The sequence below is a fragment of the Sabethes cyaneus genome, chromosome 1 (genome assembly GCF_943734655.1).
Source record: "Sabethes cyaneus chromosome 1, idSabCyanKW18_F2, whole genome shotgun sequence".
NCBI lineage: Eukaryota > Metazoa > Arthropoda > Insecta > Diptera > Culicidae > Sabethes > Sabethes cyaneus.
The window spans coordinates 145,320,610-145,464,788 of record NC_071353.1 but is presented as its reverse complement, the minus strand read 5'-3'; the positions used below and the strand labels follow the sequence as shown (position 1 = coordinate 145,464,788).

Below are 144,179 nucleotides of genomic sequence, written 5' to 3'. Positions count from 1 at the left end.
CTAGCTGCATTTTCTGAAAATAAAACCGCATTGGGAAATTGGTTACCAGATCCTTCTTAACGTTGTAAATTTAAAAAATATTACGACCTTTTTCAATAATGATTGCTTTGCTGTATTACCATAGCACGCTTATTATCGTAGTAGGCGTTGCCATATTATCACGAAAGCTCAGTCATTTTCATCAGTTCAGTTCATCGCTGTCATTTTTGGTCATAGTGCGTTGTTTATCGGGTGTGATCGAAAATTAGTTTGCTTTTACTAGCTTTTACTGTTACATAAAATATCAAGTATGAGCAAAAATTAGTCACATATTAGCTACACATATGACACATGAGTTGATTTATGTCCCATAGTATGGTTACACAGCGAAAGTAAATTTCCCGTAAACATTACTTACTAGTTCTGTTTAAAGTTAATGAGAACCTCACATCGAATGCGTGAATCACGTCGTTCCGGAACAAACTGCCAGGTAAATATATTTGTAAGCAACTACCTAATTCTATTTGGGACCAGTAAGGAATCAAGAGAGAACACGTTGGAAAATTGTGTGAGGGATTCAGGCAAACCATGTTTGCATATTGCGTCCGTACTTCTGATCAATTAATATTATCATCAAGATCATTGATCATCCTTCTGATGCCAAACAGATCCCAAACAATATCCAAACATAACAAAAAGGCTGTGCATATAACAGCAGAGGGAGAAGTCGCGTCGCGTCGCAGGTCGTTTGCACTCTGTACGGGTCCCTAGTCTCGGTGGCCAAATTATACTGGCAGCAGCTAACGCTCAGCCAACCGTCGCGTCCAGCACTTCAATAAAACTATTTTGATTATACAGTAACTAGTATTTTACAATAACTATAAAGTTTGTCACAAAAATTGGCAATTTCTAGTATTGCATTAGAATAATCGACATTTTCCAAGCAATTGAAATAAAAATCCTCAAAATAAATTGAGAGGTTATCAAAGGGACGATTCAAATATGACGTCCACCAAATTTCTGCTTTTTTTGACCCCCCCCCCCCCCTCTCCCCTCTGTCCGATTGTGTCACAAAACTCAATTCGTTTATTGTTCAATGGTAATTTTCGATAGCCCTGAGGGCTTATTGTACCGGCTCCCGCTACTTTGGACCACTATTCCGTAGAGACTTTTTAATGCAATACACTGTGGTCTGGCCAAATGACGTTTTGCCATATCTTGGCAATCTCCTCTGGCGTCTGCTAATTCGTAATCACTTTCCTGGCGTACACACTAATTTTCACAAACTTGCTATAAAACAATTCCTATGTTCTGATGTAGCACTTGAAAGTAAACGTAAATGTGTTATAAAACATGACCTCATGATTGGGTAGGGTTAATTGAAACATCACAATTTTATTTACATTTTATTTTATTTTTTTATCTTCTAACAAAGGTTTAAGTATGAAGCTGTTTATAAATCAGTGGTTCTTTATGTAAGTTATGCAACTTATCAGTTTACACCTTCCTTCGAGCTGCGATCGACGGGCAACTGTTTAGTTGCTTCTTCTTTCTGTGCAAAAGTTACTGCTTATCGGTGTGCATTTTCATATGGTTGTTGAGGGCCTGGCGTGCGGAGAAATTTCGTTCGCAAAGCGTACATCGGTGCAATTTGGTATCTTTATTTACCTCATGTACCTTTTTATGTTTAATGAGATTTGCGCCCCTGAAAAATGCTTTTCTACACTCCGTACACTGGAATGGTCGCTCTCGGCATGTGTGCTCTTTAAGATTTTCATGAGAGGAAAACTTTTTTTTACAACGGGAACATTTCGAGCATCGTCCCTTCATGTGCACCCTCAATTGGGATTCGAGCCTATATTTTCCATGGCATACATCACATTTGAACGGCTTTAGTTCGAGATACGTGTGAATTTTCTTGTGAGCTTTAAGATGAGAAGCTGTAAAGTACGATAAACCACAAATGTCACATGGAAACGGTCGCTCATCGCTGTGAGCTGAGCGCATATGCCTTTCGAGCTGGTACGGATGTATGTGTCCTTTTCCGCAAATCGAGCATTTATGCGGCCGTTCCGAACCATGCAACTTCATATGTGTGTGAAGATATCTTTTTAGGAAAAAATCTTTATCGCAAATTTGACATTTGAATTGTTTTTTCCCCGTATGGCTTTCCTTGTGGTTCTTTAAGTCGCCGGCTGTTTTATAGGTTTTGTCGCATATCTCACACGCAAATAAACGGACGTGGGATTTTTTGTGCTTGTAGTAGCTTTGGAGTGTAAGGGACTTTCCGCAAATGTCACACTGCTTCATCGGTTTGCTTGCCTTACTACTCTGTTCGCCATCAACAGAAGCCAACGTCGCGTCGTCGCTGCAACAGAAGAGAAGGCACTGTGAAGAACATTGGAAAGCTTCAGGGTTCGGGCAGGATCTTAGTGAAGAATTTTGAAATCCAAAAGCTGATAGTTTCGAGAATTAATAAGTTGGAGACTTAACACTAAATAGGGTAAACAAGTTAAATTGAACTTCTCGTCCGTTGGTTCGACCACAATAGATGGAGGAAGAGGCACAATTTGCGTCTAATGGAACGGACTGGGTTTATAGTGAAATTCAACAAAAATCTTCCATCATTATGTGTTCGCCCTGAAAAGGGCCGATTGTTTGATTATTATTGAATATTGAATCGCGTTTCATTGGTATTGTATTGGCAATTGTTATTTTATTCTATTATGTACGGTCCCAACTTTTCCCTTTTTTTCATTCGGGTTGCTATCAAAATAGCATTTTATTCAATGTTATTATAGGACAAAGGATTCAGACATTATAAATCAATAACTAAGTAGGTTAAGCTCACACTTTCATCCCGTGATCGAGCTATTTCCGTCAACGGGCAACGCTACTGATTGTAACGACGTCGTTGGCGTTTGCCCCTTTTGCTTGTGCCGAGCTTCATGCTCGTCTGCTTCCGCTTGCTGTGCAAAGTGACAGTCACAATAGCTACATCCGTACAGTTGCCTGTCGGAGTGCACCTTCATGTGCTTGCTAAGATTATAGCGCCACCGGAAGCTTCGTTCGCAGAACGAACATTCGTACAGTTTGTTATCCTTGTGTACCGTTCGATGGTGGTTTGTTAGGTATTTAACGGCCACAAATGTTTTCCCACAATCCGTACACTTGAACGGTCGCTCTTTGCAGGTGTGCTCTTTTAGACTTTCATGAGAGGAAAACTTCACTTTACAATGGGTACATTTCAAACATCGTCCTTCCGAATGTAGCTTCATGTGCACCCTCAGGTTACTTTTGTGGACATACTGTGTATCGCACAGGTTACATTTGAACGGCTTCTGTTCGAGATACGCGTGGGTCTTCTTGTGGGCTTTCAGAGAAGAAGCCATCTTATACGAAAGGCCACAGATGTCGCAGCTAAACGGTCGCTCATCGCTGTGATAAATCATGTGGCTTAGCAGCGGGTGCAGAAATAAGAACCCTTTTCCACAAATCGAGCATTTATGCGGACGTTCCGAACCGTGCATTTTAAGGTGTCGGGCTAACTGTTCCTTGCGGAAGAAATCTCTGTCACAGATTTCACATTTGAATTGCTTTTTCCCCGAATGGCTTATCTTGTGGCTCTTCAAGTTGCCGGCTCTGTTGAAGTTTTTGCCGCACGTCTCGCACTCGAATAAACGTCCGTCGATGTGGGCCTTCTTGTGCCTCCTGTAGTTTTTGACAGTAACGAGCTTTCCGCAAATTTCGCACTTCGTCATAGGTTTGCTTTCGTCCAGCTCCAAAGACTGTTCTGTAGCGTGGAAACCTGTCCGGCCATCAACAGAAGCCGCCATCGCGTCACCGCTGCAACAGAAGAGAAGGTACCGTGAAGAATATTGGAATCCAAAATCTGATTATTTGGAGAATAACTAAGTTCGATATTCATGTCTAAATTGGACAGTGGTCCTCTTTCTCGAAATTGTGATGTGTGGTTTACTTTTTTCATTGCCGCATTTCCAATTATTTATTGTAAGGGGAGCGCCGGACAGCACCTAACACCCAAGGACACTTTATGGTTCGAATACTGCACCTCAATAACGACTGTGATATTGAAGATTGCAGTGAAACGACTAAATTCAATCTGCGGTGCGTTTTAAATAGAACCACTGCTGTGCTTTGTATTAGTAAGTTATATTACCTATCAATTGTTTTGCTTTGTCAAACAATATCAATCAAATTGTCTCTGTGCTATTTTATATTTTATCAGAAGATTTTTAATGGATATCTATACCTATAAAGAAGGATTTCTGTCTGTCTGTCCGTATGTTCCTTATAGAATCGAAAACTACTGAACCAATCGGCATGAAAATATGCATGTAGAGGTTTTTTGGGGCCAGGAAAGGTTTAAGTGATGGTTAGAAACCCCTCCCCCCACTAAGAGGGGGGGCTCCCATACAAATGAAACACAAATTTCTGCACAACTCGACAACTGATCAAGCAAATAGAACAAAATTTGGCAGTGGGTGTTTTCGGTGACAAGAATTTATTCTATGGTAAATTGAGACCCCTCCCCTCTTTATAAGGGGAATTATAACTCCTCTCCTCTTTAAAAGGGGGAGGGGGGCTTCCATACAAATTTCGTCATAACTCGAGAACTAATCAAGCAAATGGAACCAAATTTGGCATGTGAAGGTTTTCGAGGGCAAGAATATTTTCTATGATAAATAAGGACCCCTCCCCACTTTAAGAGGGGGGGCTCCTATACAAACGAAATACAAATTTCCTCATAACTCGAGAACTAATCAAGCAAATGGAACCAAAATTGACACGTGGGTGTTTTTGGAGACAAAATTTTTTTCTATGATGAATTGGGACCCCTACCCACTTTAGGAGGGGGGGGCTCCTATACAAATGAAATTCAAATTTCCTCGTAACTCGAGAACTAATCAAGCAAATGAAGCCAAATTTGGCATGTGGAGGTTTCTGGAGGCAAAAATATTTTCTATGGTGAATTAGGACCCCTCCCAACTTTAAGACGGGGTGCTTCTACACAAATGAAATACAAATTTCCTCATAATTCGAGAACTAATCAAGCAAATGGAACCATATTTGGCATGTGGGTGTTTTTGGAGGCAACCATTTTTTCTATGATGAATTAGGACCCCTTACCTTTTTAAGAGGGGGGGCTCCTATACAAACGAAATACAAATTTCCTCATAACTCTAGAACTAATCAAGCAAATGGAACCAAATTTGACATGTGCGAGTTTTAGATGACAGAAATTTTTTCTATGGTGAATTACGACCCCTTCCCCTTTTAAGAGGGGAGCTCCCATACAAATGAAATTCAAATTTCCTTATAACTTGAGAACTAATCAAGCAAATGGAACCAAATTTGGCATGTGGGAGATTTTGGAGTCTTGAATTTATTTTACGATAGTTAGAGACCTCTCACTTCTGTGGTAGGGGGATATGGACTCTCATACAAATAAAACAGAAAATTTTGCGAAACTCAAAAACTAATCGAACTCGAGAAATTCGAGACTCTTCAGTAAAACATTAGTCAATACAAGACCACAAAAACTATCTATAGTAACACTAGATCATTCAGGACGACACGGTCGCGAGTGTTGCCGGGAACCCGCCGTCGGAAGCGCCGCCCACTGGGGGGCTTGCAAAGCTCGAGATTGTGACAAAGATCATCCGAGATTCATGATTTATGTATAACACAGGTTAATTTGTGGCAATACGAAGTTTGTCGGGTCAGCTAGTTGTCTGATAAAATCCGAAAACATCAAGCATTATGGTTGAAACCTAGTTGTTCCATTGATGTAATTTTCAATTTCAAAGTTTTCCGAAATTTTGGCATCACTGGGTATGAGCGCAGCAGCTCTGGTAGCTTTGGGTAAACAAACATAGTTGCAGCAGATTTACGTAGTGAATTTTTCTACTATTAAGCTTGAGGGCCGGCAGCAATTTGACAAGAATCGATGACAGCTCGCTATCGCTGCTGGGATTTTACTTGCATGCTATCTGCAAGTTTCTTTTCTAACTGAATGTTCTAGCTGAAAACCCCCGTCCAGGGGGTTTACGCACATTGTGTAAAATATTCACAATTTTTCCTTTAATATTTATGTACGTTGGGCATGAAAATGTCTGTCATCCCCAACTGTCAATTCGGATATCAGCTAGCGCCCGAGTTAGCAAAGCTGACATAAGAAAAAGGTTCGAGGAAGTTTCCACGTGGAAAGGATGGATGGACCATGAAGGTATCATGAATATTATGTCTGATCAGAGGCGTGTATTCAGCGGCGACGACGCGCCCTTTCAGCTTCATTCGAAGTCGTGAAGTCGTTGCACAGAAAGGTTGTAGACCAAGCGAGTGATAAACAGAATAGGGATGTGAAAACTGTAATTAATTACTGATAGTTATCAGTAAGCAATAATTTCACTAAGTATCGCAGTTATTGATGCTTACTGATACAGTTACGTCGTCCCGTTAGAAAAATCAGTTGGATTAAAGTTAATGGTCGGTAGTTGCGTACGGTAGACGAAAGTGACATAATATGTCGTCATTGTCGTCAGCAGCCTAGAACCGGGGGCAAGCAAGCAGTCAAGCAAGTTTCAAGCAGTCGTCTCTATTCAACTGGATCTCGGGCCATTCGTCGCAAATTTCCCAGTCGTCTCAAAAGTCATAAATCACTATCGACTTGGTCAAGCCATCTTGCATGTTGAGTTTTCGTGTTTCCGGTGCCGGTGGGGTTGTTGAAAAGAAATGTAGTCGTTGCTCTGTCGTCCGGCATCCTTACGACATGCCCGGCCCACCGTAGCCTACCGACTTTCGTCAGATGTAGATGGGAGTCTCTGAGATGCACAAGCAGTGAAAGTATGTCGTGATTCATATACTTCTACACTTGATGAAAATCATGCCTCTCGTTTCGATACTCGCTGGTCGCAACACCACCTCAAGAGTGATGTTGAACAGCATACTGGATAAGCTGTCACCTTGTCCTAACCCGTGTTCACCGTGTCTCCAAATAGGGCTGTCGGTATTGGGCGCTTTTGGTGAAAACCGGTATTTCGGTAATGGCATAGAAAATACCGGTAATACCGGTAAAATACCGGTATTGACAGATTATGCGAAATTAATAGAAATGTTGACGTTTTTCAGTAAATATCTTTTTTTTTTCAAACTTTAGCTTCAGTATTGTTGCTCAACAAAGCGGAATTCAAGCAGATATAATGCGCTCAGCGATTTATTTCCCTTGCTAGAACGGGCCTTGTTGCCAACGTTTCCAACGATTAAAAAAACTTACACTTTCATCGAAGTTTGACGAACGGCTCTCAGCGCATAAGGATTTTTCCTTTCATTTCTTCAAATTAATAATTGGGAAACCCACTTTTAACTATTTTCAAAAAACCCTGTATTGCAGCTTCCAGCAGAATGATTGCCCCGGCCTCCTACAGTCTCTTCACGAATTTTTCCTCCATCCTTAAATCGAAACAACCTTGCATAGCGTCTTCATTATCGTTCACAGATACCTTCTCTTCTCTGTTATCAATCCGACTATTCGCAGATACTGGCTTGAAGATTTCATTTGCTTGTTTAATCAATGTATCACTCGAAAGACTTGGAAAATATTCCAAATTCTTTACTGGCAGATCCTTTCATGGCTAGAATACTCAAAAAGCGCAAAGATCCCCGTATTCTGATCAGGGCCCGGCATTATCGAAACAAATAAATGAAGCTGACTTTCTTTTACCTTCGCTTCATGCATTAAGCGACTGGTTTCATTTGTTGAACAGAATGTTTCAAGCATGCTTCAGCTGAAATTAGTGCCTGTTTCAAATGACGACGACTGACAGTCAGACACAATTTGTCGATGTTGAGTAGGTTAATTATAATGTGCGTTAAATTGTAGAAAATATTACTCAAATTCAACTCAATTGCATTCAAAGTTGCTGGCCTTCTACTGAATATTTGATAGAAAAATACAAATGAAACGTTAAAACCGGTCGTCATGATGAAGTGAAAACCATTTCATTGACGTTGCTTGAAGAAAGTTTTGAAACGACGCTGCGGCGCTGCTTCAGTTGAAACCGAAGTTTCATTACTTCATCGTTAAGTGACGATTTACTATTGTAAGTGACGTTGCTGGGTCCTGATCTCGTTTCCAAAATTCGTTATTTAAGAGCTTCGAATAATTTGGTGGCTTTTAAATATCAAGTTGTTCAAAAATAAATTGAAATCCGACGTCTGGCTCACACAATGAAACATTTTTACTGCAAAGATGCTCTACTGTACCTTAAACGGGTTCAAGATTTATAATAATATGATCCGCAGTTTTACTCTCTTTATTGCTAGTAGCATAAGAATCTCATCAGCGCCCAGTTGTTTTTTAATCAGTTTTGCAATCTGATAGAACTTAGTTCTTCTAGAGGAAACCCGCACCGCCTCTGGCAAATGCATCATTACCGGCACTGTCCTTCCCCAGTTCAGCTAGTCCAGAGATCTTTATTGTTTTGTGACTTCGCTGATTGTTCATATGAAAGAGTTTTCAAAATATTACACAGACTTTCGCTTAATTTTCGTTTAAAAGATCTGTATTCTTCAATTTTCTCCAGGTTCAGACGCCCATTTTGACAGATTAGTTGTTTACGTCAGAATGTTCTTATTCAAGAGTATGATTTCTCTTTCAAGAATATACGATTTTAAGAGAGTTTTATGGCAGTATTGTTAAGATAAACGAATCTTGCAGAAGAATGTCATCAGTTTTTGTTAAAACTATTGTTAAATTTAAGGAGCGTCGTTTTTAATCAAAAATGAAGTATCCTTTAAACCCCCTTATAAGGTGAATTACACTTATTGATAATTTAGTTTTATGGGTGATTCTTCAAGTCTCCTTAAGTCATACTTCAGAAATGTTAGTCAAATAAGATAAAATTCACTTGAGGAGAAACATTATAAAATCTAACAGACTTTGAAATGCTCTGATAAAACTACTATAAGAAATGAATAAGACCAATTTGCTATTGGATTGTTACTTGGGATTTGAAATATAATTGCCTTTCAACTAATATATGAACGAGTTAAAAATAATGACGGTTAAAATATTACCAATTAGCTAACGTCTCCTGTACATTAATAGTTCTTTTTGAAACACTGTATATCAGTTATTTTACACTTGATAACAATACAATCGAAAGTATGTAAGCAATTGCATGCAACTAATTGTAAAGCAACAATTAAAACACCCAAAACCTATGTTCGGATCGGACAGTCGCTAATTCTTCCACACTTTGTTGCAAACGCTGCATCACGTCATATGCATGAGTATTCCGTCTACCCCTTTTTCATATAATACATTTCAGTTTTGAATAAATTCGTGCAGTATGTGGATACAATTAGGCGAAAAGCAGGTTTGGTCGCTCAGTCTTTTATGACGGTTCACTTTCAGGACATCAAACTGGACTAGGTTTATCACGATCCTAGGCAATCTTGTTGAGATGAGGAGGCTTTTAGCTCTATGTGTGTTTTGACTCGTAGCCTCTTGGTATTGCGTAATACCATAGTAAAACCAGAGGTAATGATTAATACCGCGATAAAACCTTTATAAAGTTCAAGTGAAACCAAGCGACGTTAGAATTGTTACTTGGGTTGGTTTCGACTCGGCCAGTTCTGTTCTGGATTTAAAAATAGTGGATGTTGTTTATACGTAAATGATTGTCTTTCGTTTGACTGATTGTCGTCAGTATCGCTTTCCTTCAGGACACTTCCAAATTGACTTTGCTGGCAATTTGTTCTTTCGGCGAAGTTTTGTTCTATAGCGCTAATTATAGCATATTTGAATGCGCTACTGGATTAAAATAGATTAGGTGTGTCGCTAAACACGCACAGCGTTTTCTTATCTCCGCGAAAAAAATTTCCAGACTGTGTCCTGGCACAGAGCGTTGGTACACAAAAGCGAACAGCAGTATTCTCTTCTTAAAATTTCCCAGTTTTCGTAATTCGTGAATATTCCTGATCCACCCTTTTTGGGTAAGGTGGCCGTCTTTGCGATATATTCAAGTATTTTGATCCTTGTTCTACCTAAAATTGGAGAACATTTTATGCTTCACTTCCACGAACAGTTAACTTATCTTTCTAACATGATCTATGAATTCCGCTCTTTAATTATTTTGAATGATGAAACACAATTTTTCCTGCGTCAAATTTACGTTTATGCCTCAAGACGGTCTAACTTTCTAATTTAGTGCTAGCTCTGTTTTGATATATTGTACAAATCAAACTGTAACCGCCACGCATTTTCAGTTACTAGTCTTGAAATAGCGACATAAATCTGTGTAGCTTCCAGTGCTTATAAATAATATATATAAATATACCCTACCTAAAGTTGCGGCGGGGAAACAGCCTTCAGTTGATGTTTTTCGAATCATTGCTCAAACGATCATTGGTTTTGTAGATATAAATCGCGGGTTCTTAACCCTTAATGCTTAAAGAATGTTTCATTCAAATAAGGTGGATCTGAGTTTAAGAAAACATCATAGTTGCCCTGGCGAAAATTTTTTCTGGCACACTTTCCTAACACAGACATCAAATTGGTCTAGATTTAATCATCGTAAAGAATCTTCGACCTGTTGGGACGAGGAGACTTTGTTAACATAGTAAGCAGATGGTGTATTTAACTGTCGTTCCTGCCTGTAAAGCAAGACAAACAAGAAAAAATGTATAAAGAAATTTGACCTCGAAACAGTTCGTTGATTTTTCCTATTTAGTGAGTTGAAAACGAAAATTACAAGGTTTTATTGATTTGGGTCGACGGGTAGAAGATTTTCCAGTTGATTGGTGCAGCGATACCCCGATACCCTTATCCCAGCCACCTTCATGGAAGGCAGAAAATTTTATTGAATTATCTTTTGTAGCTGTTTTTCATCGCCACCCGATATTAGTCAATTTTTTTATCAAATTCGTTAGGTTTCCACGAGATTCAACCCGCTTCGATACTTGTTATGCGTGACGTTCACCAGCGCCAACAGCGTCAATCGCATGACCCCGGTGGTGATAAAATTCGCAAGGGTTTCGGTTAGAAACCACTAGAGCAAACGTTCTATTTCACCGAGAATGGGCAGACTTCTACGGATCGTTTTTCGTCGTCGTTACTCGCATTCAAAAGAAACGTTGTAATCTTACTCTGCGTAGATACACTTCGATAGAGGCCATTAGCAAGAGAGGAACGACCTTTTTCGAGTACAAATAAGGATCTAAAAGACGAGTGCAAACTCATAAATCAAATCATGGGTTTCAACCTTCTCACAGTATCTCGTCTCATTTGGGTGGTTGTTGGGAGCGCCTCATCCGATCCGGTGAAGGAAACTTATTGCTTAGCTCAACCACTAGCCAGTACCTAGCTGATCGAAGTAGAAAACACCATCAACAGTTGAGACAGGCACACTTGGATGACTGTTGATCAGTGTCGCTTTTCTCATTCATATTTGTGTGGCTCTTCGGGTGATTCAAGCCGGCAGATTCAGTACAACGAGTGCCCAACGAGGCAGTGCAGCGTGCTTTCACCCTTTCACTGTTGATCTTTAACGAACGCAATAGCGTTCACTGAATTCACACGCATTTCAACAAGTGTTTTCGATAGCAAATGAAATGTTAACCGTGAATTTGCGAAAGTTATAAAAAGTTCATGAGAACGTCGGGTAAAAAATTAAAATACATCTTTAGAAAGATTTCCTTATGTTAAACAATGTTTATTATTTCGCAGTGTAATAGGCACAGCTATCATCATTACCTTACATTCGTGCTTTTTAACGGTTGAATCAATGTTATTAAGTATCTCCCTCTTGATTACATAAAGTACTTAAGAGTAACCTATCCAATATCCTATTATGTGTTTAATCACAAGTGGGAACTTTTCAACACTATTAGATTTGAATTACTTGCCATTACTACGATTTGTTTGCTTACGAGATTAAAACCTGTGTCAAGTAAAAAAAATTAAAAATCTCAACGTAACCTAATGTATGATCTACCTAATCATTGTAATAGTGAAGTGCGACAATTTTTGTAGTAAAATTTGGAAAAAATGAAAAACATTATAAATTGAGTTTTGGTAGCGATTGGGGAAAGCGGCAGTTTGCTTCATTTCTGCTGTTGTTGCTGGTGCACCTTCTGGCCCCTTCCGGAGCGCCGCACAATTCTCCCTTTAACGGCCGGTTCACCGACGTGCTGTTTTATATGTTTAGCAAGAGCACCTGGCCACCGGAAGGTTCGATCACAGATCGAACAGCAGTGATACGGTACGTTTTCTCTGTGTACATTGTACCGGTGACTTCGAAGATTTTTGGCCGATGTGAACACCTTTTCACACGTCGTACATTTGAATGGTCGCTCCTTGCACAGGTGCTCTTCAAGATCTTTACGGGAGGTAAATTGCGTTCCACACTTGGAACATCGCTGATCGGAGTGTACCTTCATGTGAGACTTTAAATCGTCCTCGGTGGTATATTTTGCATGGCATATATTACACTTAAAGGGTTTTTCCTCGATATTCGTGTGCATCTTCTTGTGATAAGTTAGAGTAGCAGCTAAGTTATACGATACACCACAGATGTCGCACGAAAATGGTCGCTCATCACTTTGGTGGCGTGTCGGATCGTGCAATTTTGCATGTCGGACTAAATGTTCCTTTCTGAAAAATTTTTGTTGACATATTTCGCATTCGAATTGTTTTTCCCCAGTGTGCGTTTTAAAATGGCGGGCCATATGTTCCTTTCTGGAATAACCTTTATCACATATGTCACACATGAATGGTTTGCTCGGATTGTGCGTTTTTGTATGTCGGGCCAAATGAGCCAATTTTAAAAACACTTTGTCACATGTGTCACAATTGAATCGTTTTTCCCTCAGATGAATCATCTTGTGCATCTGCAAATTGCCGATTCTGACAAAGGTTTTGCTGCATATCTCACACTCAAATGAGCGTTCCTCGTTGTGGGATTTTTTGTGCCTCGAATAGCCGTTACTGGAAACTGACTTTCCACAAATTTCACACTGCTTCAATGCTTTGCTTTTATCCGGATTTAACATTTTCTCCGTAGAGTGAGTGTAGAGATGTTTCCGTAACGATTTGCGTTGTTTATACATATTACCGCAAATATCACAGCTGAGCAGTGGTTTCTTGTCAGTCTTGTTAATTTGTTCATCATCATCATCACCATCGCAGCAGGCCGCCATTGAATCATCATCGCTGCAACAGAAGAGAAGGTACCGTGAAGAATGTTGGAAAACAGCAGTCCACGTCTTAGTTGAAGGAGGATTAACTCGACTCCAAAATCTTGAGCTGATACAATCTTTCTTATGATATACCGAGTTTCTAAAGCTTAACTTAAGGCATGGCTGAAAAATCTATTTAAAGCAGAAGTTGACGCAGAAAAAAGTGTAGCTATGTGCAGAACTTCAATCCGGCAAATTTTAAACGCCATTTTTGCCACTCGCAAAAATGGCACGGCGCTTGGAATTAGTAAGAGAAATCAGTGCTGTGGAAAAAATCCCTCGAAAAACGAGCTGTCAAAGGTTAGCATTGAAATTTCGCGAAAAGAAATGCTGCGTGGACCCTTACAGTTGGTAACAAATCATAATTCGCCACCAAAGTATCCCGATTGTTAAGTCGCACAACGATTGATGGGGTCTTTATGGAAAGCAGTCACCCTAACTACAATAAGGATTACAATGCCAGTAAGGGTAAGCGGGGCAAGACCGCCCGCCTAAGCAAAACCACCTGTATAAAAAAAAGTTGTAGCTCAATTTCTAATTTATCTGCTTTAAATGAACAATTGATCTATTACCTACATATAAAAAATAAAAACATAAATATCTGTAATGATTTTCTATTTTTTATTGCGATTTGGAAACACGTCCAAAAAATAGAGTATTTTTTCCATGCGGGGTGAAACACGCCCACTAACGGGGTAAAACCGCCATAGCATATAACTTTAACAATATTCAACCGATTTGAATGAAACTGGTGGCATTGGATTCCTGAATTTATCTAATTTAAACAAATTGAATCAGTTTGCTATCAAACAATACATAGTTCCCCGAGATTCGCAAGTTCGAAAGAGTGTCCGGCAACCACTCGTATTGGAAGAATATCAGTAATATAGGTACCGACAGTCTTGAAATTGATACCGTGTAGTTTCCTTAGACAACAAGATGGATCGGGTTAGGCATCCTGGAGTCAATCTTTAAGGACTAGAGAGGATCTAAGATAAAATATAACAATATGGGTATTAAAGTTCCTGCAATTGATCCGGTAGGTCGTTTTTTGACATTTCAAATTGTTCTGATTGATAAAGCAGATATATATTACTTTTCCATTGCTAAGATAATTTGCTATATTTTCATAAAAAATATGTTTATTCTATGTTATTTGTCCCAAGAGGGAGGAATTATTAAAAAAAGCTATATCCGAGAAAACAAGAAAATGTCCATAGCGCCCGCAGGGAAAATTGGCGATTTAGATTTTTCCAAACAGTCCACCAGCTATAAACTAAGCACATTTATATTGTTTTATGTAAATCTGAGATCCTTTGGTCCAAACTATGCAATTATTTTAAAAATCTCCTTATCGCACTGGCATTATACACGACGGTCTTGCGCCGTTCGTTATGGGCGGTTTTACCCCCAAATGACCCATTAACACATTTCACTATTTATTTCAACAAAACTGCATGAACAGTTACCTAATTTAGGTACTGTCGGATGAAGACAGGATCAGAGAAGCGATGTGGGTTGGATTTACTGAAAGTTTTAACGTTTTGAATAAAATAAACCCTAAGTTCTGCGGGAACAAAGTTATAAAAAACGAAACGATTATAACGAAAAATCTATTTTTATTTATTTCTCCGATAGTTTATACGATATTGCTGTACAAGGTATTGTAAAATATTGCGTACGCATTCAGTAATATGACTGTCATCAACATTTAACACCAATTTGAGCAAGGCCCTGTAAAACCATGGTGGGCGGTTTTACCCCGGCGGGCGTTGTTACCCCGTTTACCCTTACTTGTATCCCGTGCTACTGATAAAATGCGCTTTATTTTATCGGGGGAAAGTGGTGTGTTTAAAAGTTGATTCAGCCACTCTGACAAACGAAAATAGTTTTTCTTAACAAAAACTTTAGCTATTTATATCTTTTCTTTTTTTTTTCAATGTATAAATGAAACAGTTTTTGTTAGAAAAACTTTTTTCTTTCAAATATGACCATTTTGCGATACAGAATACATTTTGCGATACAGAAGACTTGTAGGCCACGTAATCTATACCTATAAAGAAGGATTTCTGTCTGTCTGTCCGTATGTTCCTTATAGAATCGAAAACTACTGAACCAATCGGCATGAAAATATGCATGTAGAGGTTTTTTGGGGCCAGGAAAGGTTTTAGTGATGGTTAGAAACCCCTCCCCCCACCAAGAGGGGGGGCTCCCATACAAATGAAACACAAATTTCTGCATAACTCGACAACTAATCAAGCAAATAAAACAAAATTTGGCATGTGGGTGTTTTCGGTGACAAGAATTTATTCTATGGTAAATTGAGACCCCTCCCCTCTTTATAAGGGGAATTATAACTCCTCTCCTCTTTAAAAGGGGGGCTTCCATACAAATTTCCTCATAACTCGAGAACTAATCAAGCAAATGGAACCAAATTTGGCATGTGAAAGTTTTCTAGGGCATGAATATTTTCTATGGTGAATTAGAACCCCTCCCCACTTTAAGAGGTGGGGCTCCTATACAAACGAAATACAAATTTCCTCATAACTCGAGCACTAATCAAGCAAATGGAACCAAATTTGACACGTGGGTGTTTTTGGAGACAAACATTTTTTCTATTGTAACCGTGCGTTACAGGATCCTCTGTTTTTTTTAATATGTGCTTAAATGTTTGTTTACTTTCACGTTTCTAGGGTTATTGTTAGTAGGGTTAGTTAAATGCCAAAAATTGTTAAAATAGGTTAGTTAGGTTAGTAAAATAAATAAATAAATAATTAAAATTTTGTCAACACACTAAAACAATAAACACGTGACACAGTGGGTACAAGTGGGTGGTGCAACGACAGTCACCACCAGACTAGTATAACAGAAAAGCTGACGGGGGGGAAGGAAACTGTTATACGCGGCATGACACATAAAACTACGCGAATATGCGGCCATAAGCACGGAAAAATACCGCGAAAAAGCTTCTTCGTGGCAAAAATAACCACCATTCTTCAGATAGTATCTGGTTGTCGTGTGCAAAAGACTTACATTTTAAGTAAGAACAAGTGCTAGTAGTGAGAGGTGGAATTAAGTTTATTCAGGTAACAATTAAACCCTGAAAACGGAATTGTCTGTCCGTAATACAAGTGGATAATTATCATCCATTGTCACCCTCACAGGACCTTTTATTACACCACAAATTGTTTGTGCAACCGTGGAACGGTTTGCCATTAAAGGTCAGCACACGATCGGCCTAGCGAGCCCTGGATGCTCGCTACGTCTAACCCGTAAAGGACCAGCGGCAGTCCTCTGGCCTTGGGCCATAATTATCAAGGAGGACATTCCCCTCTCGGCACGGTCATTCCGGTATCGTCCTGGGCCTGTCGATCCTCCGTCAAAGAGGGAAGACCAGAACGAGCGGACTAGCACCGGTTAGCAGCGTCGCCTTAACCCTAGCAGCGCGCGCGGAGCGTCCCCCAGCCTCCCCCGAACAGTGAGTCAGTAGCAGAAAGCAGCGGAAAACTCGACCAGCAGCAGTAGCGACAGCGGTACGTACCGGTTTTTCACCCATCACCCACACCCACACACACATACACACCCACAATAGAAAAGAATAAAAGCAATAGTTTTTCCTAATTCCAATCTTTTCAAATCCTCCAAACCAAATTATCACAATAGCCCAAGCCAAGCAAGGTGAAAGTCGACTGCACGTTTGTTCGCGAAGCCCCTCTGATTACCCAGTAGTAAGCCGATCCTGGGACCATAGTCACAGGGTCTCTTGCTACTGAGCTTTCCCGGTACACACAGTAAAGACACACCAAGGTACCAGTTACACATGGCGCCCAACCACAACACACGAAAGGTAATCAGAGGACTCGAGTAGAATAAAAAAATCAGTCGATTTTTTCCCTAGGCGGCAGGAGAGTACACAACCAACAGAAAGTGATTGTGTAGGATCCTTAAGCTACCACCATTAAAACCGGTATTTCTGTACACTACTTACTGTTTAAATACTTACACTAGACTCTGACCATTCTGTTTAGATCGCGGTTGAGTGCGAAGTATGAGTGAAACACACTGATTAAGCTGTTGAAAATTAAAATCACAAAAAGAGTAGCAACGAATATAGTAAAATTCGGATACAGCAGCAAAAATAGCTGCACTTCAGTGGAAAGGTCCTGAATAAATAAATAACTAGGCACACAGACACAAAATTAACGAAATTTTATTTTTAAATTGTTTAATATTATATGTACATCATTTTTCGATTTAATTGATTCTCTACGGCAATTATAATTTGGTATATATTTATTTAACTATTTATATTTAAAAATGAATTCTGAGTTTGAGTTGCAATATCGTTCAATGAATGTGGAGCATCTGCTCGCAGATGAGATTGAACACGAGTTGTTTATCAGGAAGGTTGTGTTTAAGACTGGTGAATCCAGCGATGCAAAGAAACGAAAATTGAGGAACAAGTTGAGAGAGCAACGTGAAACCAATGTTGTCACGCTTGCGTATTTCGAAAACCCTGCGGAGTGTGAAGACGAACTAAATCGCGTAGATGAAAAACTTGCTAAAATTCGTGACCAGCTAGAAAACAGGAAACCTAAGAAAGCAGAACTTCCCGTACTGAAAACTAGATTGATCCATCTGTTGTTCAGACTGGACAGATTGAAAAAGAACTTCGATACAGCAGGACTGGAATGTATAGCAATGAAAATGTTGAATGATCACTTTAGCTTGTTATCCGTAGATCCGGATGCAAGAAAGCGAACTGAAGAACAGATTAGGGCCGAATTAAGCAACGCTAGTATCAGGGATGTGGAATCTGAACACGAAGAGCCAGACGACAGTGATGACGAAAGCATACTAGAGTCGGTGGCAAAACGAAACAAAAAGAGAAACAAATCAAGGAAAAGGATTTCTAGTACTCCTAAGCTGAGAAGGAAACGGCAAGTGAAAGCGAATTCAACAGAAGAAATTATGGAGAAAATGCTGAAACACGTAGAACAGTATATTGAGTCGAAACTGAGCAGTCTCGATATCAATGATAGAGAAAGTAAGGACAGAAATATAGAATCGAATGATCTAGAAGGAAATAATGAAAAAATGAAAGAAGCGCAGAATAAGAAACCGAAAGTTAGCATAGAAAAACCGAAAAAGCGGAATTACAGAAAAGTGACTAGTAGTTCAAGCGATGATACTTTTTCCGATTATGATAGCGATGAATCGTATGCTCCAAAACGGTCACCACGTTCAGTAGCCGATTGGAGAATGAAATATGATGGTAGAGATGAAGGGAAAAGGTTGAATAAGTTTATAACTGAAGTAGAGTTTATGGCAGAAGCAGAGAACATGGGCAAACGAGCGTTGTTCAACGAAGCAATTCATCTCTTTAGTGGAGATGCTAGGACATGGTACATTGAGGGGAAGAGTAACAAAGACTTCCGAAACTGGACAGAGTTAGTCACGGAGCTGAAGCTTGAATTCCAGCCACCTGACATGGACTTTCACTACGAGCAGCAGGCGGCACACCGGTGGCAAAGACGCTCTGAGAAATTTCAAGAGTACTACAATGCGATGATGGAGATTTTCCATTGCATGGCGGTACAGCCCAGCGAGCAGAGGAAATTCGATATCGTTTTTAGAAACCTACGCTCAGATTACAAAAATGCGTTAGTAATTAAGGGAGTCAGGAATCTTAAATCGCTGAAACATTGGGGACGGAAATTAGATTCCGCTAACATGCCGATGTACAAGAGCAAAGATTCCGATAGACCTCCAAAAACAGTACAAGTACACGAAGTCAAACACTTCCCACCGCGAAAGGAAGATCAATTAGATAGAAAACTGTGGGTCAACCAGCCAACAGCTAAGAAGTCTAATTGGCAGCCAAAAGAGGAAATGTCAAAACCGTCTGCACCCAGGAAACCGTACCCAGGGAAGGACAATGATCAGCCACGTTCCAGTAAGGGAGATTTGGAAAATAGAGTTGCGAATCATAAGGTTCCAGAAAAACTAGTTTGCTTTAACTGTAGAGGAAAAAACCATCGCTTTGAATCCTGTCTAAGGGAGCGAGAAGTCTTCTGTACCGTTTGCGGTTTTTATAATTTTAGAACCGAGAATTGCCCGTTTTGTGCAAAAAACGGAAGGAAGTCGGCGTAGAAGGTCGCCGTAATTCTTTTAAAAATCCTTCAACCGTATTTGTTCCATACTGCTCGGAAGTTAGCGAATTGAAGTTGAGATTGGAAGGCGATGATAGACCGTTTGCCGAAGTGTCAGTATTGGGAATAGAATTGATAGGGTTGTTGGACAGTGGAGCGCAGGTGTCTATTCTAGGAGCAGGAAGTGAGAAACTGCTTAATTCATTAAAGTTAAAACAGTTCAGCACCGAAACAAGATTGTCTACTGCCGGAGGAGATAACTTAGAGGTCACAGGGTACGTAAACCTGCCAATTACGTTTAATGGTAGGACAAAAATTCTTACGACTCTGATTGCACCGAAACTGAACCGTCGGTTAATTCTGGGAATAAATTTCTGGCGTTTATACAACATAGAACCCACAATTAAAGGTCCTTCGGGAAATTTAATAGAGGCGCTAGAACTGCGTATTGCCGAGCAGGAGAAGAAAGAATTATTAACTACAAAGCAGAAGGATCGATTAGAAGAAGTTAAAAAGCAGTTTAAGATATTTGTGGAAGGAGGAAAATTAGAAACAACACCATTGATTTCTCATAAGATTGAATTTATAGATGAGTTTCAAAATGCCTCTCCTGTCCGGTTGAATCCGTATCCTTGGTCGCCGGAAGTGCAGAGAAATGTAAACGAAGAGCTTGATAAATGGATAGATTCTGGAGTGGTTGAACGGTCAAATAGCGATTGGGCATTGTTAATTGTTCCGGTAATGAAGAAGAGCGAGGGAGAAGATGGAGAGGAAAAGGTCAAAGTCAGGATGTGTCTGGACGCGAGGAAATTGAATGATAGGACAAGGAAAGATGCCTACCCATTGCCACACCAGGATAGAATACTGGGAAGATTGGGCGCGGCCAAATACCTATCCACCATCGATTTATCTAAGGCGTTTTGGCAAATTCCGCTTGACCCTGCCTCACGGAAGTATACAGCCTTCCGAGTGTTTGGTAGAGGGCTTTTCCAATTCACCCGTTTGCCTTTCGGCCTAGTTAATAGCCCGGCTACACTATCGAGGCTTATGGACCAGGTATTGGGCTACGGAGAATTAGAACCAAACGTGTTTGTGTATCTTGATGACATCGTAGTCGCAAGCAACACGTTTGAAGAACACATTCGTCAGTTGCAGGAAGTGGCAAAGCGCTTAAGGACTGCCAACTTGTCAATTAACGTTGAGAAGTCCAAGTTTTGCGTTCCTGAGCTTCCGTATTTAGGCTTCATCCTCTCAGAACACGGTGTAAGACCAAATCCGTCTAAAGTTGAAGCTATCGTCAACTTTGAGCGACCGTCATCGGTACGTTCGCTAAGGCGCTTCTTAGGCATGGTAAATTATTACCGCCGCTTTATAGAAGACTTTAGCAAAATGACTAGTCCTCTGACGGATTTGCTGAAAGGAAAACCGAAGGTAGTAACGTGGAACGAGACAGCGGAGGAGGCGTTCAATTTGCTTAAAGAAAAGTTAATTACCGCGCCAATCCTGTCCAACCCAAACTTCAATCTTCCATTCAAAATACAAACAGATGCAAGTGATATAGCCATCGCTGGTGTCCTAACACAGGACCTTGCGGATAAAGAGCATGTTGTAGCGTACTTTTCTCGAAAGCTTACGACGCCTCAGAGGTCCTGGAAAGCAGCTGAAAAAGAGGGGTTAGCAGCACTGGAAGCAATCGAGAAGTTTCGTCCATATGTCGAGGGTTCAAGATTTACTCTCGTGACGGACTCGTCGGCTCTTTCATTCATTATGAATACGAAATGGAAGCCTTCCTCAAAGCTTAGCCGGTGGAGTATCCTTTTGCAGCAATACGATATGCAGATCCAACATCGCAAGGGATCGGAAAATGTTGTTGCCGACGCACTTTCTAGGGCAGTCGAAGCTGTAGAAAAGACTGCAGACAGTTGGTATGCTAACTTATTTAAAAAAGTTGAAGAGGAACCGGAAAGCTACGCGGACTTTAAAATAGAAGAGGGCAAACTCTATAAGTTTGTATCCAATCTGTCTGATGCTCTGGATTATTCGTACGAGTGGAAGCTGTGTCTACCGGAAGGATTGCGAAAAACGGTAATGCAGCAGGAGCACGATGATTGTTTGCATCCAGGGTATGAAAAGACCTTGTATCGGCTCAAAACTCGGTATTATTGGCCGAGAATGGCAGCAGATACCAAACGATATGTCCAAGCTTGCGATACATGCAAGCAATGTAAACCGTCGACAGTATCGTCGGTCCCTCCTATGGGAAAACCAAAGATAACTGATCGCCCGTTTCAGATTATTGCTTTGGATTATATTCAAAATTTGCCAAGAAGTCGAACCGGAAATTGCCATTTACTAGTTGTTATGGATTGCTTCTCTAAATGGTCAATGCTCATACCGGTGAAGAAGATTGAGGCTAAATTGGTTTGCAGGCTTTTGGAGGATCAATGGATGAGACGTTATGGAACCCCAGAGGTGGTGATTAGCGACAATGCTACCACATTCCAGGGAAAAGAGTTCCAAGCGCTCCTCTCCCAGCGAGGGGTCCAACATTGGCCTAATGCAAGGCACCACAGTCAGGCTAATCCAGTAGAGCGGACCAACCGGACGATAAATGCCTGTCTGAGAACGTACATGCAGACAGACCAACGAGTGTGGGACACTAGAGTAGCAGAAGTTGAGGAAATGATTAACACTACAATCCATGCCTCAACTGGTTACACGCCGTACCGCATTCTGTATGGGCATGAAAAAGTTGTGAAAGGTGAGGAACATCGTTTGGAGCGTGATGAAGGGGAAAGATCCGTAGAAGCGAGGGATCAGTATCGAAGGCAAGTTGGGGGAAATATATTGAGCACGGTCGCCAAGAATTTGCAAAAGAGCAACGAAAAGCACCGTAGAATCTATAATCTTAGACACAAAAAGTTTGCACCAACTTACCGAGTGGGCCAAAGAGTTTATAAGCGGAATTTCCGCCTCTCTTCAGCGGCGGATCATTATAACGCGAAATATGGACCGCTTTTCACCCCATGCACTATCGTTGCCCGACGCGGCTGCAGTTCTTATGAACTGGCCGACGATCAAGGTAAGAATCTCGGGATTTTTTCAGCAAAAGATCTTAAACCTGGCGACGAATAAATTCCTAATACCTAGAAAAAAAGGGAAATATAAAATACATTATTATCTGTTTGAAGTTGTCTGATAATGAAACAGAAACCACAAACCAATAACCAGCTGCATCGTAGCTGCATTATAGTTGCATCATCGATCATCAGAGTTGATTGACCTCTGAACTCTAATGAGATGATCCGTGTGTTCTGCTTATCTCATCGTCTATCTATCTCATGAGATGCATATCGTGAGTGATAGATATAGATGATGAATATCCGAGCGGATGAACACTCCAACGTGGGTGAGAAGCTTTACCGAAGTGTAGAGATTTCGCCATGCTAGAAGTTGTTCATAACCTGAAATGAGATGTGACGTCACAAATAGAATTAAGATTATGGAATTCTTTGAGTTAATATTAAACAAACCTACAGAATGATTGAATATACAGAACGAATATAAAACATTCCCCTACAAGAAATGTGATCGCTACTTACCTGAAATCTTGAAATCAGAAACCGAATTGTTGCAGGAGTTATTCCTGAAATCCCCAGGTGGCCAACTGGGGGAATGAATCCTGGAACAACAGTTTCAATCAGCCTAACAAAAATATGGACACATAGAATAAAACTTTCCTGGAATCACTAAATCCACCGAATGATTGCATCCAAATTAGAGTTTCTATTCTAAATTATTTAACTGCAGATTATCATTATTCACAAGAACACGTTTTTATTCCGAACGCGATCGCGATTGTAGGTAGACTGAATTGTTTAGTATTTCGTCGATTGTATTGCCCAATCAGAGAATCGATTAAACAGTAAAATGAAGTAGCAGAGCCTCACCAATGGTGTTCACAGTGATGCCTAAGCATAGGAGTAAAATCACACGTGACAGATTATGGCAAATTTAAATTAAATTTAGCTTTTAGTTGTACACGAATTTTAATATGTTTAGTTGCTCACTCAAATGTGATTGAATATTCAAAAGCTACGAGTAAATGTAAATGTTTTTATGTTTATGAATGGTTAAGTCTATTAAGTTTTTAAAGTAATTAGTGTTTGTAAAAATAAATGTTTAGAATGAATTCGAACATTTATTTTACCGAGGTGGAGGGATAGTGTAACCGTGCGTTACAGGATCCTCTGTTTTTTTTAATATGTGCTTAAATGTTTGTTTACTTTCACGTTTCTAGGGTTATTGTTAGTAGGGTTAGTTAAATGCCAAAAATTGTTAAAATAGGTTAGTTAGGTTAGTAAAATAAATAAATAAATAATTAAAATTTTGTCAACACACTAAAACAATAAACACGTGACACAGTGGGTACAAGTGGGTGGTGCAACGACAGTCACCACCAGACTAGTATAACAGAAAAGCTGACGGGGGGGAAGGAAACTGTTATACGCGGCATGACACATAAAACTACGCGAATATGCGGCCATAAGCACGGAAAAATACCGCGAAAAAGCTTCTTCGTGGCAAAAATAACCACCATTCTTCAGATAGTATCTGGTTGTCGTGTGCAAAAGACTTACATTTTAAGTAAGAACAAGTGCTAGTAGTGAGAGGTGGAATTAAGTTTATTCAGGTAACAATTAAACCCTGAAAACGGAATTGTCTGTCCGTAATACAAGTGGATAATTATCATCCATTGTCACCCTCACAGGACCTTTTATTACACCACAAATTGTTTGTGCAACCGTGGAACGGTTTGCCATTAAAGGTCAGCACACGATCGGCCTAGCGAGCCCTGGATGCTCGCTACGTCTAACCCGTAAAGGACCAGCGGCAGTCCTCTGGCCTTGGGCCATAATTATCAAGGAGGACATTCCCCTCTCGGCACGGTCATTCCGGTATCGTCCTGGGCCTGTCGATCCTCCGTCAAAGAGGGAAGACCAGAACGAGCGGACTAGCACCGGTTAGCAGCGTCGCCTTAACCCTAGCAGCGCGCGCGGAGCGTCCCCCAGCCTCCCCCGAACAGTGAGTCAGTAGCAGAAAGCAGCGGAAAACTCGACCAGCAGCAGTAGCGACAGCGGTACGTACCGGTTTTTCACCCATCACCCACACCCACACACACATACACACCCACAATAGAAAAGAATAAAAGCAATAGTTTTTCCTAATTCCAATCTTTTCAAATCCTCCAAACCAAATTATCACAATAGCCCAAGCCAAGCAAGGTGAAAGTCGACTGCACGTTTGTTCGCGAAGCCCCTCTGATTACCCAGTAGTAAGCCGATCCTGGGACCATAGTCACAGGGTCTCTTGCTACTGAGCTTTCCCGGTACACACAGTAAAGACACACCAAGGTACCAGTTACACTATGCCTTAGGAGGGGGGCTCCTATACAAATGAAATACAAATTTCCTCATAACTCGAGAGCTAATCAAGCAAATGAAACCAAATTTGGCATGTGAAAGTTTTCGAGGGCAAGAATATTTTCTATGGTGAATTAGGACCCCTCCCACTTTAAGAGGGGGGGCTTCTATACAAACGAAATACAAATTTCCTCATAACTCGAGCACTAATCAAGCAAATGGAACCAAATTTGGCATGTGGGTGTTTTTGGAGACAAAAATTTTTTTATGATGAATTGGGACCCCTATGGGGGATATGGACTCTCATACAAATAAAACAGAAATTTTTGTGAAACTCAAAAACTAATCGAACTCGAGAAATTCGAGACCCTTCCATAAAACATTAGTCAATACAAGACCACAAAAACTATCTATAGTAACACTAGATCATTCAGGACGAGACGGTCGCGAGTGTTGCCGGTGACCCGCCGTCGGAAGCGCCGCCCACTGGGGGGCTTGCAAAACTCGAGATTGTGACAAAGATCATCTGAGATTCATGATTTATGTACAACACAGGTTAATTTGTGGCAATACGAAGTTTGTCGGGTCAGCTAGTTATCTATATTTAGAAAAAAATTCATCAATTTCTAAGATGGCCGTTTTTTAGCAAATTGATTTTTAGTTTTTAAAATGCTCTTTTTTTCAGTGTAGGAAATAATTTTTATTTTTTCAGTATTTTTTATGAAAATTCAGAATATTTTCATTTGTTTTGTCGAACGCAGAAACTCCACTGCCTACACTGGGAAAACTTTTCGTATAATTTATATGTGTCCCACACATAGATTTTTGCAATGTGCCCGGTAAATAAACTTTATGTGCCGAACAGTTATCATTCATGTGTTTTTAACAGTTATCATTAAAGTTTGCACATACTATTCATATGCGTATAATTTTTATGTGTACTTCTGGGTGGCTGGACGGCTTGGAGAAATCGACCGGCTCTAAAAACATTCAGAGTGATAATTTGAATTATCAGAGCCCGTAATACAGCTAGAGAGCAGCGTTGCCAGACTTCGCTGAGGAAAAATCCGTAGTTTTATTACCGAAGAAAGCGTTATACATTTCAAAGTTTCAATTAAACAGTTAAGGTTGATTAAATTTTGAATCAAATTGTAGTTTGAATGCAAATTTAACCGATATTTATGTTTCATTTGTAGGTTTGCTAGAATCGTTTGTTCCTTTTGCCTTCAAGTGTTTGTTTGGATATGTACTGCTTGTTTTCTAATATACGAGAGTTTCTTTTAACACAGATGGACTCGGCTTCCTTCCTCCTAAATGTGTGATCACTCTTTGTCACATTTGTTTTATAGTTATTGTTATTCGAAGGAAATTGCTAATTTTTAAATTAAATAATTTCATTAAAATGAGATTTGACTTAAATTAATTAAGGACGCTTACACTCGACTTTCGTTATTGATTTTTCATCATTCGCCTTTCATCTGTGTTTTTCTCTTCTTTTGTCTTTTCGTCGTCATCGTCGTCGTCGTCGTCTCTCTCTCTCTCTCTCTCTCTCTCTCTCTCTCTCTCTCTCTCTCTCTCTCTCTCTCTCTCTCTCTCTCTCTCTCTCGACGTTATTTGTCACTTTTTGGGCGTTTTTTCAGTTCCGTTTCGTTTCGTTTTCGTCATCTTGCATCATCTTCTCGCTGTCTTTACGTCGCTTTTACTTCTTTTTTTTGTAGTTTTTACGACGCGTCATTTTGTCATCCAGCTGTCGTTTATCGTCTTATCATGATCTGTTCGTCATCTTTACATCACATATACGTCTCGTCTACTCGTCATTTGTTGTCAATCCGTTTTTGCATTTTTCGCTTTTTTCAACGGTTTGTTACCGTTTTGTCGTCTTTTTTGTTGTTGTTTTTCCATCTTCATTTTGCCGATTTTTTCATCGGTTTTTTGTCATCTTACCGTTTTATTGTTGTCTTTTCATCGCCTTTTCTCGTCCTTCTTTTAGTTGACTTTTTGCCTTTTTTGTTGCTGTTTTAGCGTGTTTTCGTCCACTTCACCGTATTTTTCTGTTATTTCTGTCATTTTCAACACTTTTAAACTTCTGTATCACGTGTTTGTTCTCTTTGTCGTTTTTCTTTGCTGTTTTGGCATCTCTTCATGATCTTATTGTTGTCGCGTCAATAAATTTGACGCCTTGATAAAATCTCTTCCATTTTTTGTTGTATTTTTCTCTATTCATCATCACTGTGTCGTCTGCTTGTCAATTTTTGTCGTGTTTTTATTCTTTTTGTAATTGTTTTGGCGTCTTTTAGTCGTGTATCGTGTTTTCGTCATCTTTACATTGATTATTTGTCTCTTTTCAGTGACTTGTTGTCATATTTTACGTTTTTGATGCAGTTTTTGGTAGATTGCTTTTTTGGCATTTTTCGGTAGTTTTTCATCGTATTCCTGTCGTCTTCCGTCTTTTTTTCTTCAATGGGCTTTTCGTTTATTTGTCATTTTTCGTTCGTCGTATTTCCGTCATTTTTATTTGCTGTCTTTTCACCGTTCTTTCATCGTCTTTTTGTTGCCTATTTATTGCCTTTTTGTTGTTCTTTCGTTGGCTCTGTCATCTCTTTGTTCTTTTCTTCCTATTCATCGTTTTTTTGTCGTATTTTTGTTAGAATTTCGCCGTATTTTCGTCATCTATTCGTATTTTTTGCGTTTGTTTTTTACTTTTGTGGCCATTTTTGTCGTCTTTTTAACTGCTGTTTCGGCGTCTTTTCATCATTCAGACGTCTTTTCTTTTTTTTGTCATCTTTTCATCGTCTTCTGTCGCCGTTTCGCCATTTTTTATTGTCGTTCCGTAACTTTTTTACTCTTTTTCGTCATCTTGTTTGTTGTCTTTTTTCTGCCTATGTATTGCTTGTTCTTCCGTTGTATATTCGAGATCTTTTCGTTGTTTTTTTAGCTTGTTTCGTCGCCCTTTTGACGCTTTTTAAATGACTATTTGTTCGCCACCTCTTCGTCGTCTTTTTGTCATTTATTTGCTTTGTTTTCGTTGTTCTTTGGTCATATTGTTGTCTTATCGACGCCTTTTTGTCGTTTTAAGGTTTTCTTTTCTAAGTATTTTTGTTATCCTTTTATGTTTTTTGTCACCTTTTCATAGTATTTTCGTCGCTTTTTGACGCCTGCTTTTGGCATTTTTTGTCGACATTTGTTGCTGTTTTTTGTAATTCCTTTTGTTACTGTTTTCGTGTATTTTCGTCGTCTTTTCTTTCTTTTTTGTCACCTTTTTATCGTCTGTTGTTGCTGTTTCGTAATTTTTTCCGGTTTGTTATCTTTTTGCTGCCTTTTCGTCGTTCTTTTGTCGTCTTGCTGTAATGCATTCATCATCTTTTCGTCGCCTTTTTGATGCTTTTTAAACATCTTTCTGTCGTGTTTTTTTGCGGCTGTTTTAGTGTCTTTTAGTCATCTTTTCATGTTAATTTCGACGTTATTATCGTCTTTCACCGTATTTCTGCCAACTTTTTGTCGTATTTTTACTGCCTCTTCATTACTTTCTCATCATCTTATCATCGCTCTTCCGTTGTCTTTACGCCGGCTCTTCGTTCGTCCTTTCTTCGTATCTTAGTCATCTTTTAATCGCCTTTTTGTTGTGTTTTCTAAACAATTTTTAATCATCGAAAAGCAAAACTAATTATTACAAAAAAGACAAGAATGGGCAGCACCAAATTTTCTGGCCGACAGATTGCGATTCCTCTTGATGGCTCTTGATTAAAATCTTACCACGCAGTTTCCGGTCGACAGTTCACTCTGATTATTAGTTTGAGGCTTTCGAATCGTCGTCGATGTTTCCTTATACCGTTTGATAACGTGGCATGCAGTATTTCTGGGCAACTTCAGCTAGCTGTTTCAGCTAGCCTAGATGCAGACCACAATGGATTTTCCAAATATCTGTGCACAATTCTTTCCCGTCTTTCGGCTTCACAGCTAGGTGAAGCTAACAAAACTTCCGGTACGTGGGCGCCAAGAACTTCCAAATCTGTCCACCAAGAGCGCCACAATATGAGCAAAAGTTTGTTCCATTTCTACAAGAAGCAAGCTTTATGCTGTAACCCACCAAATCATATAAGAAAGTCTCTATATGGAATTTGAAAGAGAGTAGAACTTTAATTTTTGTTAACAGAAGCACCACGAGACGAATTTCTGGCGAGTTGTAACATCACGCTACATATTTGCTTTCCTAAACAATCTTGATTAAGCAAATGCTATTATTGTGTTCACTTTAATAGGAAATTTTATGCCGTTTCCAAATAAGTAATAATATTGGGGTGGCTTCTCAACGATTTTTCCAGCTAAAACAGCAAAAACAAAGAACAGTCAAAACGTTGTAACGGCACGTCTCGGTACGTTTACTGTTGAATAATGTATATGGTTCGGTACGACCATTGATAAGTAGAATGTTTCGGTACGATCATTGTTCAATGAAGTATATGGTTCGGTACAACCACAGATGGATGAAATGGTTCGTTCGGCATTATTCGATACAATTTAAAGCAACACAGCAACAAGATTGTTCTGTTTAAACGCTGTGATTATTTTTTTATTCTAACAAATATAAATGCACCTAAATATTAAAAACTACATGCACAGAGGAGCGATATTACATTAAATAACTGAATTGCTAAAAAAAAGCGTTTCGGGGTTTGGTGGAGGCTTCAGGAAACAATCAGCCTGTCTGGCTGCTTGATTCGGAAACCGAATCCATTTCATCGCTCGGCGGCAGTTGCTCAAATTTTTCACTTTGTTGCTGCTGCCGCACCTTCTGGACCCTTCCGGAGCTCCGCACAATTCGGCCTTGAACTGTCGTCGGTTCACCGACGTCGTGCGGTTTGTTATCACTACTGTTGTGTACATTGTACCGATGGTTCCGAAAATTTTTCTCATACATAAACGCTTTTTCACACATCGTGCATTTGAATGGTCGATCTTTGCACAGGTGATTTTCAAGTCGTTTACGTGTAACAAACTGCATTCCACACTTGGAACATCGCTTCTCTAAGTGTAGCTTCATGTGACACCTCAGGTCGCCCTCGTAGGTATATTTTGCATCGCATTTATTACACTTGAATGGATTTTTCCCCAGGTACGAGTGGATCTTCTTGTGATCACCTAGCATATACGCTAAGTTATACGACAAACCGCAAATGTCGCACGGAAATGGTCGCGCATCGTTTGTCGGATCGTGCATTTTTACATGTCGGACTAAATGTTCCTTTCTGCAAAATGTTTTGTCACATATTACACATTTGAATCGTTTTTCCGTAATATGCGTTCTTATATGACGGACTATAAGTCCTTTTCCGGAAAAACTTTTATCACATATATCGCATATGAATTGTTTCTTCGGATTGTGCGTTTCTGTATGTTCGACCAAATGTGCCAGTTTTAAAAAGGCTTTACCGCATATGTCACATTTGAATCGTCTTTCCGCCAGATGAATCATCTTGTGCAGCTTCAGATTGCCGATTCTGACAAAGGTTTTGCTGCATATCTCGCATTCAAATGAGCGTTCGTCGCTGTGGGATTTTTTGTGCCTCGAATAGCCATTTTTAGAAACTAACTTTTCGCAAATTTCACACTGCTTCAACGGTTTGCTTTGGTTCGGATCGGACATTTTCTCCGTAGAGTGAGTGTCGAGATGTTTGCGTAACGAATTGCGTTGTTTGTACGTTTTACCGCAAATGTCACAACTGAACTGTGGTTTACAAATCTTGTCAATTTGTTCATCATCATCATCATCATCGCAGCAGGCCGCCATCGAATCATCATCGCTGCAACAGAAGAGAAGGTACCGTGAAGAGCGTTGGAAAACAGGAGTCCACATCTTAGTTGAATTGAAGGTAATGATATTCGAATCCAAAATCGGATTCCTACAGTGAAGTTTGAGCTGCCAGAATCTTTCTTATGATCAACCTAGTTTCTAAAGCTTAACTTAAGGTGTGGCAGAAAAATCTATTTGAAGCAGAAAAAAAGTAACGATGTGCAGACAAACTTCAATCCAGCAAATTTTAAACGTCATTTAATAGAGTGCCACACGCAAACATGGCACGGCGCTTGGAATTGGTAAGAGAAAACAGTGCTGTGAATAAAGTCCCTGTGAAAAACGAGCAAAACTGTCAAAGGTTAACATTGAAATTTCGCGAGAGAAAGTGCCGCTTGGAACCTTACAGTTGGTGACAAATCATAGTTAGTTACAGGGAATGAAGCTAAGCGACAAAAAATACATCTCGGAAAAATATGAAAATACCATAAAAATATATGTTGGAACTAAGTTTGCTACATTGCTGATTTTTCTTATAATATCAGCGTGACCTAATTTAAGGTTTGGTGATGTAAATAATTTGTTTTACTCCAATATTTTATTTTCTACTAAGTCTATACATATTTATTGATGAAGTGCATCGATATACTCGCTGAGTTTGCAGCTACTTTTTGAAAGTAAAACAAATTGAAAAAATTCTTTTAATCGGGGCGTGACAGCTGGCATGTGATAGGGGTAAGATCGCCACCTAGCATAGGAAAAATCTAACCTCAAAATTCATTTGTAAGTTGTATCAAAAACGTAAACAAAGTGTGTGCCTAGTTCTTTCGGAGATGGTTCGCAGTTATAAACGAGTTTCTGGCCGAAAAAGCTGGACAAAAATTAGCTTGGTCGCAACTATCGAAGCAGTTAACACTGGAACATCTATAAAACGAGCCGCTATTGAGCACGGAATACCTCGAAACACTTTGAAGCGGCATTTCAATTTAGACAAAAGGCAAACGGAGCAGCAGGAGCACAGTTTGGGCCGTTACAGAAACATTTTTACGCAGTAGCAAGAGCGTGAACTGGTAAATTACATTCTCGAAATGGAAAAACTGTTCTACGGAGTTACACCGAAAGAGATTCGGAGTATGGCATTCCAACTAGCTACAGCTAATGGAATAAAGCATCCATTCGACAAAAAATCCGAGCTAACTGGGCACGACTGGCTCTATGGTTTCAGGAAACGCCATCCAGAGCTTTCCTCGCGATCTCCATAAGCCACATCAGCAGCGCGGGCCCAAGGTTTTAATCGAGTAAATGTACGTGATTTTTTGATACGATGCAGCATGTGCTGGAGGGTACCAAATTCCTGCCGATCCAAATTTACAACGTCGATGAGACTTGCGTTATGACGGTATAAAAGCTTCAAGGTTAGGATTGGGTATTATTATTAATTTGTCTTTCCTTATAGGTTCAAACAAAACGATCAAAAGTATTTGCTCTAAAAGGAAGGCGACAAGTTGGATGCATAACGTCCACCGAGCGAGGTACTCTTTCTAGGGCATGTATTTGTGTGTCTGCAGCTGGACAATTTTTGCCGCCGATGTTGATATTTCCTCGTGAAAGACTCACGGATAAGTTAAAGATTGGTGCTCCGCCAGATACCCTGTTTTGCTGTAACTCATCTGGATGGATGACAGTTGATTCATTTAACTTGTGGTTCGATCATTTTCTGAAGCATGTTTGGCCGTCTCCAGAACACGCAGCATTGATCATCCTAGATGGACATGCATCACATACTAAAAACTTTAGAAAAAGCTTTTTAGAAAAAGCTAAGCAGAATAGTGTTACAGTTGTGAGTCTCCCACCGCACTGCAGTCACAAGCTACAGCCGTTGGATGTCTCCTTCATGGGGCCACTAAAAACAAACCTCTCCCAAGCGACCGAAAGGTTTCTCAAGAAAACCGCTGGAAGAGTTGTAACCCTCAATGACATTAGCAGCCTTCTGGGAGAGGCATTCATTAAGACTGCCACACCGTCCAATGCCATTAACGGGTTTATAAAAACAGATATCTATCCTTCTATCCAACAGATTCATTTTCAAGGAAGATGAATTTACTCCATCAGATGTGACCGATGTTCAGACTTCTCTCCTTGGCGGCACTATGCTAGATGATGACCTTGACCTTGAACCTCCTTATATTGGCTTCAACGATATCGGACAAGAAATTGTACAAGACATGATCTCGATTGCAAAAACCCACTTTCAAGGAGACAGTTTGTGTTTCCGTCGATAATTCGACACGGGAAGACCCGGCTTGCTCAGAAAGGCAAAACACTACGGAAAGCTTCAAAGTTACACTCGCCATGATCCAACCTCTACCTAAGATAAAAGGTAGACTCATGTCGCAACGTCGGAGGGAAAAGGCTACGGAGTTGACTAGTGAAACATATCGCCGGGTACTGATATCGGCAGAAGCAAGCAAGAACATCCTGCGGGTAAACCGAGGACTTAAACGAGCTCATAAAATGCCTTCCAAGCTTCCCAAAACGAAATACTCGAAGCGACAAGATAAAGATAAAGAAAATATAGAAGATTCATTATGCGATGTATGTGGTCTCCGCTTCAGTTCCTCTGAACGTGGGGAAGGCTGGTCGAAATGCCGAAATGCGAGAAAAAAGTAACGATGTGCAGACAAACTTCAATCCAACAAATTTTAAATGTCATTTAATAGAGTGCCACACGCAAAAATGGCACGGCGCTTGGAATTAGTAAGAGAAATCAGTGCTGTGAAAAAAGTTCCTGTGAAAAACGAGCAAAACTGTCAAAGGTTAACATTGAAATTTCGCGAAAAGAAGTGCCGCTTGGAACCTTACAGCTGGTAACGAATCATAATTTGCCCCCAAAGTATCCCGATTGGAAAGTCGCACAGCGACTAATGGGACCTTCATGGGAAGCAGTCAACCTAACTATAACAAGGACTGCAATGCCAGTACTTGTATCGGGTGCTGTTGATAAGATGCGCTTTATTATCGGAGTTGTTTCAGGGAAACAACGGTGTGTTTACAAGTTGATTCTGTTAGAAGCAGTAGCCTGTCAGATCATCTATAAATTTAGTAACCTATGTAAAACTATATAGAATACATTTTCTTCACTTCAGTTTTATCTACTAACCAGTGTAGTTCATTTACGACTGTTATTATTAGGTTATAGGTCCAGTACTAAAAATGGCCAATAGAGCTGGAAATGGTCAAGCTGTTCAGCAACAAATTCAACATTTATCCAGTCTATCAGCTATCGAACGTTTAACGGGCCGCGAAAACTGGTCGACATGGAAGTTTGCCGTTGAAGCTTTTTTGGAGTTAGAAGAACTCTGGGAAGTTGTTAAGCCAATTCAAAATGCAGATGGAACGCAGCCAACAGTCGATGAGCGGAAGTGCCGAAAAGCACGAGCTAAGATTATATTACTTTTGGATCCTGTGAATTACGTGCATGTCAAAGAGGCGAAAACGGCTAGAGAAGTCTGGGCGAAACTCGAAGCAGCATTCGAAGACACGGAATTAATTCGACGAGTGAGACTTCTTTGAAAATTGATCACCACAAGCCTAACTTCGTGTAATTCGATTGAGAATTACGTACTGGAAATTATATTTACTGCTCATCAGCTACGGGGCGTAGGATTCGAAATTTCCGTAGTATGGATTGGTACCTTACTGCTGGCAGGACTACCGGAAGAGTACAAGCCTATGATTATGGCATTAGAAAATTCAGGTATTCTGATTACCGCCGATAATATTAAAACCAAATTGCTTCAAGAAGTTCAAGTCGGATCACAATCGTCAATGGAGAAAAATGCATTCTTAGGCAGAAAACCGTTTAAACCAAGGCAGAAGCAAAGCGTAGCCGAAAACAGGTCAGCTGATTTTCCGAAAGGTCCAAAATGTAAGCGTTGCCATAGATATGGTCTAAAAATGCCAGGACTGTGATTGATCGTCCGCGGCAGTGGAGGTTCACCGGTATCATCCGTAACAGTGTTGCATCGGTGGATCGAATATGTGCGCTTGTCTCAACTATATTCGCTACTGGATGTAGCAAAGGATTGTGAGGTTCTCGACAATTACCCACGTTGCATCGTAACCTAAATTTGCAACGAGCCGTACCATGCTCGTTCAAGCACACCTGACAGAGAGCCCATTTATCAACCACTTCCATACGGTCTTCGTATGTCATGTCCCTGAAGTTCTGACATATTTCCGAGATAAAGTCGGTGACGGTTCTTAACGTGACCCGTTTTTTGTTACGTTTGTAACGAACCCATTCGCGCTTGTCATTGTCCGGAAGCTTGCCCACCAAGTCCTGTATCGATAGCGGGTTTACGAGCTGCAATTTCAAATCTGCTGCCTCCAGATGTTCGTAGAGCTGCTCTACTACGGTCCCAAATGGAATGAAGCTAGCTAACTTTCCAGCCTTTGGTGGCTCTAACCTTTGGACCCTTTCCAAATGACTCTGGAGTAACTCTTCTGGACGACCGTACAGAGTTCGAAGTTTCTCGATTACCTTTGGAACCGACTTCAGCAAAAGAAGTTATCCACGAACCAATTGAAGCGCCAGACCTTTGAGGCACTCTTGTAACCTTACCAGATTCTCGATATCTGTAAAACCGCAAGCTTCATTCGAGGCTTGATATGCTCCGTAGAACAGCGGCCATTCCTCCGGTTTTCCAGAGAAAGCTGGTAATTTCTTTGTAATCGCGCTCCGTGCTGCTAGTTGCATCTTGCTCGGCATTGAACGTGGCTGCCCCAGCCCATTTTGGCTAATCTTGTAAACTTTTTTCCGTAGCTTTGCCTTTGAGCTTTTCAGGCTTCCTCCAATTTCCGACTCGTCAATTTCGCAAGAATCAGAATCGTCTTTTTCTTCTGACTGCTCTTCGTCGTCAGCGCTGTTGTCTGCATCGGACCATTCACGACTAGCAAAACCATGAAGTGTCTTCATGTTTTGCTCCGTGAGCTTTCCAACCTCTGAATTACGAAGAGGCGTGATTTGCTTCCCCTGACGACGTGCTGACTCGGAGCGGTTTTGTCCTATACCAGGCCTTTTTTTACTTTGCCCATTGGTGGCTTTTAGCTTCTCCATTTGCGAGTCCAGATCCGCCATCTCGTTTTGAAATGCTTGTCGACTTGCTTTCATTCGGTTCAGCTGCACCTTCTCCTTTCTTGAAGAATCTGTTCCCGCAGTGCCAAATCGTCCTTCTCTTCTTCTTCACGCATTTGTTGTTCCAACAGCAACCGCTTTCTTTCAAGCGCAGGCACGTTTCAGTTCTCGTTCCTTTTTCTTCAGTAATAATTCCGCTTCCATTTCTGCTTCCAAACGCTTCTGATTCTGCTCCATCTCTTTCAATTTTTGTTCTACGGAGATTGCCAGGTCGGATCTGACACTAGAGCGATCGACATTGTCGACGTTTTTCTTACTACGACTTTTCTCTTTTAGCTCCTTTTGCTTCTTCGTACTTACGGGCAAGCGCTCTACAGCTTTTCGTCCAAATTAGCATCAACAGCTATCCCGACGCAACGGATATGGTACCAATCTTTGCAGCCATCACAACCGATCATATCTTCATTCGTAATTGAAACCTGTTCGTAAGCTGCGCAAGGAGTTTGCGTGAAGTCTAGTTCTGTAGTCTCGTACATAGCGTTTTGAAGGATATTCTATTCCGATTTCTCGTTACTTATTTTTGAGAATGTTCGGATAGAACTGTCAACTATTTTTGTAGCAGCAATTGGTTTTGTGCAGCTCAAACTGTAATTGTATTAGGGTAACAAGGGGTAAGAAGGCCCGGCGAAGTAAGAGAGACCACATCGATTTCGCCAAGAAATCCTTAAATTTTCTACAAATGTATGTTTTGTTTATTAGACTATCTAAACACTTTCGAGACAACCTGTGGCACTCGACCGTATCCAACGTCAAAACTAGAATCAAAACAAACTTTTCGTTCGCAGTGTTTTCATGCGATATAATTTCAGCAGCAACAATTTTAAGGTTATTCAGCAGAAAAAAGCTATGTATTTTGTCGTTTCTCTTACCACCGACTTTAATTGGGCAATTCTTGTTCTGTGTGTGGCGGAAAAGGTATATAAAATAGTACGGATTGGGAGATAAAAGCAAAATAATGTAAATTGTTAACTAGGGGTAAGACGGGCCATTTTTCACGGGGTAAAAGGGCCATACGTCATAGTGCTCATAATTGCCTAAAGTTCTTCTGTTTAGTGTCTTAATAGATTTTAAAAATATTGAATGAAAAAACCAACTTTTTTCCTGTTGAATTTGACTAACTTTTTTATTATTCTGACAGATACGCATTTCGTTTACGACTTTCAGGCTTCATTAGTGTCTTTTTCAAAATAGAGTACACCTGTAATAACAATTTTTCCTGAATCTGAGATCATCCTGTCTAACACAGAGCCTCCGACGTCAAAAGAAGCCAACAAGTGCCATTCAAATAACAAAATCAATGTAAATTTGGATCTAACGAAATCAAAATTCGATGATCCCAAGTCACTTAACGACTCATTTAATGTGTTGCCTTCTTTGCCTTCACCTAAAGTGAAGCGTATTTAAAGAGTAAGTGTCTTGCTGACAAATCAACAAAATAACGCCAAGAAAAGAGTGAATAAAAACCAGTGGAGTAAAATAACGTCTACTCTTTTTTCAAAATGGAACCTTCTTTTAGCAGGTCTCTAAATTAAACTATACATTCTTTTAGCATGTACCTAAAACCCCTTAAGAACTTGTTCTTACTTAGGTAATAATGTGGAAATTGTGTTTATAACTCAAAGAAACCTTCAAATCTGCCACAATCCGCCTCACTCCGCCATGGTCCGTCTTACCCTTTCGGTGGTCCTTCTTACCCCGCCTGGTTGTGAACGAGTAATTTTTAGATGTTTCGAAAATTGATGAAAAATCACGGAAAAATAGACTAATTAATTCTTTATATAATTTTTAATGGTAGATAAATGAATGCTTTTCCATGTGTGGTACAAGAAAAGGTGAATTTTCGTACACATTTTATGCTAGCAAGTTATTCGCTTAGGGGAGCCGTCTTACCCCGTCTTCCCCTACATCTATCAGTTTCATAAATTTTCATTTGATTCTTTGACTTACAATAAGTAGTTTTCTTATTACCCTTCGTATACACTAGAAGTTCCTTTTTTCGACTATTTCACTTTTTCCTTTACTTTTGCTTTTCTTGGTAAACTTTAATAAATACCTACATCTTAATTACTTAATCACTTCTTTTCAGGTATGTACTTACGATTACTTATTGATTTAACTAATAATCTTTTTCTCTTTTCAGACTAGGTAACAAGCACAACAGCGAGATTCGTGCGTTCAAACCTATCCTAAACCTAAACCAAACCTATTGATCAATTGTTGATTGTGAAGGAAAAATTAAAATAATTCTTCTGTGATTAAGAGGAAGTTGTATACCCAATGCCCTTCTGGCATACAAAAAAAAAGGAAGTTGTGGGCATTAACGAGTGTCAGGTGAAAATAACACCTCAAAAAGACAACTTGACTGAAAACTATGCGAAACCGAAATGTACTGACGCGGAGCCAGATGATAATGTTGATGATATCAAGTTGGATATACTCGAAAGTGTAAAATGTGGTGCTCACACTTCCCGACTTAGTGTTCAGGATGTTCTGCAGGAGTACAAAACAAGACTGTCTAATAGTAACAAAAAATGTCTTAAAACGCATCGTAAACATTTTGCTTTTCACAAGACGACGTTACTTCCGAAAGTCTGTGAAACAGGATGGAACATTTGGTACATTCTTTTGAAGTACATATTTTAAAATAAGTTGGAAGAGGACCGTTCTTGGCCACACCTAAAAATGATGACCCGGAGAATGGTAACTGATTATTATCTCTGCCCTCAGTTGGTTTTACGTTTTTAACGTAAAATCACGTTTACAAAACAGGAATTATTTATTTTGATATAACCTGAATCAAGATTTACAGTTCTGTAAAAGTGTAAAACTATTTCTTTCGTTCGTTTTTATCGTTTGAACATTGAACCTAGACGAACTTGACGTCTTGAAAGTAAACCGTAAGCCCCCAGTGGTTGGTCAAAAATTTAGTCCGCAGCAGAATAGTATAGGGACTTTGAGCAGGGACTTCGCGAACCAAAGAACCGCTGGTGTAGCAGTATAGAAGTATGAAGAAGCATGAAAAGTATAATAAAACATAAATTGTTACTTGCCAGTAGGGTTTTCCTATTTCTTGAGATTTCAATAGGCTAAAATAAATTCAAATGCATTTTGATAATTTTTATTACTTCGAAGTGTAACCTATATCATCATTACCGTACAACGAATCATTTAATGTTCGCTCTTCCCTTGAGGATTAAATCTCAATAATCCTTAACATCACACCTCAATAATAATAATAATCATCCTTCTCATCGCCCCATGACAATTGCTTTGACTTTTTGCTTTGTTTCCGCTTCGGTTGCTGCCGCACCTTCTGCTGGACCCTTTTGGAGCGCCGCACAATTTGCCCTTGAATGGCCGGTTCACCGATGTGCCCTTTCATATGATTAGCAAGAGAACTCGGCCACTGGAAAGTTCGATCGCAGATCGAACAGCGATCGGGCGGAGGCGGCGGCGGCGGTTTGTTATCCCTACTGTTGTGTACCTTGTACCGATGGTTTCGAAGATGTTGCGCAAACATAAACGTTTTATCACACATCGTACATTTGAATGGCCGATCTTTGCACACGTGCTTACCGAGTGCTTTTCGAGAGGCAAACTGCATCTCACATTTCGAACATCGCTTCTCGGAGTGTAGCTGCATGTGAGACTCTAAGTCGCCCTCGTACGTATATTTTGCATCACAATCATTACATTTGAATGGTTTTTCCTCCAGGTACGTGTGCATCTGCTTGTGAATACTTAGAATAGAAGCTAAGTTATACGATAAACCGCAGATGTCGCACGAAAATGGTCGCTCATCGCTTTTCTGCAAGTTCGGATCGTGCTTTCCTATATGTTGCATCAAATGTTCTCTTCTGGTGTATTGTTTGTCACATAGTGCACATTTGATTTGTTCTTCCGGATTGTGCGTTCTTACATGGCGCTCTAAATGTTCCTTTCGGGAATAATCTTTACCGCATATTTCACATTTGAATCGTTTTTGCGGATCGTGCGTTTCCATATGTCGAACTAAATGAAACATTTTGAAAAATTTTTTGTCACATATCTCACAATTGAACTGCCTTTTCGCCGTGTGGATCATCCTGTGGATCCGCAAGTTGCCGATCCGGTAGAAAGTTTTGCTGCAAATCTCACACTCAAACGCGCGTTCGCTGGTGTGGGATTGTTTGTGCCTCGAAAAGCCCTGTTTAGAAACTAACTTTCCGCAAATGTCACACTGCTTCAGTGGTTTACTTTTGTTCGGATCAGACATTTTCCCCGTAGAGTGAATGTCGTAATGTCTGCGTAACGATTTGCGTTGTTTGTACGTATTACCGCAAATGTCACAACTGAACTGTGGTTTACAAATCTTGTCAATTTGTTCATCATCGTCATCGCCATCGCAGCAGGCCACCGTCATCGAATCGTCACAGAAGCATAAACCGGAACAGCAACTGCAACAGAAGAAAAGGTACCTTGAAGAATGTTGGAAATCACTGGGTCCACATCTGAGCTGAGGGTAGTAATTCGAATCCAAAATCGGATACGCTAAGCCAATTTTAGTTTCTTAGTTTCAAGGGCTTAATTTGTAAGCTGTGGTTGTTTTTTTTTCACGGTAAACTATTCCAGTTTTGTTTTTTTAAGGAATAAAAAACTTGGGATATAACCTTTTTGTTCAAATATTTTTGAAAAAGACGTTCAATAATGTGCTGATTACAGCAATCTATCTATCTATCTATATTAAGGTGCTCGTGAGTATGTTTGTATGTTCTGCCATAACTCCAGAACGCCTTGAGCGTTCTCCACCAAACTTGACACATATGTTCCTTGACATAAGAAAATCAACGTTGAGGGATTGACAAAAGGGTGGTGATCCCCAACAAGGGGCAGGTCCAAATAAAGAATTTAAAAAAATGATTCAGAAGAGATAAACAAAATAAACTGAAGTGAATCATAACAATAATCTAACCTCCAACCGCAACTATTTTGTTGTGAAAGACCGATTTTCTACCGTATTTCAGCAATCTCGAACCAAATCCGCTGTCGGAACCTTTCCATCGTCAGGCAACACTTCTCCTCCCAGCGCTGCTGCTGCTGCTGCTGCTGCTGCTGCCAGTCGCCTTGCGCGCTTATGTCGAGCTTCATGTCGAGCAACATCCGATTTCCATGCAAAGCGATTATCGCAATACTGGCACCGGTACGGTTTCTCGGTGTGCACTTCTTTCATGTGCTTGTTCAGATTGTAGCGCCACCGGAAGCTTCGATCGCAGATCGAACATTGGTGCGGTTGGTCGCCGCTGTGTACCTTTCGGTGGCCGTGAAGATTTTCCGCGGACAGAAAAGCCTTCCCACATACCGTACACTTGAACGGTCGCTCTTTGCACACGTGCTCTGCCGAATTTTCCTGCGCGGCAAGTTCCGTTCCACATTTCAAGCATTTTAAAGCTCCTTCTTCCTCGGAGTGCAGCCTCATGTGAAACTTTAGGTTGCACTTGTAGGTATATTTTGCGCCGCACACATTACATTGGAAGGGTTTTTCCTCGAGGTACGTGTGGATTTTTTTGTGAGCAACTAGAGCAGAAGCTAGCTTATACGTTGAGCCACAGATGTCGCACGTAAATGGTCGCTCATCGCTGTGATGGCTCATGTGCCTTGCCAGCGGCTGTTGACCCAAGAACGTTTTTTCACAAACTGAACATTTGTATCGATGTTCCGCACTGTTTGTTTTTGGATCACATATTTCATCTTTGGATTGCTCTATTCCCGTCGCAAACATTTCATATTTGAACGGTGCTTTGTTGTTGCTGTGCGATCTTTTGTGTCGCGCCATGTTTTTGGCAGTAAGAGACTTTCCACAAATGTCACACTGCTGCTTCACTGGTGGACTGTTGTTGCTCGTATTCTGATTCGACGTTTTCTCCACAACGTGAGTGCTGAGATGCCTCCATAACGATCGGCTGTGTTTATATTTACTACCGCAAATGTCACAGCTGAAGTCTGGCTTACAGATCGTGCTACTCTTCTTACCATCATCACAGCAGGCTGTCATCAAACCAGCGCTGCAACAGAAGAGAAGGTACCGGTGAAGCATATTGCAAAGCATGGAGCAAACGTCTTAGTGGAGAAAATTGGAATCTAAAATCTGATGGTTTTGAAAAAGTAAACATTCTCAACAAAAAATATCAATAACCAAGTTGAGATAAAGCATTATTTTGTTAAGCGCATATCAATTTAATAACACATGACATTGTATTGCAATGTGAGCACTGCAACTAACTTCGTTGTTAGCCACGCCTCAGCAATCGGAGAGACATTTTGGCCAGGAAGAGCTCGAGTGGGTTGAGAACTATATATGACCTTTGGTGCTGCAAGCGGAAACATACCTGGCTACTGAGGCTCGGAAAGAAGAAAACCTGCAAGGTCTGCAGATTATCTCCGTTATTGCAAGATCGGAGAATTCCATGCGAGGCGGGCCGATCGTGTGCGACGCGATATCTAACATACGACTCAAATATCCGATAGTCCTGCCACGAAAGCACCCTCTGACGGACTTAGTTTTAGATGCTTACTATCGCAACTTTCAACACGAAAGCCGAGAAACTGTTGTGAACAAGTGAGGTTGCCTGAGTCGTCGGAGGGATTACTAAGAAGTGCCAATACTGCAAAATCGGAGAGACAAAGCCAATTGTCCCAAACATGACGGGTTACATGTCGAATCACTCCATATCCGCGCCTTTCTTATTTGTCGAGATCGATTACTTCCGACCAGTACAAGTTGGGTGCTCATTGATTATTATAATTAGTTATAATATCCTTTTCGTTTTATTTTAATAAAAAAAAGTTCGGGCTGGGTGAAGTGTCCTAAAAACAACAAGTTCCATGAAAGCTTTCCATCACGAAACCCGCCTTCCGTTTCACACTTCGGAGGGACTTGGGAGCGACTAGTGCTTAGTATCAAAACGGCCCTCAATAACCTTTTCAGCTCGCGGAATCCAGCGGACAAGGGGCTATTGACGATACTTGTAAAAGCCAACCACAGGTAGCAGAAACCGATCGAGCTGCAAGGACAAATTGTGATTTAACAGATCGACCAGTTTAGGACTAGATGGATCCGGCAGTACTTGCCCATAATCGCTCACCGTTCCAAATGGCCTTTGAAGTCCTGCTGGTGGACTGCCAATACCAGCCGGTTTAGAAGCTGGCCGCAGCGTTTCCAGACTTTGCTGAGGAAAATTCATAGTTTTATCACCGAATACACGGTTCAATTTTCGTTTCAAAATCAATAAAGAAGCGAAATTCAATGAAGTTTTAACCTTTTGTCCTACCTTTTGTCCAATGCTGGAAGTTGCATGAGTCTAAGCAAACTATAATCTGAGATTATAACAGGATTCGAACCTACCAACACCCGCCAGGGCACATGGATCGCTGGTACTTATACCTTTAAACCATAGAGATGCTGGACAAAAGGAGACTGCACAACCCCCCTTATTAAGCTAGCGACATAGGTTGGGTTATTTTTAGACACAAATTGTGCCTCTTCATCCGTCAACTGTAGAAACCACCGACCAAGAAGTTTTAATCTAACTTTGTTTTTACTGGCGGGACGACGACAAACTCTCGTGGTTTGGTCTATAATCAAATGTTAGTTTAAATACAAATTTAACCGACATTTGTGCTTCATTTGTAGGTTTGCTAATATTGTTTGTTCTGTAAAGTGTAAATTATTTTCAATGTGTACTGCCTGTTTTCTAGAATACAAGAGTTTTTCCTAACACCGATGAACTCAGCTTCTTTCAGCCCAAAAGTTTCATCGCTCTTCATCACATTTGTTTTATAGGTATTATCCTCAATCAGCAAATGGAAATCACTTATACTAATAATAGTGACACGACACCCTGATGTGGCTTACAATAAACAGGGGCCTGCCACAATAGATCAAATAACTGGTCGCAGTGGAAAATGTACTCAACAAGGAAAAAAAATATCCTCAATTGTATTTGGAGAAAATTAGTACTTTTTTGAAATAAACCATTTTATGCACATTTAAGGTTTGACCCAAATTAATTAAGGGCGCTTACTCTCAACTTTTGTTATTGATTTTTCATCTGTGTTTTTCAGTCTTTCATCATTTATTTTTCTACGTGTGGTTCTGTGGTTCGCTTTCTTTTTAGTGGTTCGTCTGTCTTTTTGTATATTTCCAGCGATATATTGTTATTAGTCTGTTTTTGGCATTTTTTCTCGCTGTTTGGCGTTTCTTTGGTGTCCTTTCGTCTTTTTTGTCGTCTGTCATCTTTGATTTTCATCAGCTATCCATCACTTTTTCGTTGTCTTTTCGGGCCTCTTCGCCATCTTTTCGTCGTTCATACGTAGTCTTTTCGTTATTTTTTGTTGTTTTTTCGACGTGTTGTTTTGTCATCCCTTTGTTTATATTTTTATCGTTTTTTCAAGGTCGTTTAGTGATCTTTACGTCATATTTCCGTCGTCATTCGTCATTTTTAGACTCCGTTTTAGCATTTTTCCACTTTTTTCAACGGTTTCTTACCGTCGTAATCGCCTTTTTGTTTTTTTGGCACCTTTTCTCGTTGTCCCGTTTATTATTTGGAAGACGACAAAAACAGCCACAAAAGACGATCATTAACCTTTCGTTATTCGCGCCAACTTTGATTTAAAGGCATGCTAAATCTAACAGAATTCACTCGAATACTATTGCCACTGGGTGAAAAACTTTTTCCAGCGTTTGAAAGGTCTTGGACTGCGGACTTTTTTGAAAATAGTAGTAATTTTCTTTACTTTATACTAAAGCTGGCCTGATGAGGAATTACCTACGGACTGGTTGGAAGGTCTCATAAGCCTAATTTACAAAAAGGGCCATCGACTCGAATGCAGCAATTATCGAGGTATTACTCTCATCAATTCTGCATACAAAATTCTCTTCCGCATCCTGTTTCTCAGACTGAGGCCGTTGCAGGAAACCTTTGTTGGCGAATACCAGTGCGGTTTTCGAGAGGGACACTCCACGACGGACCAAATGTTCACCTTGCGGCAGATCCTCCATAAATTCCGGGAATTCAACTTGCAGACTCACCATTTGTTTATAGACTTCAAGGCTGCGTACGATTCAGTTAAACGAAATCAGGATAGCGGATGAGACATCGGACTCGTTTGTGACGTTAGATGGTTTGAAACAAGGTGACGGACTATCGAACTTGCTGTTCAACATTGCATTGGAAGGTGCTATTCGAAGGGCCGGCGTGCAGAGAAGCGGTACCATCATCACGAAATCTCATATGCTCCTAGGGTTTGCGGACGACATTGATATCATCGGTGTTAACCGTAGACCTGTGGAAGAAGCGTACACGCATCTTAAGGAGGAAGCTGCGAGGATCAGCATCTTTGGCACGCAGCAGCAGCTGCGAGGATAGGGCTCATTATAAATTCTATCAAAACAAAGTATATGGTGGCTGCTAGAGAGCGTGGTAGCCCTTCGGGTGTTGGAACTGCGGTGGATGGAGATATTTTTGTGGTCGACGAATGTGTTTACCTTGGTACGTTAGTGACATGTGACAACGATGTGAGCCGTGAAGTAAAAAGGCGGATAGCGACTGCTAACAGGGCCTTCTGCGGATTACGTAGCCAACTGAGGTCCCGTAGCCTACAACTTCGTACAAAACTCGCGCTATATAAGACGCTAATTCTCCCAGTGGTACTCTACGGCTACGAAGCGTGGACGTTGAAAGAGAGCGACCGACGAGCTCTTAGCGTTTTCGAGCGTAAGATCCTGTGATCAATTCTTGGCGGTATATTAGACGAAGGAGTGTGGCGCAGGCACATGAATCATGAACATTCCAAGTGTACAAAGATGCGGATATTGTGAAGCGACTAAAATACGACAGGCTACAATGGGCTGACCATGTAGCAAGGATGCCGGATGAGAGACCAGCGAAAACAATATTTAGCAGAGAATCCGACAGAGGCCGACGACTTCGAGGCAGACCCCGTACCCGTTGGATACATACTTGTCGTCTTTTTGAAGTTCTTTGAATGAATTTTTTTTTTTCGTTTTTTTATGTGTAGTTTGTTTTTGTTGTTCTTTTTTTGACGGCTTTTTGTTTTTTTGTCGCTGTTTTGGCTTCCTTTTCTCGTCATGTTGCTAGTTTTCTGCCGTATATTCGTAATTTTTTCATCGTTTTTTGCACTTTGTCTTGCTTTTGATGTTCTTCAAACGTCTTTATCGGGTTTATTTGTTTGTTGTCGCTGTTTAGGCGTCTTTTTGTCGTCTTCATCATATTTTCGTGTTATTCCTGTCGTTTTTCCGAGCTTCGTTTTTGACATTTTTCGTAGATTTTTACGGCGACTTTTTCGCGTTTTTGTCGGTATTTTCGTTGTTGCTTTGGCAGGTTTTTGTCGTCTTTTTTTCGTTTTTATTGTCATCTTTTCGTTGCCTTTTGTTTCGCCGTTTTTTGTTCGTCTTCGTTGTTCTTTCGCCGTCTTTCTGTCGTATATTTGCAACCTTTTCGTCGTTTTTTTCGCGTTACCTTTTTGAAGCTTCTTAATTGTTTTTTGTCATATTGCTTTTTGTCCTTTTTTACTGCTTTTTTATTGTCCCTTCATCGACTTTTTTACATTTATTTATAGCTCTTTCGTCATCTTTTTGTTGTCTTTTTTATACCTTTTCGCCGTCTTTTGTCATTTTTTTGTTTTTTTTTTTCTATTTGTATACGTTGTCTTTTTTTTCTTAGCTCTGTCATATTTCTGCCGTCTTTTCATGGTCTTTTTGCCACCATTTCAACGTACTTTCGTTGTTTTTGTTCGTCCTTTTTTGCAGTCTGCTTTTGGTATTTTTGGCAGGTCGTGAATGTTAAGGGCGCATTCGACAATATCCTCGAAATAAGTTGAAGTTGCATTTTTTATTGTGACAGTATTATGAACTGGATTGGACAGCATTAGAATGATAAATATGGTTTTGAAGACTCTTGTTAGTGTGGACAATCGTCCGCTTAATGATGAATTAAATATTGGTCCGACTTTTAAATACCGTGAACGTACCATATTCTGCGCAGTTAAGACATTTTTATGATTCTTCCGCTATTCTAAGTATTCTAGATTTCAATTAACAACGTGGATAGCAGCAACGTGTAGTGCTACGGTCTATAATATCTGGTAAAAAATATGGGAATTATAAGTCGACCAACAATTGAGTATATATTTTGTTTTGTAAACTTATCCATGGTGCCTAATTCTGCGCACTTTCTTGCCAATGTTCCTAATTCTGCGCACCCAAAAAGTGAAAATAAACACTCCTGCCATGTTGTTTATGTCTTTATACGCTAAATGGACACCAAAAAATTCGGCATTAGCCATTACCATAATTAAATCCATGGTCAGGCCTTCTTGTGCTATCCGGGTGGCAAAAGAATATTGTTATCATTTTGATTGCTTCATTTTAAATATTTTATTCTCGATAACGTGAAGGGCGAATTGATTCGGGTTTTCTGCATACTAAACATTACACTATAGACTAGTACTAAAAATTGTGCTTTCTTATAGAAACAACTACCCCACTCTCTGACAGTTCCATGAGGTTGGACTTAAAAAAAAAGATATGGTTTCATGAATTGGCACTCGTAGGTTTGGACCCCAAGACACAGCACAGGATTCCAATTTCAATTCTACTATTCTACTTCATTTTTCATGCCTCTATACCTCAGCCATTTGAGTGAGGTTGCGTATTCTTTCACGATTTCTTCGTAGGATACATGACAGCGCAGAATTTGGAACATGAATAAAAAATCTGTGCCTAAATCTGCGCATTATTATATCGCATTTTTCTAAGGAAAGTAATGCATGCAATCACTCTTTTTGTCTAAAACATGACTAAAACTAATTATTCTTTCTAATTATGTTGGGTAATTTGATCATTGCAAAGAATGTCGATCATAAATTTGTTAATTTTCTAGACAGACAATCATAGCGTTGGGGGGCCCTGTAGCCGCAAGGTTACCGAGCCTGCCTTGACAAGCGAGTGGTCGTGGGTTCGAATCTTAGTAGAATCAGGCCATTCGTTGTCAAGTGACTTTAGCATGGGTTTATTCTCAGGCCCCTCCACATCCTTCCTACTGCATTCTGCATTAACTAACAATGAAAGCCTCTTGCCAGGGCAAGTTATAAGAGTGGTACTTGCTTGAGGTGCGAATGAAGCCTCTTGTTCAAGGGCAAATTATAGCTTGTTCCACTTCCTGGTTCTAGGAACGAGATTGGTAATGCATAATAAGTAGTAGTAAGGAACACATACATACACACAAAACACACCCTCACTCTGTGCTGAACTCTGCTTTACCGACCATGAAGCCTTTAGCCGGGGCTGGTTATAAGAATGATACTTGCTCGAGGTGCGAATGAAGCCTCTTGTCCAAGGACAAATTATAACTAGTCTCCGCACTTCCCGGCTCTAGAGCTAGATTGGTTGAAAAGTAGAAAGAAGCGTAGAGGGAAAAAGGGGTGAAAACACACCGAAAAGCACGGATAATAAGCAGTTCGCTCACTCTATAGCGATACTGCAATAACAACGAAGTGCGGAACAACACCTGGATAAAATCACAATAGATCAAAATGCTGGTCGTAGTGATAATATCCACACAAAAAAAAAATCCAGCAGCCTTCCGCAACGGCTGCTGTAGAAAAAAAAAATCATAGCGTTGGTGCTAACGACGATGTTTTCTGCCATATAAAATACTTTCAATTTCACGTTAAATTATTTCGCTCTCAAATATTATGGCCCGTTTGTCAATAATGGCGTAATATTCAACAGACATTTATAAAAAAATAACGCAATGATCATAGATATGCACAATGTTAAAAAATACCTATATAAAGAAAAATGCGCAGAATTAGGAGCAGCGCAGAATTGGGAGCGGTCACGGTACCTAAAGGCAGAGACCGCTGTACTTAGTTTTTTGGAGATAACTTCGACTATGGACCCGGACTTCGACTCCTTTATTTTTCCGTGTTACATGATTACTTAACCTAACCTATTGTACAAGGGTAGATTCCCCATGACCCTATGCGATTTTTTTGTTAGGAGAATTGCCCTTTTAATTTGGTAATAGCCTACCTCGGTCGCTGAGCTTCACTGCCATCCTGTTCATGCACGAGTTCATTCGCGCCATGGAGTAGGAAGAATGCGGTAATAAATTTGGCTAAATGGAGAGTACCTCTTGCTCACACTCCGCTTAGCATATGCGGGCTCGAAGACACCGGGTACCGAGACGTGGTAACCTGCGAATTTTTAATTCAGGTTTTTAATTTTGCGCGCACGCTTTGGAGAACTGGACCGCGCATTCTAAAGGTGTGTTATTACTTCATGCCAGCGTTGGTAGTTGTATTTTCTAACCGACTAGGCTGGCTTCTCGAGCAATATGTGAAAATGGCTTATGTGCAAATGAGATTCTTTTCGTGTCTCCTCTCTTCCGATGATTATGACGATGCAAATGCACTTGAACGGACTAATCTAGCGTAAAACGGTTCCTGACGTTATTAGCTAGCTATTGATAAAGAAAAATCGTATTGGAAAATTGAGTAAAATGAAGTAGGGTCGCTATATTGTGGTTGAAGTTTTCGGAAGAATTATTTGAATTTATTTTTGAAGAGTTATATTAAGTTTTCTTTAAAGTTATTTTGTTCACTTCCCAAAAATACACGTCATATGCATATACGTACTGGCTACTGTGAATCAATTTTCATTCTATGACGGTTACCGGTCAGAATAGGGAAGCAGACAGAACAGAATACGTTTGCATGTAGTGCAATATTTCTTAACAAACCAAACCATCGACAAAACACTAATTAAATCAAAACAAGCCACTATTCTGGAGCTGACTCTGATCGGACCGCCTCGGTTCCGGTTTCGCGATACCAAGCACACCGGTTCAGGTTGTTGCACCGGACGAACGCTTTTCCACAGATAGCGCAGGGATAGGGTTTTTCACCCCGATGCCACATCAGATGCTCGCGTAGATTCGCTCCGTAGAGGAACGCTTTGTCGCACTCCGTGCACTTGTAGCGTCTCTCGCTACGGGAACACCGTTGGCGGTGCGCTCGCAAGTTCTCCCGAGAAGCGAATTCCTCCTGGCAATGGTTGCATCTGAAGAGACGTTCGTCCGAGTGTAGTTTGCGGTGAGGCAATAGGTTACTCTTCCGGGTGAACTCGGCACCACAAATGTCACATTTGTATTGGATTTTATCGATCGGGTTCGTATGGATTTTTCGGTGACAAATCAAATTTGTAGATGATTTGTACGACAAACCGCAGATGTCACATTTAAAGAGACGCTTTTCCGAATGATAATGCATATGATAGACGAGCATATGAGCCAGTCGGAAGCATTTTCCACAAACTGGGCACTTGTGGGGAAGCTCTGTACTATGCGATTTCTGGTGTCTCGTCAGCTGAGATTTCGAAGGAAAATTCTTATCACAAAACTCACATTTAAAGAATTTCACGACGGAATGAGTCGCCTTATGAACATTTAGACCGTCAATTCTAGCAAAAGTTTTGCTGCATATATCGCAAGCGAACGGTCGCTCGCCGGTGTGCATTCTCCGGTGATTCTTGAGAACGGTTTTCGACTGGCAAACCTTGCCACAGAATTCGCAAACGTCCTTCTGCTTTTGCTCGCAGTGAGTACCGATATGACGGGTTAGGTAGAACTGATTCGTGTAAAACTTTTTACAAATTTCGCACTGCAGCTTAGGTTCGCCGGCGTGAGTTGTTTTGTGTTGTTTCAGTTCATCCCTGCTGGGGAAAGGTTTTTTGCATACCAGACATTTGTACAAATGAATCGTTTTGTGGCGGATACGGTGCCTTCGGAATGTCTTTTCAGCAGCATAATGTCTACCGCAGATGTCACAGTCGTAACCTTCGGTGCTGTTCAATCCGTCATCATCAACAACAGCATGGTTCGCCTCCGGACCGGCCACATCGCCGCTGTAACGGAAGAGAACGCTCTGATAGATTGGTGGCAAAAGCAAAGTATCCGCGGCGTATAGGGAAAATCATTCGGCTTCGTTGTTAGAACCATTGCGAAATTTTTGAATTCTGATTTAAATATATCGCATTACCCACATGCCAAATTGGGTTCGAGTTATGCAGAAATTTGTGTTTCATTTGTATGTGAGCCCATAGACTAGCATAGAAAAAAATCCTGGATTTGAGCATCATTAGCAAATATAGGGACTTTACAAAATTATATTGCCGTAGATAAAATGTTGATAAAGGAAAAAATAGCGTCCCCAAAACCGACCCTTGTGGAACGCAAGAAAGATCGAACTATTTTTGAAAAACTTGTTAAATTTCAAAGATTCAAAAAAATCCGAAAATGGGTCCATCGATAGCTCTTCACCAGATTTTAGGGCATAATTCAAGCTATCTTTAAAAAAAGAGGCAAATCGGAGGGGAAGGTTTTGAGGTTTGAAGGTTTTGAATACACTTAATGTCTTACAACTATTCCTTTGACGTCATTTTAATCAAATAAGTAGTTTTCAAGATATGATTTTTTGAAAAAAAAAGTAATCTCATTTCTAAATATGCCCTTTTGAGAAGTTAGTCTTGACGAAAAAAATCAAGTTTAGTGGAAAATGAATTGTTGCGTCGCATCCAACATATCAGGAAAATTTCTTTTCAATAAAAAATAGTCGAGTCAAAAATGACCTTTTTTCAGCGTTTTGAGCTGGAATTGCTCTATAACTGCCTCATAGAAGCAAAATCTGTAAAACTCGTGTAGGTAACATTTGTTGAGCTGAGCACAATCTATAGCCTTTCTGAACAAAGTATGGCATTACCCGAGCAGGAGCGAAGAGCAAAATAATATAAAAACAATATCAAACTGTGTTATAATGGTATATTTTGTTATTGAATAGATATGGAGATACATTGATAGCACATTTTGTTATTGAGTAGATATTTAAAACAGTGGTTGTAAGATAAGTTTAATAACTGATTTTGTTATCATATCTTATTTTGGTCTTAAAATGGCATTCATACAATTTTTTTTATTGATTAAATAGATTTTAGATTATAAATATTTTATAAAATGATTTTTTAATATCTCATATACTACTCTATTTGTTATGTTATTCTAAACTCTGAATACAGTCATGTTATTGTTTTGTTATTCAAATAACACAAGTAGTTATTCATTTGGCCTTAGAGGAGTAAAATTTTGATATTATTTTTTGTTATTTTACCAACTAGGTCAGCCAAAACAAGACCAAATTTTGATATGAGTTATTCGATTTCCAATAACACATTTTGATATTATTTTGCTCTTCGCTCCTGCTCGGGTATTTTTTTATATTTCTACTGGTAAAAGTCTGTAAACTTTATTATTGATAAATGAGCGTTTACCAATGGAAAAGTTACAGCCTTACTACACCGTAAATACAAGAAATAATATGGTAACCTGTCTTCCATAAGTATTATTCTAGGTTTTGACATGAAAAGTCCTTCAAGGGTGTTCAGAACGAATATTTGATATTTGAACAATATTGCAAAAAAAGTAGAAGGATCTACGATTTTGAAAATTTGACAAAAATCCAACATATTTGCGTTTGTAAGAGAAAATACTTATCAACTTAGGAACTATATGCTTCGAGGAGAGCTTCATTCATTGGTTTCACTGTGCCTGGTTTTGTCAGGTATTGTGAGCCAATTAACAATGTGCGGTTATCTACATGAAGAAGTAACGGCCAAGAATTTGAAATTGTTTCGCAGTGTTTAATGTTCTTAATTTTTAGTTCTAATCACCCACGAAGAAAATAATTATTCTCAGTTTTCGTTAACGGTGCTGAGGTGTTCAGGTTCTGAGTATTTTATTGTAAGGAATCAGCATCGTTTGCTTTCGTGCCTCGTTCGTTGCAAAAATGTTGACAACCACATTTTTCTGAAACCGTAAATATTACGCAGTTTTAAATTCTAGCCAGCAGTTTTGAATGGTAGTTTGTATTGTAATTTACAATAATGTTTGAAGAAGCAGTGAAGTTTTTAATGTTGTTTCGTTGAATCATGTCTCTACCAATCATGATGGTTCATGATGTCGGCCTTAACCTACTACCACAAATCCCGCGGTCTCTAGCGACAAGTATCGGATTAATATTCCTTCTTTTTACCTTGTAGTACAGCCACAACCAAAAGAGATGGTCGGCGTCGTTATGGGTGTATTTTCAAAGTATTGCACAATGAGAGAATGTCATGGTACTCCCAAGCACAATTCTTTGTACAATTTCACTGGGTCGGCCAATCAAGGAGTGCAACTATGGGCAGTCTACCTAAGCTAAACTAAACTAGGCTACGTCTTTGTTGACTATACTGGATAGCACTTTGTGAAAATGAAAACAGAAACGTTTAAATGAAATGTGTTAGACTCCAATAATTTGTCTACCACTGTATTCCCTATATGTATTCCATGGTCAATAAGTAAAAGAGGTGAACCAGCCTCAGGCTGAAAACCTCTTAAATAAAGAAGAATAATAATAAAAATTATAAATATAAGAGGCTTATGTCTGTCGCCAAAACGAGGGGCGCGATATGTATTTTCGTGGTAATAATCGCCCACATTAAGCAAACCAATCATAGCAGATTACATTCAAGACGACCAAAGGTAACGTAGCTGCATTTCATAGAGTTACATAACGTTAGCGTTACATAGCGTACGTCCAATTTGCTCTCAATTAGACGCGGGTCCATAAGTCGTTAGATATAAAAAATGTCCAGCAACATTTTAACGATCGAACATCTATACCTATAAAGAAGGATTTCTGTCTGTCTGTCTGTCCTGTGTTCCTTATAGAATCAAAAACTACTGAACCAATCGGCGTGAAAATTTGCATGTAGAGGTTTTTGGGGCCAGGAAAGGTTTTAGTGATGGTTAGAGACCCCTCCCCCCACTAAGAGGGGGGGCTCCCATACAAATGAAACACAAATTTCTGCATAACTCGAGAACTAATCAAGCAAATAGAACCAAATTTGGCATGTGGGTGTTTTCGGTGACAAGAATTTATTCTAGGGTAATTTGAGACCCCTCCCCTCTTTAGAAGGGGAATTATAACTCCTCTCCCCTTTAAGAGGGGGGGTTTCCATACAAATTTCCTCATAACTCGAGAACTAATCAAGCAAATGGAACCAAATTTAGCATGTGAAAGTTTTCAAGGGCAAGAAAATTTTCTATGTTGAATTAGGACCCCTCCTCACTTTAAGAGGGGGGGCTCCTGTACAAATGAAATACCAATTTCCTCATAACTCGAGAACTAATCAAGCAAATGGAACCAAATTTGGCATGTGTGTGTTTTTGGAGACAAAATTTTTTTCTATGATGAATTGGGACCCCTCCCCACTTTAAGTGGGGGGTCTCCTATACAAACGAAATACAAATTTCCTTATAACTCGAGAGCTAATCCAGCAAATGGAACCAAATTTGGCATGTAGGTGTTTTTGGAGGCAAGAATTTTTTCTATGATGAATAAGAACCTCTCCCCACTTCAGGAGGGGGGACTCCTATACAAATGAAATACAAATTTCCTCCTAACTCGAGAACTAATCAAGCAAATAGAACAACATTTGGCATGTGGGTGTTTTTTTGGTGACAAGAATTTATTCTATGGTGAATTGAGACCCCTCCCCTCTTTATAAGAGGAATTATAACTCCTCTCCCTTTTAAGAGGGGGGGCCTTCCATACAAATTTCCTCATAACTCGAGAACTAATCAAGCAAATGCAACCAAATTTGGCATGTGAAGGTTTTCGAGAGCAAGAAAATTTTCTATGGTGAATTAGGACCCCTCCCCACTTTAAGAGGAGGGGCTCCTGTACAAATGAAATACAAATTTCCTCATAACTCGAGAACTAATCAAGCGAATTGAACCAAATTTGGTATATGTGTGTTTTTGGAGACAATTTTTTTTTCAATGATGAATTGGGACCCCTCCCCACTTTAGGAGGAGGGGTCCTATACAAACGAAATACAAATTTCCTCATAACTCGAGAACTAATCCAGCAAATGGAACCAAATTTGGCGTGTAGGTGTTTTTGGAGGCAAGAATTTTTTCTGTGATGAATTAGGACCTCTTCCCACATTAGGAGGGGGGCTCCAATACAAATGAAATACAAATTTCCCCATAACTCGAGAACTAATCAAGCAAATAGAACCAAATTCGGCATGTGGAGGTTTTTGGAGGCAAAAATATTTTCTACGGTGAATTAGGATCCTTCCACACTTCAAGAGGGGGGGCTTCTACACAAATGAAATACAAATTTCCTAATAATTCGAGAACTAATCAAGCAAATGGAACCATATTTGGCATGTGGGTGTTTTTGGAGGCAACCATTTTTTCCATTATGAATTAGGACTTCTTACCTTTTTAGGAGGGGCGGGGGCTCCCATTCAAACGAAATACAAATTTGCTCATAACTTTAGAACTAATCAAGCAAATGGAACCAAATTTGGCATGTGAGAGTTTTAGATGGCAGAATTTTTTTTCTGTGGTGTTTTACGACCCCTTTCCCTTTTAAGAGGGTGGGCTCCCATACAAATGAAATACAAATTTCCTTATAATTTGAGTACTAATCAAGCAAATGGAACCAAATTTAGCATGTAGGAGATTTTTGAGTCTTGAATTTATTTTATGATAGTTAGAGACCTCTCACCCCTGTGGTAGGGGGATATGGACTCTCATACAAATAAAACAGAAATTTTTGCGAAACTCAAAAACTAATCCAACTCGAGAAATTCGAGACTCTTCCATAAAACATTAATCAATAACAAGACCACAAAAACTATCTATAGTAACACTAGATCATTCAGGACGAGCCGGTCGCGAGTGTTGCCGGAGACCCGCCGTCGGAAGCGCCGCCCACTGGGGGGCTTGCAAAACTCGAGATAGTGACAAAGATCATCCGAGATTCATGATTTATGTACAACACAGGTTAATTTGTGGCAATACGAAGTTTGTCGGGTCAGCTAGTTAAAATATAATCAAAACTAAACGTAAGAAAGTGTGGACAACGGAATGTTATACTGTGTATTTTAACGCAGTTATTCTGGGAAAGAGGAATCACATTTAAAAGCTAGTTATTATTTTACCCCGGAATTGGTTGTAGACATTTATTCTGACTCAACGTACCAGTTAACTGCTTTTGAATCTTTACCTATTTTCATTCATAATTGGAACTCACCAAATTTTCCTGCGTGAAATGGACCGGAATAGACGCTACCTACACTGACCTAAAAAGATCGTGTCGATCATGGGATACTACGTGCTAAATGTGATAAACTCGGAGCTTCTGTTGCTTGAATCATATTTACGTAATCAAAAAATTGCAGTAAAGTTGGGTGCATCTCAAACTGGCTGATTCAGTAACAATTCTGGGGTCCCTCAAGGAAGTACTGACCTCGGTGTAGTCTTGGATGCTCAACTGACGTTCAGGCAGCATTATTCCATGATTGTCAGCAAGGCTAACCGACAACTCGGACTGGTCATGAGAATTGGCAAGAAGTTTGAAGACCCTGATAGCTAGCGGATCCTGTATTGGTCGTTGGTACGGTCAATCTTGGAGTCAGCTTGTGCTGTATGGGATCAATCTAAGGATAATTGGATTAAATTAAAATCGAACACGTATAGAAACACTTTGTTTTAAGTATTTCCCGTACACTGCAACGGAGAAATTATGACATTTTACCTCCCTATTTTTCAGGGTGGCAACTGGATACGTAAAACCAAATTCCCTGATTTTTCCAGGTTTTTCCCGGTGTTTAATAAAATTCTAGGTTTCATATTGCGATAAAATTTTAACAGAAAATGTGTTTCGATCATTGACATTTGAATTGTTTATCAATCTACGAGGTATTGAGAAAAATTTCCCCACCTACTCTATTTCCCTAGGCGAATTCTCCAATCACTTTCTCTTATTCTGCCGACCAGCAAATTACACTCCTCCCGTGAGTTCCTCAACTGTTCTTTTTTCCGCGGAAGTTTATTCGCAAACTCAGGCGCAAGCGGAGTTTTAGTGCCCATTGCGGCTAGCTCTCGAACCCGCCGTGGTGCTTTTCCTGCCAGCCACACGGAAATGTTCGTATGTTTAATTTTCGTTCTTCAAGCCATAAGCCATGCAAAAAAGCAGTTTAATTGAGCTAACTTATTTCGCTTTACCACTGGTGGCTGTTCTACTTTCTTCGTTGGTCACGCGGCCTATTTCACTTTGCATTTGGATTTGGACTTTGGATTGATCGGGATTCGTAACGTGGAAAGTAGGGTCGCTACACCCGCATTTCGGTTACAATTTGTTACAACAGTATGGCAAGTTTATGTACTGCCGTGAGTCAGTGGGATTTCTCCAACATTTTTCTCGAAAATCGAATTTCGCTGCGGTGCCACTGGCATTTATTTCGATGTTCTGCGAATTGTGTCACATGCCGCAAAATGTCCGTCCTGAAACTTCAATGTTATTCGATTCGACGTGACTAACGCCAAACGCAACGCGCAAAGTGAGTGCAAACTAAATTTGTTATATCACTTCACTTGCCTCGCAGAATAAGGCCCTTTGCAAAACTCTGAGCTAATTATCGATAACCCAATCTATCGCTTGTGTGCCGTACTTCTTTATCTATTTCTAAGTGTTCTTGACTACTCAATAAATCGATCATTGGGGTTGTTTGAAAAATTCCCTGATTTTGTTAAAAAATTCCCTGATTATTCCAGGTAATTTCAAATTCCCTGACAATTCCAGGTTTGCCAGGTAGTTGCCACCCTGTTTTTATTAAAGTGGAGGAGCGTTTGGAGGGACGAATGGTAGACTGGATGAAACTGGGAAATTGCGATATGAGGCCAAAAATATATAGAGTAGTTCAATTGGTAAGTGGGACTCCAACCCAAACTTTCTCGGTTGGCACCCGAGTGCTTTGGCCATTAAACTATTGCCACACAACTAGGGCTGTCTAACCGGTAGTACCGGTAGTACCGAAACCGGTAATACCAGCCAATTTTTGGATACCGAAATACCGGTTTTTTAAAGGCAAAAAACCGGTATTTCCGGTTTTTTCTAATATCCTAGTTTTTTTAAGCTTCCTTATTCAAAGAAGACCTAAGTTGGATAGAAGATTGTAAAACTCATAGAAAAACAACTTCGTGTTAATGTTGACGAGATTCATCGATTACTAGCAATGAAGAGGGTGAAACTATGGATCAAATAATTATACCTCTTGAACCCGTTTAAGGCACAGTACAGCATCTTTGCTGAATGTTTCATTGTATAAGCCAAACAAGGGAATTTACTGACGCATTTCCTCGAGCGGTTGATGCTATTTTAAATAGCCACTATGTGGATGATCTGTTGGATAGCTTTCGAACGGTACAGGAAGCAGTTGATGTAATTAACCAGGTGAAGCTCGTGCATACTATAGGTGGCTTTGAGATACGAAATTTTCTGTGCAACCGACTGGAAGTTTTATCGCAAATAGGTGAGATCTCAGACGATGGGACAAAAGATTTGGTGCTAGAACGTGAAGGAGTAACGGAGTCCGTACTTGGCATGCGATGGATTCCCGCAGACGACTGTTTTACCTACACGTTTATGCTTCGGAAAGATTTGCTTCCAATACTTCGAACACATTCCAACCAAACGCGGAATATTAAAAGTAGTTATGTCACTTTTTGATCCACTGGGCCTGCAATCATTTTTCTCTTCCATGGGAAAATAATTATACAAGATAAATACGTCCTCTGCTTATACACACATCTGCTTCACCACTCTTGGAAGTCAGTCGCTTCAGTCGCTGGGAAAAGCTCATTCGAAGAATGGCTTACGTTATCCGCTTCATTCAGAATATTCACCGAAAAAGAAACCGCCTACCGCTTGAACTTGAAGAAATCAAACAACAGGAGTTCAAAGAAGCAGAAGAAGCACTCTGAAAGATGGCACAAGCGGAGGCCTTTCCTTCAGAAATATCGATTCTCAAACCTACTCAAGGATCTCCTCAATCGCGCCATGTCGTTGTTGCGAAGTCTAGTTCCATTTATAAAACGTGGCCATTTCTCGACGAAAAAGGCATACTCCGTAAGCGCGGTAGAATAGATGTTACACCATTCGTTACATTCGATACTAAATACCCGATCATTCTCCCAAAGGGACATTCAAAAGTTTTCCTTCTGACCGACTGGTATCATCGTCACTTTCGACATGCTAATCGAGAAACCGTGGTGAACGAAATGCGACAGCGCTACGAAATATCTAAGCTTCGGGAGCAGATTAAAAAGGTGATGTCACAATGTAATTTGTGTCGAATAGCCAAAGCTTCTCCAAGTCATCCTCCCATGGCTTCCCTTCCCAGCATTCGGTTGACACCATTCGTTCAACCTTTCACTTCTGTCGGCGTGGACTACTTTGATCCAACTCATGTCAAAGTTGGCAGGAGCAGAGCAAAGCGGTGGGTGGCCCTATTCACCTGCATGACAATTCGTGCAGTGCATTTAGAAGTGGTGTACAGTTTATCAAAGGAATTATGCATTTAGGCTGTTCGGCGCTTCGTTTCACAACGTGGATCTCCAGCTGAGTTCTACTCGGATAATGGGACGTGTTTCACGGGTGCCAGTAGTCTTTTGCAACAAGAGATAATGGAAAGAAATCGAGCATTGGCCACAACATTCACAGATGCCCACACCTGCTGGAAATTCATTCCTCCTGCAACGCCTCACATGGGAGGCGTGTGGGAACGACTTGTGAGATCCGTGAAAGTCGCTGTCGGAACGTTGTTGGATTCTCCCCGGAGTTATAATTACTCGTTTATATATTTTATAGTATGTAAATTCCTTTTTTTTCTTATATAACCACATAACTTTTTCCTGTATTTAACGTAGATTGGTGAAGTGCATAATTTAGTTGCCCAAAAGATATATATCTTATTGTTATTGAATATCTATCATGTAAGTTTAGATTATAACCTAAATATGAAAGCACATTTATTATAGAGAATTATAATTAATTAGATTTTGTAACGGATTTCTGCCAAGTGTTACGATCCTTCATTTGGATAGCAGAGTACACCAAATAATTGCAAGCCTGCGAATTTAATCACATTATTATGCTATCTATACCTATAAAGAAGGATTTCTGTCTGTCTGTCCGTATGTTCCTTATAGAATCGAAAACTACTGAACCAATCGGCATGAAAATATGCATGTAGAGGTTTTTTGGGGCCAGGAAAGGTTTTAGTGATGGTTAGAAACCCCTCCCCCCACTAAGAGAGGGGGCTCCCATACAAATGAAACACAAATTTCTGCATAACTCGACAACTAATCAAGCAAATAGAACAAAATTTGGCAAGTGGGTGTTTCCGGTGACAAGAATTTATTCTATGGTAAATTGAGACCCCTCCCCTCTTTGTAACTCCTCTCCTCTTTAAAAGGGGGGGGGGGGCTTCCATACAAATTTCCTCATAACTCGAGAACTAATCAAGCAAATGGAACCAAATTTGGCATGTAAAGGTTTTCAAGGGCAAGAATATTTTCTATAGTAAATTAGGACCCCTCCCCACTTTAAGAGGGGGGGGGGGCTCCTGTACCAAAGAAACACAATTTTCCTTATAACTCGAGAACTAATCAAGCAAATGGAACCAAATTTGACACGTGGGTGTTTTTGGAGACAAAAACTTTTTCTATGATGAACTGGGACCCCTCCTTACTTTAGGAGGGGGGCTCCTATACAAATGAAATACAAATTTCCTCATAACTCGAGAGCTATCAAGCAAATGGAACCAAATTTGGCATGTGAAAGTTTTCGAGGGCAAGAATATTTTCTATGGTGAATTAGGACCCCTCCCAACTTTAAGAGGGGGGGCTCCTATACAAACGAAATACAAATTTCCTCATAACTCGAGAACTAATCAAGCAAATGGAACCAAATTTGGCACGTGGGTGTTTTTGGAGACAAAATTTTTTTCTATGATGAATTGGGACCCCTACCCACTTTAGGAGGAGGGGCTCCTATACAAATGAAATTCAAATTTCCTCATAACTCGAGAACTAATCAAGCAAATAGAACCAAATTTGGCATGTGGAGGTTTTTGGAGGTAAAACTATTTTCTATGGTGAATTAGGACCCCTCCCAACTTTAAGAGGGGGTGCTTCTACACAAATAAAATATAAATTTCCTCATAATTCGAGAACTAATCAAGCAAATGGAACCATATTTGGCATGTGGGTGTTTTTGGAGGCAACCATTTTTTCTATGATGAATTAGGACCCCTTACCTTTTTAAGAGGGGGGCTCTCATACAAACGAAATACAAATTTCCTCGTAACTCGAGAACTAATCAAGCAAATGGAACCAAATTTGACATGTAAGTGGTTTTGGACGCAAGATTTTTTTCTATGGTGAATTGAGACCCCTCTCTTCTTTAGAAAGCGAGTTATGGCCCATCTCCCCTTTAAGAGGGAAAGCTTCCATACAAATGAAATGCAAATTTCCTCTTATCTCGAGAACTAATCAATCAAATGGAACCAAATTTGGCATGTTGGAGATTTTGGAGTCTTGAATTCATTTTACGATAGTTAGAGACCTCTCACCCCTGTGGTAGGGGGATATGGACTCTCATACAAATAAAACAGAAATTTTTGCGAAACTCAAAAACTAATCGAACTCGAGAAATTCGAGACTCTTCCATAAAACATTAGTCAATACAAGACCACAAAAACTATCTATAGTAACACTAGATCATTCAGGACGAGACGGTCGCGCTCGCGAGTGTTGCCGGTGACCCGCCGTCGGAATCGCCGCCCACTGGGGGGCTTGCAAAACTCGAGATTGTGACAAAGATCATCCGAGATTCATGATTTATGTACAACACAGGTTAATTTGTGGCAATACGAAGTTTGTCGGGTCAGCTAGTATACAATAAAAATAATCATTTTGCAGTTGAAGTAAACCATAACCAAAATTCGGGTTTCACTATCAAAAGTGGTGCTATTCTTCTTCCCCACACTGATCAATCTACTACTGAAATTTGCTAAGTAGCTCATTGATATGCCGTTAATAGTAATGGTCCTAGCTTTGAAACTTGAAACACCCCGGTGTTAAATTTCGTCTGCAAAATAAAATTTCACTTAAATTATGGAAAGCTCCAACAGAACAAAACATATATCATTTGGAATCGCTTTATGGTTCCTAAAATTTAAGCAACCTCAAGAATAAGTTCCGATTCAATGAGAAAAAACTTAAACAGCTTTGAAAAATTGTCCGTTTTATACGTTTATTTCACCAATAATTCATCATCTCGTTCATAAAACTCCTATCTCCTAAAAACAATCTTCAGTCCATCATAAGATCACTGCTGTGAATTAAGTTCCGCCACCCGTGCAGCGACCTCTTTCTGCTGCCGACGTTTGCCGATATGCTCGACCATGTGCCGCTTTAGCTCGTCGGCGGAAGCACACAGGAGATCGCATATTTCGCACTTCTGCTCGGCATGCTGCAGCAAATGCTTCCGCAAAATCCCCTGCTGGACGAACGTTTTTCCACAAACGTCGCACTTGTGCGGTCGATCGGTATGGACGGCCGAACGGTGCTCTTTGAGGGCCACATTGGTTGGAAAATGTTCGCCACATATGTAGCACCGGTAGCTTCGGCCGTCGAAATCCGCCATGTGCAGTTTCTCGTGCGTCCGAAGGTTGCTCTTCCGGGTAAACTGTGAATCGCACTGATCACATTGGTAGGGTTTAGGATTGTCGGCGCTGTGGATCGCCTTATGCATTCTGAGTCGATCGGCCGTGATGAAACCTTTATCACAGCTGTCGCACTTATACGGCCGTTCCCCCGTATGGACGCGTCTATGATAAACAAGCGCATAGCTGGCTCTAAACGCTTTCTCACAAAACTCGCACTTGTATGGTCGTTCTTCGGAGTGAGTTTTAACGTGCCTTTCATACTGTTTGCTGATCTGGAAACCTTTTCCACAAATATCGCATTTGAAGGCATCCTCTCCCGAATGCAGGCCCACATGATATTTCAACGTATCCTCTTTGGTAAAATCTTTTCCACAAATGTCACACTTGAAAGGCCTCTCACCCGTATGGCTTAGCCGGTGTGTGTCTAGAGAACCCTTTCCGCAGAATCCTTTTCCGCAAATTTCACACTCATACAGCGCGTTTCCGGCGTGCATGCGGACATGAACGGTAAAATAGAACTCGTTATAGAACGATTTGCCGCAGATGTCGCACTTGAACGGCCGTTCGCCGGTGTGGGTATACTTGTGGCTTGCAAGGGACTTCTTAGAAAAGAATCCTTCGCCACAGACGTCGCACTTGTGCTTTTGCTCACCATTGTGCATGCGCATATGCGACTTAAAGTACGAGATACCGGCGAACGTTTTGCCACAGACACCGCACTCGTGTGGTCGCTCTCCGGAATGGACCAGCGCATGCCGTTCAGCATCGCTTTTCCTGGTTACCTCTCGGCCACAGACATCGCATCGGTAGATCTTTTTCGGCTTTTTTACCCTCTGCTGTGGACCATCGGTATGCGTACGCATATGCAACTTTAGGTAACCTGCCTTGGAAACTTGCTTATCGCATATGATGCATTTGTAGGGTTTTTCGGTGGGCACCGATTTGGCCACCCGAATATCAGCTTTGCTGCAACAAAAAGAGAACAGCAAACGCTGAACGTTAGAGATCAATGTTGAGACCTCTTCGGTGGTTTATCTATAGATTGGGGAACCTTCACAGGTCGTTGATACTGTTGAGGCTTATTTTGGCTATCAGCCAAACCATTTAATTTACCTAACCCCACGGATAATGGAAAGTTTTTAACTATTTAGACAAATACAATGTATCCATCATCCATTCACTCTTACGAATGCCAAGTATCTTATGCTAAAAAAATAGTAAAAATTTACCTGGAACTGGAAGCAATCATTTCGCCGTCGCCAGCAGGCGTCACCGATGCAGGAGTTTGGGTTTTATCGGCTTCAACGTTGTCTGTCGCAGGCTCAATCTTCACAGAACTTGGACCATCTGGCAGGGTGGTCATCACTGGTACTGGTGGTGCCTCACCGAGACAACTTATTTTACTAGTGCCGGCTGATTGATTTTCATCAGCTATCATGACTTCTTCCACTTTTATCGTAGGCAATTCTTGCGTCGTTGCCAAAGCAGATTCTTCCACTTTTATTTTTTCCATTTTGCTTTTACAATGCTGCACCACCGTATGGAGATAGGTATTAAACACACTTCACACCAAAAATCAACTTATAACACTTGTGTTTTAGAAAAAACTTATGCTTTTCCACTTTGCACCTAACAAGCGGGGTAAAACATGGCGACTCTTTGCTTAAAATTTAGCTCAACGGATGCGAAAACGAAAACTGCAACGTCGAACTGTCAGCCGTTGCGGTAACGCAGAAGCGTCACTACCTAGACCTACACGCTCGTAGATGGGTAGCTAAAAATGAGTAATTTTCTTTTCACTTTGAGAAATTACACGCACTGATGCATTCAGGGTGTCTAGCACGTGTCTACTCAGTTTTGGAAAAAAATCCCTGAGTTTCTTAGGTATTTATGCAACTTACTCAAATGACGTTTAAACCACGTTATTCATAGTGCTGTTGACGAAACAGTTGCAGCAAACAATATAAAAATATTTTAGCAATATGTCCTATATATGTCCAGGGATCTAAGTAGCCAGAAATTTGTCCTTTGGGTAGGGGGGCATAGCCTAACCTTATAAGGATTTTATTCAGGAAATGGGGAATTAAGCTATTTTGGTTTATTCTCAGAGTTCTTTTTTGACAAAAAAAGAAGGCAAATGTTTGAAATTGCAACGTTGCAACGTGGCAACGTTGGCAACGTGTTACGTTGTATCTTCGACATTTCGAAAACAATTCAATTTTTTAATATAGAATTTACACAATTCGCGACTACGAAGATCCAAAAATGTGAGACAAAAAAAGAGCCCATATGTGAATGTAATGAAAAATTGACTAAAAAAAATCTGTTTCTTGGATTCTTTAATGAATTCTGGAGTAACTATAATTCTACTAGTAGATCAAGCTTTGAAAGAAGGGTAAACCCCAATACACACAAGCACGCATAAAATTTAATGAGCATATTGCTCATTCAACAGCGATTATAGCAAAAAGAAATGCATTGCAGGTCATACAGCAAACACACCCGGGCGATATCACAATAGATCAACTATACTGGTCGCAGTGATGCGTCCACACGTGGAAAAAAAATAATTCTACTGCATGTCGAAAATAACAGCTAACAATAGTTAAATTATAGCTAAAAGGCTGTTCAGTTTCATTTGTTTTAAGGTGAACCAAACAGTTAAGTAGGTACCATAACCAAAAGTATCAAAACCAATGAGTGGAACGACACAGGCAATGTATGAGTTTGACACCCACACCAGGTCTTAGATCCTATCCACTGACGAACTGACATGACACATAGAAGAAAATCCTTTAAAAACCATCGTCCTGCACATTTTGCTTGCACACTAGCACCCTCTGTTATGCATGTTGCGGAGTAGCTTGCATTTGCAGGGTTTTATGCTGTAGGGTTTTGTACATTTGAATGGTTTTATACTGAAAACTCAAAGCAACACTTGCGCGCGGTGTGGCCATGTTGCGAAACATGCTTTTTTGCAAAATGAGTGGTTTTTGATTGGACGATGAAATTATCGCGAGTGTCTCGTCTGTTTGTCTGTGATATCCAGCTTTTTACGAGCCATAATGGCGGACGTGGTCGTAATATGTATTTGAACCACATTTTTGACATTTCAGTAATACATCGCACGTTTTGTTTCCGGACGTTTACTTACTTACACTTATATCAATGCAATAGCGATATTTCAATTAGTAATGATACAAATTTCTATTACATTCCACATCGATCAAGTCTTAGAAAAATTACAGATCGGTTGATGCAAATATCTTTAAAATCCATTGAAAAATGGCTGAGCTCTAAGCGTGCCAAACATAACCTCTTTTCGTTACATGTTCATTTCTCATACTTTTATAATGCACCCCAATATAGAAAACAGAAACGTAGGTCTACGTCAATTTGTGATGAAATATGACCAATTCTATTCCATAAAATAAGAAACAAAAATATGAATAAAACTTGAATTTTAGACACTTACAATAAATTTACCATAAGTTTCAATGTCCACAAAACTGTTTTTTTTCGGGATAGTTTCTATTCTAATTCGAAATACAAATTCAACTGTAATTTAAATCCAATTTTAAGTTAAGCGATGGTGAATAACTGCAAAGAAAGTCTAAAAAATTTGTTCTGTCACATGGAATTTTTTGAAATATTTTATTTAACTGTTCAAACGGGATAGAATGACAAACTGGCATAAAAACCCCCGAAAAAAATATGGCAGAATGGGAGGGAAATTGGACACAAAAAGAGAAAAAAAAGATGGAAAACTAGGCAAAAAGACTATAGGAAAGCGAACGGAAAAGAAGCAAAAAAAGTGAAATTCATAAAGATAACGAAGAAAGCAAGAAATGAAATAAGGATTAACTGAAGAAAAACGGGACAGAAAAAGAAAAAAATGGAGAGAAAAATGAAAACGGAAGACAAAAGAAAATAGAAAAGAAAAACAGAACAACTGGCCGAAAAAAGGAGAAAGAGCAGGACATAATAAGGGGAAGAACGTAATAGACTAAAACGAAAAACGGGATACAAAAGGAGTTAAAAAGTGAAAAAAAAAGAAAACCGGGATCGCAAAAGTCAAAACGGAACAGAAAATGACAAAACACGGGACGGGTAAAGAGGAAAAACGAAAGATAAAAGACGGAAAACGGAACAGAGGAAAAGGGCAAAAACGGTGCGGAAAACATGAAAAGAAGAGAAAAGAAAACCGACAAAGAAAAAATAGCGAGCAGGAAAAAGGAAAAACGAAGAAAGCAAAAGTGAAAAAAACGAGACAAGGGAATATGAAACAGGGCACAGGAGAAATCAAAAGGGAAAAGAACAGTAGCGAGAGGGAAAAGAAAACCCCGATCGAGGAGAGGAGGAAAACCGAAAAAAGAAGATAAACGGGATATAAAAGGAGAAAAATGGGACAAAAAACGGACAAATGTGACAGAAAAAGAGGAAAAAAGTAGACAAAATGGAAAAGAGAAAGGTAAAACAAAAAAGTAAAAGATGAAAACAGCAGATGAAAAAGAAAAACCAAAGAGGAAAGGATGGCCAAAAAAAGAATGAACGTAAAAAAGACGGTAAAACGGGACAGAAAAAGAGAAAAACGAGAAAGAAAGATTATAAAAAGAGTTAGAAAGGATGAAGAGTAGAATTTTTTTATTAGAGTGGTTTTAACCCAGAGTCATTTACCATTGGAAACTAGAAATGAAAAAAAGGAAAAAGAGAAGTGAAAAAAACCAACAACGGGAAATAAAGTACCAAAAAACGAAAGAAAAACAAAACTGAAAATAAGAACTAAAAAAATGGAGAGGAAATGAGAAAAATGGAACCATAAAACAGGAAACACAGGACCGAAAAAAGGAAAACAAGAGAAAACAGAAAAAACGGAAGGAAAGTGAGAACAAAATTGAAGCGGAATAGAAAGTTGAAAAACTGGATTGAAAAAGAGGAAAAACGAAACAGAAAAGAGGTAAAATGTCTGAGAGAATAAGACGAAAAATGTCAATTCTCACTTCAAGTATAACTACTGGTCTGATTTCGTGTTCATGACCGGTTTGAAGCAGAACTTCAGTTCAAATTTAAGCCTTATTCAATGTCCAATCTAACTTAATTTCAATTTTAAGTCAATTTCAAGCTATGGTTCAATTTTATGTCTAATTTTAAATGTAACTTTCAATTTTGATTATGAAACCTGAAACCGATTATCTAATTGCACCCAAAAATCCGGAGTTTGCAAGGTACTCGGCCGGTATAAATTCGCCATCCTATGATTAAGTCCGATTTTCCAAAACATTTTTCTGAATGATCGGTTACCCCATCGGTGATCATTGATATTGTACGTCTAGGAACCTTGCCTTCCCGAAGTCTCGGTACCTAAGCTGGCAGCCCCATCACAAGTGTCGGTAGCGTGACCCGGTTAGAAGTGGAACAGAAGTTAACCTAGTACCGCCCACGGAAGATAGTAATATCCCAGCAACTGATCTCCAAGAAGTCAAACTAGAAATCGGGTTGGTAAAGATCAACACAGAAGCTGGTAAGGACTGCCTGCCGGCAGAGTTTTTTAAACATTGCCGAAAAAGGTCGGCAACGGCTGCACACCGGGTTATTTCCTAGATTTGGGAGAAAGAAATGCTACCGGAGGAATGGATGGAAGGAGTGGTTTATTCTATCTACAAAAAAGAGGAAGATCAGCTCGACTGCATCGCGGCATAATGCTGGTAGACGCTGGATACATGGTACTTCCCCAGCTCCTGTTATGCCGGCAGTCAGCGATAACCCATGGTCTCGTTAAAAGTTACCAGGCGGGCTTCATGAGGGCTCAAACAACTACGCACCAGATTTTTACCATCCGACAGATGATGTCTGCAGAAATGTCGGGAATCACATTACGCATCACATCTTGATTGATTTCAAAGCAGCATACGATACAGTCGATTGAGACTAGCTATGGCAGATAATGCACGAACACGTGTTTCCGGATAAAATGACTGATATCTACAGAGCTACATTGGATCGAATGATGTGGTTTGTACGCATCTCGGGGAGTCCCTTCGAGACGCAACAAGGGTTGACTATCCGTTCCAACTTCCCCTGCCGTTGTTTGAAGCGTAGCCAGGTATGCGATTATGTAGCCATCTACGAAGTGTTCAACCTTATATGCTAATGTTATTTGATATTTGCTGTGGAATGATTTTCTAGGGAATGGAATTTTAGGGAATGGTATATAATCCCTAAAGCAGCAATGTTGTAGCTCTGCTAATTTTGTAGGTACTGCTGCGGGAATCGTCAGGCAATATTCTTTTCAGTTCAGTTGCCAACTGTCGGAACACATTCGAATTTATAAAATGACATTTTATTACACGCATCACGTTCACTAACTACTATAGGGAAACAACGGCGCTGCGCGGCGGTGCGCCATTCCCAACTTCCTTGCTCTCACACGACGCACGACTTCAATCTGTTTTCAAAACTCATCATTAGTGTAGTGTAGTGAAGTGCTTTTTGTATGTTTCCTCTCTCTCCCGCACAGTTTTGTCGAGTTAAAATGCAATGCATTGCAATCAATCGGTTAAGTGTTCTCTGCTGATAGATCTGATCTGAGTGTTGTTTGTTTTTGTTTTTTTTTTTTTTTCATTTCTTTAAATACTATTATTTATACTCATTGTCCTATTTACTTGCTACTGAAAGAGTGCAACATTACTGAAAAAGTGGTAGGTAGTAGTAGTTGAACCTTAGTGTTTTGTTTATATTTTACTAAACTATTAATTACCCGCAGAATCTGGTGCTAACTATATAGAAGATATATCAACATTTTGTTATGTCGTCAGCATCTGGTTGGTTGGTAGAGTAGATAGGTAATACATTAAATAAACCGCTCGCATTTCGGTTGTTTGTTTCTTGATTTGATTTTTCATAGGTATTTTTTTATATTTAAAAAAAATGGTGCGAACTGGCAGACAGGATTTCCCGCTGTTTCAGTTTTACGTGATTCGTCAATTTCTACAATTCTACAAAGTGTGGCTATTGAAAGGTTACGTTTTTTTGTATTTTTTTTTTCAACTAAATATATACTCGCAGTAGGCTGCCACAAAGTTTTCTAACTTTTAAGGTTTATGTTGCTTTTTATGTAACGATATCTGTTCGTAGCATTTTTTTTTCGTTTAAAGTTGACTGATTTACTTTCGTTTTTTTTTTTGCTACAATAAATTATAACAGAATATTTACAAGCTCAAGATAGCGGGACGCGTTGTAATAGAGATGGCCTCCCTCATCGTGACCTACAACGACGAGACGTTTGCCACTAAATATATCATTTATTAAATAGGTTTCTAAAAGGCCCAAGAAATGATGCTCTCCTTCCTCCGTTGCACCCGATTGGTAAAGAAAATGCCACCATTAGGAAATGTTTTTTTTCTAGTTCTTATTGAAAGGGAAAACAATACAAAAATGGTACTTTAAATTATCAACGAGCGAAAAAAAACCGTCATGCGCTCTACTAATTTTGGCACTGTCTCGAGATTAAATGTGATTAGTTGAACATTTTCCCCCCCAATTGCCCGATCCCGATTTGTTGCCGGTCAGCTCAGCAGAACTGCCCTGGTTTGTTGTTATTGAAAGTATTACGCAAGTAGAAGCAAAGCATTTGCAAACCAATCAATGCTTATCAGCAGTTTGCTTCCTTGACTTTACGGTGGATTCAAAAACAAATGCTTTAAACTGAGAATACTTTAAACAACAATAAAACGACAGATTCGACAATCGCGCGCGGAAAACAGTTCTGTTAAAGTTTTCGAATATAGACACATTTCTGTATATTGTAGGTGGGTTATCTAATTTAACGTCTGGGTGCTGTTAGAAGATGTGCCAGTGATAACATCATGTTTCTGTGTCTATCACTAGGAAAAGATTTGGAAGAGTTGAAAATAGGTTTTTGTTTTGTTTTTAATCTAAACAGGTCATCTCTATCGTTCCAGGTTTCTTTTTTACATTCGTCTGCGCGTCATCAGTTTACTTCATCTATAATATCAATTATATTCTATACAGAACAATCGTCCTATCCGATAAATTAGTGGGTTTCATCACAATTATTTAGTTTATATATATATCTTTTTTCCTATTTAATTAACTACAATCATTCGAAACAAAAAAAAATCAATACGTACTCGTGTGTTATCCTTTTCTTCCTTCCTAAATGACTCTTGCGGGTTGTAATAAACTAGAACTCGCACGCGAGGCGCACACACGGCAACAGTCAAACTGGCTAGTTTTCTCATCTTTCGCATCACTACACAACAGTATAATAAGGAATCGCGCTTCCTCCGGATAATCGAGGAAGATCTTGGTCACGATACTACTACGAACACAGAGAAACAGAACAACGAATTTATACTCACGTAACGATGATTTGTCCACGCACGCACGCACGTACACACGCATCAAACAACCAAGGCAGAAAATAACTCTTCTTTAGTACTACTATTCTACGTCGTAGAATAATGCATCGTCTGCAGTAAGTGGAGTATACTATCAGCGTGTTCGGCCTAGGGTCCACTGGGGGTCGCCGCTGCTCGGAACAGGGGATTTCTACCCTTAACGGGCAGCGGATGTGCTTCGGTATTAAACACCCAGTCGTCCAGCGGTAGGAGGGAATCGTCCGAAAATAGCAAATACAGATACTAAAATAACGTAAAGTGATTAATCATTAATTTGCTGTTGAAAACTTGAGTTAGACACATACCTTAAGGGTTTCAGCCAGGAAGAAACTTTGCTGAACATCGTCCTTTTGTGGATCCGTAAGGTAAACATTCTTCAAACCGCTGAAGCCGTTCGGCGTTCGACAATGTTTCTCGAGGGCCTGCGAGTAAATAATCTTTTAACTAAGCTCACCAGAAAAGGTTTTTTAACAACTTCAGCTTACCTGCACCGCATCCCATCCCCAGTCGCGATACTTTTGGTCGTGCGTCAGCCGCCACATGACGAAGTAACTTTCGAACGTTTCCGGTCGCAGGATGTAGTACTTTTCGCCACTCTTCAGGGCTTTGGCTTCGACGCCGTCGTTGAAGCGGAACGCTTCCGGCCCCAGTCGGGTGTACGTCCGCACGTAGCTCTCGTGGCAGGTGTTGGTTATTCCCTCGCCAATTTCCAAGTACTTTTCCGAATACTGGTTGTTCAACGTCGTTCCTCCGAGTCCGAACAGGCCACCTGCGTTGTATCCAAATAATTCATTAATTATCTAATATATTTATCAAAAAGTCAACAGATCTTATGACCCCAGTTATGAGATCTTAAAACGAGCATCGTGCATTTGACAAAGCACGTCCCAGCGAGTGCTTCAGTGAAGTCTTTTATTTCCCACTTTTGACTGATTCTACTCGGGCTTTTGTAAAAGTGCCGGGAAAAAATTAACCCACGTTACAGAAGTTAACCTGACGAGTTAAGCCTCCCCCTCCCCTGGAAGGATCCGCTGAACTGCGGTTTACCTTCTAAATGCCTTAAAAATATCTCACAATTTAGGTAAGCATTATTCAGTCGTGACCGAGATTTTGTCCAAGTCCTGTAAAACAAGCTGCGTTTTTCGGTCTCAAGTCTTCTTAGTCAATTGACCGGGCCGCCAAGGACCTGATAGACTCCGGAATTGTCCGATTCAAGCATTCCATTGCGTTAAAACGTACCTCTATTGTGGGAAGATTTCGTATGAGCTCTCGACATGCCCGCGTACAAATTGCGGTGTGATAGAATCAAGCGATCTTTAGAGGAGTGTTCTGTCAATCCCTGTTAAGTTTAACCATCAGGCGACAGGCGAGTCAGAAGCTGACATCTAGTCGTAGGATTTTCTTTGACACTGCTGGCGATCCTAGGAAGAGGAAAATGATTCTTCCCCTAGATTGCCCAATTTTGCTTGAAGCTATTTCCAAGAGGAATGGTAGCGGTGTCAAAAATTGCTAGACTAATTATCTAGACCTTGCTAATTCTTGCTAAACTAAACTAAGGAGTTTCCAGGAACATTAAAAAGCGCAATGTTCCTGTTTTTTCATCCAAGATTCAACCAGCAATCTAGGCTACCGATCTTCCTAGAATTCTTCTTCTGGCATTTTTGCTTATACCTAGTAAGATTGTTTTTGAATTTATTAGTCACAAAATGGTACTTCCTTGCCGCGATTGTCTCCTTCGATGGTTAATTCATAGGTCGATTAGCGGGATGAGTTTATTACGGGGTCTTTGCAAAAGTGTAACAGAATTCCCAATGATTTCTTCAAGTTAACGATCGTTTTAAATGCGATTCATTTATCTTTTTGTGAAACTGGGCTTTTGCTGGCAAAGAGTGAACGAGTGCAAATCTACCAACCTTATCCACTAAGTCCGATCTCTACCATCCACCACGAGGTGCCGACTGGAGTACGCAACCTTGGTTGTTGGAACATGGACATAGGCTGAGCGAACATACTTCCTGGTATGATGTCCTTTAGGATTTCACCTGCATAATAATTTTCCGCATGTTCTGTGCAGCTGTTCGGGCGAAAGGTTAAACGTTTTTCGCTGTGACCGTTCTTCCCGTAAATTTACAAACTCATCTACTACTTTAAATTCGTCTCTTTCGATTACAACATGCCTATGCGAGCTGGTTCGCACTCGTTTACTCCTGCTGACAAGTACCTGATTTTAGACGTATTTATCAGTAATCCAGCCTTTTCTGTTTCTCGTTTCTGCTTGGTATACTGCTGAGCCACCATCTAAAACGTTCTTCCGAAAGTACCCACGTCGTCAGCGAAACAGATAAATGGCCTGCATTTATTGAAGCTCGAGCCCCGCATGTTGAAACCCGCACATCTTAATCAAGCTTTTCACCTTCTCGGAGAAACCGTTTTCGTCCATCATTTTCCATAACTTTTCACGGTCGATAGTATCATGAGCGGCCTTGAAGCCTCCGCTTCCGTTTATACTTCACAAAAAATAGCCCATAACGCCTTTCATCCGTATACGACACGTGCGCGTACACCTTGCGTATGCACGTTTACTGTGTCAAGTCCCTAGAAAAGTGCCAGTCTGAATAGTGTTTTACATCGTTACTTTGCAGGCACTTTGAGGAGGAGAACTCATCAACTGCTTAGACTCTTTTTACACGTTTTTTTGCGATTTTTGAATTAACGCGTTTTTTTACATAATTTTTCGAATTAACGCGCTTTTTACCGGTTTTCTTTTACAAGCCATGTATCCTCCATGCAAAAAAGACTTGAGTGTATTTATATACTGAAGTTTCGACATATTGATTCTCAGTTCAATTCTACTAGCCTTTGCATTTAACCTGACACGGATTACCTACGGCATTGCAGTTTTTAGTGATAATATTGCAGTCTTCCGCGAACCCTAGGTGCTCGTTATTCTTGCTAAAAATCATGCCATGCAATTACGAATGATGATATACAACATACATGATAGTCCATTCTTTTTCCGCAACCGTCGGAGCAAATTGAAAGGACTCAAGAGTGCAAAACTCATAGCATATCTTTCGTTCCAAGATAGCTTCAATCGTTCGCGTCAGTTTATCTGAAAAACCATTCTCGCGCCAAGCTATTAATTCGCAATCGACTGTATCGTATGCTGCCTTGAAATCCATGAAAATATAATGCGTGGGCACGTTGTACTCCTGATATTTCTGAAGGATTGTCGGAGTGCCAAAATTTGATCCACAGTAGTACTGGCCCCGCATTTTATTACGCATTATCTTGCTACTTGGAGAGCACTTACAGGCAGTGTTGATCAGTGTAATTCCGTGATAATTACAGCAATCGAGCCGACCGCCCTATCTGTAGATAGGACAAACTGCTCTTACCATCCATTCTTCCGGCAGTTTTTCTTCTTTTTCTTCAGCATAGAGCCGGGGTGGCTCGTGCTGTTTCAAGCACTCGTCTCCATTCAATTCGGTCTTGGGCCACTCGTCGCCAATTTCCTAGTCGTTTCAGAAGTCGCAAATCGCTTTCGACCTGGTCGAGCCATCGTGCACGTTGGGCCCCCCTGTTCCTGGTGCCGGTGGGGTTGTTGAAGAGGACTATTTTCGTCGCACTGTCGTCCGGCATTCTTACGACGTGTCCGGCCCACCATAGCCTGCTAACTTTCGCGAGATGTACGATGGGAGTCTCCCCAAGCAATGCCTGTAGCTCGTGATTCATACGCCTCCGTCACTCTCCGCTTTCAGTTCGTAAACCGCCAAATATCGTCCGCAGCACTTTCCGCTCAAACACGGCAAGAACGCGTATGTCCTCCGTAAACAGCGTCACGGCTTCAAGTCCATAAAGAACTACCGGTCTAATAAGGGTTTTGTACATTGCTAGCTTCGTGTGGCGGCGTATGCTTCTTGATCGTAGCGTTTTACGAAGGGCAAAGTAGGCCCGATTTCCCGCTTGGATGCACCGCTGGATCTTCTTACTAGTGTTGTTTTCCGCGGTCACCAGCGATCCCAAATACACGAACTCCTCTACCACTTCTAGTTCTTCGTCGTCAACGGTTACCGTCCGTGGGAGACGCGCGTTTGTTTCCTTTGAGCCTCTTCCTTTCATGTATTTGGTCTTCGACGCATTTATTTTTAGCCCAATTCTCCTAGACTCCGCTTTCTGTCTGGCGTAGATTGCCTCCGCCGTCGCAAAGTTCCTGGCAATGATATCGAAGTCATCTGCCAAGCCTAGAAATTGGCTACTCTTGGTAAAAATCGTGCCCCTCGTTTCGATGCTCGCTCGTCGGATCACCCCCTAAAGAGCGATGTTGAACAGCATGCAGGATAGACCGTCACCTTGTCTCAACCCTCGTCGGGTCTCGAAGGGACTCGAGAGTGTCCCAGCGAGGCGTACGAAACACAACACTCGATCCAATGTAGCTCTGATCAATCGCGTCAGTTTGTCCGGAAAACCGTGTTCATGCATTTTCTGCCATAGCTTGTCTCGATCGACTGTATCGTATGCTGCTTTGAACTCAATAAAGATGTGATGCGTGGGCACGTTGTACTCCCGACATTTCTGCAAGATCTGTCGGATAGTAACAATTTGGTTCGTAGTTGCGCGAGCCCCCATGAAACCCGCCTGATAATTCCCTACGAAACCTTGTGACAGCCGGCGTAACAGGATCTGGGAGAGTACCTTGTAGGCGGCGTTTACCAGCATAATACCGTAGCTTCTCCTCCTCCCAAGTCCTCGAAATAACCCAGTGTAGAGCCTTTGCTAGCGTTTCTCCGCCACGTTTGTAAAGCTCTGCCGGTAGGCGGTCCTTCCCAGCGGCTTTATTGGTCTTCAGCAGCCTGATTTCTCGTTTGACTTCTTGGAGATCAGGTGCTAGGACATCACTATCTTCCATGGGCGCTCCTAGGTTAATTTCCGTTCCGCCTCCTTCTGCGACTTCGCCATTGAGGTGTTCATCGAAGAACTGCTTCCACCTGTCGACCACCTCGCGCTCGTTTGTAATTAGATTCCCTCCCTCGTCCTTACACATGTCAGGTTTCGGTGTGTAGCCCTTCCGAGTTTGGTTCACCTTCTCATAAAACTTGCGCGTGTCATTAGCTCGGAATAGTTGCTCTAATTCTTCACGAACTCTGTCCTCCTTTTGGCGCTTTTTTCTCCTCAGGATCGTGGTCAACTGGTTCCGTTGAGCGTATTCTGCCCCAACCGTCTTCGAGGTTTGAAGCACCTAACTCTTCGGAAGAAGGCGGTACCTCATTCAGTACTCGCGCGTAGTTCTCGGCAGCTGGGTTATCTAGCTGCCTGATGTTCAGCCGAGGAGGGCGGCTTTGACGTGTCCGGTATACGGTGGACAGCTTTGAGCGCACATGTACTGCTACTAGGTAATGGTCAGAATCAATATCCGCACCCCGACGGGAGCGTACGCTCGTGATGTTAGAGAAGAACCAGCCCTCTATGAGAACGTGGTCAATTTGGTTCATTGTACGTTGGTCAGGTGATCTCCAGATGGCTTTGTGGATATCGTTGCGCGGGAAAGAGGTGCTTCGGATCACCAGCCCTCGCGAAGCTGCGAAGTTTATACATCGTTGGCCGTTATCGTTTGTGTCGGTGTGCAGGCTATGGGGTCCTGGGGTCCGATTGCATTATTCGTGACAAAACCGGATCCGAGTCAAGCGGTTAGGAATTTGTCACTGGAGTTAGTACAATTCGTGAGACAGCCAGCAGGCGAAATCTGGATCTAGAGGAGTCAAGTTTGTGTCAATACGTTAATTAGCGACGGATTTTACAGTCGCGAGTTTCCTTTGCGCGATATTGGAATACTTCTGTTTGTTATTACTACAAAATTGGATCAAATTAAGCGGAAAAGACTATAGAATTAAAATCTGAAATAAAAATAGTGACTCTTTCAAAAATTTTAGTTGACTATGTTCCCTCAACGAGATTTTAACCACAAGACCAATACACCAAACCTAACTAAATAGAATTTCTTGCAGTCTACTAACCGAAACCCAAGTGCTACTTACCAGCAAAGCAAGCCAGATGGTCCATCTTATGGTCCAGCCGTTCGAACTTGAGATCCGACACGTACGTCAGCCCGCCGGGGCTGGTGCGGATCATGTTCTGTATGATGGCTTGCATCGCGTCGTCGAACATTTCGCGGGCCTCCTCGTCCTCGTGGCCGGACTGGATCCACGCCTTCAGCAAGTACTCGTAGAAGCTGTCGCCGAGCGCTCCGAGCGACATGTGCTGCTGGCCCCACTTGCCCGTCTTCGGGTTCAAATAGTTCGGATAGAGGCCCTTCGGTTTCTCGATGTCCTTCAGCACCGAGCGAATCGTTTGTACCCGCTCGCGGTACACCGAGTCGCCGGTTACGTCGCTGAGATAGGAAAACTCCAGGTGCAGCGTGCCGAACTCGGACAGGATGCTGCTGCCTCCGCTGGCCCAGCCGTAATTTTTGCTGATCTGTGCGGTGCGTTAGAGAGGGAAGGCGAAAAATGATTTATTTTAGCGAATGCGTGGCACACCGTTTGAGTAGTTAAGTGAAAATTAGTTTCAATTCAAAGTTGTTATGATTTGGAGTGTTTTTTTTATTCTAAAAAATTCTAAAACATGTTTTTTGGACTGCAAAAATTTTACAAAACAAAGTTTGCCTAGAAGATTATGAAACAATAAAGATAATGTATTCAATGAGTAAGTACAGGTTTTATCACCAGAGATTTAGACAACCGATGGCACTTCAACTATAGAATTGTATTTTTTTTTTTGAAAAAAAAAAAAATCTAATAAGAACAAATATTTGAAAGGAACTCTGAGATGATTGTAACCTATTATCTCACGGGCCTCTTGTGAGATCCAATGTTCAAATATGTTCAAAGTAAACGCATGGTTGGATGAGCGATATTCCTACCCTAGAGCGTGACAGGCTATATGTATACTAAACGTGTGCAGCTGGAAGGAACTATACTAGAGAATAGAAGAGACACCATTTACTAACCTTGTAGAACAGATTGACAAAAAAGATTTCTATATGATTGGCGACCCGCTCGAGCAAGGTCTTAGGCTGCAAGATTGGATTACGGTTTTGTTTTTGGATTATGAAGACCGATTGAGACCATACCCAACACACAAAGATAGTGTTAGCAAAGGAAGAAGGCATGATGTTTTTCAAACACGTTTGTACAGACATTACCATTACCAATCCAGACAGAATTCGGAGGTGGAAAGAAAGAGATCATTGATAGTTGATTTCGATACCGGTTAGGTTGAATAGCGAAATGGAGTTGAGCGTAAAAATGGTGAATCGGAAAAAATTTCGCCTATGCATTCTACTAATACCAATCCGCGTGTGAATTACCGTGCTAAGAAGTGAAGCTCGTAAAAAGATTGTAAGTTGTCGTACTGTCAATGATTGTTAAGCGACGTGATTAGCGAGCATGCGACCTCAGATGTATGTACAGGATACTATGGTATTCGGTTAAAGTTTATACTCAACGAAACCTAGAGAATAATTGAAACTGAGCTAGGGAATGTGTTTGAAGAATGTGTTAAGGAATGGGATTCTCTTGGATTTTGAACAACAACCTACTGAACAAGTTCAGTTGAAAGTCTTTTCTTATCTTACAGAATATTTTAAAACTAACATCTTGTGCTATTAGATTCGTTACAATCACCTCGAATCCCATCCCGTCCAATAAAATGATTGTATATACGTACTCTAACAATGTTTAATTAGTAAAAAAATTGAAGAAAATGGTTCGTCCAATGCAAACCAAACCAACTCACCCCATTGTTGACGTTGACGAGCGCATACGGAATCCCGGTCGGCGTCTGGAACGCCGGCAGCAGTTTATCGGCCACATATTTGGCCTTATCCAGGAAGAGCCGGTCACCGGTGAACGCGTAGCATGTCAGGAATCCGCCGATGAATCGAATGTTGGTTTCGAACACCGATAGATCCATCCCGACGCCCTCGAGCGAAAACTTACGCTCGACCCAGTCGCGACCCTCGTCGAACTCTTTGTGCAGTCCCATCAGATACAGCGTATCCAATCCATCCACTATGGTAGCGCCGAGATCGAACGCCCCAAAAATGCTACCCGAATGGCCCCGTTTGCTGATCGGTTTCAGTTCGTTCTTTCCCCATGCGTACAGTTTGTAGTTGTCCCAAGCGTGGATCATCATCTGTGGAATTGAAGATAAAAAAAAAACAAACTTGAATTAGAAAATGATTAAAATTCATTGAAAACCACACAAAAACAAGCATTCCCTTTCACTATCTGATGTAAAGGTCGTTTAACCCCACCGAAATTAGAGATACTGCCTCGAACTGGGCAATCTGTTACGTGTTTTGTCAGTTTAAATCACGGCTACACGCATCCATCGGTTATGGGACAAACTAACTGCAAGTCACCATGACAGTTTCGAAGGCAAGCCAGCCAACCGTAACTGGAAATTGCAAACTCAGAGCCTATACTGAATGCAAGTCATTGACACACTGACAGAGCAACTGGACATGGATAGGTGAAAACTTTTCGTACCAAAATAAAAACCATCTTAATTTGTTCTCGATTATTTTTGTCAAAAACAAGGTAAAATTGAATAGAGTTTTAGACTTGTTAGCATCGAGTGAAAATTTGGTTACAAATTTTGCGATTCCGAGGAATCTAAATAAATGCTTCAAATATGGCGAAAAGGAAAGTGTTCACACGAGAAAATGCATCTGAAAATGCTCTGTGGGAAACAATAGTCGGCGGAAAATGATTTGGGACAGCACTATTTAGACTGCATTGAGAACGATGATCACTCGATAGTTCTCACAGTTCAACTTGTCGCCTGTTTTGTAGATCTGACTGATAACCCCATCCTTTCACTCCTCCAGCAGCTGTTCCTTATCCCAAATTCTAACAATTAGCCGATGTATACGAACGGCTATTTAACGTTCACGAATTAATCTGGTGTACCGCAAGGCAGTAACTTGGGACCACTGTTGTTCGCTTTATTCTTGAACGACAACACCTGCGCCCTGGAAAGAGGCTGCAGATTGGAATGTGATGACGATTTTGAGCTCTATTTGACAATTTGAATACAAAGACCATATTAATTAAGCAAAAATGTGAATCACAAACTATGTAATTTAGTGTAATTTTTGTATTATTTTTCTCTGTTTATTGTGTTATTTCTGTGCAGTTTGGTATAATTTTTGTATGATCGTCGTCGTCAAAAGCATAGAGCCATGGTGGCTCATGCTGTCTCAAGCAATCGTCTCCATTCAACTCGATCTTGGGCCATCCGTCGCCAATTTCCCAGTCGCCTTAGAAGTCACAATTCACGTTCGACTCTTCGCTTCCAGTTTGTACTCCGCCAAATATCGTCTGAAGCACCTTCCCCTCGAACACGGCAAGGGCGCGTAGTCCTCCGCGAGCAGCATCACAGCTTCTAGTCCATAGATAACAACCGGTCTAATAAAGGTTTTGTACTTTGTCAGCTTCGTACGCCAGCGTATACTTCATGCATGATAAGCCGTCACCTTTTCTCTCTCAATCCTCGCCGCGTCTTAAAGGGACCCGAGAGTGTCCGGCGAGATGCGCACGAAACACATCACTTGATCCAATGTAGCTCTAATCAGTCTCGTCAGTTCATCCGGAAAGCCGTGTTCGTGCATTATCTGTCATAACTAGTTTCGATTGACCGTATCGTATGCTGCTTTGAAATCAATAACATGTGATGCGTGGGCACGTTGTGCTCCCTGCATTTATGCAAGATCTGTCGTATGGTGAAAATTTGGTCCGTAATGGCAAAGGAGTCCCCATAAAGCCCGCCTGATAATGCTCTACAAAACTTAGTGCTACCGGTGCGGTGACAGCCGGCGTAACAGGATATGGGAGAGTACCTTGTAGGCGGCGTTTACCAGCGTTATGCCACAACTTTTGGATCGTATTTGTATATGCTTTCGTCTCATTTTGTGAACTATTTTTGTATCGATTCTCTGTATCCATTTTTTATCCTATTTGTATATTTTGTTTACAATTTTTCCATTTTTGTGTAATCTCTGTACATTCCTCTACCATTGATTGTGTTATTTTTGTATCACTTTGCTGCCAAATAATACCTTTTTAGTATTATTTTTATAGTGTGTGTGTGTCATTATTATCAAACTGCGTTACTTTTTTGGCGTAATCCATAATGGCGTACAGCTAAAAACAAATCGACATAACTTATCATTTTTTGTGCCTTTGTGAATTTCTTTTTTTTTTAATTTCATTATTGATTATTTTAGTATTTTTTCTTGTATCATTTTGTGTCATTCTGGTATAATTTTTATTTAAATACCGTTGATATGTTATTCTTGTTGCATCATTGCCTCATTCAAATGCCACTTGGGTGACATTTTTATACTTTTGTGCTTTTTGGTAGAATTGCTTCATGTTTTAGCCAATAGTGGCATTTTCGAATCATTGCCAGGCACTGGGCGAAAGAACAAATGTCGAAAAAAGTTTAGGTGGCCTCATTTGTCCAATATAAAGAGGTTAAATATAAGAGTTAAATATAAAGAGGAACTTTAGAATGGAATGCAAAACTGTTGAGGCATAACATTCATTGTTTAATTTTGCCTTAGAGCATGGTGAGGCATAAGTGTGATGTTTGAAGTTGTCATCAATTTTCGTGAGATATAAAGAAGGATAACAACATTATATATTTTAAAGTGATGCAGTAACTCAATGTCTTCACATTCAACTATAAATCATCTACGGTAAGTGTTTTGCAAAATAAATTCTTCTTTCTTCTGGTCAAGTGCCGATGCGCACTTTTACCCCACTTGCGGGGCAAAAGTGCGAAGCTCAAATCCATGAAATTAGCACAACAGTCGCTAACAAAACCATATTATCTTCAATCTGCGTTATATTTCGGTAAGGAATATTCTCAATTTGTACCTTTTCTATTTTGCGCTGGTGTATTGCAGCCTCCATTAGATCGAAACTTTTCCAAACGTTTGTTTTTTGTTTCTTCAGCAGAAAAACATTGTTTTCCTTCGGCCAACATCTGTAGAGCTCACAATTTTCTGCAGATCTTCCAGTTCTAGTATCTGTAATATAGTGCCTAAAGCTGTATATAATTAGCAATACATTTTTGCCTCCTCCATGAATCGCACTTTTACCCCGTCCGTGAATCGCACTTTTACCCCACAAGGCGCTTGACGGGGTTAGATTAAAAAATTACAGAAAAGCGAAATATATTTTGTAAATTCTTTTCAACGTATTTTCAAAAGAGATATGTGAGTGATGTAAAACGCTGCTACAAATTTTCAACAAATAGTATCCTCCTGTTGATATCGTATTTGCCGTATAACGAAAAATTACATCAAAACCGCCCTAAAATAACATTTGCACATAACTCAGCAACTATGCTTCGTAAGCAACCAAAGCTTACGATAGATTCAAGCTGTCAAAGTAGTCACCTATCCATACCAATGTAGTCAATTTACTCGGTACCTGCACCGATTGAATCGAATTTTTACCTGCACCGCACTTTTACCCCTCCTTACTCTATAGCTGCTTTCCCGTATTCTGTTCTGTGGCCTAAGACCGTTAGCGGAGTTCTTAGTCGGTGATTACCAGGCTGATTTTCGTGACAGTCGCTCCAAGATAGATCAGATGTTTAGCCAACTAGACAGTAACTAAACAAATTTCGGGATAACAACTTATGATCTCATCATTCGTTTGTTGGCTTTAAAGCTGCGTACGATTCTGTAAAACGAAACGTGCTGTAGCAAATACGCATGGTTTTTCAACAAAATGATGATTCTGGATGGATCATAATCAAAATTAATCGTGCGTCAGCCGCTTTCGTGGCGTTAGAAGGACTAAAGCAAGGGTTTGCACTCTCTAACCTAATGTTCAACATTGCCTTGGAAGATGTAATACGAAGAGCCAACGTAGAAAGGAACGGAATTATCATCAATTGGAAGGGAAGCCTAAACTAAGTAGGGTAAATTGCCAATTTTTGCACAGCTAAGCACTCGTACACAGCAATTTGTTGATTTTGAATAAAAAAAAGTAGTTTTTTTTTCGTAACACCACTTACTATGTCGATAGACTGTTATAAAATAGATTCCTATAGCCATCTGAACGGTGAAAAATGGTAAACATCGCGATACGGAAAACTACGGCTCCCACCGCTTGCAAATAAACAAAAAGCAACACCGCAGCGAACTGAACTGTCAAATGCTCGTTGCAGAAAAACAGGGGTTAGAACAAGAAAAACAGGTGTGCAATAAAATTGGAAGGAGTGTCGTACGTTGTTCCAGTTATTGAGCTTACTAATTATTGGCAATTTATTTTGTAAAGACCCAATTTTATTTACCAATTGAGTAGGTATTTCAATTTAATTTAATGTCTTTTTGTGCTATATTTGTACTTGTTTGAATTGCTTTCGTATCGCTTCAAGGTGGAATGCATGTAAAATCAAACTCTAAGAGTGGAAAAGTGGTCTGGTTTTAAACACTTATAACTCATTCATGTCATGGTAATTACCATGATTTCCGCATCAAACGAGAGGAATTTTCCTGCGAGTTGATTCGCATAGAAAAAGTTCATATTTCAATGGTGCAAACGAGGGAATTTTCTATACATTTTTTCTACCATTTTGCAACTTTCCAAATACAGAGGTAGCTTGAGAACAGGATTGGATAGCATCGAAACGACGATCCTGATTATTATGACTAGTTTGGACAAATGTACGTTTAACGAAAACTTTTTTTGAATTTTTTTTTGAAAAATTGAGATTGAAAAAATTTTGAAATTTGGTTCCCGGCTGCCTGATCTCAACACTGCAGGTTTCGGTGACGACTGAGCCACACGACCTTGTTAGTAGGTAAGCAGCTTCATATAAGTTATTTTAATTAGTTGTTTCGTTTAAGCTCATGAAACACCTCTTACTATACAGTGAAAACTCTGGCCGAAAAAAGTTTAAATAATGCTCATGCATACCAGAACAAAAAATTACATTAATAATGGAAGCACTTATGGGAACCCAAATGATGCAACTCTATTCCATTTGAAGTACTGCTGGTGAGATTGTTCTATTTTTGCTCATATATACTTTATTTCATCTTACCATTAAATCATTGTTGCTCTATTTAGTAAGCTTCATATATTGTATATTTATACATGAAAGTTGCTGGGTATATAAATTCGATTCTGCAGTAATTCTACGTCCATACATTGGAAAATCCTTGAGGTGATGATGACTATCCTCATACAGACATACATACAATTAAGCTCAAATCGAATACTGTCCCTAATACTGGACATAATAAACCTGCATCCATGCAACCACCATGCAGAAAAAGATCCTACAACATTTTAAAACTCCAGCACAAATTTTGTGAGGTTTGTTGTATAAAAGTTAAATAAAGTTCTATTCACATAAAATGCTTGTTGAAAGTGCTGGTAATGCGGAATGCATGCGGAAATGTATCCATTGATAATATATACAAGGCACGTTGATAGGTTGACATCAAACCGATATTTTGCTGTAATTTTTTTCTGATTTTTCTACCTTTTGCTTAGGGTGTTTTGCTGCTTCGTCGTAATTGCCTATTCCCGTCCTATCCAACGCAAATTATTAAAAATATCAGCAATTTTTATGACACAATGCAAAACTAGTTATTCCCTAATATTTAAGTTTGTTGACTATCTACACTACAAATTTCCTACGTTTTTTCGTGCGACGAAGAAGAAAATGTCGACTAATCGTTTCAATTTCCGTCATTCATAAAATGAATATAACTCATACAACGCATTGTTAGTGTTCTGCAGCCGGGAAAACTTGCATAGCCTACAGAAAATTTGCAGAATAACATTTGTTATGCCGTCCTACACAAATAGGGTAAGGAACGAGTTAAGCAGTGTTACCTATTTTAATCAGTTGAACATAAATGATCCGAAAATGCACTTTTTTATTCATATTTTCAAAATCTTTTGATAGGATCATCTTCACAAATCACTTAACCATACATTTGATTCACACAAACACAATTTACTGGGCTTCCGACAAGAAATATGATGAATTAAAAATCGTTGCCCAAAAACGTACATTTTTCAGCTGCTCTTCAGCAATCACCACCTCGCTACTAACGAATTCATCAAATTTTCAGCACTGATTACAACCACTCTAAAAGTCAAGCACTCAATTGTCACATACCATATTATTCAGTCTCTTTTTTCTATTATCTAGGGCTTTGTCACTAGCCAAAAGTTTTATTATTTTCTAACAAAACTGAAAACAAATTCTGAATTGACGGAACCTGTTCACCACTAGCAGCAGCTGCAGCACAACTGATGAACTATCGTGTTGCCAAGACACTGTTTCGGTTCTGGAAATAAGAATTTTAAGTTTGAAAATAACTGAAACCTCCTATGGTGAAAACGTGGTTCAATACTTTCAAGAGAAATGTATGTTCATAATTAATTTTTCTTTATTAAAAACAACACAAAAGACAGCTTTTTCAATAATTTTCGAAGATTTTCTTAGTGATTTAATAAAGCAACGATGTGTTTAAATGTTATTTGCTTTGGCAACACTGTTCTGAGTCGGATCGTTTGTACTGCTATATGTTTACCTCTTTTGTTCTCCCACCATCCTTATGAACAGCGAGTGAGACGTCAAACTCGCAGTTTCCCATAAGAACACCAGAGAATAAAAGAGACGACGAATACCGTTTGCCGAACGGTGCGGTGAGTGTATGCCCCGATAAACAATTTAGACAGATGGCATTTTACGCATCTATGCCGATACGCTATGCCGATTACGCATCAGATGCCGATTAGTAGGTCGCGGATAGGAACGCGAACTTACTGAATAGGGGGAAAAATTCGAGGGATTTTTTAAGGGGACGTAAAAAAATTCAGATTTCAGGATTGCTTAAAAAAGCACCTTGCGGGTGAAAATGGGTTCGGTCTGTCCAAAATCAGTTCCGCCGCTCCAACTTTTAAAGCGAAAAATCAAAAGTTTAGCTCAACAATAGTGTCTTCCAATGGTAACAGCTTGAAGAACTAAAGATAGCAAGAAGATTGGTATGCTGATATCCCCCACTTACTCAACCCATCGCTTGTAATAAGGTAAAACAATCAGTGACCCGCTTAGACTGCTTAAAACTAGTAATTTGTAATTTGTTTGTTTATTTCTTACGGTAGCCTGTTAGTTTGAAACTTTTGTATCAGGTCAAGGAAAATACATCAAGGAAAATAGGTACAATGTGACTAAATAGAACATACAAATTAGATAAATATTATTCTTAATAACTAGTTCTTTACCCTACATGCGCGCTAGCTTCGTAAACATTATTGTGATTTTTAGTGCGGACGATGAAACATTTTGATGGACGGATTTTAAAACGGTACGACGAGTTTATGATATAAAGTCAGTTGCGTAATTTCAATCAAATGCTTTATTAATCGCTTTTTAGTGAATTCAAAGGGCACGGATCGGAAGCTAAGTGTGTTTGAGTCAAATGAGCAGCAGAGCTTTTGGAGCATTCAATAAATCCACCTAAGAAATGATGCAAATTAGATGGCTTTCCTTACTACGACGGGAATTAGAAATAAACCCTACTTCTTGGATCTTGCTTATTTCAACAATGTTTAACATTTAGACCAAGCATCGTAGACATTTTTGTTATTAAAATTCTAGCAAATTTTCTCATCAATTCCAGAAAAATACCATTCGGAAAAAGTATGAGCAGAGAAAAATCTACTCAAAAGTAGTTTTTTTCCCGGTAGATCGACAATTCTCGATTGCATCGAACAGATTTTTTGTTCCTCATCAGTAGCACATACTTGTAGCAGAGCTTTTCATTCCAATAGATACCATCCACTTATTGATACTGACAGGTACATTCAATCACTAATGCAGAAAGATAAAATGGAAAGTATATCAATCACGACCCCACCGGCACCAGGAACAGGGGGGCCCAACGTGCACGATGGCTCGACCAGGTCGAAAGCGATTTGCGACTTCTGAGACGACTAGGAAATTGGCGACGAGTGGCCCAAGACCGAGTTGAATGGAGACGAGTGCTTGAAACAGCACGAGCCACCCCGGCTCTATGCTGCTGAAGAAGAAGAATATCAATCACGAAACCATACATACCGAGCAGTGACGTATCATGATTCAGAGGTTTTTTATCGAGCTTTTTATCGCAGCATGAATAACATTAAAATAACAAAAGAATCGAGCAAAAAGCATTTTAAAACGGCTCTCGATTACAGTCAGTCAGTAGACTCACATTAGACTGCTGCAGACTGGTATGTAATTGGATGTACCGATTGAGAAAAAACTATATTGCGCTTAATAAAAATGCAAAACAAATAAAAAAAACGCAGCTGCTGTTTGAAGATGAAACAGTCTAACTATATATGCTTGAAACGTTCGCCTGAATGCGATGCCATTCACAATCAAGTGCAATCAAAGCAATTTCCTAGTCTGAATGTGAACCATTTCCGTGACAACAGCTCGCGGTTGATGAACTCGTATCGCATTCTTTTGAGAGCAAAAAACACAGTGAGATGCAAATTTATTGTGCAGTCTGTCCCCGTCAAATGTGGTTCCACTTTTCTATAGATAATTCGTATCGACAACAACGGCAGCGATTAACCTCAACAAAAATGCGTTACAAAGGCCGGCCGTCGATATACCGGCCGGGGTTCCGGAGCACGAACAATGACGAGCAATCCGAATAATTGAGGAGCTTCAAGGGTGCACATTTCAGACATTTCCTCGTTTTGTTTTGCTTCAATTATCCGCGCGAGCAAAAGCTGTCACTCGTCGTCAAAATAGTCCGGTCCAGCGCGTTCCGCACTATTGAGTTATCGTTTGTTGCTGCTAACAGGCAAGTCACATACATTGCACAGTGAAGGCCCAAAGGCGGGCAGCAAAAAAAAAAGCTTCTATCAATTCCCCTAACTGGACAGTGCATACTTTTCTTACATATTTTTATGATTGTATCGGTTTTTCAATTTTTTTCCTACCAGTTGTCTATGCAAAACCACAGCTTTTCCTCGCTAAGAAAAACGAAACTATTATGCGGTCATCATCGTGGTCTTCGATACGGTCATTGCTTCCCTTTCCTACTAAGCTAACAACATCTAATCGTTTCACTAAGCCACAGTCCGCACTTGCCATACCTCTCTTATCTTCTCGCGTTTCTCGTAATCGATGCCGGCGGACGTTCGGTCCTCGATTCGCAGCCAGTCGGAAGCGTTGAAGTATCGCGGAACGTAGCTTTCATTGCTGAAGTACTTCTGCCGGCCGATGTCCTCCTCATCCGGGTAGTAAGCGTCGTAATCTAAATCCTGACTAGAAAGCCGACTGAAGCTGTAGAACGGCCCATCGGAGGAACTTTTCAGTCCCGCCGGTGGCGGCCGCACCGTGAACTCATCCCGCGGATCGAGAATCAAATTATCTTCCACACTCGCACCATACCGATTGAACTTGGTGAAATCTTCGTACGTCCGGAACCGATCTACGGTATGATCCTCACCGTTCTTCCTGTAGACGACCAGCGTCACACCGGTTACGGCCACCACAAAGAGCGCTGTCGCGACACCACTCAAGGCCGGAGCCATCACACCGTGTAGCGCCCGTTCGCTCACACCCGGACTGCCCGCACTTCACTTTTGTTTTTTCTCTCTCTCTCTTTTTCGCCGTACTTAATTCACGTTCACATTCGCCGGTCGGTTTCGGAAGCTTTTATCCGCGCTTTATAGTTTAACCCCGGGGTAGCACCGGTGGTTGCTTTCGTCGAATGCTAATCGGTATTTGAGGGTTAGCACATTTTAGTTCCCATTTATGAAACTGCGAGACAGAATGCATTACAATTAAACTTTATTGTTCTGACACTGGCCAATCGTCACTAGCGCGGCGCGTCCGCGCGTCCGAATGAAACGTCCGTGTCCGGATGGATGAATAGTACCTATGTGGCACACATGACAGTACAGTCGGTACCGTGGCGAAGGTCACGTAACATTTTCAGTTGGAACACACTCAGCCAATGTCGTTAGAAGATTTTGGTTAATGTGTTTATGGGAGCAGCAGAATTATGAATGAGTATTCCAGTTTATATAGCTGATTACTTTGAACATTCAGCTTTATTGATTTGTCAAATTTTTAACTTAAATACTTAATAAGCATTGATTTCTGTAGCATAGTAACTAATATCCAACCATTCCTTTTCAATTCAATTCCATTTCTTTTCAAATGTTTCCCGTAAAGCACAACTTTATTCCTTAAGAACCGAGGGAAATACTTTCGTTTCGAGTTTTTCGTATATTTGAAAAGTTCCCAATAGAATTTCTGTAGTGCGATTGGAGTTCACCGCTGTGGAGCGAATGAGGTTTGATGAATTGTTGAATAAAAAATGAAAGTGCGATGAAAAGATGACGAAAAAGTGATGAAAAAATAATAAAACTACGATGAAAAGTTGACGAAAATACGGCGAAAGACGATGATAATACGTCGAAAATAATATGAAAATACGATGAAAAGACGCCAGAAGACACACAAAAAAACGACAAAAAAGATATTTAAAAAGCCTCAAAAGGGTGACAAAACAAGCAAAAAAGATGACGACTGCCTTACATCAAGACGACGAAAGGGCAGTAAAAAGACAACATTTTGTTGCGGTGGCAGCAAATAAAACGACGAATACATAGCAAAAAGCAACGAAAAGATGACCAAAAAATGGCGAAAGGACGACAAAAGACGACGAAAAAATGACAAAAGGAGCGTGAAAAGATAATACGAATACGACGGAGAGAGGACAAAAAGACAACGAATACGAAGAAAACATAACAGAAAGACTAAAAAAGGCGTTGATAAAACAACACTATGATGACCTAAGAACAATGGAAAGACATCAAATAGATTACAAAAAGAAGAAGAATCAGCTACGAATGTCACAATGATGACGACGAAAATGATGATGAGGAAAAGGTTAGGAAAAGTTGACGATTAAAAAACGTCAAAATATGTTAAAAGGACGCTTAAAATATGTCGAATTAGTCATATTTCCGTCGTTGTTTTCGTTAACCTTTCCCTGCGTTTTCATCGTTTATGCTTTTCACCATCTTTTCTTTGATTGTTCGTCAAATTATCGTTGACTCTTCGCCGCATTTTTCACATCTCTTTGTTGCCTTTTCTTCTGATTCGTCGTCTTTTTGCCTTCCCTCAGTCGTGTTTTTGTTTTCTTCTCATGGTCTTTTTGCTTGTTGTTGTTTTGGAGTCATTTCGCCGTAATTTAGCAGCTCTTCTTATGCTTTATATCATCTTTTATTCTGTTCGTTGTCAAAAAATAAAAATGTTGTCTTACCGTCGTTCTTTTGTTGTCTTCATTTCATATTCTTCATTTTCTCGTCGTTTTTCTTGCATGGTTTATCGTTTGTTTAACGCTGTCTGTTTAACGTGCGTCTCTTCGCCGTTTTCATCATATTTGTTTTTGTCGCGATTTGAGCGTATTTTCGTCGTTCTTCATCGTATTTTTACGTTATTTCCATTGTATTTTTATGTGTTTTTGTCAACTTTTCATCACATTTTCGTTATATTTCCACTATTTTGTTAATATTTTTTTTAAAACAGTGGTTCTACAATTGATGAAGGGACGCTAGGGGAAAGTAATGAAGAATTTTTAAATGGAGGGGAAAGAGTGTAAAGTTGAGGGGGGAGGGGAGGGGTTTATTGGTAGCTGCGCTTAACAAGTTGTCGTTGAGACTCCGACCACCTTTTGTTCAATGCTGGAAGGTGGCTATAATCCGAGATTATAACCGGATTTGAACGCACAACACCCGCCAGGGAATGTGGCTCGCTGGTACTTGTACCTTTGAACCATAGAGGCGGTGGACAAGAGGAGACTGCTCAACCCCCCTTTTAAGCCAGCGACTTGGGTTGAGTTATTTTAGACACCAGATTGTGCCTCTTCCTCCGTCTATTGTAGAAACCACCGACCGAGAACTGGCGAAATGACGACACTATGCAGGCCCTTGCGACTTACAAGGTACTGCGTGTGACGTTGTTCGACTGTCAGCGTGTTAGCCGCGATTCTCAGTGCGGGTTCTCGGGGAAAGGCTCATTTCAAGGTCAAGACTAATACACGAGGTTTGGCCACTATTTTGTCGCCATCTCTTCGCTGTCTTTTCTTCGTATCAGTCATCTTTTCATTGCGTTTTGAAGGCTTGAATGTCCAATAATTTTATGAAAAGCACTTCCGCTTTTTCTATTCTCGATTCAACATATACTATTCGCCAACCCTATCGATAATGCATCCATTGGCTCTGTCAGGAACATAACCTCATTGTGAACATCGGAATTCGTTCAAAAATTGGATAGAATTGAACATTAAGTGTGGCCGATTTAGCGGGTATAGGATAACCGGAGACGCCGGGAAGTATTCAAAATAATATCACCATGAAAAGAGAATAGTTTAAAGTAATGTTAGTTGCATTCGAAGCAGCAGAAGGTGATATTTCGCACTTTTCCATTGCACACGATATTCGTATATTCAGCAATGCTATGAAGCATGAATGCATGTGGCTGATTAGACAGAGGCAAATTAAACCATTCGCTTTTCAGTTTTCTCATCATAAACTCGTTTACCAATGCTCGGTGCACATATTCATTTTGCGAATTTTCCAACCTCTGCTGAAAAAAGACGAGACAGAGAAACGATGTAAAGATGGCGAGAAAACGATGAAATGAGTCGAAAGCAGCAACAAAAAACACGTCCGAAAATGACGCAAGAAAAAATGACTACGCAAATGGCAAAAAGACACCGTAGAAAGTAACAAAACTGTAAAAAACAGACATTAAAAAACAAAAAAACGGTGAGCAGAAGACGAAATTACAATGAAATATCTAAATGCTTAGATGGCTAAAAGACCATGACAAAACTAAGCAACCAAACTAAGCTAGAGAGTTGACAAAAAGACGACGAAAAGATTGCATATGGAAGACAAAAGACAACGAAGACGCAGCCAAAAGACAGAAGAAAACAACGTACAAGTGATGACAAGTAGGCGAAATGACGATATGACAAAAGTACGATGAAAAGATTGCGAAGAAAAAACGCCAAAAAAGCGATAAAAACGATAAAAACAGTGAAAAGAAATGCAAAAAATGAGGACAAATAGTAGAATCAATATGTATATAGAATGCCAGTGTCGCTGTTTTTCTACAGGACTCCTTGTGGTAAACATGATGCTAACAATCTGTATCAAGTCTGTGAATCGGGAACTTCATTGTCAAAGTTACTTATTGTTATTTATCTGTTCTTTGTCTGTGCGCTGGTAAGTGCTGTCATCAGTGCGCTCATCGCTGTGTTTTCATGCCAGTGAAATGTTTTTAAACGTTCTTTTTCTTTTCGTCCGGATGAATTGAATTCCACAACTGAGCCCTTTTGCACCGGTTTTTTCAGAAATTCGAAGCAAGCGAAGTTTCTAATCACATTACTTGGCAGCCATATTTGAAATTTTAAACTGGTTGTCAAAGTTTGACAATCAGATTCCGCTTTTGATGAATCTCAGGCACACACATATAGGTATATATAATGTAAATACATTATCTGAACATGTGTGATGTTTACCACGCGCACTGCAGCGACACTGGCATTCTATATATATTGATTATACTGGACAAATAGACCGTCAAAACCAGTGAGAGAAACCAAAAACGTCACAAAACATCAAAAAATGACAAAAGTCTGGCAACGGTGTAGAACAGTCGAAATGGAACAAAAGCAAACATTATTTGATCGATTAAATTTTTGCAAATCTGCACTGGAAAAGAAGCAGGGACAACAGTATCATCCGCTATTAATTTAGATGTGTTTATATGTCATCGTATACATTGGCAGTACTTTGCTATTAAAACGTAATTACTACTTCGGTCACTCGGGAACTAAATGAAATTTTTTCATGTTTCATCTTAAATAACAATCACATTGTTTCTCTTTTCAAGGAAGCATTAAACATGGCCCACCATCTTTTTGGCTCGGTTAACAAAAAAGCGAAAAATATTAAACTGATTAGGCCTATTGACAATTAAGTATAATAAAATAAATATTACATGGATTACGTTTTGAATAAACGTTTGCTTCCATCGTCAAAAAACACTACAAGAATGCATCATACTGCTTTCAGCAAGATTCTGTACCGTCTCACCAGGCGAAAGCTACAAAGGCCTGGTGTGGGGACAATTTTCCGGATTCTATTTCTACGGAAGAGTGATCTGCCTCTGCACCTGATTTAATTAAATCTTCTCGACTTCTATGCGTGGAGTTCATGCCAGGCAAGCTAGAGAGCATCAAAGGATTGACTGTGGATACTTTTTTCAAGCAACGTTCGCAAATTTGGGATGAAATGCCTCAGGATATCACGCGCCAGTTGTGACGCTTTTCAACAACGATTGCGACTTGTAATTAAAGCAAAAAGAGGAAGATTTGAATTGGACTAGTTTATGACAAAAGTTATGGCTATACTTTACACGGATTACATTAAAATCTATTCAATCGTCTTATTTTTGGTTATCTTTACTGACTGATATTTCTATTTACCCTGTAGAAATTTTCAGAATAAATGCGTCGAAGACCAAATACATGAAAGGAAGAGGCTCAAAAGAAACAAACGCGCGTCTCCCACGGACGGTAACCGTTGACGGCGACAAACTAGAAGTGGTACAGGAGTTCGTGTATTTGGGATCGCTGGTGACCGCGGACAACAACACTAGTAAGGAGATCCAGCGGCGCATCCAAGCGGGAAATCGAGCCTACTTTGCCCTTCGTAAAACGCTACGATCAGGAAGCATACGCCGTCGCACGAAGCTAACAATGTACAAAACCCTTATTAGACCGGTAGTTCTTTAGGGACTTGAAGCCGTGACGCTGCTCCTTGGCGTGTTCGTGCGGAAAGTGCTGCGGACGATATTTGGCGGAGTACAAACGGAAAGCGGAGAGTGGCAGAGGCGTATGGTGGGCCGAACACATCGTAAGAATGGCGGAGGACAGTGCGACGAAAATGGTCCTCTTCAACAACCCCAACGGCACCAGGAACAGGGAGGCCCAACGTGCACGATGGCTCGACCAGGTCGAAAGCGATTTGCGACTACTGAGACGACTAGGAAATTGGCGACGAGTGGCCCAAGACCGAGTTGAATGGAGACTAGTGCTTGAAACAGCACGAGCCACTCCGGCTCTATGCTGAAGAAGAGGAAGAAGTCGTGGCCGGACGTGACTGAACAGCAGGCAATCATCCAGAAGCAGCGGCTGAAGGTTCTGGTGGAAAACATCTTTCCGGCGAAATGCGACGTCGTGGTCATCATGGATAACGAGACCTAATTGACGGTGGACGGCAACAACTGACAGGGGATCGCGTACTTTACGTTCCTCACCAAGAAGCTAATAAGGGAAGACGTCAAATATATCTACCACACCAAGCTCCCGAAGAAGGTCCCGAAGAAGATCCTTCTGATAGCTGACGATCAGCGAGAAGAGAATGTCCACACCGCTGTTTTTTCTTTCGGGGCTTACGGGGAACGGCGAGATATACAGTACAGAGTGCCTGCTTGAAGTTGCTGCCTTCATCAAAAAGTATCACGCGAAGAAAAATGCAGTATTTAAGTCAGACTTGACCTCGACCCATTTCGGCAAGAGATTACAGCCAATAATATCGTATCAGAAACTTCGTGGCAGCTGATCGCCAAAGCCACGAAAGAGCTGAAGAATATATCGACATCCATCCATCTTTACATCGGCCATGATTAAGGGTCTGGCCATCTTACGTAAGACCGCTCAGCAGGGCGTCGAAACTTTTTTGTAGAAGGCTTAATAAACTATTCGAAATTAGTTCATTTTTTAAATGCATTCCACAAAAAGAAGCGCACAAAACTCTTTTTGTTAGCTCAAATCAAAATTGTATACGAAAGCAGAATAACGGTATTCATATTTGACCAGTGTCTTACAATTTACTGGGCTTTATACAAATCTATTTTCACTGCGATTTATAAACAGTTTTAAGAGTATGAACCAGGATCACTACAAATACATGCCAGACTGTTGAAAGGCACTTAATTATTAAGGTTATCATGAATGCTCGAAGCAGTTTCATAAGCTTAGAACATTATCATCTCATCCACTTGACCCGCGTAAACAGAATGATGTACGAAACCTTTCACAAAGTTCAACACAGAACAGGGTCGTATCCACACGTCCACGCTACTAAGCGCAACAAAGAACACCACCGTCAGCATAAAGTGGGTCATATTAGGCACAACACAGCGCAACATTCTAAGGTCACGATGGCGCAAAGACACGGAAATCTGCTGCGTCCGTCATTGTGTCGTTGTCGTTGTAGTCGCGGATGCGGACGACTGACCAGGCAGCCAACCCAACGTTCTAGAGTATTTCTTCTTCACGTTCACTATAGACACAATCGAATCGCACTGTGTTTGCCTGTGCAAATGGAACACACTCTCAGCCGGCATTCAGCACCGACGTTAATAACCGGTCCAGCTCCGAAAGCTAATCAAATTTCTACGCGGACTGAACTGGTGGTACACACTTTCCCCCACTCGATAATCCCGTTTCTTTCGATCCGAAGTAGCACAGCGCTGTTTACCAAGATCAGACAACCATCCGGAAACCATACATGCTTGACGAGAGCGCGTTCACGGTCAAGAAGAACTTCAATTCGGATCACGCGGACACCGGTGAACGGTAGCACCACCAGCGTGCGGTGCTGCAGCAATTGTCGCGATCGCGTGCGCTCTGCGCTTAGGAGGCCTTTGACCTTGGACCCGGCGTTTCTACCGCGCGCACGAATAAGTAGTGGTTGAAAACGGAAAACGGTGCCTTAACGAAGCTTACGAAACCGATCCGTCGCCGGACACGATCGACTCAAGACTGGCAGGCTCAGCATGACTACGAACTGCGACTGGACTCGCCCGCAGCCAAGCCAGCTGATCGAGGGGCGCTTCACCATCATCGCATCGCGTCGCTCTCTTCGCAATCACTGCGAAGCGAAGTGCCGCCGCCATTCGCTGCCGGCTTATTTAACTGAACCGAACTGGAGGAGGACAAGTAGCGAAAATTGAGAGAGTGACTTTGAAGCTGTGCAAAGCATGATAAGGATTCGTGTTTTTTTGCTGGAGATTAATGAGAGAAGCTTGAGCTGGTGCTATCGGGCATCCTGAAAGTTTGGTTTTCTACTTGCAAGGATTTTGCTTGCATTGAAGAAGTGTAGATGAATTGCATAATATCAAAGTAATCGATCAATGCATCTGTCGATGTTATAATCATCCGCCATAGACATATTAATTGCAACCGGATGGTGGCGCACAACTTGAGTGTCATTCACTGTAATAATCACAACCCTTTTGCCGTGCAAAACTGCGCTCAAGCAAGAAGGCCACCATGATTAGCACACTGCCGCTATCGACCGGCAGTACTCATATCTCTGAAGCCCGCGGATCGGATTCTACAAAAGGGTAAAGTGATCTTGTATCATCAATCAACGTCAACATTTAGAACTAATTTTGTTGTTTATCAATCAACCCAAGTCGGTGAAATCAAACTCAAACGTTGAATGCATTTGAGAAAAATCTCACGACAGATGAAGTTGAAATTTTGAGGTGAATGTACACCTCAAAGAAAAAAATGAGGTAATCCTAAAACCAGTCCGCAAGCTTAGTAGAGCACCACCAGCTGACAGTTAACCAGGCTTCTTGCGACATCATGCTGCTGCTGCTGCTCGATCTACCCTCAAAGATTTCGTTCGACAAATTGGTTAAGTTGCCCCTAATTTATGTTTATTTTTAGATAGGCAGTTGTTTTTTAGCTTCGAAGGGCGCTAGCAAGCGATAATTACTGACCATTAGAAGCAACTATTGGGTCAAAAAACGTGTGTTGAATGATTACAGCAACATGTTTCAATAAATCATGCATTAAAAGTGAAATAATCAAAAATGTCGAAGACCACTTGCCCTCCGCTTTATTAGCTGCTATGTTTATTAACTGGCAGAGAGCTTCGCACCTGTTTACAGCCCACTCTCTGTCTGCATCAAAAGATAAACTTGTTTATTATTATAGCCGTCGCACAAGCAAACCGGTAACTGCTTATTATTATGTATTGTCATGACGACGGTATCAATAAGTAGGTAGGTAGTTGGTTCATATTGGTTTCGCAGCGGAAGCGGCGAAAAACCAGTTTGCAAAGACAGTGTACGGTAAATCTCGTGTAGGTATTTAAGAAGACCGCATAAACGATTGCGGAAATAAACCGTGTTTGTAGGAAACGGGGCTTGAAAACTAGCGGTTTTTGACGAGAGTAGTTTGACATGCTTTGTCAGTATCTACCTACTTAGTTGTTTATCGTCGTGGTTTAATACCTTAAGGCACAGACACAATGCATACGGATTTTACTACGTTGAGGCAATTTGACAGTTTTTCCATGGGTTTTCTGTCAAATATCCGCAACGTAGTAAAATCCGTATGCATTGTGTCTGGGCCTTTATTCATTCGGAAACTGCGGTTGCGGAAAAAATTCCTGGCAGAAATTGACCTACACTGCACGTGCTTGCAGAACATTGCACAACTAACCTCTGACGGTGTAGTAAGCAACAAACAAGAAATCGAGAACAAATCGGCTTATCGTTGCAGGTTGCAATTTTCAAATCAAAACAAAATGTGTGTGTATTAGGGTGACAGCATGGATAGGTTCATGAATTGAGAAAAATCGTTGAATTAGGCCAAGTAACAGAAAACATTCGTTCGGGACTACGGAATATTCCAAGGAAACAAATCGAACTAGAAATAATACCTAATTGCATTAAATACTTTGATATCAAAGAGAACGAAGAAAACATGGACCTCCCAGAAAACGCATTCAGCGCATCCAGTTTTACTCCTGGCAGTATTCTTTTATCTGTCAGCCCATGGACATGACTGCTGAGTTGCTGGCAGTGTTTATTTTTCTCAGTTTTCTACCCATCAATACAATTCATTCATGAATTACAGTGATATTGCTCGTCCAACCTATCAGTAAATTTTCTTGCTCTTGACTGATATTTTAGTTATCATAGTTTAGTTTTTAAGCTACCTGCTTTTTAAAATCGACCAAAATCTGGTTGAAGGAAACTAATTAAAAATTTGGAACAATATTAAGGATTGTTGTAGTATATATCGTTTGCCGTTGTCGGCAGTTAAAAATCAGTGAACAATTTACATATGATTTCATTCACTATGAATGAACTATGAAAGAATGTAGAAAACAATAGGGACATGAACACAAGTGATTCGTTCGAATCGTTAGTTTCAGTTTGGCAATGCTGAATTCAATTCATCTGTACTAGAAACAGCAAAGAATGAGCAGTAGCGAAGCAAAGCCTAGGTGCTACATTCCGTTATCGAAACTTGACCTTCTGTTTTTATACGACAGACTTCGCAGCCAGCTGTGAGAGTACAGGACAATTGCAGGGCCAGTTGCTACGATCCTATTGACTCTAACAGCCTCTCCCAGCCGAGATTCGAACATACGACGACTGGCTTATTCGACCAGCATCATACCTCGAAGCCAACTGGGAGAACCGGAGGAATGAGCAGTATATTGCACCAATCAGGCGTATTGCAGAAATTGAATATGAGATATTTACTGATTTTTACAGTCGTTAGGAGTATATTTACTAATACTAATAAAGTAGTATTAATAAATACTCTCTGAAAATAAATTGGAAATGCAAACTATCAAAAACATTCGTTTAAATAATATACCGATAATTTTTGAAACCACACAGCTTGGCTACAAATTGAAGTATTTCCAGGTATGACCGCAGGAGTAGTAGAAGAGCAATTTTGGGCCGCATTCTAGCCAAAAGTTCGGCTCGAATGTCTTCTTCTACCAGCATAGAGCCAGGTTGGCTCTTGGTTGCCGTATCAAGCATTCCTCTCCACTGTACTCGATCTTGGGCTACTCGTCGCCAATCCATTGAGCGTCTCGACACATGCAAGTCGGCTTCAATCTGGTCGAGTCAGTGATCAGACATCCTCAATACACGAACTCATCGATCACTTGCATTTCATCGCCGTGAAAAGTAACTGCCGTGGGAGGCAAACGTTGTTGTCCTGAAGCCTTTTCCTACCATACAATACTCGCTCTAGGGTAGCTTTGATCCAATTACCACGTGACACGTGCCGCGTTAGTTTGTCCAGAAAACCGTACTCGTGCATTATAGATATAACTGTTTGCGCTCGACTGTATATCGTATGCCGTCTTGAAATTCACGAAAATATATGGGCACGTAGTACTTCCGACATTTCTGGAGAAGTTGCCGAACTGTAACAATGTGATCTGTGGTAGCACGAGCCCCTATAAGGCTCGCCTGGTACTGCCCTACGAATTCTCTTGCTATTGGGGATCGACTACATAACAAAATCTGGGATAGCCAGTGAAGGGCAGCGTTGTCCAGCATAGTGCCACAGGACCAATGGCCGAATCACGAAAGGCTGAATCACAAAAGGCCGAAACACGAATGGCCGAACGTCATATTCGGCCGAAAATATTTACGGCCTTCAACCTGCACAAACGTTGGGTACATTCCTGCCCTTACTCGCTACCTCTCGTCCGGACTTAACTAAGAGATAATGCCAAATAGTCAGTAAGCCTAGGAAAATGCACGCGCCTAAATACTTAATAGAAGTGGTTTCTGCGGGGGGGCTGTGCATCCTTCCCCCCGGGTGCACACTCGCGGCCTCCGACCGTCTCGCCCTAAATCATCTAGATTTGCTACTGACACTGTAAATCGGTCTCGCGGTCTCAACGTAAGTCATTTGCGCTTAGAGGAAGAAAGATTCAATCATCTATCCTGTATAGTAAATAGTTATGTTGGTTATTTTGTTTTTGTTTGATTTAAGTTTTTTATTGACTGCTTGCCAATTCACGTAAGGTTTATTTCTAATTTTCATCATTTGTTGGATGGATTTAAGGGGACATAAAAGACTAATTTTTTTCAAAAAGTCATAAATTTTTTATTTTAGATTTTGATTCTGCAGTCTTTTCCACTTATTTTGATACTAATTTTGTAATGATCCGACCACGGGAAGTGGCCGAAAAATGATCGAACACATAAGCATTTCAGTGCGGTGTGGAACAACCTCGCCGGAATAAAACGCTGCTCCTGTAAAACCATGATTTTCAAACTTTATGTACCTTTTTCTTAGAAACTACACAACGTATCGGAACAAACTTTTTTTTATTTTGTTGGTAGAAGCTTGGCAAAGACTTTTATAACTTTTGAGCTTTGTAAACGAAACACAGCCAGAGAAAAAGAAAAAAGGAAGACAAATTTTAAATTTATTCAGCCATCTTTTTTCCTTCTTTTTCTTTTTTCTCAAGCTGTGTGTAGTTTACAAAACTCAAAAGTTATAAAAGTCTTTGCCAAGCTTCTACAAATAAAACAAAAAAAAGTTTGTTCCAATACGTTACGCAGTTTCTAAGAAAAAGGTACATAAAGTTTGAAAATCGTGGTTTTACAGGAGCAGCGTTTTATTCCGGCAAGGTTGTTCCACACCACACTGGAATGCTTATGTGTTCGATCGTTTTTCGGCCACTTCCCGTGGTCGGATCATTACAAAATTAGTATCAAAATAAGTGGAAAAAACTGCAGAATCAAAATCTGAAATAAAAAATTTACGACTTTCCCAAAAAAAAATTAGTCGTTTATGTCCCCGCTGAATACTCCAAAAGTTCTTGTGCTGATTTGACTAAAACACCTTCCGATCCGTGAACTTTAAAATCACTGAAAAGCGATTATTAAAGCATATTATTGAAATTATGCAACTGACTTTATTTGCTTAAATTCGTCGTACCGTTTTAAAATCCGTCCATCAAAATTTTTCGTCGTCCGAACTAACAATCACAACCATATTTACGAAGCTATCGCGCATGTATTTGTGTAGGACGGCATGACAAATGTTATTCTACAAAATTTCTGCAGGTCAGGCAAGTTTTCATGGCTGTAGAATAACGACAATGGCTTGCATGAGTTATTTTCATTTATGAATGACGGAAATTAAAACGATTAGTCGACATTTTCTTGTTCGTCGCAGGAAAAAACGTAGGAAATTTGGCTAGTAGATTATAAATAGATCTCAGCTCACTTTGATTGATCGCGTATGATAGACAGCTAACTAAAATATTAGGGAATAGCTAATTTTGCATCGTGTGTCATAAAAATGCTGAAATTTTTAATAATTGGTGTAGGATAGGACGGGAATAGGCAATTACGACGAAGCAGCAACATACCCTATTTATTGTATGGTTATTTAGGCATTCCGAAAAAAATCGGCCAAACAAAATTTCGGCTTTCTGTGACTCTTGTTCAATTTTGGCCATTCGTGACTCGGCCATTTGCGTTTCGGCCATTCGGTACCAGCCCATGATGAACATACGCGGGAGAGCGACGCTACAAGACAGACTGATTAGAAACAAAGAGCATGAAAGGAAAATATGAGCATAACTGGTAATGAAATGTATTTCAAAATATCCAGGAGATAAACCCGATTAGCTTTAGATTAACTTGTTCACTTCCGCTCCAAAGATGTGTATGGGTCAAATGACCAAGGGTCATCACAAGTAATAAAAAAACGGGAGGATGTCGAAATAGGAAAAGATTGCTTTGTTTCTCTTGCGTTACTTATAGAATTTTACAGAGCGGCGAAAAAAGATGTGCAAGTTGCTGGTGACAAAAAAGGAGAGGTATCTGTTTAAAATGTCGTTAATAAAATGAAAAAAGAGAGGGGTGGTGCCTAAAATGGGTAAAAATAAATAATGAATGGTGGTGTTGATTAAATGGATAAAATGAGCCAGTGCTGGTGCAAGTAATTGATATGGGCATAAACAGTTCGCTCACTGTATAGCAATACTGCAAAACGACATCATAATAAATCAAAAATACTGGTCGTAGTGATAATGTTCACTTAAAAAAACCGAGTCTGGCTTGACAAGCGAGTGGTCGTGGGTTCGAATCTTAGTAAAATCAGGCCATTCGATGTTAAGTGAAGTGTGTCCAATGAAAAGCCACAATGAAAGCCTCTTGCCAGGGCAAGTTATAAGAGTGGTACTTGCTTGAGGTGCAAATGAAACCTCTTGTTCAAGGGCAAATTATAGCTTGTTCCGCTTCCTGGATCTAGGAACGAGATTGGTAATGCATAAGTAGTAAGGAACCCATACATACACACATACACTTCCTCACTCTGTGCTGAACTCTGCTTTACCAACCATGAAGCCTTTAACCGGGACTGGTTATAAGAATGAGACTTGCTCGAGGTGCGAATGAAGCCTCTTGTCCAAGGACAAATTGTCACTAGTCTCCGCACTTCCTGGCTCTAGAGCTAGATTGGTTGAAAAGTAGTAAGAAGCGTGGGAGGGAAAAAGGGATGAAAACACTCCGACACTTTAAGCACGGATAATATTCAGTTCGCTCACTCTATAGCGATACTGCAATAACAACGAAGTGCGGAACAACACCTGGATAAGATCACAATAGATCAAAATGCTGGTCGTAGTGATAATATCCACTTAAAAAAAAATGTCTACACAAAAAACGGATATGGGATATAAACGAGTGAGTGGAACGGTGGGATGTTTGTTTTCAGTGTGGGAGTGGTTTGGAATAGTTGGAGGTGAAATGAAGGGTAATAGTTAAATGTGGATGGGTGGATGAAAGACACACAGAAACTGAGATAACGAGAGAGAGAGAGAGAGAGAGAGAGAGAAACGACAGAAAACAACGAAGAAAGGAGAAACGAGAACGAGAAAGAGAGCAAGGAGAGGGGAGATAGAGAGGAGCGCGACACAGTAGAGACCGAAACTGAAGGGAGCGAACGTCTCATTGATGACCAGAGGTCTCGGATTTGGATGACCAAGCATCTCAAAAAGTGTGAGCGAAAAGCAAAGCTTTGGTACTACATTTCGCAACCGGAATTTAAACTTCTGTTTTTTTATTCAACAGTCTTCGAAGCCGGCTGTTAGAGAACAGGACAATTGCGGGGCTAGCGCTACGATCCTATTGACTCTTACAGCCTCTCCCTGTCGAGTCCAAGTGCGAGGCTAAATAAAACAAGCAGGCTGTCATTAGATAATGTTGTTATATACTATCTACAGGATCAATTTGGCAAATAAGTCTTTCAATATGACTTGCATTCATTCAGAAAGAATCTGGTTACTATACGTTATATAAACCCTCTAACGGGTATAACCTTTTGGAGCTTCAGAGCCACATACGAAATTTACGATTACATTTAAGTTATAAATTGACGATATGAAAAATGTGTTCAGGGGTCAGTCCCGGCCTGGTGGTTAGCATTCACGCCTCTCACGCCGAGGACCCGGGTTCAAATCCCAGCCCCGCAGAAGTCACGAATGACATAAGCTGTTAAAGTGACTATAATCTAACAAAAAAAAAAATGTGTTCAGAACAGATTTCCTAGCATTCTGATCAGGCGTTCAAGAGTTATCTTTCAAAAACAAAGATTCAGGAAAATGGCGAAAGAAATTACCGCGTGATTTTTTCTTTGTTTACTTTTGAAGAAGGACGTCTAGAACAAAATGACCTCAATTGTTTTTCTATGATCATTTTACAAACTTCATTTCAATTTTGAATATATCTGAAATGAACACGAAAAACTAAAAAGAGAAACTAGACTATTTCTTACCTGACGCTCTTCGAGATAATTATTTTTACATGAAAATCAAAAGAGTGTACTTTCATGAAATAAATAGTCATTAGCTTGTTCGTATCGTCTTTACGATGTTGCCCGTTTATTGTTTCACTTCCGCATGCAGATCAGCTTAATTATATCCCCCTCTATCTTCCCAGATTCAATCAATATCGTTTAGGTGTCGCCAGAATGTGACAGAACTTTTTGCTCCATTACAAGTCATGGGCTGCTTTTTTAGACCTTTTAGTTACGTCTATTTTTATTCTACTTTAACGTGTTAGCGACATGAATATGGGTCATTCCACGGGAAGTGACTGACAATAAACTCAAACGGGTAATCGACCCACTCGGATTTGAACTTAATTTTGCCAGATTGTTTGTTTTAGGTTGGACTTCACCTCACGATTAATGAGAACGCTTCCATTTTTAAAGAAAAGATCCGTTGCAATGCAAAAAAATCAATCAAGGAAGCATGTATACAGGATACAATTAAGTTTTTCTTAACAGTTTTCTGTTCAGGAGAGTTCACCAAATAATTCTCAGGTTCGTCCAATAGAGAAGTATTGGGCGGTAATGAAGCGAAAGCTGAAGATGAAGGGGCCAGTTACCAGCAACATTGGCCAGAGGAAGAATTTGAGGAACCAGATGGCCAAGACCATGACCGAAGGAGTGCGCCGGGTAATAAATGGTTTTGTTTCATCCTTAGAAAGTGTTTCAATTGTATGAATTATTAAAAACGGATCTTAGCTTGATAACATTCTATTCCATATTGCTTCGATGCCAAACAACCATTGCATTGTCACCCTAACAGTGCAGGTGTGCATACACGCTGCACAAGCATCTGTTTTGTTTTTCTCAGTGCAAATGTGTACGCAAATGGCAAATGCGGAAAAATTGTTCTACCAGAAATAATAGCAAGTAAAAAACAACGTAATAAAAATAGGCGTTGCTAAGTGGTACAGAGTGACTGATTGTTTTTTGAAACCAGATGGAATGTTAACCTGAGAATGTAAACTAGAAATATTTTTTAAAAGTTGTTAGAATATTTGAAGTTTGATATGATAGTTTAATTATACCCTTGTGGAAGAAGAGCCCGAAGCGTTGAATAGAGTCTCTTGGACATTTTTTCAGAATTTCATGTCGCTTAAGTCAAATTCGTTGTGATCGATATTATACATGTCATGTATGTGAAGTATAAAATGATATCGGTTATAGGTCTTCCGTGCCAATTGATTCTAACTTATTAGCGTTGTCATGTTTAAATAACAAACGATTTATGTCAGAGCTAATTGAATTAACATTCAGTCATGTGGTATGAAATCATGTTCTTCTTGTAAAAATGGTAAAATCCTCTCTTCCGCCTACATCTGGAAATGATGGTACAAATTGAAATCAGAACATCAATTCAAACAGATTAACAAAACGGTCCAGAACATAGTTTTAAACAGCTTCATTTGAAACGAGATAAAAATAGCTCATCTCTGTGAAGAACAACATACCCAAAGAATGAAAACAAACTACGGCAATACTGATAACAGACCGCAGCAATTACGCGAAAACAAGCCACAATTGATGGGATTTGTTTGAGCAAATTTCTTTGTAAAGCTAGCGATAGCGAGACTTGTGCGGCAGCACACACCGGTCACGCTATATCCGCTCGGATTAAGTGTAACATGCGGCGACTCTCGTTTGCAGATAAGCCGCCATTTATGCGCTCAAACCTAGGCTTCATTGATCAGGCAGCAGCAGGCCCCATGGTGGGGTTTACGGCTTAATCGCTCAAACACGATAGTACGACAGTTATAGCGCTGCCGCGCTACTCCGCTGGCGAGGTTCATCGAGGCAGCGACCCCAAACATCAGCCGATGCGAGCACACGCACTGATATGGGCTTATTTGTGGGCACTGCAAAAAATGTTGACTTTAGTTTCCAAAAAAAAGGAAATTCTACATACTATTTGGTTGACTGGATGCTTGATGCAGCTTTCTGGATGTGAACTCCACAAACAATTAATTCGAAAAAAACTAACACACAGAACGTGATTTGCAATTTAACGTGTTCGATCAAATCTTTATCGTGACCGTGAACCAATTCAGGAAAATAAAAACCATCTCGTATTTTCTCATGAATAACATTACTGGTTTTAAAAATTAATAAGTTAATTAAAGTTCGCAGAACATAAATTTTTCCAAACCAATTAAAAAACAATTCCCTGCTTTGAGCGTGTGACGAGTGACTGACTGTGTAACACAATACGGATGCGGATCCGCTCTAACGATTCACCTCCCACAATTTACCGTCGTGATCAAACAAGTGCAAATATAAAAGTATCCGCCTGTTATCTTATATTCCAGCTGTCATGCATGAATGCATGCCCAGTTGACACGAATAGGAAGGCCAACCTCGACACTGCACTGGAGGCAGGTAGCCCCCATACATTCCAAACCCCTCTCCGGGGTCTCGTGTCTAGTCCAGGCAGGGTGGCATCCAGAGCTCGCAGCGCAGTAACTAAGTGCACCCGGTCGTCGTTAACCATATGTGCCGTGTGCTGGCTCACTGGTTGTATGGAAATGAAGCGCCGGCTGTTCCGGAATAGCACGACAGTGCACTGCTTGTCACTCTAATGGCCGGCCACCGACCAACCAACCAACCAGCCAGCTCTTGGTGTGGATTGTAATTCATCATTTTGGGGGTGAAAAAATGTTTACCGTTGAACCGATTAGTGTCAACAGAGATAGTAACTATGCACACTCATTAAGTATTTGAGATTTCAATTGTGATTCCGTTTATTTGAACGGAAATTTTTAAGTTTAATCGTTTGTTTCCAATTATCATCAATTCAATTATTGATTGAAACTAGCTAGCTCATTTATTTCTTAAAGGTTAAACAAGATTCTAGCCTCAATTGATCAGAACTCTTTCCACTAATTGATTGGCATTTGAAATATAAATGTTCTAATTTTAAATAAAAAAATAAAAAGGATTTATTTAAGTTGAAGACTTTGACGACTGGTTGATATCACGGTTTAAGCATAGAGTACAAATCTTGCTCATTTATTGTCCACTCTGGGGTACCACAAGGTAATCACCTAGGACCATTATTATTCAAATAAATTGCCAGAATAAATTTACCATGCAGGTATTCTGATGTACACTTCTTTTTCTTCTTAGCATAGAGCCGTGGTGACTCGTGCTATATCAAGAATTTTTCTCCATTATACTCGTTCCTGGGCCTCTTGTCGCCTATTCGTTGAGCGTCTCTACACATGCAAGTCGGCTGCAACCTGGTTCAGCCATCTAGCACGTTCCTGGTGCTTGAGAAAAACAGATTTCACTGCACAGTGATCGCCACTATCGGTGGGAGACGAACGTTGTTTTCTCTGGAGCCTCATCAACGCATTGATTTGTAACCCAATCCCTCTAACCTCCGTTTTTAGTGTGGTGTAGAATGCCTCCGCCGTCCCAAGGTTTCTACTAATGTCGAGTGTTGAGTTGAGTCGAGAGTTGATCGTTCCTCTCGGTTCGATTTCCGCTCGCAGAATCATACATTCAATAACGATGCTAAATAACTTACAGAACAATCCATCTTCTTGATGAAAACCACTGCGCGATTTGTTTTTATCAGTTTATTTGTTTATACCAGCAGACATATTGTTGTCCTAATGATAACTTTAGTCTAACTAGTACGAACAATGTTTAAAAAGTTCTGACAAACAGTCTTACGAGTAATGTGGAATTCGAATCCAACTGACACTTGGTTGAAAACTCGTTGCAGCCCGACGATGACCCCGTTTGCTGTATAATTTGTTATTCGAAACGGCACTTGGAGGAACATTCTGCTGCGATGAGGTCCGTTAGTTAGTTAGTTGAGTCCGTAAACAAATGGTTGAGAAGCTATCAGTAAATATCAGTAATTTTTCCCATGACGGCATTGAAGCAACAAAAAGGAAATCGTAATATTCTAACTAAGTTATTCATCGTAAGTTTACATTGTAATTTACCACACGGGCTTCATGGGGGCTCGCGCAACTACGGACTAGGTTTTTTTTCATCCGAAAGATCTTGCAAAAATGTCAAGTGTACAACACGCCACGCATCATATTTTTATTGATTTCAAAGCAGCATATGATACAGTCGATCGAGACCATCTGTGGCACATACTGCACGAAACTGGTAGGTAAGGTAAGGTAAGGTGCATCAAATGCATCAAAGACAAAATACATTAACCCTTTATAAGGCCGTGGCAATTATATTGCCACCAACGAAAAATATTTGTTTTGCGTCTATAATGACATCAATATAATTATAGAAGCAAAATAAAAATTTTTTGTTGGTGGCAATATAGTTGCCACTGCCTTATAAAGGGTTAAAGGAAGAGGCTCAAAGGAAACAAACGCGTGCCTTCCACAGACGGTAACCGTTAATAGCGACGAACTAGAAGTAGTGGATGAGTTCGAGCATTTAGGATCGCTGGTGAGTGCGGGCAATAACACTAGTAAGGAGATCCAGCAGCGCATTCAAACTGGAAAACGGGCCTACACACTTAAAAAAGCACTGAAGTCAGCAAAATTTTGCCGAGATATGGACAGCCGAGCGTTCGATAATATTATATACGATATCAGTTAGTTTTAGTACAGTTAGTTTTGGGTAAATGTAGCGCATAGTACCAAATTTCAGATTTCTAAAAAGTTTTTTTAAAATTGTGATATTTTGTGATAATTGTATACAAAATTCTAATGCAAAAACGAATGCTAGCACCGTATAAAAAAGTGACCGTTAATGCTCAACTGAATAGAGCCGATAGACGAAAAATTATATTTTTCTAATCCTTGATAAAGATTTAAAATAAATCGAAACGTCGGAAGTAGAAGAAAAACGTTCGTTTTCATCAGCAATTGGACTGCAAAGCAGAAATATAAAATTCTGGAAAGATACACAGTCGAAAGCTACAATAAGTATGATACCAAACGTTAGTAAAGATGCATAAACGTCGATATGCACCACCGCAATTTTCACCGAACGCTTGGCTGTCTAAATCTCGGCAAATTTTGCCGAATTTTTTTAAGGGTGTACTTTGCTTTTCGCTAAACGCCACGATCAAGAAGCATACCCTGTCGTACAAAGCTGATAATGTCGAAAACCCTTATGACTGGGAAATTGACGACGAGTGGTCCAAGATCGAGATGGGGGGGTTCTGTAGCCGCAAGGTTACCGAGTCTGCTTTGACAAGCGAATGGTCATGGGATCGAATCTTAGTAGAATCAGCCCATTCGATGGCAAAGTGACTTTAGCATGGGTTTATACCCAGGCCCCTCACCAGCACTACCCTTCCTTCGTGCTAAATTCTATGTTATCCCGTTATGGCCTATTGACAGTGCAAAAATGAGACCCTAATAGTTCAATGCACTGGTTAGCTGTTCCAGGGATGGCTATAATTGGGGACAGCGCTGTCATGTGGAACGAGGTGGGTAAAGTAGAGAAAAAGCATCGAAGGAAGGGTACTCAAATTACACACAAGCACGCATAAAATTCAATAAGCATATCGCTCACTCAATAGCGACTATAGCCAAAATAAATGCAGTGCGGGTTATACAACAAACACCCGGGCGATATCACAATAGATCTAACCATACTGGTCGCAGTGATGAGTCCATACAGGAAAAAAAGATCGAGATGAATGGAGATGACTGCTTGAAACAGCACGAGCCACCCCGGCTCTAGGCGACAACATAAGAAAGTCGTGTGAATAAAACAGTTTGCTTTGCTTTTCCGTGTAAACCTTATGGGAGAAGTAAAGTAAATTCTTTTATTCATACGGCCTATTGTGTCATTCTCGTCAATCGTACGCAACAACCGATTAATAGGTTTAAGCTAACTGATTTTTCTAACAGGACGACGTAACTGTATCAGTAAACATCAATAACAGCGAAACCTTACTGATACTTAGTGATATTACTGCTTGTTGATAACTATCAGCAGCTAATGATAGTTTGCCCATCCTTTGAGAACAAATCTGTCCAACAGAGGTAAACGGTTTCATTTCGTAGATAGCTTTTTGTATCATGGCATCATTCATATTAATAACTTTCAACGAAAACTCGGAAAACGGAACATTACTCGCAGCCAAGGATATTTAGTCAGCGATTCGAAAGGATTCGAGAGTGCCGCCGAAACACGCAAGGGGTAGGGTAGCATTGATCAACCGCACCAGTATGTCCGGAAACCCGTTCTCCTGCATTATCTGTCATAGCTGTTCGCGATCAACTGTATCGTATGCTGCCCTGAAATTCACGAAAATATGATGCGTGAGCACATTGTTTGTAGTCCCGACATTTCTGGATTTGTCGGAGTAAAAATTTGATCCGAAGTAGCACGGGCCCCCATGAAGCCCGCCCGATACTGCCCTACGAATTCTCATGCTATTGGGGATAGATGACGTGCCGCGGTAATCATAGCAATTGACCCGATCGCCCTTTTTCTAGACGGGAAAAACCTCCTCCTGTGTTTCCACTCCTCCCAAATAATTGAAATTAACCCGTGAAGTACTGTACTACTGGTTTTTGCCATTTTTGTAGCGTTCTGCCGGAAGTCGGACATTTTCGGTGCCTCTATTGTTCTTCAGTTGACCGATTTCTCACTGAATCTCTTCGAGTTAGGGAGACGGGACGCTATTCCGTCTTTTTCTGTTATATCACCATTGAGATGCCCATCGAAGACCTGTCTCCACCTGTCGACCACCTCGTGCTCGTTTTTGACCAGTATTTCATCTTTGACATATTAGGCATCGGTGTGTGTCCTTTACGAGATTGCTCATAGAACTTCGAACATACACGTCGGTACCTGGCCAAATTCTTCCTCGCTACAATGCTTAGAGTTTTGTCAAGCTCTTGTTTTCCTCTCCATTGCTTACTGGCATTCCCTATTAATGATGTGTCCCAGTGATTGTGTGCACTCGATATTTTTTCACCTAGCACTGCGGTTGCGGTCTCATTGACGAACGAACGTAGCCTGCTCCATCTGTCTTCGAGGTTCCAAGCAACTTACGGGATGTCTAATTGCGGGGAAAGAATGTGCTGCTTCTGATCACCAGACTTCGGAAAGCTGCGTTCATATTGGTGCGGTGTGCAGGGTATGGGGACCGATCACCGGTCTATACATCGCTTGTCCCTGCCGATTTGGGCGTTCATATCTCCAACAATGATCTTGTTGTTCCGTGGCGAACAGCTGTCGTACGTTTCCTTAAGCTGCGCATAGAACGCTTCTTTCTTGTCGCCGGGTCTATCTTCGTGTGGACCGTTGATGTCCGTAAATGACGTTGATGATGATGTGATTGAAGAAACAATCTTTTATTCTCAACATACATATCTTCTCGTTGATCGCCTTCTAATCCATCACGCGATTCTGCATTCTGTCCATCACTACAAAAGCCGTTACCAGCTCGTTGGTCGCTCCACTGCTATTTCCAGTGCAGTGTACATTTCCATAATTTCCAGTTTCCAGTCCAGTGAACATTTCCATAATAAACCCCGCTTTCCACAAAATTATTTATTATGGAAATGTACACATTTTCTCTGTAAACTGTTTTTCGGCAGGACTCATATTCAATGAGTTATGAAATATAAAAAATTCACAGCTTTAAAATCATAAATTTCGGGCAACTTCGGACAAAGTAAGCGAGTTTTGGAGGAAAGTACAATATTTTGTCTACAAAAAAATCAATTCTCAAATTCTTACACAGAAGCAGCTTCGCAAAAAAATCAGTTGAAAAGTGTGTTTTTGATAAAATAACTCAACAGAAAGCAAAGCCTAGGTGCTACATTCCGTTAACGAAACTTGACCTTCTGTTTTTATACGACAGACTTCGCAGCCAGCTGTTAGAGTGCAGGACAATTGCAGGGCCAGTTGCTACGATCCTATTGACTCTAACAGTCTCTCCCAGTCGAGATTCGAACATACGACGACTTGCTTCTTAGGCCAGCGTCATACCTCGAAGCCAACTGGGAGGCATAACTCAATAATTATGCATTTTAGTGACTAACAGTCTTCAGAGAAAATGTGTATGTTAACATACCGAATATAAACATTTCTTTTCAAACAAATCATTATATTTCATCAACAATAAAAGTTAGAAAGATGTTGTACACTAAAATCTCGTTTTACGTCCGTTCATTTTACGTGATTTCGTTTTACGTCACTTTTTTTACGTCCAAAATTTGAATTAACGTCCTCTCGTTTTACTTCCGAAATTTGGATTAACGTCTTCGGGAAAGTTACTTAAATGACTGCCGCCTTCAAGATGGTATGGAAAATAACGCAGAATTGACTCACTGCGTGGCGCTAGCGTATATGTAGCATTCTTATACAAGCTGTATCTTGCGTTGCTGACTATCTAGAAAGTTACGGTCTTCGGGAAGGTTACTTAAATGACTGCCGCCTTTAAGATGGTATGGAAAATTCAAGGTGGTATGGAACCGGCTGCACTAGTGTATGTTTTTTTGTATTTGCCATAACTCATGATCTTGGTTGTACAAGAAGTTCCTTTCTTCGGAAAGGTAGTTTAAGTTACCGAACGGTCCATTCATTTTACGTGATTGCATTTTATGTCCGAAATTTGAATTAACGTCCTATCGATTTACGTCGAAAATTAGAATTAACGTGCAAGGGTTTTTGGGGCCGGGGAAGGTTCTTAGGATGATTGTGTATTTTTTATCCCTCTCTTTCCCGCTTGGTCAACCGTCCATAAAAATTCTACAAAATTTACACCCGTATTTTTCCATTTGACACTTAGGGAGCCCCGTTTTGAGAAAGAGTGGCCCCAAAAAATCGCAACTTTTGCCAAGCTTTCCTTCTTTAATAATTTATCACTTTTGAACCACTGAATTGATTTGTATTATTTTGGTACCAAATATGGAGTTAAAGCTCAAGGTTTTCAGTGACTGCTCAAACATTTAAAATATTTTGACATAGGACTACGTCTTTGTTTACTATACTGGGACTAGGTAGCACTTTGTGACAACGAAAATAGAAATGCAACGTTTGAATGAAAGATTTCAAATGCGAATAACTACTAAACTACTGAACGAAACTGAACGATTTATATGTCGTTGGATAGATCAAATGGCCAGCAATTTTATGCATGGGTAAAAGAACAATTTTAAGGAGGGCGTAAGAGGGGGGGGGGCTTCTATACAAATAAAACACAAATTTCCTCAAAACTCGAGAACTAATCAAGCAAATGGAACCAAATTTGGCATGTGAAGGTTTCAGAAGCCAAGAATTTTTTCTATGATAAACTGAGACCCCTTCCCTCTTTTGGAGGGGGGGCTCCCATACAAATGAAATTCAAATTTACAAACTCTAGAACTAATCAAGCAAAAGAAACTAAATTTGGCATGTAAGGGGTTTTGGAGGCAAGAAATTTTTCTATAGTGAATTTAGGCCTTCGCCTTCTTTAAGAAGGGGGATCCCATACAAATGAAATATAAGTTTCCTCATAACTCGAGAACTTATCAAGCAAATGGAACCAAATTTGGCTTGTGGGTGGTTTTGGAGACATGAATTTATTTTATGATGCTTTGAAGACCCCTCACCCCTGTGGTACGAGGATAAGGACTCTCATACAAATAAAACAGAAATTTTTCCGAAACTTCCCGAAGACCGTAACTTTCTAGATAACCAGCAGCGCAAGATACAGCTTGTATAAGAATGCTACATCTACGCTAGCGCCACATAATAGGTCAATTCTGCATTATTTTCCATACCATCTTGAAGGTGTCAGTCATTTGAGTAACCTTCCCGAAGACCGCAACTTTCTAGATAGCCAGCAACGCAAGATACAGCTTGTATAAGAATGCTACATATATGCTAGCGCCACGTACTGAGACGATTATGCACTATTTTCCATACAAGCTTGAAGGTGGGAATCATTTGAGTAAACTTCCCGAAGACCGCAACATTCTAGATAGTCAGCAGCGCAAGATATAGCCTGCATAAGAGTACTACATATACACTAGCGCCACGTAGTGAGACAATTCTATAATCCATACAATCCGACGAAAAGCCCTTGATCTTCTAAACAACTTTGTCGAAGACACCAACGTTCTATACGGTCAGGATCACGAATTATTCCATGTTGGAACCAGCACTTCGTCCACTTTTTTTACGTCCAAAACTTGAATTAACGTCCTCTCGTTTTACGTCCGAAATTTGAATTAACGTCCACTTTTTTTACGACCGATTTGATTTACGTCCCCCCAATAGTGGACGAGATTTGAGTGATTCAATGGCTCATTTTAATATGTTCTACAACTAAAACGAATATTTGTATCACCATAAGTGGATATACGATCACCGTAATTATTAAAAAGATGGGCTATTTTTATCAATCAACTTCTCTTAAGGCACAATTTTCGACCCATTTTGCATGATAAAATTGAAAAATGCTCACAAGCATAAGTATGCCCTGCTGTGCACCGAACATACCACCCATTTTGGTTCGTTCAGATCATCGTTCAGAGTGTGAACGTCTTACAAAACCTCTTCGGCGTTTAAATCTCTTCAAGCGCGATGCTGCCTACGACAAAGATTACGAATGCTTTGCGGTTGCCTACTGACCAGGCGTTTTCGTAGAAAACGATCAGAGCAGAATAAAGAACTTTCGTGATTAGTTCCAAGCATCTATGTACCCAGTTGAGATTTGTTCTATTGGTATTCAAGTGACAAAAATATAGTTATTTCTTCGAAAATGAGAATCTAACACCTGTCGGATCTCGGAAAGAAGCTTGAACCGCTATCAATCGCCACCTTGTTTCCAGGAAAAATTCCCAAGAAACTTGACACAATGGTCTGCTTTCTTCTCGCCCTTGCTTATACATTGTTCGCGAAACAAGTGCCACCGGTAAACAAAGACCTGTTGTAGTGTAAACAACCGGAACTCGGTAATCAGATGCGTCTTCGTGCCTCTGCCTTTGGCCGTCATATTCGCTCGCGAACGTGCAAAGCATTGTTCGCTACCCTTTCCTGGTTTCACCTCCGCTGCTGGCGGTTTTCAGTAGTGGCACTGACTTTCAAGTCAGTGCACAAATCGCGGAGAAAGTTAATGAAATGCAGATGCAAAATCGCAACCATTCAGCACGGATCACGCTCGTTGCACACTAACCCACTTTGTTGAATACGGCCTATGCCCGTGGTTGTAACCAGTAACCAAAGTACGTCATTCAATTGTCTACGCCCAGACATTTTGTTCGGTCACCCTAATTAAAAACGTGTGCATGCTAGAATAATTTATATTGTCCGAATTTACCACTTAATGCTGTTCATGATACCTAAACTGCTACTGATGTGGTGTGGAGCACGCAAGCGTTGAAAAAACACAAAACAAAAAGTAAGCATGGCCTTGACTTGCTGATAATCAAAAACTAGCACCATTCCACTGACTGGCACCATGCACACGGAGTAAAGTATAATGAAGTGGCTCATCCCCATTCAAATATGACTTCGGGGGTTTTTACCCTATCAATTCTCGGAAGCATGCAACAATTGTGCTGTACTGAAATTCATACTAATGACTTACTTTCTACTGAAGTCTCAGGTCTCCGGAGGAGACAATCAATTAGCGCGTAGTAATACGGCGGCGCCGCCGCCGACTGCAGCACAACAAGGAAATGATTAATTAAAGCGAACGTTGGTATGGATGGATTACATAACGCTTGCGTGCATGCGTGGGTGGGTGGAGACGATGGCGTATCAATGTAGCGCGTCGTTAAGTTGCACAGATCGGCCACAGCAGACCGGGCGGGGGCGTAGTGCGAAAAAATAGTCATTTTCACACTCTCGACTCACGTCCACCAATAATGATCATAATTCGCTGCAAACGATTGGTGGATTCAGTAATGAGGGTGATTTGAAAGTTAAGCCGTAAAGATGATAACGAAGAATCGGCTACCGTTGCCGAGCAATCGTATGTTGATTTACGAAAATGAAATTGAACACACGAAATTGAAAATGTGTACTTTTAGACAAACAGTGCGTGCAGCAGTTACAAGCGGAGAGAATATTTGGTGAAGTAAACAACACCTTAAAAAATATAAACAATAACGAAGAAGAATCCAATGACGCAAGTGTACAGTACTAGAAACAGATTCATTGGCCGTAAATCGCTCGATAACGTTAAACGACGACTTTAATAAAATTATGATAATGTTTTGGTTGGTTATTGCAGCTTAAAACGCTCCCAGAAACATTTGTGCGGAAAGGCTTCCCAGCTTTTGTTTTCCTTGCTATTTAGCTTTTCAGCAAAATATTGAAAACCGCAACTTTTCTTTTCTTTTTTAAGGTAATGCTGGCCTCATAGGAGTTGGCTGTATAAAGTGGTTGGATGACCTCAGTTGCTCTATTTTTAAAAAAGGACATTGACTCGACTGTAAAAGACTCAAGCAAGGGGATGCACTCTCTAACCTGTTATCTAACATAGCCTTGGAAGGTACAGTACGAAGAGTAAACTTAGAAACAAAATGAAACTATCATCACGAAATCTCACATGCTGCTTGGTTTTGAGGATGTCGTCGATATCAACGGAATCAACCGTAGAGTAGTAGAAGAGGCCCTTTCAATGGGAAGCCATTACCATTAACAGCGCCAAAAAGAAGCACATGGTTGCTGGCAGGGAACGTGGAAGTCCTAATGGACGAATCGCAACCGCGAACCAGGCTTTCTACGAATTGAGTAGCCAGCTGAAGTCTCGTAATTTGCAAATTCACACAAAACTGACGCTCTACAGAACATTAATCCTCCCGGTGACTGTATCAAATATATTAATATGCTGATATAGTTAAGGTATTATAATGTGGCAGATTGTGATAGGCTGGTTACGTAGTGAGTATGCCCTGAAAGAGTAACCAAAACAATTCTCAGCAAACAACAATGAAAAGGCCCTAGACTTCAGGGAATATACTGCATCTGCTGTAGAGGAGCACGTTTTAACTCTTTTCTGCTCTGTTTTTTCTCTTTTCTGGTTCCGTTTTTCCATTTTTGTTTCGTTTTTTTTTCATTTTCTTGATTTTCGTTCACACTTTACTCCTGTTTTTTCTTTTTGTCTCATTATTCATTTTTTCTATCCCGTGTTTCTTGTATCATTGTTTCGTTTTGTTTCAATCTTTTCTTTTTCTCTTTTTTCTCCTTTCCAGTTTTCGTCTTTTTCTAACTCTTTATATCTCCTTGCCTACTCATTATCCGCCTTCGTTCGTCTGTTATCCGTTTTTCTCCTTTATGGTGCTTCGTTTCTGCGTCTTTTCTGTCACGTTTATTCTGTTATTGGTTCCCTTTTCTCTCTTTCCTCCGGTTTATCTCCCATTTCTGTTCATTTCTTTTTCTTTAAACTGTTTTTTTTTCATTCTACTTTTTCTTCCAGTTTTATGCCCCATCTTTCTCCTTTCATATTCCTTTTGTCCTATTTTTCCGTTTTTATTGTTTCGTTTCCCCTTTTTGTCTCGTTTTTGCTTTTTTCTGTCCACTGTTTCCTCTTTCTCTTTTCCTATTCTTTTCTCTTTTCCCGAGTCCTGATTTTCCACTGTTTGCCGCGTTTCCTGTCTTCTTTTTTTATCATTTTCTGTCCAACTTTCGACTCTCTTCTTCACGGTCTTCGTCTTTTTTCGCTCTTAGATCCTTTTCTATTTCTCGTTTTCTTCGTTTTGAGTGACGACATGTTTTTCCTTTCCTACTTTTTGTCTTCCGTTTTCATATTTTCTCTCCATTTTTTTCTGTCCTGTTTTCTCTCTTTTTCTGTTTCTTCATCTTCCTCCTCCTGAATTTTCTTCCGCTTTCTAGCCCTTTTTGTCCCGTTACTCCTTTTTTGTCCAAATGATCCACATTTTCTTGGGTTTCTTTATGGGGTTTCCTTCTTTTCTCTCATTTTTCTGCTGGTTCTTTTCTGGTCTCCTCGTTTTCCCTCTTTTTCTTTTCCGTTTTTTCTTTGCCATTTTTTCTTTTTTTTTGTGCCATTTTCCTTCCGTTTTTCTTCTTTTTGGTGCTTCTTCGTGATATAAAAGTCACGTTTATTTTGCAATTGGTTGCCTTTTTCCCTTTCCTCTCCGGTTTTGATTTATCTTCATCCATTTTTAGTCATTTTCTCTTCCGTTTTCCCTTTTTTCAGTCCGTTTTTCTCGTTTGCCTCTGTCAATTCTCTCTTTCTCTTTCTCTCTCTCGCCATTTTTCTTTTTCTTTAAAATTTCCCTTGATTTTTGTTCCGTATTCTCTTTTTTTGTTTCCCCGTTTTCTTTATTTTGTCTGCTGTTTCTCTTTCTCTGCTCATTTTCTGGTGTGTTTCTCACCCTTTTGCTGGATCCTGATTTTCCTCCGTTCTGTTTACGTTTTTTTCTTCCGTTTTTCCTCGTTTTGAGGTCCGTTTTTCCTCGTTTTGGGCCCTATGCTCACAGTCACCTCACCTCATTTCTCTCACTCGCCCTATTCTCACAGTCACCCTCACTTCAACTTACTGGATGATCTGTACACAGCCATCCAGGTAAGCGGAGTAACCCAAATGACTTTGAGAATCGCAAAAATTTAGGTGAGGTGACTGTGAGAATAGGGCCCTTTATGTCTCCTTTTTTTTGTCATTTTCTTTCCAACTTTCGAGTTTTCTCTTTTTTATTTTTTTTCAGTTTTCGTCATTTTTCGCTTTTAGCTCCTTTTCTATTCCATTTTTCGTTTTTGACTGTTCCGTTTGTTCTAATATGTCCTGCTTTTCCTCCTTTTGTGTCACGTTATGTTTTTCTTTTCCGTTTTCATAATTTCTCTCCATTATTTTCTGTCCTGTTTTTCCTCATTTGATGTTTTTTCAATTTCAAGCTTCCGTTTTTTTTTTCTTTTTCGTTTCCTCTTTTTCAAACTCTTCTTTATCCCATTTTTACTTCTTTTCTCGTTCCTTTTCATTCCCAGTTTTTTCTTTGCCACATTTTTTTGTTCTTCCATTTTTCCTTCCATTTTGTAAGGTTTAGTTTTTTTATGCCAGTTATTGTTCTTTTTCTCTCTCACGTTTGTGCAGTTTTTGTCACATTACTCTACGTGTTCTTTTTCGTTTTTTCTCTTTTTGTCTCCCATTTTTTAATTTTTTATTTAGGTAAATAAAATTAGGAAAACCGAGTATTGCAGCCATAACTCAGGAACAACAAAAATGTTATCGTGAAAACTTTATAATTAAAAGATTAGAAATTGATAAACAAGAACAAAATATTTAAATTTCCGTGTGACAGACATAATTTTTCAACATTTCTTTGGGGAGTTTTCCACCATCACTTAATATTGGACATAAATGGAAATAAATTGATTCTAAATTGGACTTGAACCTAGACTTGAACTAGACTTAAAATTGGATTTAAAATCGGTGTTGAACTTGGGCATGGCATTCGAATTGAATTTGAACTTGAAATTAAGCTTAAATTAGGCTTGAAACTAAACTTTAAATTCAATTTATAACTGAACAGGAAATGGGATTTGAAGCTGGAACTATTTTTACACAATTAATTTACTTATCGCAAAAATAGTGGGCGATTGAATTTAAAACTGGGTACATCTGCGAAGTTAAAGATATTATTTTGTTTTACATTAAATTTTACAGAGAAGGTGGGGCACGTACTCCAGCCTTCCAGTTCATTGCCGTCAATAGTCACAGCTCGTGTGAGGCGAACGTTGTCTTCTATTGAGCATCTTTCAACCATATATTTGGTTTCTGATGCATTGAGCTCCGGTTTCAGTTTCCTAGTCTCCGGTTTCAGTCTGGCGTAGATGTCAGTATAGTGAATAACTAGTAGAATGGATTGGAATAGGTTCAACTTTCCTTATCTTCTAGTTCCTTTTTTTGTGTTTACAAGACTTTTAAATTTTAGTTCGGCTATTAGATTAGATAGAAAAAGATGTTAGGTTGTAGTCGAGTCTCGGACATTATCTTCACACAACTAAAATTTAATTTTGCCGAGCAGTGATGTTGCAAATTTTATGTTGTTAAGGTGAAACGGTACTGAATCCAAACATGGCCGAAAAGATGGCGCCCATGTCAGGATATTGCCTCACATGGGCGCCATTTTTCCGGCCATGTTTGGATTCAGTACCGTTTCACCTTAAGGCCGAAGCAGCGCGAGCATCAAACAACGTTGGTGCGATCAAGATAGCATTTTGAAAATCTTAAATATTTCTTAAATAACGCTACAACATAGTTTTTTGAATACATCATTGTGTGTAAAACCTGCACCTGATGATATCATGTGTCACTACAGTTGAGTATTCAAAGCCATCTAATAAAAGCGCACTCTCATTGAAAATTTTGCTTCGTCTTTCTCTCTAAGCAGGATTTCTTTGTCGGAAAAATTGCTTCTAATCTGGCAAAAAAACCATCTATCCATAGACTTAGAGACGATGTACGATTCAATCAACCGAAATGAGCTATGAAAAATTATGTTCGAAAATGGTTTCCCAGCTAAATTGCTGAAGCAATGGTAGTTTATTTCTTTTATCTCATAACATTGATAAGACAAATTATATCTAGTTTCCAAAATTAATGGCGTTAAAATCGGGATTGAAATTAAAATTAAAATTAAAATCGGGATGAAACATGAAGTAAAAAGGCTGAAAACACCGACACTCGAGAACGGATAATGGGCAGAAAAAAGGCATAGCCTTGGGCCTTAACGTCTTTCTTAGACTTTGATAATAATGGGCAGCATGCTTACTTAATAGTGAAACTACAGAAGAACGAAGTGCAGAATACAGAAAAACACCTGGACGATTTCACAATAAATCTAAATCCTGGTGACAGTGATAATGTTTATATAGTAAAAATAGTTTTAAAGGGTAATGATTCACCTAGTGGTCTATCTATCATGGTCCTGTCACGCACAAAAGTAAAATAATAAAATTTTCATTCAAATTAAACCAAATAAATGAAACACACAAGCAGTTCTCCCACACTCAACCGCTTAACTTTCGAATCTTTTGAACCAGCGCCTGAAACTCCTCCCTGTAACATAGATAAGTCGCATAAACACGACCGCAGAAATCTCTCGCCGGAACCGCTTCCAGATTGCTTTCAATACATCGATAGTGCTGATCAGCGAACAGCTTTTCTTCAGCCGCTGACGTCCGATCGCCACGGAACATTAACCAGGTTTGCGCCATGTGTATTCCACTTTGATCATCGTAAACGCCCAGTGTCAGCGCCATACAGCGCAGTACACACCGAGTGACGGGATCGTCCGGAAAGTCTATCCTTCGGTAACGCTCGACCAGCTCCTCGGTGACATCGAAACCCTTGCTACAACTCCTGATGAGATGATTCAAAATTTCTCCGGCTTCCTGTGAGAGTTGAATGAATTTTCTACTTTAACCGAAGCTTTTTGAAACGAAGAAAAGTTTAGACTTACAACCGAAATGTAGAACGTGAAAGCAAGCACTAAAATGAAAACGGTATGCTGGCTGAACATGGTTTTTATTGTTTAAAACTAGGATTGAGTTCAAATAGTTGGTTGCAGCACTGTTATATAGTCAAATTATTATCCCACAATTTATGTTTTCCCAATTGTTCTATAGAAGATAAGACGGAATTGCCAGATCTAAAGTATCATACATAACGTAATAACGAAACAAAAAACATAAATCTCCCAACAAAGCCTGAACTTGATGTTAATAGTAACGGGTTCTGTTATAGGTTGGCAGGTTAATCGCTTTCCTACTTCATTTATTAATTGTCACGTACAACCGATTTAAAATCGCCCGGGGGGAATGGCCCTAACTTAACAATCTTAACAACAAAATTACACCTTTCGAATGGATAAAACCTATACTTAGGAGCATTTTAGACTCAACAACTCTTGAAGGGTTTTTTGATTCGATCCCCGGAGGGTAATCCGATCCGAATCCGATCCTTCGGATTGTATGCAAATTTTCTCATAGTTACGACCGCTGCTGTCACTCAACTGGAGAAAAAAAACCGATAAATGGTGGTGATTAATGGTTGCCACCTAATCGAAACCAGCATCGAACCAGTCGGTGCGGTGCGTACAGCAGCAGATGAGAGATTGCACTACCTACAGCTTTTCTTTGTCGCACGCGCTTTTCCAGAGGCACACGATGATGTGCGGTGCGTTGAGTTTTGCATAGATTAACATCACGCGAGACGCGAGCCTTCCAGGTGTAATAACCTGATACGTGCAGCAGCAGCAGCAGTTCAGATCGACGAATCGAAACCAGCCATCATCGCCTGGAGGTTTTAAATAGTACGAATTATCGTTATCGTTAGGTCAATTGCCTTTTGGCGGCAAGCGGGTTAGTCACAGTAAAAGCTGCAGTTCAAACGTGTCGTGAGCGAGTGAGTGATGGATTTTGTCCAGGAGTACACGGCCGAAGAGGTCGCTGCAATCGATCGCGAGTTCAGACGCTTGAAAGGTACGTTCTTTTCTTGACGAAATAAATTAAAGATAAAAATATTAAAAATGCCTCCAATCCAGAAGCAAGAATACCGGAGTTCCGCAAGGGAGCTTCCAGAGTCCCTAGCACTTTACATTCTACCCTACTGTTGTTTCTATAACTACTCATCTTTGGATTTGGCTTGTTTGCCCCAGATGATTTCAAGTGACTGAAGTTTTTTGGAGCGTCTTAGTAGAATACGTATGTCTGTTCGAAAACAGACACTGAGGAAGCCTGCAAGTCGTAGGCGAAATACGTATCTGTCAAGAATAAATATACATAGTAGAATTAAATTGGATGTTTTCTTTTTATTTAATTCCTGGTTTCAAGTGTTGTGCACCAGCGTTTTTTTTCGTAATCGTATAAATTATGAAATTGAAAATAAAATTCAAATAAACCCTGAAATTCGTAAACGTTTGTATGACTTGCGAATTTACAATAATAAAGTTGAGTGTTTGAATCATACGGGTTAGAGAAGAAATGTGGCTCCCTTTCCCCCCGGACATACCCTAAGAATCAGTACTTAGGTACTTGAATTGCCGTTGATAAGATTACCACAGTATTTTTAATCTGGTAGGGTTATTCCACGGCTGAGAAGCGATAGGCTCTATCTTCGTGTGATAAACTGTGACCAAACAGCGCAAAACAACTCTCGTGGGGAATTCCACATCCGGTAAAGCTATTCAGGAAAGGATGCTGTATTTTTGAACTATGAGGTGCTCCACGGGAATAAGCAATTCAGTCCAAATCAACCTTCTTCGCCTAAATCGAAATTTTCTAAATATTTTTAATAATGCAAAATTTTGTTTAATGTAGGACTGCCTTTAATGAAATGTGGTGATTGCGATTTCCAGATCGATTATTTGTAATATTTTGGACCAATCAATCGATCTGTGCATCGACGCCAACAAACAAAACTATTGACTTTCAAGTGCGCGCTTTTGAAAAAATTTCAAATGTTTTGCCATGTCTTTTTTTTTGTTATTTTCAGAGTACGTTAACAAAACGAGGTGTTTCACTAGCACAGACATCAATTTAACAATGCTGTTTTATAGTATCCCTAGAGCAGGACAAAACGTGAAGGGAAAATTAGATGAGGGAGAGTCATTAAAGCAACCCTTACCCATTACGTAGTTTGTTGCTTTTTTACCAAGCTAGGAGCTCCGCGGGATGAGCTAGAACTACTATAATGGCAGCCAATTAAAACCGGATTCGAACCCAACTTTCCTGCTATGTCCCCCCTGATTCGCCGATAATGCCTAACTTTTGTACCACAGAGATCTGGTACATTAGGTAGAGTCTATTCCATAATTTGTTAATTGTTATTTATTTTGTCTACACTCATCGAACAAACGGTGTACATCAACACTTATAAACTAGGATGTTACATAATAATTTGTCACACGGTCACGAAAAACGTTAGCACTAACGTTCAAGTCAAACAAATGGTAACACTATTTAGATAACAAACACATCGATCAAATGGGCTTATTTTTTGCGTAGTCCGTTATGTATTGCTGAGGACGCATGAAATCTCGACATCGAGGAGGGCCTGGTACAGCATTAATATTCATTTTGGTGAGAATCCACGGAGTGTTGATTTGCCCCAAGAACAGTTTTCCGACAAAAATCGGCCGAATGTTCCGTTGCTTTTGGAGGGTGTCCATTCCCAGAAGTTTGCATTTTGCTTCGTACGGTTGGTTCATTTCAACTTCGTCAAGGAAGGAGTGTTAAAGAATCTCGTTTGGACTTTTTCGATTCTATTGATCTAAATGCTGTGGAACGGACTCCAGACGATAGCTGCAGTTTTCAACACAGATCAAACTAAGCTGAAGTTCAAGGTGCGCAGGCAGTATGGGTCGCGGAATTTAGCTGAGATTCGGAAAATGAACCCGAGGTTTCGTCGCGATTTAGTGATGATGCTCCCGGAAGCTTAGTCCTGAGTCTATCAAAACCCCAAGAATCACGTAAAACATTGGCTCTCTCCATTTCTTCGATTCCTATTAGGAGGAGATATAGTCTCCTTTAAATAGGGTTCTTTTTCTTTGTCATCGTGATTACAGATCATTTCACCAAAAAGAATATGAATGAACAATAAATAATACGATAAACAATAGTGGTCCTAAATTGCTACCTTGTGGACCACTTAAGGGATAATGAAATCCATCTTATTCCACTACTCCCAATTTCACGCCCAGCCGGCGATTAGTCAGATACGAGTCGAACTAACAGCTTATGTTACGAAAATAAAAGATTTATACTGCACTCAACTTGACTAGAAAAATTATGAATAACATGTTAAAATAATTTTATGAGATTATAAGCCTTCTGGGTATTATTCCGCAAAAATATATATTCCAAGTATCTCAGGTGCTAACAATCGAAATGAAAAAGTAACATCAGTGTTACAAATTTTCTTTACGGTTATATACCGTCAAACGGGGTAACTTGCAACAGTTCTCAACTATGAGTGCAAGTGAAAACTTATCTGTAGTACATTTGAGGACATTTAATTAATCCAAAGTTATTAGGTCTACCATAGAACAATTTCACACATTGAGAAAAAATATGCGATCAATATTGGCTGTTGTAGAATTTTTTAACTAATTTGTTACTAGTAACCCCTTAAACGGGGTAACTTGCAACAAGCAATATTTTTTGGAAATTGAACGAATTTAAAGATTTGTATGAGTTTCTTTTGACTGGAATATGCAAACGATAATCCGACCTGCGATTTTTAATGCTTTTGCTATGAATATACGCATAAATGCCCTATGTCACGTAGGTGAAAAAAATTTATGAACCCCGTAACGGAAATTACAGAAATAACTTTTTATATTATTCATGCAGTTGATATTCCTTGTCTGGATCCGATAGAGCTGCCTTTTTAAGGACCATTCACATATTACGTAACGCACTTAGGGAAGCGGGAGTTGTGTAACAACGCATTACACGTCGTATATCCATTATGCAAAATCGCGTCATGAAGTCTCAATATCTCGGTTACGGAATATATGAATGTTCATTACGTTACGAGTGATCGTAATTAGACACTGTCATATTGCTGGTCGATTCTCTCCGTGAGGTTATTTTTGTTTTGGCTTCTTCTATAGCCATTTTCAGTATATCCAGAGAAAAACTGGCATATTTCCGACTTACCGAGAGTATCTTACACTCTTCAGGTGTGCTTTAGTATTGTTTGATGCAAAATTTAATGATAACGTGCCTCTTGAATGTAACGGAACACAGCTTTTTATACCTACCAGCTGTTGCAAGTTTAAGTACTTGTTTTACGAATAACGTGGTAACAAGTCAGATAAACAAAACTAGTCGTCATAAATCAATTATTTTGTTTCCTTATTGTTTATTTTACTATAAAAATGTATGTAAGGCTTCTTTTATTTAAAGTGCCTGTGGACGACACAAACGTTTTACTAACGAAAAATTGACGATGAATTTGACATCATCTTGTGGGATTTTTTAAAAATCACCAAAACAGCATAAAATCAACATAACAGTGTCTAAGGCTTCTTTGAAGTGTTACCAATAAGATTCAGTGACTGATACAGATTAAAAATTGAAGTAACAGATCAAAAAGTACAGTACATTGGGACGATATAGCGTTGTTGCATGTTACCCCGCTGTTGCAAGTTACCCCGTTTGACGGTACATGATATCCGATAGCTCACTTGCTTATTTCTTAAAATTGTAAATTCATTAAAACTCATCACGATGATTCAAAACGAAAGCTATTCCTGGTTAATTGCATCACTAGCGATCAATTCATACATGAAAAAGCATGAGTTTCAATTTGCCTTTGTCTCACCCCCATAAAATAATTCTCAGCTAGCAAAGAATTGCCAGAGAATTTTGTTTTGGAATCACCTTTGAGAGTATTCGAAGCGAATCAGTACTTTTTAAAGCATTAAACAAACAAACATATTCAAAACATTATTTATATTACGGAATACGACGATTTACTTTACAAGCCAATTCGTTTATTACTTCCTCATAAAAATATTCAAGTTCAAGCTCAAGGAACGTACCGTTTACTGCCATCAGTGTCAAACCTAAAAGTCGGTTTCCTCCATTGTCGACCTCCAGTAATTTTTCAGTTGCCGCAAGAGGCAAGACAGAAAAGGAACGCTCCAGGTAATTGTTGTATTTACCTATTGAACCAAATCCAAGATTAACAACCTTACTGGAATGCACGCACACGATGGCAAATAGGCAGAACACCACAAGCAATAGGTAAGCGGTAGTAAGTTGTTCAATGGTATCATTGAACTACAAAGTGAGAAAATTTTACAATCATGCAGGCATATATAGCAAACGTGCTGTATTTTCGTATCAGGTAAGAGTTGTTTCCCATGATCTTTCTAACTCGTTCATTGATACTGAATTAGCACCAGGAACTGATAGGTTAGTATATTTTGTTCAATGAGATCGCTGAACCAGCGCTTTCGTCAAGCTGAATAAGTTACTCATCAGCTTCGTAGCAACATAAAATGGCTTCGAAACGCAAGCCACAGGAATATGTAGCAGTTGTTCAGTGAAATCCCTGAACCAGCTGATGAGAAATTCCATACCGTGTTTGTAACAATGAAATAACGGGCATTTTAAAAAGAAAGTATTGCGTGTGCGTCGTTGCAAGTGAAATTATGAAAAAAGCAAAACCGTGGGCTTAACCGTCTTTCTAAAACTTGACCCTTTTTTATCGACAGACTTCACAGTCGGGTATTAGAGTACAGGTCTGTTACGGGGCTAGTGAAACAATCCCACTAACTCTATTTCAAACTGGCTTGTTGGGTCAGCATCGTACCTCGAAAACAACTAGACAAAATCATGAACGAATAACGGAAATATTTTTATCCGGCTGAATTTTGTTGACAGGTTGAACTTGCAGTGAGCCTACCGCTTTTCTCTCTTTCCTTATCTATCCTCGTTTTTCTCTCCCACATACATTTTCCCTATGTCTTTGAAAACCATCTCGTTTGTCACACATATTGCTAGAAAATTTTGGTTGACGTTTTTTTATACATGTCCAAATGAAATTTATGCAATTGTTAATACCTGCCGTGCAAAATTTTTGAAAGCACCTTTAAATCGCATCACAAGACAGTATGATTTCAAACATCAAAACAATCGTGAGCTCTGTTATTCTTTATTAAATTGAAGTCACTTTTTCAACTCTTCGATTTCCTCGGATTTTTCCAAGATTCCAAGAAAAAAAATCGTGTTGAGGTTCAAGGAAAAAAGCAAAACAGATCGAATGACTTGAGAGTAGTATGACATTCATTGTGTAACTTTCCCTGATTCATTACTTTTTGTCTGACCAATAACGACGCCGACCATGACCAAAATGCTGTACTACCGAGGAAAGAAAGGAATGTTAGTCCAACATTCGCTGCTGCTTCCAGAATATTATATTTATGGATCTATTTATATATGAAAATTTTCCCACTTTTCTCTATACTTTTCCCCATTATATTTTTTTTCATTAAATGGTGTATGGTGTTTGCGTACGAATGGTTAGACTGGCATGATCGAAACTAGATGTGAGATTATCTAATATAGGGTATCGTTTGCTGATAGTTTAATAGTGAAAACACTTGGGCGTAAACCGAGGGAGTGGGGGTTAGACTCCCACTCACTAATTGAACTACGCAATATATTTTTGGCCTCACATCGAAGTTTCGCAATATCATCCGATCTACCATTCTTCCTCACCACACGCTCCTCCACCTTTAATAAGAAAAAAAGATTTACGTTGGATCGCCACAGAGTCAAAGACAAGTACTGCGGGAAAAACACACCCGGTGTGGTAAAAGATACCCATTAAAGTTAAAAAAATTATCTAAACTTCAATTCACTTTCACAGACAAACACTACATGGATCACGCGGGAACGACCCTGTATGCCGAATCGCAAATCCAAGCCGTTCAAAGTCGCCTAAGTACGAACCTCTTTTGCAATCCCCATACCAGCCCGCTCACCGGTGACCTAATCGACCGGGTGCGCCGCAGGGTTCTGCAGTTTTTCAACACCGACCCGTCCGAATACTGTCTCGTGTTCACTTCCGGTGCAACGGACAGCCTGCGTCGGGTGGCAGACGGCTTCACCTTCTGTCCGGATCAGGATAACGCACCGGACCAAGCGGGTGCATTCGTTTACCTGCGGGACAATCATACGTCCGTGCTGGGAATGCGAGCCATTGTCGGAACGGACCGGATCTGTCCACTGGAACGGGATGATTTTCTGAAGTTGCTTGAAGGCTCACCAAACCCGGAGTCACGAACCCGGAGAAGGAAACCATCGCTGTTGGTCTTTCCAGCGCAGAATAATTTTAACGCGGCTAAGTATCCCTTGGAGCTGATCGATCGGGTGCAGCGGAACGGACTTCGAGGGTATGACGGCGACCGATTTTTCGTTTGCTTGGATGCCGCCAGCTATGTGGCGACGAATTTTCTCGATCTGGGCCGGCACCGGCCGGAGTTTGTTTGTTTGTCTTTCTATAAAATTTTCGGGTGAGCTCATTGTAACTTATCATGGAAGGTTTTAAGAAAACCAATTCTTTTTCTGGTAGTTATCCAACTGGACTGGGAGCACTGCTGGTACGTAAAGGTTACGAGTATCTGTTGGATGGTAAGCGCTATTACGGTGGAGGAACTATCAAGAGTCTGCTGAGTGGACAGAATTTGCACCAGAAACACGACTCACTAGTGGAGAGGTTTGAGGATGGAACGCAATCCTTCCTGTCGATCATTTCGTTGTTGGACGGGATGGACACAGTTGCGCGGTTGATTCCTCCGGCCCGTGGGTACGGATCAATGGAACGAGTTTCCCAGCATGTGTTTAATTTGGCCAAACATTGCTATCGGGAACTGGGAAAGCTGAAATACTCGAACGGCTCAAAGGTGATACGGTTTTACATGGACTCTAATTTTGAGAATAGAGCGTACCAAGGAGGGATTGTGAACTTTAATGTTCTCCGAGAGGATGGAAGCTTTGTGGGATTTGCCGAATTTGCTTCTGTGGCGATGAAGAATGAAATTTACGTAAGGACAGGATGCTTCTGCAATGCTGGAACTTGCCAGCGTCAGTTGGGCCTGGCGGATGAGGATGTCCTGATGTTCTTTCGTATGGGGAAGATCTGTGGCGATGATATCGATATGATTGAGGGCATCCCCACGGGAACGGTTAGGGCGTCGTTTGGATATATGAACGGTCCAAAGGATGTTGATAGATTAGTAGATGTAATTCAAGAAAATTTCGAATCAAAATCAACTGCCGACAACAGAACGAATGGACCAGTTCTCAGAGCAATCTACATTTATCCGATCCGTTCTTGTGGAGCCTTTTCCACTGCTGAAAGCTGGTCGCTAAACGCTGAAGGATTGAGATATGACAAAGAGTTCACTATTGTGGACAGCAATGGGAACGAGCTTTCCAACGGTAAGTACCCGGAAATGATTGCCATCGTGCCGAGAATTGATCCCAACCGTGGTGAAATGGTTTTGACACATCCTTCCTCGAGGGATTTGATTCTAAACCTAAAACCAATGGAATCAGTTTCGGAAGTGTGGGACTGCGGTGATCAAGTGGCTTCCTGGCTTAGTGAAGTACTACAAACACCTAGACTTCGTCTTCTATGGCATCCACCAACGATAAAACCCAAATTACTCGTTATCAATAGGAACGCGTTGAGATCCGCTGATAAGCGTGTCGAAAACGACTCGTTGAATGTAACTTCGCTCGTGGAATACTTTCGTGGAAGTTTAGTGGTAGATTTCTTTGACGTATCACCATCAGGAATGCAAACTTGGAAAATCGTCGAGCTCGGTGGACAGCGGTTCCAGGTGGCCGGATTGTGTACGAGATGTCCAATAATGCAGTTGAAGCAGCCTAAATCTTTGAAGGCAATTGCTGACGTTTTCGGCAGAAAAGTTCCATTGGGAATGTATCTGGTGCCTCTGGATGACAAAGAGACCCATGCACAGTTTCTGGATTGTGGAGCAACACTAAAAGTAGTAGATTATCACATGGTCAATAGTAAAGCTGGGTCAGTTACAGAAATGGTTACGAGATACGATTTTCGAGCGGTTGTTTAGTTCTGGGATGGAAATAAGTTTAAATTTCTGCCGGATTGTGGCACAATTATCACCAAAAACCATAGAATATAAGGCATATATTCAAATATAAAAAGAAAAAATATAATGCAAGCAGTTTTTCGTCAATTTTTTCAAAGTTTGGTTATAAATATGAATTTCGAAGGTGATCATTGAGATGTCCCGACTTTCTATTGCTGAATTTCGACTATTTCGATACCAACTGTTTTATGATTTTATAGCACACGCGTCTTTATTCATGAAAGAAACTATACACGATATAGCAGAAGTGAAAGTGAGATCACTCTGCCAAAGGCCGGAATGTCATACTTTAGATAAAATGATGATGATGATGATGACGATGCTGATGATGATAATGATAATGATGAGAAGAAAAATGATGGATCGAATTTGTGAATGTGCCCCGCCCTGGTCATGTACTACTTGAGCTCTAAAATATAGTACATATAGTTAAGAAGTGGATGTTTCATCAGCCACACCAAACATCGGTCCTCAACCGCGCGTCCACTATCAATTTTCCACAAACGAACCAATGGGACCAATAGGAAGATAAATTTCGGACCGTCAGTGGCTATCAACTTATCAGGGCAAATTTCATCTTACATCTCTCAGCATTTAAGCACTGTCCCAAGACAGGTCTACAAAGTAAATTGAGCGCAGCACGACCTGGGCGTTCGCGGTAGTCGACAGAAGTCTTAAAATACAGCGTCGCACCCGCCTCCCAGCCCTCGAAACCAAAGAGTCAGCGCGCGGTATCTACAACGGAAATCCGTCACCAACCCCCTAACCCCAACCGCTAGAAATATTATTATTGTGAATTAAATGTAAAACTAATTTATTTTCCCAACTGCTACCTTAACACCTTTATTATTGCCCGTAATCATTGTAGAATGCTCCTTCGGCATTCAAACCAGGACTGGCATCCCGCTTTCATCCCCTTACTAACCCTAAGCCCCCATCCGATCCAATCAAACCGGCAATTTTCGGAGATATTTGTGACAGCTGCGATCGGTAGGGATGAGCCCCAAAATATTAATCTATTAATTATCAGACTTTTAATTATCTTAATTATCTATAGACTTTAATTAATTATCAATACTGGCTTTATTCTTAGACGGAATGAAAGCACTTTCTGAACAACGCAACAATCTCATTTGGTAAATTTTTACCCTGAGTCCCACTTGAAATCATAAAAGTGTTTTGTGGGTATATAACCCACAATCAGAAGTAAACGTGACCACTGTTCATTTACTGATTAGTTAAAAAGCCCTACATCACGTCAAAATTCAGTTTTATCGTAGGGCCTTGTCAGACTATTGGTAATTCTAACCAAAATCAAAAATAAACTATGTAGCGAGCTAAACAAGACTAAGTGAATCAAGAGAATTTATACTACTGGGGGTCGGCCGCTCGAATGAAGCGCAATACGTTATCTAACATACCGGATAGTTAAATTCTGTAAAGGAATTTACCGTAAAGTAAAAGTGACCAAGCATAGTCGCTGCAGTCAAGTATATCAAGTTTGGTTACACCAAATTCCAGCATTCTCCACACATTTACTTTGCGAGAATATACTGTTTGACGACTATTATTGTTTCGGTCTGTAACCACCATTACCACTGGTAACGCTAAATGTGCAAATGCTAGAATTGGGAAAATGTAAAAAACGTGATGTTAAACTGCACGTTGGCTAACATCGATTCTTTCCAACCGCTTTCTATCAGTAGTAAAGCTTGGAAGGCTTCAAGTCTCAGGAGTTCCAGATTAAATCAGGTGTACCGCAAGGTAGCAATTTGGGACCGGTGGTATTCTCACTTTTCCTCAATGACGTCTGCTTAGCGCCTCCACTTGGATGCCGAATTCTATATGCTGATGACCTGATAATCTTTTTCGTCGAAAGATCTTTTTCATCGGTCGAAAGAGGACTTCGAGCGGCTTCAACAGTTAGTTGATTTGTTTTTCAGATGGTGTACGTACAACCGTCTGACTATTAGCGTAGCAAGGTTATACACCATAATTATGTTTACTAGGAAAAAATCTGTACTACTACTACTACTGCTACTGCTGCTACACTACTAATACCCAGCGAATGACGGACATTGGAGTGTGGAGGGGCAAAATCAAACAAAAACTTGGAGTTCATCATGAGAATTGGGAAGGATTTCCGTGCCCCCTACTGTTTGAGATGACTTTACTGCTTGTTAATTCGGTCTACCCTCCCGAAACAGCTACAGTAATTTGGAGTCCTTATATTACAACGCGGTCTACAAGGATTGGGACGGTACAAAGGTGGTTCATCAGATTAGCATTGCGATTCCTTCCACGGACTAACCCGTTTGAGCTCCTCCATACGAAAGGCGTTATAGATTATTGAGCATGGATACCTTGGCAACCAGAAGAATCTGCACGCGTGCTAGATTTGTAGCCAAATTGGTTTATGGTGAAATAGACGCACCCAATATTTTGGCACAAGTGGATATAATTGCAGGATAGCAAACGCCGTACCATCCATGCCTTGCGCAACTGTAGATATAAAATAGTCCCTACAATGGTTCACCGCCTCTTGTTTAGCAACTCCTATTCCTACCTCTTCGTGGTACCAACCGGGATACGACTGATACGAGTAAGCTTAGTGACGATCGGGTAACCAACCCAAGTGGAAGCTAAAATCGTATGCTGACAAGGAAGGAGCGCGTTTTTGAGCTTCGCTGATCCTCCGGCGAAATAGGGGTTGGTGTCACCGTCCTTACAAGCCGCCACCACGAAAAACTAGTAAGCAATGAACGAGAAACGGAGGAATTCGGACTAGTGCGAGGAAAATTATGCAAAGTGCTCGTTCGGACGAAGGCAGGGTAGAATGTCGAGCAGCACTTGTTGCTGCACGCACAGCGCTTAAGAGTGGGATAAAAGCTTGCAAGCAAGCCTGCTTTGAAAGGTTATGTGCTAGTGCCAATGCGACGGCGGCTTAGAGGTTGGGGAGCAAGCGACGGTTACGAATGAGGAACTCATTGAGATCGCTAAATCCCTAAAGGTGAGCAAGGCACCAGGACCAAACGGAATCCCGAATTTGGCCATTAAAGTGGCTATTTTGGAGGCTCCCGAATCTTTCGGAGTAGTAATGAGTAGATGCCTAGAAGATGGCCACTTCCCGGACAGATGGAAGCGACAGAACCGACAGAACCTGGTCCTATTGCCGAAGCCGGGAAAACCTCCGGGTGTCCCCTCGTCGTATAGGCCGATCTGTCTGCTCGATACTGCCGGCAAGGTGCTGGAGAGGGTTATCCTTAACAGGTTCGTTCAGTACACAGTCCAGTACAGTGAGGATACAAACGGTCTGTCGAGGAACCAATTCGGCTTCTGAAAAGGCAAATCTACGGTGGATGCCATCTTGTCTATCAATAAAAGGACAGGTATCCGCTATTGCGCAGTTGTCACGCTCGACGCGAGAAATGCGTTTAATTACTTCCAGAATCGTGTGCTATGCTACAACCCGAAGGAGGTGATTGTCGGCTTTGCGGACGGCATCACCTTAGAAGTCTACGGTGAATCTATCAGAGAGGTTGAGTTGACGGCTGCCCACTCTATAAGCATTGTTGAAGATTGGATGCGCTCCAGGAAACTGGAGCTAGCGTATCATAAAACGGAGTTATCGTAGTGAACAACCGCTAGCTGGTGCAGCAAGCAAATATCAGCGTCGGGGATTGCACTATTTCGTCAATGCGGTCCTTAAAACTGCTGGGAGTCATGGTCGACAAGCCCAAATTTGGGAGCCACGTCGACTATGCCGGCAAGAAGGATTCCACAGCTATTTCGGCATTGTCTCGTATGATGTCTAATAGCTCTGCGGTATATGGCAGCAAACGAAGGCTATTAGCCAACGTGGTCCAGTCCATACTTAGGTATGGCGGGCCGGTGTGGTCATCGGCGTTAGGTATCGTCTCATGTGCTTGAGAGTGGCGAGTGCGTATCGCACAGTTTCACATGACGCAATCCGCGTCTTAGCGGGTATGACGCCTATTGGCATCATCATCAGCGAGGACGTAGAGTGGTTCAACCAACGTGGAACTAGAGGCATACGGAGTACCACAAGATCGGCCTCAATGACCACATGAAAGCGGGCATGGTCTGATTTCACAAAAGACCGGTGGACACATTGACTTATCCCGGAACTATCCGGGTGGGTCAACAGGCGCCATTGCGAAGTCAACTTCCACCAAACCCAGATTTTGTAAGGGTATGGTTGTTTTAGACAGTATCTGCACAAGTTCGGACATGCGGAGTCCCCGCGTGGATGTAGAGGAAACTACAGAACATGTTTTCTTCATATGCCCTCGTTTCGCGGGCGTCGCGTGAAAAGCAACATGATGGCAGTGAGCGGACAGGACACTACTCTGGATAACTTAGTGCAAAGGATGTGTTCCGACTCGGACGTCTGGAGAACGGTCAATGCGGCAGCTACCCAGATTGTACTTGAGCTACCGCACCGAACCGCTGGAGAGCCGATCAACGGCGAATAGGCAGCCTCACTACCATAGTCCAGTAGTTATCTAAGAGGGTGTGTTAAGCACAATAATACCCCTTGAAGTAATACCGATGGTGGTGCTAGGGGAGATTGAGGCTGGAGACTCGAGTAGGGTTTTAGTGGGTCGAGATCCTCACGCACCATTAGGGGAGTCGGGATACCCAACCCCACACCCTGAGCTGTCTTCTCAGATGTCTGAAAGTACCGTATCTTCTCAGGTGCTTAGCAGACTTTCCTACTCGTAAAAAAAAGGAATTCGGACTGGAACAATCGAAATAGACCCTCGTCGCGGGGGACGAAAAGGAAAAGGATTATGAATTGAAAACTCGGAACGTGAACTGCCGATCTCTCAACTTCCAAGGGAACACTCGAGCGCTCTCCGACGTACCGCAAGTTCGATGTCGTAGCGCTACGGGAGGCATGCTGAAAGAGCTCAATGGTACGTGCGTTCAGAGATGGCCATACCACCTACCAGGGCTGTGGCAACACACACGAGCTCGGTTCAGCTTTTTCATAGTGATCGGCGAGATGCGGAAACGTGTGATTGAGAGTAGTGACCAGTCAACATAAGCATCATCAACGTGCACAGCTCTTACCTCAAAAGTACCGATGACAAGGAATACTACACGCATTTGGAACGTGAATACGACCGCCTATCAAAACATGATATCAAGATCGTCGTCGGGGATTTCAATGCTCAGGTCGACAAGGAGGAGGAACACAAACCGGTGATTGGAGGGTTCAGTGCTGACCAACAGTGTTGCGAAGCCTGCACTCGTGTGGTCTAATTTTCTCACAAACGCGTACTCATTCTAACGAACACGTAGGCATGAGAATTCTTTTAAAGCTCCCCCTTTTATTTCATCATGCAGTGCAACGAGTTTTTGCGCGTATGTGTTTAGCTAACAGCTACAGTTGTCGCTCGTCGTTCATCGTTGCAGCCCGATCTGCTGATGCCGATTACACGCGAGGACGCACTCCCGGCTCCCGCCCGTGAATAGATTCGAGGGCGAAGATGAAGAAAAAGTAACGCAAAATTTGTATCCCAGTGCACATCCAGCCTCACGGGCACTCGTGGGGAATGAGTTTTTTACCTCGGGAATATGCCATGCAGAAAGACGGTATGAGGATGAGCGTGCGCGAGTGTGTAGGTATCAAAATATCTCACACAGCAACGGCAATTCCGACAATTTGCAACGTTTGTTCATTCTGATTCAGATCAGGGAGAATGAAACTAGCGGCACCGAGTTTCGGCCATGTTCAATATCTTAGAACATCAATTTGAACAGTACAACGCGAAGAGGCTAATCGGAGCAATCGAAACCCTAAAAGCTTCTACCAACCGAATTCCGCTCCGCGATACTCGGGCCTCTTTGCCAATTCGTTGCGCGTCTCGATACATGCAAGTCGACTTTAACCTGGTCGAGCTATTTACCACGTTGGGCCTCTCTATTCTTGGTGCTAGTGGGCTCTTGAAGAGAACGGATTTCACTGCACAGTCGTCCGGCATCCTTTTTCAAACTTCCGGCCCGATTTTCAAGCTCTATGCACCTTTTTCACGAAAAATAATCAACGGATTGGAACGAACTTTTTTTTGATTCCTTGGTTTCGGCAATTTATGACATCGAGGTTGTTCCACACGACACCACACTGCCTATGAATGCCTATGGGTATGATCGTTTTTCGTCCACATCCCGCGGTCGGATCATTATAAAATTAGTATCAACATAAACCGAAAAAACTGTAAAACCAAAATCTGACACAAAAAAAGTAATTTTTCAAAAACTTTTAGTCGTTCATGTCCCCTTAATCTCCTTACTAGTATTTTTGTCGGTGGTAACCAGGCTGAAAGCGGAGTCTAGGAGAATTGGGCTAAAAATAAATGCGTCGAAGACCAAATACATGAGAGGAAGAGGCTCAAAGGAAACAAATGCGCGCCTCCCACGGACGGTAATCGTTGACGGCGACGAACTAGAAGTGGTAGAGGAGTTCGTGTGTTTGGGATCGCTGGTGACCGCGGACAACAACACTAGTAAGAAGATCCAGCGGCGCATCCAAGCGGGAAATCGGGCCTATTTTGCCCTTCGTAAAACGCTACGATCAGGAAGCATACGCCGCCGCACGAATCTAACAATGTACAAAACCATTATTAGACCGGTAGTTCTTTATGGACTTGAAGTCGTGACGCTGCATACGGGGGACATACGCGCCCTTGCCGTGTTTGAGCGGAAAGTGCTGCGGACGATATTTGGCGGAGTACAAACTGAAAGCGGAGAGTGGCGGAGGCGTATGAATCACGAGCTACAGGCACTGCTTGGGGAGACTCCTATCGTACATATAGCGAAAGTTAGCAGGCTGCGGTGGGCCAGACACGTCGTAGGGATGCCGGACGACAGTGCGACGAAAATAGTCCTCTTCAACAACCCCACCGGCACCAGGAACAGGGGGGCCCCTATAAGACCCGCCTGATACTGCCCTACGAATTCTCATGCAGCAATATAAAAAATCTTCCACTTTGGTTCGCAGACCAAAGTGTGTTTTAATAGTACCTTGAGGTGATGATATTTGCACATGTCTGGAACGAGCAGCGACAACCAGAGGTTATATTGCGATTTGAGCACATGTTCATAGGATGCAAAATACGTAAATCTGAAACATAAAAATCACTGTTTTTTCTTCGCCGCCTGCTTTGATCATTATAGGTCCAATCGTGTATCAAAACCAATCAACAGTTGCCTAGCAGCTCTAGTGTCTTGAATAACTATGGAAACACAACATGACGAGAATAAAGGACCACACGCCCGCACCGTAAGCGACGCATTATTAGGCAAGAAAAAGCCTTAGTAATTGATCTAAAGTCTTCTATCACTAAAAATGTTTCGTTTATAAAATTTAAAAAAAAAAGTATAAAAAAAAGCCGCGACCAGGTAACCCTCAAATTTCCCCGCAAAGTGTTATTTCTAGGCAGCCTAATGGCCAGCAATCACCTGCACTTTGTGCAAACATAATAAGCACTGTACACGAACACAGCAGATAAACTGGGTGAAACAGATCAGTACCGGTAACATGCATCGATGTTTACGAGAAAATTTATGCATGCAAATGTTGCGAAACAAAGCAATTATTCATCGGCGGCGCCGCCATCATCCGTCGTCACGTGAAAGTTGTACGCGCTGACAACTACGGCATCGTTTGATAAGAGTTAGGGGGGCCCGCCCGTTTGTGCCGTGTACCACTTGTCAGCACTCACCAGTAGCAACAGCAGCAGCAGCAGCAGCAGGAGAAACTACCTTTGAATGAGGGATCCAATCTTGTTGTTTGTTTGTTGTGCAAAACTAATGGTCCAGTTTAACCGCCATCTGGGCTGATTATTTATTCTAATCAGCGCAGCAGACCGTTTCGTTCCGTTCCGGAGCGATTAAAATGCATGAGTTTATTTTGACGGCTTGAGATTTAATCACTCCCGGAATAAGCAATTTAAATTTTTAGGTTACAACAGCAGATTCAAGATTAAAATGGGAAGAAAAAAAGAACAGCGATTAATCTACTCATCATGAATAGAGAATCAGATCTGTAGAGAGACGGGTCTAGGAGAAAACAAAAAAAAACAGAAACGGAAATGATACATCTTCCAATCATCGAGTAGAGCAATATTTCTTTTCAGCACGTCTTACGTTATGATTGCTAGAGCAGAACGTTCAACGTCAGCTGGATTCTCAGCTAAGTAAATTGAGCTGCAGCACCATCTTCTCGCAAACAGCAGCGAAACAGAATAACCCACATTAATGCAAAAAGGGCTTTTCCGCCAGTTGCAAATTGGTTCATATGTACGTAACGTAGATTCAGCTGCGGCACGGCGGTTCTATTTGTTAATCTGGCCGAAACAGTGAAGACGTGGAACGATTCTCGTCATGTACGACCTCCACGTTATTGAGTGCAAACCACTTCTTCTTTCAAGTGTGAATTGAGCAACCAAAAAAAAAAACGACTTTACTTTACACCGTGACAGATAAGATAACGTGGGTTAACGACAGAGCAATACTTCATATTACATTAGATACGGGCAGGAAAAATGGTTCATTACTCACCTCTTTAACTTTGTTTCGCTTTTCGCGAACCGACGGGTCCGAATCTTCGCCGACGTTCGAGTTGAAAGTGTTCGTGCCGACACTTCCCGGGGAAGACTCTTTCGGGACGGCTTTCACTTCCGGTTCGTCGATGATCTGCGGCGGGGCAACAACGCCCGCGGGACCGCCGGCCATCGGTCCCATCACTGCCGGTGCCGGTGCTCCTGCCCCCAGCATGTTGTCAAACTCCGGACCGTCCGATCGCGCCACATCCAGGTCGGGTTTTTCGAGAAAATCATCCGGCAGTTCCTTCTTGATCTTTTCCTGCAACTTTTCGCGATCGTTCAGCTTGTGCGGATCTTCATCGCCCTCCAGCAAACCGTGGGCCGGCGGTGGCGGAGGAATAAATATTTCCGGTCCGGCCTTCTGGAAGTGTTTGTACACCTTCAGCACCCGCTCGGTACCGAAATTATCCGGCAGAAAGAAGAATCCACCGAAGCAGACGAAACCGAACGTCAGCAGCACCAGCAGAATGAGGCACTTTTCGCTGGACCGGAAGGAACGCCGCACCGGCAGCAGCGGGTTCGACGGTTGGCTTCCGCTTATTCGTTGGTACGTTGGAAGCATGATTGATTCGTCGGTCGAGTTTTCTGGTCAATCAAGCGCGACTGACGGCGGCTGGTGGTTACTAAATTTTGGGCTTTTTGCCGGCTTCGTACTTTTTCCTATTCGAATTTCTTTGCACACATGCGCGCGCCCAAACACACGATCACTTTCTATTTTACTTCCGCGGTACCGCTGGCACTGGCCGCATCGACGCTGGCGGCTTGGAATGGCTTTAGCTAGCCGTTTTTATTTTAATCTATGTTTCACTTGGGCGATGATTTTACGCTGGCTTAGCCGCATGAGAGGTTCCTATTGCTGCGCGGAAAAAGTAAAATGTGTAGGGCTTATGGTACGAATACCGTGTTGAGGGAGCTGAATGTAGGACGTACAGTCGATGGTGAACTTTTCGGTTCGAAACTAATTGGAATGATATTTTCGAAAGGTCGGACATTGACGGAAAATTATCTGACGTTAATATTAGGTGTTGTAACTATTAGATATGTATTGCCTAAGTGATTCAACTAAATGGAATGCCTGAAGGAATAAGTATGAGATGGCAGGCCTCATAATTTCTAATTATTGGGCACCAAAAACCAGGCAAAAATTCACAGCAATCTGCTGCCTGTTAATTTGGAGGCTTCTGCCACAACTAATTTCCAACAATTGAAGACATTGCGAAGGAAGTAGATGTTCTCCGAAGATATTGGATGTGGATGGTTCTCCTCAACACGGTGATCGATTACTTTTGATTTGAAATATAGTTGAGTCATTTGTCGCAATCTCAACCTCTGAAATAGGCTCCCTGGACTGAACCCACGGATTTCATTTGGTTTAGGTAACCAATTCTTATAACATTAAAAAGATTGACATTTGTACCCTCAAATTTGTGCAAATTGTAATAGTGTTTTTGGACAATATTCTTCCATTTCTTCCGAAGTTGATGTGTTGCTGCACCAACTTTATTCGAACTTTAATCTCGGTAATCCAATACCTTTGTTGATTGAAAGATTCAACCACGAGTTCCACAACCCTGTTCGGCCACCGTCAACTACTATTCTCAGCCAATGTATAGGTAACAAAACAGTAAAATGGTAAAATGTAAACCGAGTGTATGAGCAACTTTCACGCTTTCTCTGAACTTTAGACAGAAATCTTGGCTTGCTGTGTTGAATTCAATTCACTTGGACAGAACTGTAAAATCAATTATTCTTCATCACACGTCACGATATCACCAACGTTAATATGTATTTTATGTAAACAAATGCCCAATGCGAGGGTAAGTTCCGTCTAAATTATCTAGATTTAAAATTTTCCGCACCACATTCTGTGGTTTGATTACACTACCGAACGTAGATTACTTCTGCACTTATTTTAGCAGCTTGGTTTTCCCTAGCAATGCAATCATTCCTTATTCCAGAACTAAATACGATAGATTCAGCACAAATACACCAGCGATGTTTTTCTACAATTATTGGGATTTTCCACGAAGAAAAATAAAACACTAATCTTTTGCCAGCCGCTGGCTGCTTGCTTTCAGAGTGCACTTCCACTCCGTCCTCCGTGTAGCACCAATACTATCCCACACAAACCAACTGGCTGACGGAATCCAATAAAAATCAAAGTGCGTTTCGTTGATTTTCGTTTTTGCACCAGGCATCAGCACAGAATAATCCTGGCGGTAGCGGCGTTGTCCGTAATCTAATTTTCCTAAAATCCTATTTTCCACACGTACCTACGTGAAACATAAAATTTGGAAAGTATTCAGCACCCAAAAACGCAGCAGGAGGCACACCGCACTGTTCGTTTCGTCGACAATGTTTTTTTGCTTCCTTTAGTTACAAACCGAACAAAAATGGATTAGCACAATTCGCACAGCCGAACACTCTCACAAACACTCCTTCTGCAGTGGGATCGCCATTACGACTGAAAGTGAGCGAGCGAGCGAGTTTTGTGTGACGCAAACCACACGCGACGCGCGAGCGAGTAGCGGAAAAAGTAAACAAACACGGCGAATTTGACAGATTTTACGGCGACGCTTTGAAACGTTCAAAAGTTCAAAACCTTCAAAACTGGAGGTGAAAAACGTATGCACGGTAACAAAAACGCGAAAAACAATATTATGCAAAACTTCTGAAAATTGTTTTTGCAAGTACCTAACGGGTGTCCCACAAAAAATTGCATCACGGAAGAAACGCTGTAGAAATTACCTAATTCACCGATCCTTTTCGAACTTCCAGACAATAAAATATAACCCATTAGTAAGCTATTGGCATACAGAGATTTATTTGACCAACGATACTAATTTTGGTTTTTAGTGATAGCGTTTTGGTTATCGGGTTACTAGTAAACTAGTTTGTTTACTGTCTAGGCCAACGTTTCAAGGATTTATTTCCTCTTCATCAGGGCAAAAACATATTAAACTAATTCTTGTCAAGTTTGTTGGGGTGGGTTTTTTCTGCTATTAGTTCGAACTGCTACAGTCATTCCTGTACACAACACAGTACGGTTACTGACCAAAACGCCATCACTAAAACCAAAGCTATTGGCATTTTTATTTCATTCAACTTTAATACCATAACCTTATGCTTGCGCCTTACGCTTAACTCCACTCAAAAAGTATTGTACAAGCATCTGGCATCTTCTGTCCGGAAACCCGCATTTTTAAACTCTTCCTCAGATTTGACCTGTGTGGGATGCTTCCGTAATGCCAACTAGTTGCTACATGTACATGTACATGGATGCGATGCACACAGTAGTTTCTTTCGTTCTTGTCGCTCGCAATTTAAGGATTCTCGGAACACTCAAATCTGAGATAATGCCCAACATACCAATGGGTCGTATTTCTGACAAATAATTGTTTCATTTTTCTTCTATGCTCATTACTTCTCTACACATAATAGGCCAGTACGTTCTTTTTTCGATGACCCTTAGTTCCGGTGCGTTAGGAGAGATTCATGTCCTTGGATACGAAAGGACATGGAGTCGTACGACTCCAGCACATCCTTTGGATAATGGCACGAAGCTAGATATGGCCAGAAGATCATAGGGCCCCCGTGTTGCTTCAACAGAGGAAGCAGACGCTTCTATAGACACTCTTTGAGGTAGATCTGCCCGTTTACAGTCCCGGTAGTCACAAACGGCGCACTCTGCTTGCCACATGAGAGATCACTTGCCAAATCATGTTGTATTTCTTGCCAAACATTGAAAGTTTCTGCATCCTTACTTCCTCCAGAACATCAAATTTGTGCTAAGCGGTGAAGTACAGTAGCCCCGGAAGCTGCCGAAAGTCCGCCTTGACGTAAGTTTCAACCGAGGTCTCAACATCCATGAGATTTGAGTCTCAACATCCATGAGAGATTTGAGAATTTTACAGGTGCTTGCGCAAAATAAATTCGCGACGTTGATTTTCGAGTGAAGCCATTTTGTTTTGTTGTTTTCTTTGCCATACGCACGGCCGTATAGGTGAGTCTGTGTAAATAGTTACCGGTTTGACGGAGAATGCCAGCAAGCGTTAGAGACGAAAAACTAGCTTGGAAAAACTATCCCAAATCCTTACCACGAGGGAGAATATGTCGAGGTATCGAGGAGTGCGGAACGCGCTGACTACAATCCTCAAGAGGAAAAAACGCTATCCAGCTTTTTTACGAGCCATAATGGCGGAGGTGTTCGTAATATTTGAACAGCATTTTTGACATTTCCTCAATACAACGCACGTTTTCTTTCCGTACATTCCTTTAGTTTTACCGTGAACGCGCGGAAAGAAAACGTGCGATGTATTGGGGAAATGTCAAAAATGCTGTTCAAATATTACAAACACGTCCGCCATTATGGCTCGTAAAAAGCTGGATAGGTGGTGGACAGAGATCGTCAAGAACTATATAGTCTTACCCTTGGCTGTCTCTTTAAGTTTCGTTTAATTTCATTTTAAACGTATCGTGTTGAATTAGTATCTGAAAATTGCACGAAATCATACATCATGCATAGCGCTTAACACACTAGATCACCGCGTGCGACGGACACGGTGATTATCGGGAGTACAATGTGCCCATGCATCAGTGCGGTTTGCTGGACAAACTAACGCGGACAATCAAAGCTACTCTAAAGCGAGTGGTACTTGCGTGTCTTGGGGGCACTCTCGATTCCTGTCCAATCCCGCATTGGTTGCGCTGCGGCAAGGGGATGAACTCTACTGTAGTATATGTTATTCAACATTGCTATTGAATGTGCGATCTGGCGTCGAAACGAGAGAAACGCTCTGTAGCAAAAGTATCCAACGAGGTAACCAATTCCTAGCATCCTAAGCTTTCGCAGACGACCTTGACCAGGCCACAGACTGAAATCGGAGGCGATGTAAGAGTGTTGGCATCGAAAACCTAATTAGTACTAAACAAGGGAAAAGTCGCTAGGCCCTTGGCTAGGCCCCATCTAGGGAACGATATGTCTTCTGTTTTGACATCCAAACTCCAAACTATTGGAGTCTGGCTGCTCTGTTATTTTTGACATCGTCAAACTGAACTCATGAGCCCAAGTATGACGTGATTGGCACCTTGCTGGCACAAAAAGACACACAAGGAATAAAATTGGCACATAAATATAACGCTAATGTGCATAGAGTGCTCCAAGCGACTTACCCTTGGTACTAAACTGCAGATTAAATAAAAATGTCATTTTTTTTACTGTGCCGGATAAGTGTGGTGTGGTGATTAAGTGATAGTAAACATAAA

The 144,179-nt window shown here is 40.6% G+C and overlaps 6 protein-coding genes across 10 annotated transcripts; all 6 read right to left on the bottom strand.

The window, feature by feature from the left end:
* Positions 1-2,834: 2,834 nt before the first annotated feature.
* Positions 2,835-3,815, bottom strand: LOC128746349 (gastrula zinc finger protein XlCGF8.2DB-like). The gene has a single exon (XM_053843402.1). It carries the CDS (start codon positions 3,813-3,815, stop codon positions 2,835-2,837), a length of 981 nt encoding a protein of 326 aa, XP_053699377.1.
* Positions 3,816-12,108: 8,293 nt separating this feature from the next.
* LOC128746348 (gastrula zinc finger protein XlCGF17.1-like) lies at positions 12,109-13,203 on the bottom strand. The gene has a single exon (XM_053843400.1). The coding sequence runs from the start codon at positions 13,201-13,203 to the stop codon at positions 12,109-12,111; it is 1,095 nt and encodes a 364-aa protein (XP_053699375.1).
* Positions 13,204-29,513: 16,310 nt separating this feature from the next.
* On the bottom strand, positions 29,514-30,671 carry LOC128746347 (zinc finger protein OZF-like). Its single transcript, XM_053843399.1, has one exon. It carries the CDS (start codon positions 30,669-30,671, stop codon positions 29,514-29,516), a length of 1,158 nt encoding a protein of 385 aa, XP_053699374.1.
* An 8,357-nt stretch (positions 30,672-39,028) lies between these two features.
* Positions 39,029-58,080, bottom strand: LOC128746346 (zinc finger protein 208-like). Its single transcript, XM_053843398.1, has 7 exons — positions 58,031-58,080; positions 49,649-50,770; positions 42,927-43,010; positions 42,762-42,845; positions 40,977-41,846; positions 40,799-40,915; positions 39,029-40,241 (listed from the first exon to the last, which is right to left on the bottom strand). The coding sequence occupies exons 1-7, from the start codon at positions 58,078-58,080 to the stop codon at positions 39,029-39,031; spliced, it is 3,540 nt and encodes a 1,179-aa protein (XP_053699373.1).
* Positions 58,081-62,105: 4,025 nt separating this feature from the next.
* On the bottom strand, positions 62,106-64,136 carry LOC128742712 (zinc finger protein OZF-like). The gene is made up of 2 exons (XM_053839157.1): positions 63,721-64,136; positions 62,106-63,457 (listed from the first exon to the last, which is right to left on the bottom strand). Exons 1-2 carry the CDS (start codon positions 64,002-64,004, stop codon positions 62,152-62,154), a joined length of 1,590 nt encoding a protein of 529 aa, XP_053695132.1. The 5' UTR covers positions 64,005-64,136; the 3' UTR covers positions 62,106-62,151.
* Positions 64,137-68,822: 4,686 nt separating this feature from the next.
* Positions 68,823-141,368, bottom strand: LOC128741621 (mannosyl-oligosaccharide alpha-1,2-mannosidase IA). 5 transcript variants are annotated; one of them, XM_053837595.1, is made up of 7 exons: positions 141,299-141,368; positions 138,871-139,770; positions 78,706-79,104; positions 76,947-77,385; positions 71,397-71,680; positions 71,217-71,333; positions 68,823-71,154 (listed from the first exon to the last, which is right to left on the bottom strand). In XM_053837595.1, the coding sequence occupies exons 2-7, from the start codon at positions 139,474-139,476 to the stop codon at positions 71,020-71,022; spliced, it is 1,980 nt and encodes a 659-aa protein (XP_053693570.1). In that variant the 5' UTR covers positions 139,477-139,770; positions 141,299-141,368; the 3' UTR covers positions 68,823-71,019. The 5 variants fall into 5 exon arrangements, with proteins under 5 accessions (XP_053693570.1, XP_053693547.1, XP_053693556.1 ...); XM_053837572.1 differs by having other exon boundaries at positions 141,188-141,363; XM_053837581.1 differs by having other exon boundaries at positions 141,192-141,363.
* Positions 141,369-144,179: the final 2,811 nt, after the last annotated feature.

Bases quoted from the DNA above. Each gene is read 5' to 3' on its own strand.
- LOC128742712 (XM_053839157.1), bottom strand. From the start codon at position 64,004: ATGGAAAAAATAAAAGTGGAAGAATCTGCTTTGGCAACGACGCAAGAA. The intron at 63,458-63,720 runs GTAAATTTTTAC...TTTTTGTTGCAG, and splicing joins ATGATTGCTTCCAGTTCCAG to CAAAGCTGATATTCGGGTGG.
- LOC128741621 (XM_053837595.1), bottom strand. From the start codon at position 139,476: ATGCTTCCAACGTACCAACGAATAAGCGGAAGCCAACCGTCGAACCCG. The intron at 71,681-76,946 runs GTAAGTAGCACT...GATACAACGCAG, and splicing joins CCATCTGGCTTGCTTTGCTG to GTGGCCTGTTCGGACTCGGA. The intron at 71,155-71,216 runs GTATGTGTCTAA...ACGTTATTTTAG, and splicing joins TCCTGGCTGAAACCCTTAAG to TATCTGTATTTGCTATTTTC.
- LOC128746346 (XM_053843398.1), bottom strand. From the start codon at position 58,080: ATGAAACATTCAGCAAAGATGCTGTACTGTGCCTTAAACGGGTTCAAG. The intron at 42,846-42,926 runs GTGAGCGATTAT...TTGTCCTTGCAG, and splicing joins TTCAAAGGCCATTTGGAACG to CTCGATCGGTTTCTGCTACC. The intron at 40,242-40,798 runs GTAGAAAATCGG...CTTCTGTTGCAG, and splicing joins TTCGAGATTGCTGAAATACG to TTGCTGTTCCGGTTTATGCT.
- LOC128746347 (XM_053843399.1), bottom strand. From the start codon at position 30,671: ATGTGGACTCCTGTTTTCCAACGCTCTTCACGGTACCTTCTCTTCTGT.
- LOC128746349 (XM_053843402.1), bottom strand. From the start codon at position 3,815: ATGGCGGCTTCTGTTGATGGCCGGACAGGTTTCCACGCTACAGAACAG.
- LOC128746348 (XM_053843400.1), bottom strand. From the start codon at position 13,203: ATGGCGGCCTGCTGCGATGGTGATGATGATGATGAACAAATTAACAAG.